Source organism: Rhipicephalus microplus, chromosome 4 (genome assembly GCF_043290135.1).
Source record: "Rhipicephalus microplus isolate Deutch F79 chromosome 4, USDA_Rmic, whole genome shotgun sequence".
In the NCBI taxonomy this organism is placed as follows: Eukaryota; Metazoa; Arthropoda; class Arachnida; order Ixodida; family Ixodidae; genus Rhipicephalus; species Rhipicephalus microplus.
In genome coordinates, this window is record NC_134703.1 from 108,984,949 (window position 1) to 109,106,844 (window position 121,896).

The 121,896-nt window shown below is 44.5% G+C and overlaps 2 protein-coding genes and 1 long non-coding RNA gene across 6 annotated transcripts in view; 1 reads left to right on the forward strand and 2 right to left on the reverse strand.

Annotated features, from left to right (window-relative positions):
• The window catches only part of LOC119172263 (paired box protein Pax-6-like), a 243,714-nt gene extending 210,539 nt beyond the window's left edge, over positions 1 to 33,175 (forward strand). For 2 of the 3 annotated variants that reach the window (XM_075893483.1, XM_037423305.2), the window contains 2 exons: positions 4,486 to 4,688; positions 30,921 to 33,175. In XM_075893483.1, the coding sequence (XP_075749598.1) occupies positions 4,486 to 4,688; positions 30,921 to 31,211 (494 nt within the window). In that variant the 3' untranslated portion in view covers positions 31,212 to 33,175. The remainder of the gene's footprint in view (positions 1 to 4,485; positions 4,689 to 30,920) is intronic. The other variant, XM_075893484.1, reaches the window with a different exon arrangement.
• Positions 10,401 to 12,057, reverse strand: LOC142814567 (uncharacterized). Its single transcript, XR_012894947.1, has 4 exons — positions 11,766 to 12,057; positions 10,949 to 11,308; positions 10,780 to 10,893; positions 10,401 to 10,484 (listed from the first exon to the last, which is right to left on the reverse strand). It is a non-coding gene; the product is annotated as an uncharacterized LOC142814567 (long non-coding RNA).
• Positions 33,176 to 48,798: 15,623 nt separating the features above from the next.
• LOC119172262 (transcription factor CP2 like gemini) lies at positions 48,799 to 121,061 on the reverse strand. 2 transcript variants are annotated; one of them, XM_037423304.2, is made up of 20 exons: positions 120,583 to 121,061; positions 119,788 to 119,839; positions 115,234 to 115,387; positions 113,265 to 113,366; positions 111,486 to 111,647; positions 100,140 to 100,345; positions 98,802 to 98,869; positions 98,600 to 98,705; positions 97,326 to 97,432; positions 94,514 to 94,663; positions 93,619 to 93,687; positions 90,400 to 90,441; positions 89,138 to 89,496; positions 86,138 to 86,207; positions 83,770 to 83,887; positions 69,680 to 69,770; positions 69,445 to 69,494; positions 65,042 to 65,184; positions 62,210 to 62,261; positions 48,799 to 55,496 (listed from the first exon to the last, which is right to left on the reverse strand). In XM_037423304.2, the coding sequence occupies exons 3-20, from the start codon at positions 115,347 to 115,349 to the stop codon at positions 55,435 to 55,437; spliced, it is 2,073 nt and encodes a 690-aa protein (XP_037279201.2). In that variant the 5' UTR covers positions 115,350 to 115,387; positions 119,788 to 119,839; positions 120,583 to 121,061; the 3' UTR covers positions 48,799 to 55,434. The 2 variants fall into 2 exon arrangements, with proteins under 2 accessions (XP_037279201.2, XP_037279200.2); XM_037423303.2 differs by having other exon boundaries at positions 83,770 to 83,890.
• Between the last annotated feature and the right edge of the window lie 835 nt (positions 121,062 to 121,896).

Here is a 121,896-nt window from a genome sequence, read left to right on the forward strand (position 1 = left end):
TGATCATGTTATAATATAAGGTGCCATCGGACCCGACGGCAGCTTGTATTTTAACGTGAAAGTGCTTCATGCCGAGGTACACCACGGCTCCGATGACGTATTTCCGTCACGGATGTGGCGTAGTACTATATACTAAGAGATTGCAAAAAAAAAAACAAGATGGAAAACTTCTGTATATACTGGGGCGTCGAACCAGCGGCCTCACACTTTGCAGCACTCGAAGCAAGCCACTAAGTTATGAAGCGTACGTTGTTAAGCTTGCTTGCTGCAAGCTATTCATATACATCATATACCATTTTCAGTCCTCAGAACTCCTCGACTTCACCGTGTTTTCGTCATCAGCAGTGAGATGGCGCAATGTACTCGCGTTACGTGGAGTAACTGTACATGGACCCTACCATATACAGTTACTCTATAGCGTTGGGCGCCTCTCGTGTTTCTTTGAACGCACGCCTCCACGGGCTTGGTATGTCGGTCTCTCCTGCGCGCGCGCTTGTCAAATCAGACACGTGATTCAGGAGAGCATGAAGGTCACTTCCCTCGCTGCCGCAGCCGCGTTACCGAAAGAAGCACGCTGTACATATACGATGAAGTAAGAATTGTGACAGTTAGCTCTCGTCCTGTGTATACTTGTGTGTTCGTTTCGTGCGTCTTTAGATTTGAGCATCATACATTAAGCGTTGAACTGATACAGTTGTTTGTCTACGCTCGATCTGAGTATGCTAATTGCGTGCCTGCTTTCTGCATGAAGTGCGCATATTCCTAAAAGGAGGGATCAGCCATGTTTATGTCCACTTTCCTGCCTTCTCATCAATATTACATTTACTTCAGTGCCCTTAAAACAGCAAGATTAACGTCTATATACTGTGGCTAGCTGCGCAAAAAAATAGAACAGATATAGAAGTGGACACGCCTCAGGGCTGACTTTTAACTGAGTTTTACGTGAAAAACAGGTTTACATTACACTCGAAGAGAACGCCTCGTGACTGTCCCAACTGAACATGAATCCAACTCGCTCTGCAGTGCATGGTCCATCTCACGCTTAACGTCGCCTATACCATCCTTGGCTTTATTATCTGCTAAGGTACGTTGCCGGGCTAATTGGTTCATTATCTGCTGGTTTTCATCACGGTTGTGTCAAACAAAGAAACGGGCCTTCAAAACTCCCTTCCTTCATTCAAAGTAATAACACTACCCCACCGGTTAGTTGCTCGTAATAATTTAATGACGCAAAAAGCGAATGTTGGGACCAGTACATTATCAGCACGTCGTGCGATATATAGGAGAGCAGCGTTCAGGAAAAAGTGTTCGGGACACACGTACGCTCCAGTCTGCTCAAACCGATGCTCACGAAACGAGGACTTGTCTCCAAACAAGTCCGCACGTGTTATAGCCGTAATCCTTTACAACTTTGATCCGCGAAACCCGAAGGGTTACGTTAAGATATATACACGCGCCAAGATGTTTTAAAGCCTACATTTCGTATTCGTCGTCGCGCTTTACCCACGACGCATTCGCTGTGCATCTGCAGCTATATACGTATATATACGCGTTGCCACCTGCTAACCTGCACGCTATGAAATGCGGCACTGGTCGTCAGATCTATAGGGCACGGCGCATAACGCTCGTTACATGTTTGTCGGGCCCCGGTGGCACGGCACGCAGCACGACGACGCAAATCAGGGAACGAGAGGTTCGCGACAAAGCAAAAACAGAGAGGTGAAGCGGAACGAGACATATGGGACTGGCCGTCTGGCTTGTGCCCAAAAGAGACTCCCATCTGCATGGAGTTGGCGCTCATATCGTTCGTGCATAACCAATATTCAGTTGCCCGCGCTGAAAAAAAAAAGAACGCTAAGCAGTTTATACAGTATGTGGGCCGAAAAGTGGCGATGGGACGTACTTAGAAATAAGCGATTCGCCTAAGTGAAGCACTGGATTGGCTGATCTTTATACGCCAGTCTCACTATGTGCAAACTGTCTCTCACTATTTGCTTTGTGGCTGCTTTGCAGCAATAGGTTAACAGTTCAGCTGGTATTCTAATCTTCTTGCTTGTCTTGGTCGCGCCACAAATATTTCAAGCTATGCGCCCACTCGCCCACCGTCTGCTCAAGCGTTTTGCATTGCCGTTGGCGTAATGAGTGATTCCTGTGCCAAGATGTCACCAGCAGACGAGCTTGTTCGTAGACTCGCCGAATGTGCAATTTACAAAAGAATTGAATCGACTCAACGTTTACCATCACTTCGCAAACCACGTAACTCGCATATAGCGTCATTCAATTACGTGCGCCACAACCTCCACGTTTTGCGTGTCGATATAAATAGATTGTCAAGATAATGGAAATTTCTTTGAGTGCGCGATGTAAATAGATTGTCAAGATAATGTAAATTTCTTTGAGTGCGCGATGTATACATTCTGAATAATTCACTGGCGTTCGTCTACAGGGACAGCTCAGTTTCCAAGTCACTCGTAGAGAAACGTCACAAATTGTTGATGACCGTCATTCTACCTATAAAATGTTGTAGTACTTATAATTTGCTAACTACTTTTCGCATGTGTTACTAAGTCGTTAGTGCAAGCGCAGTTAGTAATGGGTAGTTTAGTAATCGTTACCTACCCTCGCCATTACAAATGCAGTTAGCAATGGTTACTAACGTAGGTAGTAACAGTTACTAACTAAAGAAACATAAAAGCCACCTCACGAACCACTCGTTTATATAACGGTCCTATTTGCGAGAATTACCGCTGTGATATGTCATTGCATCATTATGCACATAATGTCATAAATGAGAGTAGCGCACATACACAACGACAAGTGTACTGCGATGCGTACAGTTCACGTATATAGCCGTATACCTTTGGGGAAGCAGCTGGTGCAGCTGGGCGCGTATGCTTTGAATAAATAACTCAAGTTATGATCATTTACTTAGATAACGTGCAATTCTGTAAGGTGCGCGAAATAGAGCAGCGTGGGACTTTTAATGAAGCATATTAAGAAAAATTATATGTTTTACTATTTTGCATAATATCGCCTCCACATGAACTAATAGACAAGACCAAAGACGGGTACTATAGCTTACATATATCGCCCAGTTAACTTGAGTGGATCCCCATGCTATTAAGTACTGTACTTGCCGCAAATCAAGCTTGTGTTCTGTCTTGTATTCATGTTGTATTCCCTCCACTGTAATGCGTTATGGCGCTGTGGGTATCAAATAAACAAATAAACAAAGTATGTCATTAGATGCTCGTAATAATAACCTCCAAGGTTTCTTCAACAAGTTTGTTAAACAGGTGCATGACAAAACGTTAGTAGCGTTTCGCAAAAGGTAGCATCCGTTGCAACCTCTATGTGTCTGCAAACGTAGGTAGTAAAAAGGTCGTAAAGAGTTACTAATGGCCCATGATGGTTAGTAACAGCTGCAGTTATTAACTAGTTGATTGTGGTTACATGCTTTATATTTTAAAGCGTGCAGTGCGGCACGCTTGTATAAGACGCACTTTTGCAGACAATAACAACAGGTGAATTCTGATAGCTATGTCCCACTGAGGTTCTCATGGAAAAGATGTATAAAGGGGCCCAGAAACACTTTTTGAGCATGGCCAGTAAATGCTGCCGATCGGTAGTCGAAGCGCCGGAGAACCCGCGCGCATGCAGCAGGTGGTCTGGAATTTACAATCTATTCTGAAGGTCAACGAAGACTTGCTTTCTCTCGACAAATGACGCTACCGACCAAAAAAAAAAAATCTTTGCGTTACAGGCCAATTGTTCAGCCATTGTCTGATTTGAGCATGACGCACTCGGTCGTTGCTGGTCGCTGACTTTCCACGCGTGCACGCGCAATCACGCTGAAAAAGCCGCGCATTCGAATAAAAGAGAGAGAGAGAGAATGTGCTCAAGGTCATGAACCAGCTTCGAACAGCACTAAACCTACTAAACTCGAGACTACCATCGAAAGCAGCATGACGGTGAGCGTCTATGGAGTTCAAAGCAACGAATTATCTGCTAGTTAGCTGAAAATTGACATGTCTGCGTGACCATTTGCACAGGCGACTTTGCGAAGGACACATTGACGCCACCATCTTGTGCTATTAAACGCATAGTTTTTTTATGTCTGTATATCGCTACGTAATTTGATAAGGCCATGAAACTTGGAATGCCTAAACCAAAGAGTTTTCGTTCGCATGCGTCTACTGTAGCACTGTGCATTTAGTTATTAAAAGTACAAAGTAGCAAGGCCCAGTATGACGGCACCGAAACCCATCCATGAAATATTCAATAGACTTGATTTGCACCTCCAAATGTGCACCCTATGTGCTCTTTCCGTCTCTCATTTCGCTCTCGATTTCATCCCCTACTGCAGGATAGCAAACTGGACGCTCGTTTGGCTAAAACCCTTGCCCCCTTTTCCTTACTTTTTTTTATATGTTTCAAACAACGAAGAAAAAAAAACAACCTCTTGCGCTGGCCACTGATTCGCAGTGGACAAGGACGGCCTGGGCGGCTGCGACGAAGGCGCCAGCTCGGACTCGGCGGACCGGCCAAAGTTCCGGCGCAACCGCACCACCTTCAGTCCCGACCAACTGGAGGTGCTCGAGGAGGAGTTCGAGAAGACGCACTATCCCTGCGTCAGCACACGCGAACGCCTGGCGGCGAAGACGAACCTCTCCGAAGCACGCGTGCAGGTTAGCATACTCTCTCCATACCGTACTCTCTTTCAAAAAAGAAATAAAAAAATGTCGTGAATTTCCTTGTATTGAACTATCTTCGTATGCGAAGCTTGTAATGGAACGAGACAAGGTCATAGTTATAGGATTACATTACCTTGCCTGTCATGAGAGCAGACAGCCAACAGTCAGCCAACACCAGCAGCAGGGGCTGAATCAGCAGGGGCTGATTCGGCTTCATTCAAAGAGTACGTTTTTTGAAGACGATGTTATCCTTGGCCTCTTCCACCTGCATTCTGTGATGGCATAAACGATTCTTGACCGAAATTATGGCAGATTCTGGAAGTAGCGCAGCCGTAACAGAACATATACGTCGTTTGAGTTACACTATAGTACTTGCATGCTATACCAACACTCGCTACTGCAAGCTGCAAGCCTACTGCTTGGTTGTGTCGGCTAAGTTAATGCTAATGTCGGTTAGTGTTAGCTAAGTGGCGCCGCTAATGTTGACTATCTGCTGCTATGACGCCGACGCAGTTTTCATTCTACCTCAGTCTAACTTAATGAGCTATTTACCAGTTTTTAAAGAAAAGTGATCCACTGCATGGTTCGTGTTGATTGCTGTTCTATACGAGTTTGTACTTCCCGTTTCCTAATATCAGATTGTAGATTGTTTTTCCTATAATGTTGACCCAAACACTGCTCTTGAAACACTATTTAAAATCCTAAAAAATCCACAAATAAAAAATATTTCTGGTACTCCCAGAATGTGTACCGTAGAAGTTTGTCACTTGCGTTGCTAGCCAGTAATCCTAGCAAGCCATAAGTGAGCAATGTGAAAGACAGTGAGGAGAAAAAGTGGTCACAATAAAGTGGGCTACAATGGGCACGCCAAATTTCATTCGAAATTCACATTCGCTATTATCCTCTTTAACTGGCGTGGATTTCGGATCTCCCTGTCAGTGCACGATTATTAAGCTCACTCATGAAAGCGAACTTTTTACTTTGAGAAGGCGCGTTCTCGCCAAACATCGCTTTTCTCCCGCTGCTTTAAGGGGCAATTCGGAGGGGACAGGACGTTTGCGAGCTGCAGTCGTGTCGGTTGGTTCGCATATAACGTTCCGTCGTTATAGTTTTTCTTTTTATCTTTTTTTTTCACTCACTGCCCCAACAGTGACATCCACGATCTATCATACCAGCGCTGCTACCTCGTCAAGAAAAGAGGGAGGCGAAGTCGTAAAAATGTCACACTCGTCGTGCCCCGGTGGGCGCCGAGTCAGCAAGCCGCGCGAGCTACGCAAAGAGCCCGCACTCTTCGACTAGGTCCAGTTCACACGAGCCTCGTGGCTCCATCTATCAGCCGACGGAAGCACTCGGCAGTTCCAAGGTTCGCGATGGCGGTTAGCGGGGAAAGAGCGTCGCGTTTGCTGCTTGCTCCGAGAGCGCGCGCAGCCAGTGAGCCTTGCCTCGTTTCACGCCGAGTTCAAAACTAGTAGCAGTGGCAGTAGAGGCGCGCACGTCAAGGTGGCCGTACGCTGCGGGACGCGACAGGAAGCGTCAATTGTTCTTGGCAGGCGGCAAGAAAAACGGCCGCGCGCCTTCGTTCGCTTGTTCGTCGGCGTCGGTTCGTTGCCCCTGCCTTCCTCCGTCGGGTGCACCGCCTTGAACAAACCAGTTCCCTCCCAGCTTCGTGACCAGCTGCGGTCGCCCTCCCGAAGTCTTCGTCACTGTTGTGCGACGTTGCGAACGCGTCACCTAGCGCCGAGGGCAAAAGGGGGTTCTGTCCTCGCGCCACTGCGGAAGGTTGAAGCTGTAGTGGCCTCTCGACTCATCGCCAACACCCTTTCCTGTCTGCCACGTCGGGTACGCGACGATGTGCCCACTTGGTGGCGCACTCATTCCGCCTCGGTTTCCGGCGGCGCGCTGCCATAGAGAAATAAAAAAAGGTGAAGAGTGGACACTCCCATAAACCCCAGCGGCCCAATCGACTCTAGCACACCTAGTGGTTGATGAGAGCAAGGTGTGCGCTTCCGGTTTCGGTTTAACTGGCGCAAATTTTGAATTACTTTGCATAACCGACGTTTGGCTATGACGAAAGTTCATGATTTCAGACCACTATTCATCGCCCAAATGAATAGTTTTTGTAGGTCGTTTTGATTTAGCGATTCCCTGTTTTGTTTTGTTCAGTGGTTCGTGCAAATCGGTCGTGACGTAATTTTTATTTCGATTAAGTTATAATAAAAAGAGATGCAGGTAATGATAATTCACTACGGTTTTATTCATCGCGCTTGTGTTTTTCTTTTGGAACAAGTGATCAATGTATATATCAGTCAAAGAAACAGAGCATCCGCAATGTTTTATTCAAAGGCAAGGTAGAGTATGAGAATATAAAAAGCACAATATGACAAAAGTAGACAACAAATGCATCTCGCCTTACAAATAACTTGTAACAAATATTGTAACAAATATTGTAACAAATACATAGAGAACACAGACAACGCACACATCGCTAGAGTTGGCAGAAGCCGAGAAGCTGGTGAAGTATGACACACCGGGCCAGTGGTTAAGTAAGGATCTATGGCAAAAACACAGCGCACAATGCTGATAAAGAAGGAAGAAGTGACATATACACAGCAAAGAAGTCACGAATCACGCCTGGGCTTAACCGAAATAATGCATAGAAAAAAAGAGCGCACAGAAACCACACGACACAATATAGAAAGGCAAAGCTGCAGTGTGCTGGCTGTGCTTAAGAACAGCTAGCCCAAAATGAAAAAAAAAAGCAGAGACTTGATGCCTGCTTGTCCTCAGAAAGGTAGGGCTTTGCAGCTTGCTCACTACGTGAAAGACAAACTTTATGCTACAACACTGGCAGGTCTTGTGGCTTTTGTTATGCGTCACCTTCATCAAAAACTTAAGATCCCAAGTGATTTGCGTCTGGGTGTTGCTGTGACGCTTGCGAGCTAAAATAGATTGTAGTCATCACTTTATCCAGAATTGTGGACTTTAATTGGTGCTACGAGAGCGGTATTACAGGGCTAATAAATAGCAGAAGGAAACCACTTTGGCTCATTATTTTTCACAAAGGCTCTACATCGTACGTTATCACTCACAAGCTATATAAAAATAAAATGGCAGCGTCCGCAGCCCCATCAAACGCCACAAGTTTGGGTATTCTTTTGAAAATTTTGATGGGCAAGATGAGGAGGTTGATGAGAAGATAAAATACGAAAAGCGTGATAACAAGAACCGTGCCCACTTCATACTGTGTTCCTTACCCGCTCGAAGACATTTCAACAAGCGGTTTTGTTATCGATATATTACTTGAGCTGGAGAGATAAAGCATACACAGTGACCAAGCGACCCACAGTAAAGTGTACAGTTCGCCCGTATTTGCTACAAAAAATACAGACAGGATACCCAACATTCTTTTTAAGGTTATGCAAATCACTTCGAGCGAATACACAGTGTTCGTACTCCTCATAGCGGGTAACCAAAACAATGAATGCAACGAAGGAGTGGTTAGTCCAGTTGAACTGAATATAAGCATATAAGACCATAATGAAGTCTGCTGTAACGAAGTAATAACATAACAAAGCTATTGCAGGATTCGGCTCAACTCGAATACTTTAGTGTAAACCCGCCGCAAATTGCTAACCTTTGAGCTTGTCAAGCTGTATGCCCGAGATTGAAGACTGGAACCTAACCCTGTCTAAGTTTCGGTTCACAAAACGCACATGCCAACATAAACGAACCCGGCAAAACATTTTCAGAAACTTAGCGCGACACCCAGCAGAGCAGAAATGAAAATCGCCAACACTTGACAGATGGTGATACAAAACATCGCACACTTTCAGGTGATGTGCAGTGGCCTCAATTATGGCAAGAAAGTGAGATTCAAGTTGTTGTACGTATGCAAAAGCTGCTTCTGATGGCACAGTGAGATTCCCAAAAAGTTTGCTGGGGACGTGGTATGCTTTGAGCATTGTGAAATACTGGTGGGTACCCTTAAGCGTCTCACTGTCGTCTTTCAGTAACTGTGGGCAACTGCAACCATCACATGCATTCCGAAGGAAGTGTTTGATGAGAAAACCAGCTACATAATATGCAGCGGAGTCATCGATAATATGGGAGTGAATGTTTGTCGCAAGTTCAGAGAGATCGTCTAGAGCGGGAAAGTCGTCAGGCTATGGCTGTGCACACTCCTCATTATCCACAAGAGACGCACTGGTAAGGGAGAATGGCGAGAGCTGCTCCTGGAGGAGGTCACATTCATCATCCTCGACATTTCCGTATTCTGACAGCTTGAAGAGTTTTCTTATGCAGATGTGCTTCAGGCCACAAATAAATTGTGCTACATTGGGGTTGGTGTTGCAACCCTGTTTTTGCCTAATGTGGCCAAATATGTTCTCCAGAGGATCCTGTTGAAGCCTGCGTGTTAACAGGTATTCAATATTGTAATTTTTGGAGAGGTCGTCCCATAGTTGACAAATTGCCTGAATTGTAATTTGCCAACCTACGATGGTTTGTGGTTGACGTCTGCCAACAAACTGCTATGATTCAATCCAGGGAAGCTGGCCTCGGAGGAAGTCAATCAGCTCTGAATCATTTTTCATGATTGCATGCCGCAGCTTTTGCGAAGTTCTTTTTTACTCGAGCTCTTCAAGGCATCGAAAATCCTGTCCATATGATCACAAAATTGAGCTGTAGTGATGGCCGAGGCAGGCAGCACCTTCGCATACACCATTGCCGTGATAGCAATCGAAACTGATGCACTGAGGACCTGAGTTGCTCTGCTGACCTTCATATTAGAAAAAGGTTTCTGATGAACGTGCCGTTCAGTCAACTTTGGAGCCAATCGCAACCGCAACTCATGTGAGGATTGGTAAAGGCTTACAATGTGCGACCAGTTAACGATGTCATCCCCAATGTATAACTTGTGTGCTTGGACATTATTGCGCGTTGTTTTAATTAAATGCGGAACATCAAAAATGTAATATACCCGCTCACCATTAACTTCAAAAAAAGGCTTTGCTACAGTCACTCTTAGTTGGTTAGCGAGACTTACATTTGAACTGCCCTGGTCACAAATGACTGCTTTCACTGCAATATTAATGCTCCTAAGCTCCAAAATGAGTGACACCAGCAAGTTATGCATAACAGATGATGGTGTTGATGTGTGCCCTATAGTAAAAGCAACCGGTTGAACCCACTTTCTCGAAACACCAACGAGCAGAAAAACCAGTGCTCGATCAGCGATGGTTGAAGTGCGATGAGTGCCATCATCTGTAAAACCCTGGACAACGTCTCTTGAAGCATCATAGTACAAATTCTTTTTGAGTGCTATTTCGTCGAAAACTAAAGCGCACACTCGGTCCCGTTCATTCCAAGCTTGAGTATTTGTTGCAATGGAAGAAAGGATTCCTGGAATTATGCCTGGAGTCATCTTTACATTAGCTAGCCACCTCCTTAATGAACGCCGGGAGGGCAAAGAAAAATATGGAGCCAGAAATCGGTATGCTCGCGGACCTCGGAAGTTTAAGTGAAGAGCGAATTTCTTGAACCACACGGGAAACCGCTTGCCCTTGCGTTTGGGCCTCAAGCAAACATGTGCAGAAAGAAGTTTAAAAACCTCCTCGGTGACGTGCGGTCGGATAACTTCAAGGGCCTTCGAAGTCGATGACGGTGCTTGGTGAGGCTGTCTCTGCAGTCTTTTGATAGATTTCTGCTGTGCTGCTACTTTGGCTTGCAGTTGTTTAATGGTTTGCTTGTACTTCATTGATGGAGACATTGTCGCTGGCACACAGGAACGCACTGCAATAAACAAAAAAATTGATGTAAAAGCGAAGAACAACTAATCCCATACGAGCACTTTCCTCGCTCTTTCAGACCCAAGGTGCACAACTTTCTGTGGTACAAAGTTTTCGATTCCACTACCTAAAAACAAACCATTCACAATGTTGACAATGCACAAAAAAATGAAAATCACTGAGAGCCCACCCTTACATTTTGTAAGTGCACACGTATTGTCCTTTTGAGGATAGTTTCCTCAGAATGTCCTAAACATAAAATAGCACATTAAAAACTGCTGCAATAAAAGCATAGTCACCATTATCTCTAAGGCACTCAGGCGTGGAGCTGTTGGCGGAGACGTCTTCTGGAGGGTCTTGTGAAGCTTGTTCAGTGCCTCGGACAGTGCTGTCGAAACAATCTTGCGAGCGGCCTGCGGAAGTCTCTATATCAATCCACTCTGGTGTTGAAGTGAACATACAACTTACCGGCCACACAGGTTCCTTTTGTGACAGCTGAACGACTGGTTAAGGTTTTCTCCGGCAAGACGAAATCAGCAGAAATTCTTTCACCAGCTACAAGGGAGCTGCCACCTGCAGAGGTTTGGTCAACAGTCAATTTGGGTAAAAAAAAAAGAAATCGCGACACTGAACGCACCCTGTTCATCGGGGCACCTCAATGTGTGGGAGCCGCTTTTTCAAGCCTCTACCGCAGGTCCTGAAGAAATGAAATTACGACAATGTGTCAGTAAGAGGCTTAAAATAACACAAACTGAAGCTCATCCGCACCTTGCAGTGCAGCTTCTGCAGCCATGTCACAGTCACTACTTGAAGCGACGCTCAGAGAACCTGAATATATGTGCAGTTGGTACAAGTTACAAAGCTTGTAGCATGTGGAAACTTAAACAGCTCTTTCAAACGCATAAATTGGTCGAACGTGGAAGAAAAGAGACGGCACCAACTAGGAAACAAGTAATTTGTGATTTTTGGAATTATCAACAGTGGCAGCTTTCACTGATGAAAGGTATATGTACATGTGCACTCAGGCTTGAAGATAACGTGAAATAGCCCTTTAAAGTCTTTCAAAACAAGTTGCGCAGGTCCAGAGCATCAAAACATGACAGAAATGTAAAGCTGCTGTTAGGAAGGTAATAGCCCACAATTCACAGAATTTAAGACTTTCCAAGTGTTACTTCTGTAGTGAGGTTTCTCCATCGGCTACAAAGATCTTCACGGTTAACTGTCGCCACTGATTCAATACAAGTGGCTGCTATTGCACATATTTGAGTTTCAGTCAATCACTTACATGGTGCAGCTGGTTGCACACTGGGAACAGCCATTCTTGTAAGCCTTGTGTGCCCAGGGTCCATGAAACTTTGAGCAGTAAAATGGTCGCTACAAACTCTGTACGTTGCGTACAATAGGCTGGCCGGCTTACTCAGGAGATCATCGCGTCCAGCATACTGCATCCATGCTTTCATCCTGCATTGGCAATGAACTATCAGCTGAAAAGGGAAGTGCTTGAATAGTGATTTTTTATTGTTACCCTCACTGAGCAAGTACGAACAGTAAGCCTAAAGACATGCAAACCATACAAAAGCTTTAACACACCTGCCGTCCCGTGGTATGTGGAAGAAACTAGTCCCAGGCTTCTTGTAGGTTCTGCCATTGTTGAAGCACCACAATACACAGCAGTAGCTGCCGTAGCTTGGACCGCCGGACGGCATGGCATCAGTGCGGTCTGAAAATGTTAGTAAGTGGATGCTTCGCTGTCAAATTACGAAAAAGATATGTGCACGTCATAAGTGTACCAGCAAACCCCTTTGAATGATTAGCTAATCGATGCACAATACAAAACCAGTGATACATCTCTGACCCATAAAACTCTGACTTACAAAGATATACGCCAAGACCACGAACAAAGATCTTCAGAAGTTTCCAGGCCGCTATCCCTTGTAATGCAATGGTATCGCGGCCTGGAAACTTTAGAACACCTTCGTGCGTACGCAGTATCAGCACAGTACATTGGGAAGAAAAATCGTAGTTGAAATTTGTGCGGTAAAATCATATTGGAAACGTAAAAAAAATTTGTGGGCAGCTTGCACTAGTGGCACAAGGCTAGCGAAGAAACGAAGATGATGGCCACTTGGCTAGTCCAGATTTGCCTCCGGCACACAAAGAATTATTCGTGTTCCGAGCCTTCGGGAAACGCGTCGTGAAGCATGCGAGGCCCAGCGAACGATTCTCAATATTTTGCACCGAGCCACCGAGCCTATGACCTAGCTGCCCAGCTATGCTCAGCGCACAGACGCTCGCGTCCGTGGCAGACGCAGCACGCGTCGCCTCGGCTTGACGCCGTGCCGCCTTTGCTATACTGCATACGTTGCACAATGTTCCCGTCTAGCCGCCGCATAGAGCCACAAACTTTCTTTTTAGCGAACCTCCCAGTCCTTACAAGCTTCAGAAAAAGGTTACAACTGCGTGAATGAGACGCCACGTAAGAAACAAACTCGCACACACGAAGCGCAACGTGTGTGTGTGCATCTTTCTATGTTTGTTGCATGGTGTCTTTTTCGCGCAGGCGTAACCGTTTTCTGAAAAAAATGACCCAACAAGACCAACAACATGTCATTCAACAAGCTTCGCTTGAAAACGTGCCTCACCTGTTTTCTCACGCTTGAAAACGCCGACGCAGCCGACGTTGACGAAAGCAACGAAAGCTTCTCGCCGTCAGTCATGCATGGGCTTGTCGCTGGGTAGATGGTGTTTATGACCATGACCTACTACACTCCTGACCTGTTCAGATAGCGGGGTTCCTATGGGAGCGCGTGTCCCCGCTCTCGTTCAATCGCTCGCCGTAGGTGGCGCTACCTATAACCTGTTCGTCTGCTACTGTGCGGCCGGCAGGAGGGCGACGGACTGATACCATGCGTCTGCTTCTGTGACAAACTGCCTATACGTGTGATTGTTTTTTGCTGAAAAGGCTAACGTGTGCTATGTGTTACATTTTAGTAGTTAGGCTATACTGGTTGATTGACTTCTAAAGCTGTATATTTGCGTAGAAATGTCTTGCTGCATGGTTGTTTTTGCCATTCCAGCCTAAAAAAACTTCAATTTAGTATTCATAAAGCTTTTGACTAATAATGTACTCATTGGTAATAGAATATCAAACTGATTTTAGGTTGTTTAGGACGCGTCAGGTGAAACGCAGTGCCCCTGTTGAGCACTTACCTTGGACACTCGCCCTCGACAGGTGTTACACTTGTAGTCAATTGATAGAAGAGAATAATGCACATACGCCAACGGACGCATATCAAGGAGAGACACAGGAATTGAAGCTTTAACTCTTACTGTGACCTACACAACAAAAATTGTGCGTCAAATTTCGCTACGGGAGTTTGTCTGCTGGAACGGGGAGCGCTGGCCGATGCGCGTTTCTATGATTTTATATGTCCGTGCGATGAGACGATATGGTAAAGGCAGTGATGTGCCTATCGAGGGCAACACATTGCGACCCCAATAAAGTTTTTATCGTCATCATTATCATCATCTTGTCGAGCATAGTTAATAATAATAATAATAATAATAATAATAATAATAATAATAATAATAATAATAATAATAATAATAATAATAATAATAATAATAATAATAATGTTTTATTTTTCATCAATAGTTTGATGAAGGACAGCGGCAGGTAAAAGCTGCTCTTCGAAAGAGGCAGCTTGACATAGGCCCACAGACGCCTTTAGCACGACAGCACTGGCAAACAGTTAGCAATGTTATCTAAGCAACAATTACAAAAATATCAAGTTCAAATTCTAAAAATAAAAATAGCAACCATGATAACAATGTAGCAACTGCAAAGAAATCTTGAAAACTATACATGTGTATATCGTGCAATTGAGTTCGGGTACAGAGTAAGAAATCTATGCCAGCTTTCACATATTTATCAATTAACGTAGAAACTGTGTAGAACAACCTATCTGTGGAGTAGTTTGTTCTCGAAGTTTTTATTTTCCATGTTTCTTTATGTCATGTTTCGAACAAATTATTTGGCTGCAGTTTCGAGAGGTCGTACAAATAATGTCGACTTTCTTGAAATTGACGCCTGACCACCAATGCTAACTTAAAATCGTAGAGACGATGTAGGGGTGGTATTCCAGCCTGTTGAAACAATTCACTTCTGCGAGCATCATACGACCAGTAAAAAATTATTCTAATATACGTCTTTTGCATCAGGTACAGTTTTTGTAAGCGCGTGTTAGTCGTAGTCCTTCATACCAAGAAACAATAAGCAAGATGCCAACAGAACAGTCATTTATAAAGTAAGAATTTTACCTTGTATAGTAGAACAGTTTTGCCACTGTACACCGTGCCCTCTACGCGAGATAACTGACCCAGCACACTGTAAATGCGATCGTTTCAAAGCATATTGCTCGAAAATGTAACTCCAAGAATTTTTATACAATTTACTAACTCAATAATAGTATCGCCATACTTGAAATGTATGTTTTCATTAACAGACTTATTTTTAGGGCGGAATAGTACCGCCTTTGTTGTACTAGTGGTTATGTTTGATTGATAGCGCCCAAGGGCGACACCCGCAGTTGGGGCGCGTACACATGCTGAAAATGTGCCATTATACTCGTTTGTCAATGAAAAGCAGATCCCTCAAAGTGATATCAAGGTTTCTGCTAAAAGAATTTGGCGAGTGTATGCGTGTGATTCGAGCAATGTTACAGCACTTCAAAATGAAACAAAACACATTTGTCGCTTTACTTATGCGTGCCACAATATGCCAGTTAAAGCTGATGTTTCAAACAAAGTTTCTGCACTTTCGAAGAATATCCTACTTGCTGGCACACAGTGACGGCTTGTGTCTGCAATAAAGAAAAACATATGTACGCGTACAGAGCTGCGTGCATTTGGGTCATAGTTCAATAAAATGTGCTAGCAAGGTTCTGGGCGCGTACATGATACAATGGAGGCATGCAACTAAACTTTTAAAATCTTGCGAGATTTTGGCTTTTCGGCTATTCTCTTTCTCTTTCCTTCTTTGGCTGTTTTGTCCCGCACGTAGTTTGAGAAGAAAGGACGGCTAAATTTTTGCAACACTAGCCGCGCCATGGCTTCTCGGTGCTCGCTAGTAGCGCCTTTATGGCTGAAAAGAGGGTTCAAGGCCACTGCAGGTAGCACAGTTTGCACAAAAAGTGCCATCGGCCTCTTTTTGGAAATGGCCAATGGCGCAAATGCTTCCGCGGCCCTTTCTAGAGTGCTCACAAAGGAAAGAAATGAGATCGTTGGGTATGAAAGCCCTCCCCTGTCTAAATTAAATATCACAGCAGTAGCTGGTCCAGATGAGCTGGGAGCCTTGATTTTGCCGATGCAGTCGTCGCAAGTAATGCAATCCTCAGCTGCTTTCACCAGGAAGCCCGCTATAAGGCCAAGCGTGCTGGCCCTTATGCCTGGCTGTGGGGCACCTGTGGGAAGGTAGAAATGAAAAGTGTGCAAGAATTTTATCAGTATATAGATAAGCATGCATGATTAAACCGACACGTGTCCGTATACAAAATATGAGAAATATATATATATATATATATATATATATATATATATATATATATATATATATATATATATATATATATATATATATATATATATATATATATATATATATGGATGTTAATGCGCTTTCAGATAACAACTGTTGCCCCACCGCGGTGGTCTAGTGGCTAAGGTACTCGGCTGCTGACCCGCAGGTCGCGGGACCGAATCCCGGCTTCGGCGGCTGCACTTTCGATGGAGGTGAAAATGCCGTAGGCCCGCGTTCTCAGATTTGGGCGCACGTTAAAGAACCCCAGGTGGTCGAAATTTCTGGAGCCCTTCACTACGGTGTCTCTCATAATAATATGGTGGTTTTGGAACGTTAAACCCCACATATCATCAAGATAACTGTTCATTCAGCCGACGTTTGCGTCGGGAGAGCCCCGTCTTTTTCAAGGTATAATAATATTTACACATTTTCCGCGTCGATTTATAGCTTGTCACGACAGGAGGGAAGAAGTCCGGAGAATAGTATAAACAACAACATAAAAAAAACTGAGGGAGAAACGTTTAAAAATAAAAAAAAATCTAGGAGAAGAAGCAAGAGAAAGACGACGGGATTAGGAAGGGACAGCATCTCAAGAGAGTAAGGCGAACGCAAACGAGCCATGCCATCATCTGTGTGCCAGTTATGACAGTGATTCAAAACCGCCGAAAATTTCTTCCCCGATTGCGGGAAAGGGACGTCGGTTAGTCGAGTTGTGTGGGCGCCTGGTGAAAGCATGTTATATTTTTAAATGTAAGCCATAGTACCTGCTTGTACCATGGACTTATCGTTACATACATACACAGTATAACTGATTGAGAAGCATGTTTTCATCTACATCGTGCACTGACGCAAACGCTGCCTCACGCGGCTTGCATGTAACACAGTAAGCAGCGCAGAGTTTATAATATATGCATAATATCGTATAGTGGGGAATTGTTGGACGGTGTGTAATAATTTTTAAATAATGTAAATCATTCCATTACACGGAATCAACGAGATATGAAAAGCGCACCACGGCAAGTCTGCAGGGCTTCTAGATGTGGCCGCATCGTCTGGGTTATAGTAGCAGATGTCGATGCCGCGCACTCGCCTGACGACCCTTGATTCTGGTTTACTAGCGAGTGCATTTCCAGAGGTTGTCCGGCTTGCTTTACTGCTGTGGAGCACGACGCCTGCCTTGCACTGGGCGATCCAAGAGGAGACGTTGTTTGCTCTGTACTGCCGCTTGGTGATGAGTGCATCATTCCCATCACGAGGACTTTCTGCAGTGATGAAAGCGCAGCACGGGCGTCTGTCTGATCGTTGCTTCCTTGAAGCTGTCTGATGGTGGAAAAAAGTGCTTCGACAGGGTCACTGGAGAATTTGGCAGTCAACACGTATAGGAAACCTGAACGGATGAGAAATTGTGTGCACTGTACTGTGGACATTGTGGTCAGTTGGAGAGCTTCGTATGTTTCAAGAGATATGAATGCCCTCTTATGTGGTGCCGCGGCTTTCCATGCTGCGAAAAAGGGCAGAAATTCCTGCTCCAGCCATATCAACCTGAAAATAAAGCAGTTTATTGTAGAAAATATGAAACCTAGCGGGATAAATGGAATGTACCTGTCATCATCTGGGGAACTGAACGGCATCCTGTTTTGGTCCCGGCTTACTACGTGGAAGGTTGTATTTCTTATGTTGTGTATGGTGAACCATTTAAATATCATTTCCATCAGCTCGATGGTTGGCAGGCAGTCTTCAAACCCGAAAATGCCAAATCTGCGGCCGTATTGTAAGAGGTATCGTAAGGCCGATGTCACCTAGAAACCAAGGAGACGCGACATATTAAAAATGATCGGAATTATTTAGAGAGAGGTTTCTAAGCTTGGACGTTCGTATACAGCAAGTGAGACGAGTTACAAGTGGCACTGCAGTCATCAATAACGTGCACTTTTAAGTGAGTTTGTGTTAGTGAACATATATTTATAGAAGCTCTAATGATACGTAATTATTGTGTGGTAAGCAATACGCGCAGGTACATTCGTTAAGAAAGGGAAATTGTATGTTCAGATAACCATGCGCTGTTAGCAGCAGCAGTAGCAGCAGCTCATGTGCATGTTTTTATGTGACCATACTGATAAATATGTTAGCAGTTATATACGTATTGAATTACATTTTCACCATTTGCTTCCGTTTGGGTTCTACAAACAAATAAACCAGAAACTAACATGAATATTCACGTATCGTTTGCGGTGAATTACTATTAAAAGGCAGTTTTTGTACTGCTTCATTTGAACGAAAAGCTGCAAAATTTTTTCTGCTTCTGCATGAACATTCACTTGACGTAATATGATGTAAAATGAGTTGTGGCGTAATATTAGCGCATAAAAGTTTGCCCGAGCGCGCCAAAGAATTTGAGAAGTATAAACGTCACTACTGATAGAAAACTGCGAGCATGATTCTAGCTCAATTAGATGTATTTTTTTGTGTAATACAGGTTGCAGGAAGCATACATAATTTACAGCTAACGAAAAGGCATTTCCTGCATGACCTGTGTGCGTCACGCATTGTGATGTCTACAAGGAATACAGAGAATCTGGGAGTGTGTGACACTAACGCTAAATGGGTTTACACCTTTTCTTATACATGCCTGTGGAGAGAACACTTCAACGGCCCTCTTCACGCTTAATTTCTCGAAGTTCGTCGGGTAAACGTGCTTCTGCGTAAGGTTCCGAACAAGCTTGAACGACGACTGTTTTTCTGTTATGTCCAGCAACTTTCTCAAATACGTGGGGCTGTAGTAATGCCCATTGTTGAACAGAACGCGTTTGGTGGACAACATCTGGTTGCGGAGATTTTTCAGGATGTGGCAGTGGTCAAAAGAAAGGAAGAGCCTCCGATTCATATCCATTGGATGTCTGCAACAACAACAAAAAAAAAATGAATAAATAAATTGGAGAAAGGCGGCGTTTGCGGTGTGAATAATTAGTTGCATATACGGTTTTCTGTTTTTTACCAAAGTAATGTAAATGTTAGCCATTCGAAGGACGTGTGCGTTGTTAATTATTACCTTATTATAAAATTTCTCCACTCATGCCATGATCCTGCAGGTCTGTGTGTGTGTTTTATTGAGATTACCTACACCTTAAATCTTCCGAAACTTTAAGTATACTCACCCATTCATACAGTCGCATGCAGGTGCGCATACATTACGCAAACGCGTAACGTCAATTGATTTGTAAAGACGGGCTATTTACAGCGATTGTACTGTTGATAGCAATCTTGTTATGGACACGGCTTTCTTATATGGCAGCGCTGATTAAAAAAAAAGAAGGGGGGGGGGGCTCTGATGCTGATACAGGCTTTTTTTTTTTGTGCGACCAAGTCTTTTTTTTTTTTTTTCACTCAAACACGGCATGCATGCGCGTGCATACATTGATTGATAGATATGTGGGGTTTAACGTCCCAAAACCACCATATTATTATGAGAGACACCGTAGTGAAGGGCTCCAGAAATTTCGACCACCTGGGGTTCTTTAACGTGCACCCAAATCTGAGAACGCGGGCCTACAACATTTCCGCCTCCATCGGAAAAGCAGCAGCCGCAGCTGGGATTCGATCCATGCATACATTGAGGGCACACTGCGAATACATATAAAAAAATGTTTACACTAGGCATTGCGCACAGCTTAATGCGAGCTGAGAGCAAAAATATATACTTAGCAACTTACGGCACAACTGGCATCATACGACCATTCCCTAACATGGTGAACATCTTTTTGTTCGAAGCGTGGTTGTCAGCTACAAGTCGGACCACTTGGAATCCTGCTTCTTCGATGGACTTAATTACTTCAAGTGTTAGTTGATGCAGGTGGTCTCCTTTTACTGACTGCGTGAAATAATATCCCACGGGTAGCCTGAAAAAGATAAAAATTAGCAGTATTCTGTAGCGTCGGTGTCAGCTGGGCTTAAAATCTCACTCCGTTGGAGAGAGGAGGAGAGCCAATTGCTCATCTCGAGCGCTTGTCAAATAAGTGCACAATGCTAAAGTTGACTTGCCGGGGGAAAGGGGGGGGGGAGCCCTCCTTAAAAAATAGAAGACGACTCCCCCTGCCCCTCCCCAGACTTTCAGCCCTGGTCGCGGAATAGCACATCATTGGTTAATTAAAGACAACGTTTTCTTTTTATATCTATAGGTGGGGTTAGTCTTTCAGTCACAGCGAAACGTATAGTGATAGACAAAGTGATGATTCACTTACGTGTAGTGCGTTGATAAGCCTACAAATACAAAGGCGAGAAGGTGTGTGGCCAGCTCGTTCTGAATGCCCACTTCTTTTTCTAGGCCTCCCATTTCGACTAGGCCATGGACTTTGTCTCCTTTTTTTTCGTACGTCAGTGCTTGCTTTAAAGACATTTCATCCACAATCAAAGAGCCCATTTTTTCCTAACAAAAAAAATGGGGGGGGGGAATTCACTGTTAACAGACATGCGTTATATATCGGCGGAGACAGTTAATTATATAAATAACCTTCTTTGTTGTTCCGTACATGACCCATAATTTAACAGAAATGATTAGGGTTTAGAGCAAACATAGCGCACTGCCGTATACTCTTAAACAATACATCTTACGTTCGAGTAATCCTTGCCACAGGTCTGGTCCCTGTTTATTCACTTTAAATCACTTTTCATTCGGCTATACTAGCATGTATTTTGATCAGTCAAACACTGCCGCGTGCGCTGCTTCCTTCGTTATTCGCGTGCATATTGTAAATAATTCTGATCGAAGTAACGTACCCGTTCGGACAAGTGTGTGCTTTCCGTGTGCAGCCTTTGCTTCATTAGCGACGAAACAACTGCTCCAGTACAGTAGCCAATGTAACGCTTCAGTGTCATGCGACTTGGAAGGGTGAGGCACCCAGACCTCCGCAACATTTCGTACCCGCAGGGTGATTTAGCTTGCCACATTATGGCCTGCCTGATGGTCACCTCTTTCCAACGGTGATTTTTCTCACGCAGGCATTGCAATTGCTCCTTCAAAAATTCAGCCTTCTTGTCGTTCTCGTCCAGCATTTCCTGATGATGAAAGGGCAGTTGAAATGCGTAAATCACGCGCAAGATAACATACTGGAAGAAAGCGGAAGTGCAGGGGAGAATGGAAGCTTGACCCGCTGAAACATCGTAGAGCAGGGAATGCCGGCGCATCCAACAATTCGACATTTACGTACTGGACTTGCCCTTGTCAAGACAAGTTTAGATGTTGTGGGAGAGTGAGCAAACGTTCACACACACGCTACTAAAGGAGGCTGTTGCTGTCCTGACAAAGAATAGTGCACCTGATTGTCGAAACCTTGCATTTGGCATCATTCCTTATTCAACAATTCATAATCGCGAGAAAAGATATGCGTTTACTCTTAAGACAATAATAGATGTTTCATGTCACCACGTGGACATTCAATTGCAGCTATGCTACATTAATGAATTGCGCAACTTCAGACTTGCGTCATGTTCAGTAACCGGCCACCGACTCACACATACGGACTAGCGGAAACTGTTCACTTACACTTTCCAAACCATTCCTTCCTTTTTGAATGCAATGCTGCTCGCTCAAGTTTATAAGGCAGACATCACATGTGCGTCAAGCGTGGCTTCCTGTACGAGCATAAACCGATCGGCCCATAGCACCAACACAACACAGCTTGCAAATTACTGTCTTTCCAGTTGTCAGTCCAATGTCCTTAATTGTTTGCGACGACAGAAATTTGAACTCGTTGTTCGCAGGATAAAGGAATAAACTCGGGGTGCGCCAATCACGCAAGGGGGTACACACCGACCTTCGTATCTTAAACACTTGCTCATGTGCGCGCTTACCCACCAACCTTCTTTTATTCCGTGTCCTTATGTCAGGCCTACACCTTCGTATGACCAGAAAGATTGCCAGCATCGGCGTACACTAAAATGTCACGTAAATTTATATGAAGAAGAAAATCTATAAACAGAGTTTCTCTCGAGCAGACATCATGACAGCGGACTTGTCATCCTTAAGGCTATAATTGTATTTCAGTCTTTCAGAAAACAAGCCTGCTTGTCGAAACGCCGGCTCGAAACAACTTTGCTAAAACTACTGATTAAGCGAGTTGGTTCATGATTATTTTCAGTGTTTGTGTGTGTGTAAACAGCGATTAAAGAATGGGAACAACCCCTGTTCACAGGTTTTTTACTGCAAGCTTCCATCCTCCCCTTTCTGACGTTTCTTACAAAAAAGTATAGGGACACTAAGTTAATAGACTGATAAATGAGTACCTGATAATTCTCTATCGTTCCTGTTCCGATCATACGACTATTAGAACAGAAAAAATTAAGACTAGGTTTAATGTTCTGAGTTTGGCGAACAATCTTCGACACGTGCACGTCGCTTTATGTTGCGTCGCTCCTTGTGTACTTGGCCGCATTGGCTGAGAACATTTCTTTGAAACTTGCTACTTCAGACCTTGCATCTACTAACACAGCAGTCTTAGACATTACCTGAGGCCGTCAAAGTATGACGTCACTGCTAGCCGATGCGCGAGAACTTAAGGGTAGCATCGCCACCTTTACAATCTCTTATAGTTTCGAGAATTCCTTCGCTCACCGGACGTCCTCTCGTAGTACGGGTGATGTTGATAGAATTGACTTACTCCTAAATTGTTATTATGTTCAGAGTCATTTAAAATTAAGTGCGAATATAAAAGGATTAATATAACATTCGTCCACTGACGTAACTGCGTACCTGCAGCGTTAGAGCGCCATTCGCCTCGGCGAGGGCTTTCATCTCGAAAAAATCTTTCTTTAGCTTCTCTAGCTGTGAATGCAAATTACTGTTCATTTCTTTCAGCCTGCTGCACTTCCGCCGCAACGTCTTAGTTGCCGCGACCAGGGAGCGCATCTTCTTCAAACCGATCGACGTTTGCGACGTCATGGAGCGCCGCACTGGCCTCTTCTGGTGTTCCCCTTGTATAACTGAACTACAGTCCTCCATGTTGTCCTGACTTGATGGAAAATGCAACCACTCGGCCTCTTGTGCAGTTTCAATTGGGTTTTCAGAACTATATACTTCCCCAGGCTCCGCTGATGCTCGCTCTTCTTGAGAAGAATCTGCGTTGGACGTTCCCCTGTTAAGCCGAAAAAATAGCGAAGCATGACAGATATATTGTCCCGCTAAACGCATAAGGGAATACTGCTAACATTATTCTTATCCGTTGTTGTGTTAGACTTCAAGTTTTACTTACAGTATTTTTACTTGTATGGGTGCCAGCGTTGTTTCCCCCTGCGTTCGTTTTAGCCGCTTTTTCCGCGGCATTGGATCTTGCCCACGTGGATCAGGAGAAGCGGGAAATAAGGAAGGCACGGCTGTGGGCTTCAACATCTTCCTTTTCGTCACTGTTCTGTAATCTTCAGCGGTAAAATGCAGGCTGCATACCTTCGACCGGTCGCTGGGCTCCCAGCGATGCTTTCCTGAACCTTCATCAAAGGTAAAGGCGTATACGCATGGCTAGCAAGATTGCAAAATAACAGTCCATAACACCTTTTTTGTAATTAATTTTTCCAAAATGTAACAAGCCAAATGGGGAGGTTAAGAAAAAGCATAGCCACGATTTTATTCTGGGGAAGTACCTGTATACCCATTTAGTGCATTTTCATATTTTCTCGCAGCCTTTGTAAATGTCTTTTTAGATGACTACATTCGTCGATTGATGTTTAGTGATGGTACGTGGTCGAGTCCAGTGGCATACTTGAAGCCCTTTATTCGAAGAGCTCATTGGCTATACAAGGTTTCATAACAAAGCTGAATTTCCTAATGGCTGCTCAGTAACGAAGCGCGACCCAATACGACAGAGCCGAAACCGAGGCGCACTTGAGCGCCTTGGTCTTGGTTTAGAGCGCAAACCTCTAACCTGTACAATGACTCCGCCGTTGACGACGATGACTTCAGTGGTTTTTGTTCTTTTGCATTCTCCAAAACGAATCTTTGTCATGCATGATGTAATCTCAGATGCAGCACGCACATAAATAGAGTATCTGTCGCTGATTATTCCAGGTTCCTCATTTCGGTTTCACCGGCTGGGTCTCTTAACCCTCACAGAGCCGATGGGCTCATTGCACGAAGGACTTCAATTATGTCATTATACCCGACCGCCTGCCAGCCCTATATAGAGTGAACAGTTAATCGCCACATTTCGTTACCGGCGTAACGTTTCTAATTACCTTAAGTAAGCTTATACAGAAACGAACAAAGCTGTATGGGAAGATAGAAGTTTGAGATGAGAAATACATTTGACCAAATTCGGTCGCTAACTTCAGTGACACCCAGTGTTCAAGAGTTGTCCATCGCTAAACACACACACACACACACACACACACACACACACACACACACACACACACACACACACACACACACACACACACACACACACACACACACACACACACACACACACACACACACACACACACACACACACACACACACACACACACACACACACACACACACACACACACACACACACACACACACACACACACACACACACACACACACACACACACACACACACACACACACACACACAGAGAGAGACAAACTGTGGAGGCAGCACGTAAATATTTCATATCATTAATTTTTTTATGGATTTCGGCGGCATTTGTTGAGGCAGCCTTCGGGAAGGGTGCTCGAACCCCTCGCAACCCACCGCTACGCATTTTTACATAATTTACAGATTTCGTATATTTACTTTTTTCTTGTGTGCTATATTTAAATTTCTTGGCACTATTTGTGGAGCCTGCCATATTAGCCGCGGTACTTTAAAAAAGCTTTCATGTTTTTTAGCTCAGTGAATTAGCATAACACACGGAAATAAAGTTTACTAAAGCACCCTGGTGCTTCTTGCTAGCTTGCAACTCGTTCTGAATTGAAACGACTCTCAAAAACACAAGACTCACCTTTTCTTCCAATTGCCTCGATCCATTCTTCCCGTATGTCTGTGGCAGGAAACTCGTGAAAACTTACTTTACTTTGTTTGCCTTGTTCCGATTTGCAATATGGCACGCAGCAATACACCATACTTACATTTGAGGTGTCAGCTCATCTAAAAAAAAAAAACTGCACGCGGCCACTATTAGAGCTGACTACTGCAGCTATCTGCCGTCTGCAAGTTTCTGCACACGACCTACTGTGTTTCTGCGTATCTTCTGCAATTTGTGTATGCGTATCGTCTGGAACCATCGTGATTCAGTGTGAACAATGAATGCCTAACAATAGTTTTTTTATCTCGTTGGACTACGTTTTCATTCAAGAAATATTTTCATAATAAATTTTCCTTCATTTGTAGAAAAGTTCCCGTCTGCTTGCCACTGTGACCCTTTGTGTGCTTTTTTTACGGTTCTATTTCTGCTTCAAACGTCCACACGAATGCAGCCAACTCTGACGAGGAATCATATCGCTTTATTTGCCATATTTTACACATTCATACACAATTCATGCACAATAAGAACGATTTGCACTGCCACAGCGATGGCTGAAGCAGACGACAGCGAACAGGTGCTGCCTAGCGCCACGCCGCTCGTAGGTGACGGCCCTAGCGGCAGAAGGTATGAACTAGAACGTGGGCGCTGGAAGAGGTGCTCTCTGGGCAGGTCAGGAGTGTAGTAGGTCATGGTTTATGACAGTACGGCTGAAGAAAAATAATCGCGTAAGGTGTGTTGAATAAATCGTTTTTATGTATAAAGAACATACCAAATTTGGGCGTGTAATTATTAATTTGTGAAAACAATTCTGTTGCATTGATTATAACTGTGTTTTTTTTGCGCTTGCGCCCTCTGAGGTTTGGTGGGAGCACTAGTTCGTTACGTAGTCGTGACGCACTTCCTGAGGCCAGGTTTTGCAGAGTGTCCGCTCTTGTCTTCTTCTTTCTCTATGGCGCTGCGTCTAGGTCGCGTGGAACTATTCGTATGCGCACGCAGACAATGAAGAAGTAACGAGCATTAGGTAAAACAAGTGACAAAAATGATACGTTTTAATGTTTATTGAAGTCCATGTTCAGGAATTCTTTCCGCGCACCACCTTTTAGCGATGCATGACTGACACAAAACTTGGCGACAAACGCACGTGACAACGTGACAACCTCCTCGTTCGCTACGTATCTTGACCCTGGTACCCTAAGCTGCAGGCTGTAGTTCAATGCCCTTCCTCTCCTCTCCTATCGATGAGCATCAGAACTCTTACTTCAAAGAAGGTTGTGACTTGTTTCTGAACGTATACTTTACGTTATTTACCAACACGACTTGCTGCAGGGCTGATGTCTAAAGTTTGCTTTAGTGCAGCGCACTGTTGCAAGTCAGAGAAGAAAGAAGCGTAGCAATTTTGTGATGCGGCTTTCACATTCAACCTCCTGCTAACAATGCAAAGCCGAAGCTGTTCAGGGAAGTTTGGACAAATAAGTCTCCTCATGGTTCCAACCTGAACGAATATAGTCAAGAACATTTGCTACAACGTCGTTAGTGATTTTTTTACCGTACTTCATCAATTGTCTGCCCCTTTTTATTGTCAATAGGTTGGCTACTTTCACATGTAGCGATACGTTTGCAAAACTGGAGAGGAAAAACAAAGACGGCATAATTCTTAGGTAAAGTTTATTTTGCAAAACAAAACAAAGTAACAAACTACCGCGACATTTGAGGAGGCGATGTGGAAACGAGGCAATGGCGCTATTTCTGTAGTCATCGTTAGGGGCATGGTTCAGAACCACAGTGTTATCGCTAGTGGTATCTGTTGAAAAAATATCGGTCTTAATGGTCGTGAATTCTTCTACGGGACACGCAGCACTATTGTGGTTGAGTACTTGCGCTTACGCGACATGACAAGACTTTTTTTTTTAGCCCTGAGGAACTGGGATCTAAGGGAGTCGAAGGCCCCCTACAGATCAAGTTGGTGGCTCCGACCATGATGGCACCAGAAAGACTTAGTAGCCACATTTCAAAAATAAATACTTGGGGTAAAATAAAACGTTCAATAAAAAATAACTGTTGTATAAAGGGGACAGAGGCACTGCGCGGTGTGGAAACGCATACGGCGTGTGAAGGCGGCTGTATTCCTCGCGGCTTGATTACCGCTACAGAAATAAAAAAGTAAACACACACACACAAGTCAACATAAACAAAAACAGACTACGAAAGACGAACACCGCTTTCCCGCATGCTCCCTCGATGTCAAGAGGACCGCCTACTCCTCCAAAAGCCTCGGTCCGTTTAGGCAAGCGCTCTCTCGAAATAACGCCGCGGTGTCCCATCCCGAGCCATAGAAGCCGCTTCCTCTTTCGCGATCCCGGCCATGCACGATAACGACCCAAAGCCGCGCGTACGCGCACGTGGTAATGACGCGAGCAAACCAGGTACCACAGGCATCGTTACGGGCCTCCGCGCGCCCCTTAGCGCGGCGCTCCTCGAGGACAAAGGAGTTGGTGGCGCGCGGCGCGAGCTCGGCCTAGGAAATGGATCCGCAGCCATATACGAGATGCGGCAGTGTATACCGGCTGCCGAAATGATCGTGGGACAAGCCCCATCGATGGAAGAAGCCTCGTTCGCCGCCTTTTCCACAACGTTATAAGCTAAGACGGCAGTGCGCACGCCGCCACGGCGTATAGGTCTTCGTCGTGGCCTGTTTCCGTACGCACGTTCGTTCTGAAACGTCCATTCTTGCGGGATCTGCAGCTCCTTCTCGCAACCCGAGACATTTCGGCCTGCGTTGTTTCTTTATGCGTGCCGGCCCTGTTCGTAGCTTGCTCCTTGCGAAGACGAGCCCGTCGGACGTGGTATAGAGGACGCCAATGACGACGTATCGGGAGCAGAGTAGAGGTTAAAGGCTTTCTGTGCATGCGTTGCTCTGAGCTCTCTGCACTCGTTTCCATTGTGGGCATTTGAGCACTCCGAAGACGACGCGCGTCAAGCGGCTTCACGGCGATTGTGTTTTGGTTCTTCCGCGGCGTCGGCGTTTCTTCAGTGGTACGGCACATTTGCCGGGGCACGAAGGTTGATTTGATTTGATTGATTTGTGGGGTTTAACGTCCCAAAACCACTATTTGATTATGAGAGACGCCGTAGTGGAGGGCTCCGGAAATTTTGACCACCTGGGGTTCTTTAACGTGCACCCAAATCTGAGCACACGGGCCTACAACATTTCCGCCTCCATCGGAAATGCAGCCGCCGCAGCCGGGAATCGAACCCGCGACCTGCGGGTCAGCAGCCGAGTACCTTAGCCACTAGACCACCGCGGCGGGGCAGGGGGCACGAAGGTGTCGAGTGCCCGTGGTATACGAGTTTCCAGGGCGAAGCCGCGACTTGCAAGCCGCGTCGGGATAAAAACGTCCCCATTCAACGAGCCAAAAGTATTGGCCGGGTGTTACACGGGCAGTCTTGTGCTTATTTAGTATGGCGTGTTGTGCAGGAGTGCCTAGAGGTACAGTCATGCACTAGTTGCGCTTGGTGACCGACCATGTAGCTCGAAAAGGGAGCTCAAGTGGAGTGGATCTTGCGATACTATTCTCTAGACTCACCATTAGATGAATTCATAAAACGTGTTCAGCGATGTATCTATGCACCGCTACACTCTCTCCAACATAAAATAAATTGTGCAACAGCACCTAATTTGAAATTACCTCACCATGCAGGCAGCATTTATTGAACGAAGATTACAATACAGCGATTCGTAACTATGTTCGGAGACCGTGGACATTGGGTGACACGTGAAAAAGACTCGCGTGTTACTTTTCAAGATATACGGACAGACATTGAGGAGAAGATGTAGGCTTCAATAGAGTGTAATTGAAGCAAAACTTTCGACAGATGAACTTGTCTTTGTCAATGCATCAACTTTCTTCCTTGAAGAAGACAGTATATCTTTCGAAACGTTGGCCCCAGCGACATTTTGATGAACCGATTGTTTATCTTTTGAAGTTGTAGTAGCTTTTGCTCATTATTTCTCAACTTGGTTCTTACTTTTTCATGAATGCTCAATTCGTGTTCACATGAAATCAATAAAAATGACTCATTTATATATAACACTTGATAGGACAGTCAGAGATTCAAACGCTCTGTGACACTTCAGCCTTGAACCATCCTACTTGATACCGGTTGGGTCAGCGAAAGCAGGGCTTAACAGCTGAACCACAGCCCCAAGGTATCCAGAATATATGGTGGTTTAGCTTGGGGAATCGATTGAACCTCTAAGTTGGTTAGTTATGAGTTCTATCCAGCATACTATTCTCAAAGAGCGCTTCGGGCTTGAATGGTACTTTTATATGCTATAGCTGTGCAAATTAATAAGGCGTTATGCTACGCGCTCCGCTAAATGTTCACGTTCTTTCATGTTATTTTTATGCGTTTACTCTCAACTAGCAAGTTAAAATTATCAGAAAGTGTGGCTTTGTCAAACAGTCTGCAGAGTCAGTATGTTCATCAATTTCTACGCGGCCCTGCGGAGTCGAATCTGTAAAAGACTTTACACCTCTCTGAAAGAACGAAACGCATTTGCTTGACCTATATGATTCGCAGTAGTAAGATGGAATCGCAGGTTCGGGCTAATATAATTTTCTTGTTTCGTGCGTTTTCACAACAGTTGCCACACTGCAAGATGAATACGATAAATAAATTCTCGTAGCTCTTGGTAAATTCTCGTGTCAGATGAATCTTTGCATATCAGATGACCAGTAATATTATTAGGCTTCTAACGAGAAATTTTCTAATTGTATATATAGTTATTGCCACTGACAAAGAATGATCACTCATGTGTGTAATCATTGTTTGCGTAATCTTAAAAGTAAAACTGTTGCACATGACACAACGGAACCCCTTTAGAAAGACAACAATTTTGTAGTGAGTACAAAGACAAAGCCACCGCTATAATAAATTTTGTTGTCACGCCTGTTTCATTCAGTGGACGTTGAACTAACATCCTTATACGCTGTTAAAAGGCATCAAACTAGTATCTAATACTAATGAGAATAACAGACAATGTCAGGGAAAGCATGAGGGATGTTATTAGATGTAATTGTAATGTAAATTTGAAGAAATAAAAGTGGACAGAAAGATAACTTGCCACCGGCAGGATCTCTTCTTTTCGTCCACTTTTCTTCAAATTTACATTAAAATCACGTCTAATAACATCCCCTATGCATTAACCTTTAAAATTACACTTCGTGGCATCTAATGCTGAATTTTTCATAGCTAACTAATAAACATCGTTATTGGCATCTGCCACGGCACTAACTGTACGCAAACCGAACTACGTTTTAAACCAAGTTATTGGGCCAAAGAAATTGCCTGTTGCTGTTAGCACTGTACGCGACTATGAGCACAGCTGCAAGCACACGGTTGCAATTAATGATGCAGAGAACATAACAGACGTTCCTCTTTGCGACTATGTCCGTGGGGGCATCTGTGTTGACTTTGCAAGCATTAAAAACCTTTCATTTCAGACATACTACTACAGTCCACGCACACGTATATATTCTAAAAAGCTTCGCCTGTAATAATGATAGTGTGTTTGATGTTTAGCACGTTACTGGTTCAGGCAAGTTGAAATGGAGAACATAAATGGCTTGCTTTCAAGTGGAACTTTGCACGAGAACACGGAAAGAAAAAAAAACTGCGCTGTATATATGTTTTTGTAGTTTCTTTTGCACTTAGTTACCATGTTCTTGCTGTTAAAGGCCACTATAGTTGCAGACATTTGTAGTGCACCAATACACGCACACAAAGCGCAAGCAGGACCGCGCGCACATGCATGGTTGAGAGCGCGCGCGTCGTGTGCGTAGCGCATACCAACGCTTCGTTGTCGGAAAAACACAGGTGTGGTTTTCCAACAGACGGGCGAAGTGGCGCCGGCACCAGCGCATGAACCTGCTCAAGCCCGGAGCCGAAATGCCGGCCTCGCCAAGCAGCTCGGTCCCGTCCTCGCCGGAGCCGCCCGGGCCACCGGGCACGCCACCGCTCGCTAGCCGCCTGTCCCCGCCGCCGCCCCTGCAGCCGCCCTCCAGGCCACTGGTCATGCCGCGAATGGGCGGCGAGAACTCGGCCTTCTCCAATCCGGCGGCCTCCCGGCAACAGTCGGTCACGCCAGTGTCCGAGTACGCCGGCTGACCAGGACGGCCGGTCGCCACGGATTCATCCCGGTGGACCACCGCGGAAAAGCTCAACCAAATTGGGACTCGTGAACGCGCCTCCGCCCATGGCGCATGTTACCAGGACTGTTGCTCCAGGCTCTCAGAGTGCTGCGAACCCGCTGCCGTCCTGCGCCCCAGGTACGCGTGTAATCAGTTTGTGCGCTGCTCGGAGCCTGTGCCTGCGTGCTTTCGGGCCAGGTCAACACCGACTCGTAGCACCTGCTGCGGAAGGGTGTTCCACGGAGTGTGATACGACCTCTCTGTTCAGGACGAGTGAACCCACGAGTGCAGTGCAAGTGAAGATGTGACAACTGCTGAGGTCTTCGTGCGCTGTAGCCTGTGAAAGACATAATGACACGTTAGCTGTGGTTAGCCCGTACAGGACAACCTTGAGAAAGTGCATAGTGACGCCCAGAGTCGAAGATCGAAACGTTACGCCTCGACGTGGTGTTTGTTGTGTTGTGCTTTGACGTCGGACTGGGACTCACGCTTTGTTCTTTGATTGTGGGGTGCGCGAGGGACGATGACCACCTCGGTGCAGTGCGCATGCGCCACTCATGCCTGCAATGCTGTGCTGCGGACATGCTCGCCCTAGTCCATGCATCTCGACATCTGTCTATGGCGTTCACCAAAGGCCCCTTTGCGAAAAAGAAGACACTGTTTATCCTTGAATTTTTTTCTCACACTCAAAGTAGCATTTCTTTGCGCAGAAGCAATGTGGCATCTGTACAGTTATGCGCAGTGATACCATCGCTATAACTGCTGCGTATGCATTCAGTTTTGATGAACCTTCGTATTTGTGTGTGTGTCACTTAGTGGCCAATTCCCGTCCTTTCTGTTGCGTGCTCGGGATATCGAGGCAACGATAAGATTACCCGCTTGACAATACAGTGACGGCATCACATTACACAGGCAGACTTCATATCACTGAGAACAGTATTACGACCGCCTCATTGCTGTGATAGCCCAGTAGCATCGTGTCTAGCACCGATCTCAAGGCCAGCCATACTTAAACGGCTAGGTGGTCTTAACTGCGATTCAGTGGTATTTGCCGCCAGTTGTAGCAGTGCGTAATGGTTGGAGCTGTTTGCTTTCGATATTTTTTTTTCTTTAGCTCGATCAATATTCAGCTGGTAATCGCACTAAAGTAATTTGTATAGCTCGTATATTTTCCAACATGAAGCAACAAGGAGGTTTTGCGTCGATCAAAATCTCAAGCTGCAGTCTTCATTAAAGAAAGAAATATAAGAGCTATCTTTTAGCGCGAATGACGAAAAACATAGAGCTGTAAATATTTATCACTTCCAGTAATTGTCCGACAATGTTCCTCTGCTAGCACTGTATGCAGACGATTTGTGTTTGAGAACGAAGGCTATCAGAAGAGTGGCACGTTATGCAGGAGTTTATATCACCGAAGTTAGTCACTGAAACCAATCAATGGCGTAAAAATTGCCTCGAGTAACAGCGTGAGCCATTTTCGAGATCCAAGGCAGTGCAAGCACACACAGATTAAGCGGATAGCACCTGCTGCCACCAGCCTGTTGATGTCCCCAAATTCGTTGCCTGTCTTTTCACGCCAGGCTGGTAATACAATCATGTTCCGAGCTGCGCGGCTTCGGTCAGATGCAAGTACAGAAGATGCCGTTTAGCAAACGTGGAGTCGTTTTCGAGACTCTTGTGTCGCGAGTGCTGGAAAGAGTGAGAAGATAATGTGAAATTGTTACGGTTTACGTGCGACAAAGACAATGTGCATGATGCCGGTGTGCACGCTCTGGCGTGTTTCTTGCAGCGTCCGCCGACTGCAGTGAGAATCAAAGTCCAGCCGGTGCTGCTGCTGCTTGGGCGACGCGCGTGCAGTACTCACTATGACGACTCCGTCCACTAATTGTTTCACCTTGGAATGCCTTCTCTATGCTACGAATAAAATATTCTCATCCCGTAGTGTTGCCACTCATTCCCTGTCAACAATCACGCTGTCGGAAGACACCGGAGCAAAACGAAAGCGGCCGAAGAACGATTCCAACAAAGAGCGATGACAAAACAGCTGGCTCGTCATATCAGCCTTGTTTTGTTCCCTTGGATCTACAAGTCCAAAAGTTGAACGCCGCGGCTCTGACGTAAACGTAATGCAGTGGAGCTATAAGGAGTGTTCGCGTGACGAAAACATACGCCCTTTTTTTTTAATATTCACAGCTTTGACAGTGATCCTGAATAAAAACGGATCGAGAAAGAGCGCCGTTTTTTACTTTGATGGTTGTGCAACAACATGGCGCATATTCGATAAAAAAAGGAGAGTGGAGGGCGGGGTTTCACACAATTAACTGCGCATTGAGAGGTGCAGGGTCAAACACTTTCGGTTTGTTTGCGCAATGTTCATTCCAGCATTAAACTAGATTTCTAGAATAAAGTAAAGTCGTTAATTAAGACTAATTACGTCGCCAATCGGCGGAGGCTGTTTGACATCACCCCTTCTAATAGGACACATCTGCCCTTGATAGTGGTCTAGTACTGACTAGCGTTCAGTAAACTTGTGAAAGTCTTCTCTTTTCGGTCGATATCAGGACTCGACGTGGTTGAGATCTGTCAAGGTATCACCCCCTTCTAGGCATGCACGTAAGCTAGTCGGTCAGGCAATATTCGCGAGATGAAAATAATCGAAAGTGGCAAAGCACACACGCAGGTAGCGTTTGTGCATTCACCAGTGTTTCGAATTAAATGCCTTCGTGTCAATAAATTCGTTCTGCAGTTGTTTACTGCGTATTACCCATTGAACTAAGGGATACAATGCCTAGTTTTTCAACACTGCTGAAAGTAAAGTCAACTTCATTTTTCCGAACTCTCCTAAAAAAACATCGTCAGGTTGTTCTGTGGATCCAAGAAACAGCTTTACCAAGTGAAAATTCGTTTTTGCCAGACTTACAACTCGCATCTAGTGGCTAAGGTATTCTGCTACTGATCCGCCGGTCGCGGTATCAAATTCCGGCTACGGCGGCTGTATTTTCGATGGGAGCGAAAATGCTGTAGGCTCGTAGGCTCAGATTTCGGTGCACGATAAAGAACCCCAGCTGGTCGAAATTTTCGAAGCCCTCCACTACGGCGTCTCTTTTTATCAAATGATGGTTTCGGGACGTTCAACCCTCCATATCAATCAATAAATTACAACTCACATATTGCCGGTATAAGTGGCATGTTGCTCGAAGGATCTCCCTCAGGGAACGCTGTTCACGTTAGCTCGACGATGTTCGACGTTGCGGCTTTTAGGTAGATGGCACAGGTCAAAGCACTTGCAAATTATTGACAGTCTTTTGTGTAGTAGTGTTGCAGCTCACTGTTTTAACACGGAGCTTCTAGCACGACGAATGAAGCAACTATCAACATAAAGCGAGTATTCAGGAGCGCAATTTCTTCATTTTCGAGTGCTGGAAGTAATCTCACGCTAGCAAAAATGCCATGTGCCCGGGCGTAAAATGTTCGGGCAAGAAACAAGTCAACGTTGGTGCAGCACTCACGAAGATGAACTGCATACGCCTCCGTACAGGCGTTTTCACCTTTCCAGTCTGCATTTCTTTGGCATTGATAATGACGCGCTTTAATCTTGCGTGCACGTTTAGGAGCTATACGAATAGCTTTGTGACGGCACGCAGTTGACCGTTTGCCTCTGAGCATGCGCGAAAGCTCAGCGCTGCGCTACGGTTTGAGTGTTTAATCGATAGGTGGTTTTGGCAAAACATGCGTGACGAAAACGGCGACCAAATACGCCGGCGCGCTACAGCGGATTGTATTATTACGGGATTGGTAATGGGGTTCAGCAACCTTTGTTGGTCTGTCGACGCTAAGTGTTGTTCGCGGGGTCACGTATAGGCTTCTGGCATCCAAACCTCCGTCGTTGCGCGAGCTGAGGACATTGGAGTCCAAGGACTGGCGGCCACCTGGTGGCGGTGACACCACGACGAGCCATAGACAAATAACCGTTTTTGCCTTCTCCTAAATTTGCTGTCACTCACAGGCCTTACGATGACGTCCTCAAAGCTGCCATGTTGTCGTGTGCAAGTCGCTTGTAAATGCTACGATTAATCTAGATCTGTCAATCTCCAAAGCACAGTGTGCGAATCGTACAACGACATGACCAACGCTTACGTCACTTGATTACGCCGTATACACAAGGGGCGAACTGTACGAATAGTGCCCTGTAACACTTATTCTGATTCGAAGTCAGTAGACGCTGTGCACCACGGGAAATGAATATGATATATTTGTCGAGTAAGGTTTGGATACGTGGCCTAATATCGGCACTGCTTGGCGTCAAAGAAAGGCGCTGACCGACGCAATGCCAAGGAGACGACGTTGATGCGGGAAAATTATTGACAGGACGAGGGTCAAACGAACACGAAGGCAGCACAAACGCGAGACCACGTAATTTATGTCATTCATGTTGTTACATATATTTCATATGTAGATGATACGACATTCAATCCTGTTTGATTGATTGATTGATTTGTGGGGTTTAACGTCCCAAAACCACCATTTGATTATGAGAGACGCCGTAGTGGAGGGCTCCGGAAATTTTGACCACCTGGGGTTCTTTAACGTGCACCCAAATCTGAGTACACGGGCCTACAACATTTCCGCCTCTTCAATCCTGTTTGATGTATATATGTCATGGCACTTAGTAACACGGCATACATCATATAGCATATACATGTACGTATGCATGCATTTCATGGTAGAAAAGGCCCGTCAGACCAAAATTTTATAATATTTAATGGCATATCATTCATATGACGAAGTTTACTTATATTGTGTCATGAATGCATTTGTTAAAAACACATGACATGTTAGTAATGGGATTTAATGCACAGACGTAATACATTCGCGCTATGTTTTGCATAACATGCTCTGCATGTCAGTATATTTCGTTCGTTGCATTGTGGGCATGTCTTTCTTTATATTTGGTTAAAAGAAACACTCTGTCGACACGATGTGTTTTACGCTGTCGATTTCATGGCATCTTCGTCGTATCCTTATTTATGTACGCATACAGCCCATGTTAATTATGATATCAAGGCTAAAAAATCAACTACTGCGGCACCATTTCCCATTCTGCCACTCATTCCATGACATGACATTTACGTTATTCCTGTCATGACATGTGAATTCTCATTTACGCCAAGTTAATGAAACAGCCCCGCCGCGGTGGTCTAGTACTCGGTTACTGACCCGGCTGCTGACCCGCAGGTCGCGGGATCAAATCCCGGCTGCGGTGGCTGCATTTACAATGGAGACGGAAATGTTATAGGCCTGTTTGCTCAGATTTGGGCGCAAGTTGAAGAACCCCAGGTGGTCAAAGTTTCCGGAGCCCTCCACTACGGCGTCTCTCATAATCATATGGTGGTTTGGGACGTTAAACCCTACATATTAATCAATCAATCAAGTTAATGAAACAACCCCCAGAACACAAACACGCTCTCTCGCTCTCTCTTTCATACACACGCATTTATTTATTTATTTATTTATTTATTTATTTATGATACCTCAAGGGCCACATTCAAGGGGTGTTACATGAGGGGATAGACAGTTCACAAACAGATGATTTGTTCGATGGCTTTTTTGAAATGGGCAATGCTGGAGTAGTGCACGACGTCAGCAGGAAGATCGTTCCATTCTATTGATGTTTGCACAAAAAATGAAGAGTGATGGGCAGTGGTATGCGCACGGGGTGGATAAACCGCTTTGGAATGGCTGATACGGCATGAAAGACGATGAGCTGGAACGATAACATGGTTTAGGTGCAATGCATGATAAAATTTATGATACAAACACAGTTTTAAAACTTTACGGTGCCAAGCTAAGTTAACCATGTTAGCACGACATTTTAGCTCGGTGACGCTATTGTGATAGGAGTAGTCCGAATAAATGAATCTGACTGCGCGATTTTGGATGAATTCAAGTGTTTTAATTAGGGTGATTTGATGGGAATCCCAGGTGGCACATGCATATTCTAGCTTCGGGCGGACTAGTGTTAGATGGGTTAAAAGTTTAACAGAAGGCGTGGCTAGTCGTAGGTTTCTTCGGAGAAAGCCAAGAACGTGGTTTGAGTCATTAGTGATGTTCATTATGTGGGATGACCAGGTGAGATCTGAAGTTAGAGTGATACCGAGGTATTTACATGAAGTAGATGCTAAATTTCAGAATCAAACAGGAAGTATTTTTTGGAGGAATAAGATTGCCGTTGATGAAAAGAAATGGCACAGGTTTTCTTTATGTTAAGGGACATACATACGTACATTCATACATACATACATCATACAGATAGATAGATAGATAGATAGATAGATAGATAGATATATAGATAGATAGATAGATAGATAGATAGATAGATAGATAGATAGGTGTATATATATATAGATAGATAGATAGATAGATAGATAGATAGATAGATAGATAGATAGATAGATAGATAGATAGATAGATAGATAGATAGATAGATAGATAGGCCCCACTACGGTGGTCTCGTGGCTAAGGTACTCGGCTGCTGACCCGCAGGTCGCGAGATCGAATTCCGGCTTCATTTTTGATGGAGGCGAAAATGCTGTAGGCCCGTGTGCTAAGATTTGGGTGCATCCTTAAAGAATTCCAGGGGGTCGAAATATCCGGTGTCCTCCACTACGGAGTCGCTCATAACCTGCCCAAGCTGTGTAGCTTATTGCTACCGCATAGAAAAAAAAAAGATATCCGAAATTCTGAAAGGAAGCAGTCATCTATATTGAACCCCCCCCCGACTCCTCCTTCGTGACATCCAAGAATAGGCCTTTGTTTCATCAAGAAGTGGCTCGATATTTTAATGTGCATTTAGAGGTCTCCATTTTTTAAACGAAGAATACTGTCTGCTGCGCACAAACCTTTAAAGCGTGCTTCTCCGCAAATGTACAGTTAATGTGAAAAAGCCAACTTCAACGAGCCCTTTTTTATTTTTTGATGGAGGGTGGATTAGTAGTTGCCAGCCAGCGAATTCGTCAAAGAAATCAATCTGCGGTGGTTACTTGACCACCATGAAATCATAGTAAACGACACGCCGAAGAAAATTGCCAAGGACGCCCATTCTGTTCTACCACACGTACGTTTTTCATCTTCCCACGATGGCTTCGGACCGCATGTCGCGCATACCAGATAGTGAATGAAAGTTTTTTTTTTTTTGCACCAACTCCGATAGCCAGTATAATCTTGCAAAAGTTCAGTATACATGATTCACATAAAAAACAGCGCCAATAACGAGGGAAAAGAAAAGAAGGAGACAGACAGCGGCACTGTCTCGCCCAAGCAACCGCGTTAGTATACATTTTTAATGGCTTAGAACGGGTTACACTTCTCGCCTTTGGAAAAAGCGGTGAGCGCTCGGTGGCATAGGTAAGAGAGCACGCTTCCGCCTACACATAAGATGGACGCCGGACCACTTGAACACAGCGGTGATTTACCTGCTCTTGGAGTTCAGTGGATACCCGAATTTCACCCCCTTTAACGTTATCCTGCCTTCAGCACAGTGAACTAAAGACAGAAACGGCGCGAAATGGCAAAGTTTTCGCGTGCAGAAAGTCCCTCACCACTTCGTTAGTCATGCAGAACACGCTCGACCAACAAACTCTGCTCGATGTAGTAAAATACTATAGGTCGCCACTGGCAGTGTTGCTGAAGAGAATTTTCAGAACTTCATAACTTTACTATAAAAGCACAGATGCGTTCTGTCTCTGGAATCTAGCCTCCACCGTTTGGATAAAAGACAGCTTTTGAGGAAGAAAAATCCCGAGCCACAGTGCTTTTCTGTCTGGCACAAACAAGGCCACAGAATTCCTATTGTGCTTCTTGAAGGGCACTTGCGAGCTCTTTCCAAATTAGTGGACAATCACCTTTCTACTCGTCTTTGTCGCCCCTCGAATACCATACCGCTATAATCTCTCTAATCAGTCAAGTATCAACACAAGGCTCACCTAGTTATTGCACTAGGCGAACGAACACTTTCACTCTACTTTTGTTGCCGCGAGTACGCTGAGAGCTGCACAAGGGCGAATGGGAAGCGCGCGTTGCGCCACCCAAAGGGTGTTACGTGCATCATGGTCTCAAGCTCTTTTTTCCGGAGCGAAACTCCTCAGGCCCGCAGACCGCCGCTGCTGTCGAAGCTCTCTGCCCCGAGCAAGTGCGCCTAGCAAAACAGGTGCGCGCTCCCTCCGCAGCGGGAGCACAGGCGCGGCGACAGATGGCGCACGCTGCGTCGCGCGCACTGCTCGCTCAGTCGTTCTCGCCACCAAGCGCGGCAAACGCTCTCCCCACCCCCTCCCCACCCTACCGCTTTTATGAAAGCCAGCAGCATGGTCAGGCGCATAGTCACTTGCGTCCCATCTCTAAGGAGCTTCGCTCATCTGTTTTATTCACACGCAGAATAACTGCTAGTATGTTTTCTCTTCGTTCTTTTTAGGGGTGAAGCTCCTTCAGACCTCACGATGTCCACCATCTCCCCTCTGTCCGTAACACCATGTAACATTCAACTTTAAGCAACAGAGGGCGCTGTGGTTATTTGTAGATGTTATTGTAGACAACCAGGGAGACTCTTCGACAGGTGGTATGGACAGATACGATTCCAAAGTGGCACCAATATCTAAGATAGGTAGAGTCCGGGGCATAAATAGACGTAGCCACGAGCGCCGAGCCAATTCAGACATAGGGTATGTTAACATGCAGGGTGGTAGGAACAGGCTGAAGTGGGAAGAGATAGATGAACAGCTAAGGGAAGAGAGGCCGATGGTATACGGTTTTGTAGAAACACATCTCAGAGACATGGAACAACCTCCGAACAATCCGGACTACGCGTGGGAATATTGTAATAGAACAGAAGGCAGCAGAAAGGGGGGTGGTATTGGGGCATTCATTCATAAAAGTACAGACTGGCAAAGGGTCAAGCAGGAGTGCAAGGAACATTTATGGCTAAAAGGGAAAGTGGCAGGTATTAATGATTACCCTGCTATTAATGATTACCTTGTCAGTAACAAGTTGTACGATTGTAGGTTACTTTTGGCTGGAGATTTCAATCTCCCGCACGTTAACTGGAACTTACTTATCCCAACAGGGCGTGACAGGACACTTTGCGCTTCCCTGATCGATCTGGCGGTTTCTTTTGGGTTAACTCAAGTTGTAGATACCGAAACACGCAAGGACGCAATATTGGACCTTGTATTTGTAAACCAGCAACTCTTATCGCACGGTGTAAAATGCGAAGTCATCGATGGGTTATCTGACCATAAAGCTGTCGAAGTTGCTTTGAACTTAGTGTGTCCGCCTCAAAGACCTGAGATAAAATCTGTTTTGAACTTTTCTAACGCTGATGATACTTCCGTATTGGACACTTTAGCTTGATCTTATGATGAATTTGTATATTGCAGCGAATTTTGCAATGTAGATACGCTGCTCCTTAAGTTTTGTGACATTGTGCGTGAATGCCAATCAAAGTACGTGCCTCAAAAGTATATTAAACGGAACCCAAGACACCCATGGTATAATAGAGAAATCATTCAACTCACTCGTCGCGTAAAGCGTTTACGTAAGAATCGTCATTCCAGGTGTAACGACAATGTTTCTTCATTTAATACATTGAAAAGTAAATTAGGCACTAAAATGAAAGAGGCTAAAAACTACTACTTCAGCAATACTTTGGCTAGATATATGAAAAAAAATCCATCCAGGTTCTGGAGATCGATTAGTCCTGTATCGTCTATACCTTCATCATTTATTGTTAATGACCAATCCTGCTCAAATCCCGAAGCTATAGCAAATGCCTTTAATAATTATTTCAAATCTGTTTTTTCCACTGATAACGGCATCAAGCCTTCGTTTTCTGCATGCAGCAATCTGTCTGCTCTTCCTGATCTTGAAGTAAGCTCCTCTGGAGTACATAACCTTATATTAAATCTTGATGTAACGAAAAGCTCTGGCCCAGACGGTATTCACAATGTCTTTCTAAAAAGATATTCAGAGTGGTGTGCTAATTATCTTACTGTAATATTTAAAAAATCAATAATCTCTGCAACAGTTCCCCAGCTGTGGAAATTAGCAAACGTCGTGTCTGTATTTAAGTCCGGAAACAAGCAATTAATACCAAATTACAGGCCAATATCTTTACTTTCTACCAGCTCTAAACTTTTGGAGCATATCATTCATAAATATATTGTAGAATACCTAAATGCACACAATATACTTTCCCGATCACAGCACGGCTTTCGTGCTTGCTATTCTACTGTTACACAGTTGCTTGAATTTACGCACGACGTCGCTTCTTCTCTTAACGACCGAGGACAGATTGACGCCATATTTATTGATTATTCAAAGGCCTTTGACTTGGTTTGCCATGCTAAACTTTTAGTTAAACTTCGCACATTTTTTGGTGACAATAAGCTAGTTGACTGGATAGCAGATTACTTGCGGTCACGCACACAATTTGTTACGTTTAACCATGTGAAATCGTCTGAAGTACAAATCACTTCAGGGGTGCCCCAAGGTTCGGTGCTTGGGCCGCTCTTGTTCATTATCTACATAAATGACGTAGCAGAAATTATCGGTGACACACAAATTAAACTAAGAATGTATGCAGATGACTGCGTTATCTATAACACCATCTCTAGTGTTGAAGATCAGGAAGCGCTGAACAGTGTTTTTTCATTGTTTTGTAATTGGAGTGAAAACTGGCAAATGTCAATTAATTTCAAAAAAACTGTAGCCATGACCTTTTCAAATAAGAAACAGCCTCTTAGTTTTGCATACACTAATAATGGTGTCAGTCTAGCTCGTGTCACGGAGTTTAAATACCTAGGTGTAACTCTGACAACAAACTTAAAATGGCGCACGCACGTCGAAACAATCTGCAACAAGGCTCTTCGAAAACTTTGGTATCTCCGACGCACTTTAAACAACTCGACAAAAGAATGCAAATTGACAGCGTACAAGACCTTGGTCAGGCCCATACTTGAATATGCGTCGGTTGTTTGGTCGCCTCACCACAAACATGACATAGCTATGTTAGAATCTGTTCAGAAGAAAGCAATAAGGTTTATTTTTCGTCGCTATGACCAGCGTTTCTCGCCTACTTCGCATGCGCATGTTTTATCACTGCAGTCTCTAGAACATCGGCGCACTTGCGATCGTATCATCCTCCTGCATAAGACTGTTCACACAGGCTTGGGTGTTCTAGCGCCCATTTCTTTTGTTGCAGCTTCTGCGCGCCGTACCCGACGATTTGATTCCTTAAACATTACGCCCTTTAGAGCTAGTCTCGACTGCTTTAAGTTTTCCTTTTTTCCGTGGACCGTGGATCTATGGAATGAGCTTGATGGGTCTCTGCGCAGACTCGATGCTCTGCAATTCGAAAAAGAGTTGCGTAGTCATGTATTCTGTTAATTTGTTTTACTGTTTGAACATTTGTATTCCACTCCTGCAATGTCTCAAAAACTGAGACAGCAGTATTTGTAAATAAAATAAAAATAATAAAATAAAATGACACTCCTTGGTTTCGTGTACTTGTGGACGGGAGCAAAGGCCAGAGAGGAAAACCAGGCAATGGTAGAGTGTATATCAAAGGACATACAGGAGTTAGGAAGAGAGTGCGAGATAATTATACTAGGAGAAATGAGTGCGCACATAGATGATATAGATGGGTATACCGACCCGAGAGGCAAAATGATCATGGATATGTGTGAAAGGCTTGATTTGATCATTTGCAACAGTACCGAGAAGTGTGAAGGGCAAATAACATGGGAGGTAGGAAGGCTTCAGTCGACGATAGATTATGCACTGATGTCACATAGGATGTATGATAAGCTCAGGGGAATGCACATAGATGAAGGTGGCTCCAGAAGTCTGGGTAGCGATCACAAACGTATCAAGCTAAGTTTTGGAAGAGCAGTGAAAGTGGGAAGGAGACAAGATGAGCAACTACAGAAAAATTTTTATCCAGAAAGGCAAATTGAAATAGCCACTAAACAAACTCAGAAAGTAATCACGGAGGATAATAAGACGGTGTGGACATACACGAATCTAATTAGACTCTTTGAGCTAGAGCTTGCTAAGACGCGTGACAAGTCACCCCGGAAAAGAAGACACAAACCCAAAAGTTGGTGGGATGAGGAAGTTAAGAGAGCCATAGCAAAACGTCAGGAAGCCTCTAGGGAACACAGACATGCTAAGCAGTGGGGTGAACCGACAGATGATGTTGAAAGAAAATGGGCAACCTTTCTAAGCTGTAGAAGGGATGCATCCCTTCTGATCAATGAAAAGATTAGAAGGAAGGGAGCTCAGTGGCTGGCAGAAGTACATAAAAAAGATAGAAAGGCAGCTGCGAAATTTAGGAACCATCTAAACTCCCTAAGAAATGAGACGAGCCTAGAGCAGAGTTTTATAACTACAGCCCAAGGTGCTAGGCTAGAAGGGGACGAAGCTATTGAATATCTAAGAACAAGGGTGACAGAAAAATTTCAACAAAGAAGTACTTTATGCACCACAATAGACAAGGACGAATCAACTGGTGCAATGGCTCCATTTTCACATCAAGAGTGGGAAAGGGCTGAGAAAAGGGTTCCTAGTAGTACATCAACAGGCCCAGATGGCATTCCAATTAGGCTGATAAAGACATGAGGTCCGAAGTCTAAGCAGGCTTTGAGAGAGGCAGTGAGCACAATAATAATCGATGGTGAAGTTCCCGATGGATGGAAACTTAGCAGGATGAGCATGATCTATAAATGAAAGGGGGACAAAGCTGACATAAACAACTACCGTCCTATAACAGTGACATCAGTGGTCTACAGGCTGGCGATGCAGATTATAAAGGAAAGACTGCAGGCGTGGATAGAGGATGAGGGGGTGCTGGGGGAACTGCAGAATGGGTTCCGGAAACACAGGAGGTTGGAAGACAATCTGTTCTCACTGACGCAGTGCATCGAAATAGCAGAAAAGGAACACAGGCCCCTGTGGCTAGCATTTTTGGATATCAAGGGAGCGTACGGTAGCGTGGCTGAAGAGGAATTGTGGGGAATACTGGACACACTAGGCGTGGAACACGTAGTCACTAATCTTTTAAAGGGTATCTATAAAGGTAACAAGGTAGTTATAAAGTGGGAAAAACAGGTATGCAAGCCTGCAGAGGTAAAACGGGGGGGCTTAGGCAGGGGTGCCCCCTGTCACCCTTATTATTCATGATGTACCTACAAGGATTAGAGGCAAAATTAGAGGGAAGTGGACTGGGCTTCAACCTCTCTTTAGTCAAACAAGGAAAACTTATTGATTAGGCACTACCAGCATTAATGTACGCAGATGATATAGTGCTAATGGCCAACAACAAGGAAGATTTGCAGAGATTGATGGACATCTGCGGTAATGAGGGAGATAGGTTAGATTTTAGATTCAGTAAGGAAAAATCAGCAGTCATGATTTTCAATGACAACGAAGGTAGTGAGCTTAGAATACAGGAGGTCACGCTAGAGATAACAGATAAATACAAATATCTAGGCGTATGGATAAGCAATGGGACCGAGTATCTGAGGGAACACGAAATATACGTGACGACTAAAGGTAACAGGAATGCAGCAGTCATGAAAAATAGGGCACTGTGGAATTACAATAGGTATGATGTTGTGAGAGGAATATGGAAAGGGGTCATGGTTCCTGGGCTGACGTTCGGCAATGCGGTCTTGTGCATGAGATCAGAAGTTCAAGCAAGATTAGAAATTAAGCAACGTGGTATAGGTAGGCTTGCTTTAGGAGCTCACGGGAATACACCAAATCAGGGAGTACAAGGTGATATGGGATGGACATCATTTGAGGGCAGGGAAGCTAGCAGCAAGATAAAATTTGAGAAACGATTGAGAGAAATGGGGGAAGAGCGTTGGGCTAGGAAGGTTTTCAGCTACTTGTACATGAAGAATGTCGATACAAAATGGAGGAAGCGAACCAGGAAGTTGACTGGTAAATACTTAGAAAACAGCAGGTGGCCAAACCAAAAAATTCCGCCATATCCACGAAGTGAATGATGATGAGTGGGCGAAGCTCCGGAGGTAAACCTGGTAAACCATGAATCCTCTGTACATTTTGCCCACTCGATTTTATTACATCGCTCCCCCTAGCGTACGTCGCCGCACTAAATCGAACGATTGCCTTCAACCAATGACACGCGCCATATGTGACATCATTCCTATTTTATAAGATCTCGCGTCTTTCATCAACTACAAGTACCGCTTTCTAGTTTATAACATCTTGCATCTTTTCATCATCAGCTACAAGTACCACCATCTAGTAAACACTACAAGAACTAAACGAGAGGTGGCTACATACAGGAGACGGTACCGCCATCTAGTGAACACTGCAAGAACTAAACTAGAGGTGGCTAGATACAGGCTACAGGGGACGCACAGCCCACGCCCTAAGGAGCTTCGCCCCTAAAAGAACTATCGGTTAAGAAGAAAGTGAAGGAAACGGAGACTGACATGTGGAGAATGGGCATGATTAAGAAGTCCGCACTAGAGATCTATCGAACTTTTAAGCAGGAAATTGCCAAGGAAAGGATCTATGATAATACTCGGGGTAGTTCTCTACTGTTTGGGGCCAGGACGGGAGTACTGCGAACCAAGACATATCGGGCCAAATACGAAGGGGTAGACACAGTATGCAGTGCGTGTGGAGAGGAAGAAAAAACTGCCGAACACTTGATAATGTTCTGTAAAGGGCTTCACCCTATAGTTCAGGATGATGGCGCAGAGTTTTTCAAAGCACTGGGGTTTAGGGACCGGGAGGGCAAAATAAACTTTAAGCGGGTAGACTTAACTAGAAGGAGGTTATCTGATTGTTGGCTAAAGTCAAGGCACGAGTGAAAATTAAACTCTTCACTGCAAAGTACGAATCCTCAAACTCACTTTTTAAGGAAAAAAAATAAATATAGTTCTTGGTTTATTAGGTATTACGGCTTGGTGGCGCTAGCCACCGCCCGATCTAAAGGGTACAGCCGTATCCATCCATCCATCCATGTGGTGGCGCTGCTGCCAATGCTATATATATATATATATATATATATATATACATATATATATATATATATATATATATATATATATATATATATATATATATATACATATATATATATATAACCACTTTGCATACCACACAATCTCTTCTCTCATATGGACGAAGACGAACGCAGGAAAGCGCGTCGTGCTGAGTATCAGCGTCGCCGTCGACGGGAAGCTACTGTGGAGACAAAAGAGAAGGAAGCGGATGCAAAGCAGCGACGGCGGCAATAAAGTTATACACCACAGACTAGGGCTAAGGAAGCAAAGGCTAAGCGGGAAAAACGCCAACCTGACGCGCAGTTGATTGAGACAACTTGAAGTGGATGCAAGGCGGCAATACCGACAAGAAAATTCTACACCAGAGACAGTAGCTAATAAAGCTGTGATTATGAAGTCAAAACGTAACCCGGAACTCGGAACCTCATATCAGCTATAAAGAAGAATCACCGATATATCACAATCGGTCTGAGCACTATCTCTTAGAATAAAAAAATATATATATATATAAGTATCGCAACCACAATCAGTCTCAGTACTATCTCAACTTTAATCACAATACTCACCTCCAAAAGCTTCGCCCCATAGTTATCTTCAAGCAGCTTGAAATGCAGTGATTTTTTTTTCTAACTGGGCGTGTTGGCCACTACTTCCAGTTCATTAGATAGCCTATATACATGACAAGGCGCCCTACAGTTCAGGCGTGCGTGGCGCGATCTCATGGCGGCCGCAGTAGCTACACGAGGATCATTTGCCGGCATGCCGCTCGTGAAATAAACCAATGAATACCTGTCGAGCCCGCTTGCTGCGTAGCAGGCGAAGACAGTGCGAATGACAGAGCAAGCGATTTGCGGCAAGCTTGGACACGATATTGTAAATCGCTTGCTTCATGCAGTTAAAAAAAAAAAAAATGGCCCACGGTCCCTCGAGCATTTGCCCAAAGAAGACTCAAAGGCGAAAATCATCATCTCCTTTTTCTTCTCAGTCAATCGTATACCGATTACCCCAACCCTCCCTCTTGTCGTAAGCTTCGTGCCTCCAGCCTGGTTTTGCACTGCCTCCGGGATTGGAAGCTTTGTGAAACTGACGTCATTTCGCAGTACCTCCGGGATCGGCCCACTTTTTACCGAGCGACGACGACACGAGGTTACGCTTTATGGGACGCCAAGATGACGTCAAATGGTGACTTTATCACGTGATTCTTCACAGCGGAGCTGTTCAGGCTTTGCTTTGCACGGGGTAATGCGAACAAAAATTACCATCATAACGAACCACATCGCGCCCTCTTTGTCCCCTTTTCCTGCGCTTCCACGACACGTGTACCGATTTGTCCAGCGTGGGATACAATAAGTCTGATAGGCGACTAAACGAGCATAGAGAACGGCAAAAAAAAAGAAAACGCTTAAAAAGAAAATGGTCAAGCCGGAGGTTAGGCCGTGGGATATAACAGAAACTGGGCCTAGCTATGAAGTCACCTCGCATCGCAGCAATTAACTTCGACAAGCTAATTAAGCCGAGCCACGCTAAGATCAAGCGAATTCATTCTAAGAGCAGTGCTAAGTTATTGTAATCAGGCCAATTAATCCATAGTTGTGCTAATTTGTTTAATACACACTAAGAGCTAGGTATTCTACCAAAACAAGTCAAGCCAAGTTAACCTAAACTCACTAAGTGAGTCTAACTAATTAGGCCATCATCCATCATCAACTAATTAGGCCATCATCCTAGTTATCTTGATAATAAGCCATGACTACAGCAAGAATAAGCCGCAGCTTATCACGTTCACACTAATTATGTCATAACTAAGCATAGCCTAGTTATGCTAAAGCTAAATAGGTCAGTATTAAGTCACGACCAATTATGCAGTCTTATTTGTTAAGCCCAAGTCAAAGATAACTTAACGAAATCTCAAAAAACCAGAAAATAGGTCAGTCAAAAGCCCTGCTGTTGACTCCGTCTTTGCACCACTGGAGCAAGCTCCCCCCCCCCCCTTTTTGTACCACTGATGTTGACAATAACGGTCACTTTCTGCATTTGACAAAACATGCAAAGCTTTCCCTTAAAAATACTTTAATCACCGTCTACACGAGAGGCTTTTGACTACAAAACATCAAATTTTCAACTACGGAAAAAATTGTTGCAGAGTTCCCTTAAGAGAAAATGGACTTTATAAATACTTGCAAACTGTTAGCATGAGTTTTATTATCACATCCTGACGTCTTTTTCTAGCCACCTTTCACAATTCATTTTATCAATTTCCAGGCACGCCATTGTTCATTCATGCTGCCTTTTCCTCCTCATGTTCTTGTTCCTACGATCTGAACACTCAGCAAGTATTCAGCTTTATAGAGCTTTGGTGCATCTTATGACATTTAACGAAATAGCCGAGCATGAAGCATATTCACCTTTTTGTAGTTGTGCAAACTCGCACTGTTGAAAGTTCAAGTTTACAAGAAGACCACAACTAAGCCATGCGCGTGCCTAAACTCTTTTATTATTCCGTCTTGGAAAAAAATAGAGCTCTCTGTACAAAACGCTGTGACAAACTACATATCTGCGCCCAAGTGCACAAAACATGAACAATGCAGGTCAACATGAATGAAGATGTCTTATATATATATTTTTTCACCTCAATATGACCATAAAACTGACCCTCTTCAACCAGACATACAGCCGACATGACCAAAGAAACAGACACAGATGATGAACAAGCAGTAAAAGAAGAAAAACAGGTGGCAAGGCATCAACGGAGCACTTCTGGAGTAAGTAAAAGACACACTTTCCCAGTGTCACAGTGATGAAGTGAACAACATCGCATACGACTACAACTAAGCGATTAAAAACTTGTTTATGGAAAGGTCAAATATGTTAAAGATCCCACATATCCACTAGCAGGACAATATGATGGAGTGAAACAGCAAAAGAAACCAGAAGAAAGATTGCCAGATGGATGATGATGGACTTAGAAAAACAGAAACTTTAGTATCAGCACATCCATCAGGCACTATCAAGTTAATCATATGATACCCCTAACATGAAATGACACAAGACAAATGAAATTGAGCCCCACCAAATGATCAGAAAAAAAAGTTTAAACAAACAGCACGGCAAAAAGAAAAAAGGATGAAAAAAGTAAAACAACAAAAAATAATAAACAACTTCTTTGTAGGCCTCACAAGTTATTCCTGATCACAATGAACTAAACTGATAAAAGGTTATTCTTATTGCACAAAGCCTTAAAAAAATGCTTCCAGCTGCCTGAGTAATTGAAAACTGTAACTGCAGAACCTAAAGAAAGTAAGGATTTCAAAACAAATGAAATAAATGGCTGTATCATTCAAACTTATATTTAAACATTTAAAGGCATATATATATACAATACTTTGTATGTTGCTGCTGCAGTTTGCCTGCAACTTTTTCACCTTGTAATGATCAGTCCTACAGAGCACTACATCTCAATATCTTTTTATGTTCCCTGTGACTTCTCCACTTCCAAGTACAAACCATCGCACAAACCAGCGCACAAACGTTCAGCATGAATTAAAAAATGCTACACATCTTCACCCACAGTCAAAGCCTTATCAGCCTTTCCCTTATCAGTACTCTTCTTGCACCCAAGCCAGCAACTCTCATAAGAACAGCGACATTGATTCAGTGATCTAAAATCAAAAACAAAGAAGGGCAGCATCTACAGTCGAACCCCTTTATAAGAGACACTGATATAAGAGACAAATGGGTTTAAGAGACATCCTTGTGCCTACAGTGAGGTTGATAAAAAAATGCATGCGTGGTACCTTGTATATAACAGGCATCTTATGTAAAGGAGAAGAATTGCTGCCTGGAGCATGCCTCTTATAGAGAGGTTCAACTGTATAGGGAATGCCACACCAACAAGGGCGACACAGATACCATTAAGTAGTGCTTTCGTACACTTTCTTTTTTTCACACACTACATTCCAGCCCTACACAACAACACTTTAGCAATGATATGAAGAAACCATAAGCCACCGCAACATGCTCGACATTACTATATTGCGACATTTCGATCAAAAATCTGAGTGAACCGGCCTGTCTACATTAGAGGCAAATCAGCAGCTCAGCTAACCACAGAGACACATGAACCATTAAATTTCATTCGAGGAAGAAGACAGAATATTTTCAGTAAGTACAGCAGACTCTTGATAAAACCCAAGCTCCAAAACTCTGAGAATACAAACTTTCAATCTATTTTGAAGATGCTTCTATATTCTCTAAAGCATTTAATTTCTTCAATTTATACTTATTTGTTTGTCCACACCGAAAAAAATTTTTCGTCTTGTCTCTTTTGAGAACATTAAATGTTTTTTATTTCTAGCTAAACATTTCCGTTTTTACACCACTACCAGTCACAAATAATGCTGATTTCCTGCCTACACAAGTCCAACTAACCGAAAAAACAAGCCAACTTGCTAAACTGCGTGCACCGAAAATTGCGTGACACGAATTTTGCTCTTGCCGCAGTAAAACAGCGTTAGGCCCCAGGTGGTCAAAATTTCCGGAGCCCTCCACTACGGCGTCTCTCATAATCAAATGGTGGTTTTGGGACGTTAAACCCCACAAATCAATCAAAACAGCATTAGGTGACAAACCACACTAAGATTAAAAAGAGGCCATGAGCTGTTACAGGACACAGCACATTTTGTTGTTTAACTACATGTGCATGCACATGCTGTACAATGAGTAACAGTATAACCACTGACACCTAAAATGTCGAATGAAGTAAGAGAGAGCTGATCTAGACAAGTAAGCATTCATTCTAAAAAAACAAGGTGTGAAAACACAGACACCTGATGGAAGTCACGGCACTTGTGGTGTCGCAACTTCCTTCTTGTTAACTTGTGTTTGCACGCCTTGTCTTTTCAGAATGAATTGAACTGGAAATCCTTCAGCGGTGTAATTTCAAGGTACCCATGTTTACAGGTGCATATACATAAACATTTCATCACAAAAAGTTTCTAATCTGCCCCCGAGTCATTTTTTATGATAACTTCTGATAATTAGAACAAATTCCCGAGGTCCATTTGAGTTTGGTTTATCGAGAGCCTAGAGTAACAGCAGAAAAAAAATGTAGGGAGACAGGACAGTGAAGCTGCTTAGAAAAGTGCTGAATGCGTTGGACGTGGCTATAATAAAGCATATCTTCATTTAATGACATCAGTTATGTGAGAGAAATAAGGTAAGCGAGGCAACCTGCGCAAAACAGTGCATCAGGCCTCATAAAAGCAAGAAGGTCTGCTGAATGTTTAGAGAGCTCAAGTGAATAAATGAGGCTAAATGTTGTTTTTTTTCTTATTTTACTTAGTACATGAGCTGCCATTAATATTTTCTTTTTGTCCTAAAATGAAAAAATGCTATGCTACTTGACAGTGCAAAAAATGTCAGCGGCACCATCCCTTCTCTTTACCGGCACAAATAGTACCGCAAATGAGTTTTGTGCAAGTAAATAAAAATGTTTTTGTACCATTTCAGAACACTTTTCCAGAAAATAAAAGCATCAAAACACCCAGTCTTACATTCTAAAAAAAATATAATAAGAAATTGACAGCACTACAGGAAATAAATGTGATTGCCCTAAAATGTACAGCTTCCAACTTGCATAACACGACATGGGCACAATACGAAACAGCGGCACCTTTTTAAAGGGACACTAAAGGTAAATATTAAGTCAATGTTGATTCAGAATAAGAATGAGAAATTTTATTATTTGCATAAAATCAAGTTATTGCAATTGAGCATACAGGAAATTGCTGAAATAGCGGCCCAGAAACTTTATAGTTAGTGCCAAAGAAGTGCTTATTTTGAAATAAAACCACATTTTAGTGGTCCGCATCACGTTAGCGCACTGCTAATTCCTCGCCTGAAAGTGGTCTATCACATGTCACTATTGCTGTGCACAACGTTGCCCAGCCTTACTGCGCGGCCTCCGACACTAGTAGCAGCAGAGAGAAAGTAGCGGAAGCCACAGCAGTAGCAACGGCCATATAACAATTTTCTGCCATCTCAAAGGCCATGGTACTGCTTGCTTGGTTCAACTGGACTCCAGTAGATGGCACCACCTATCCAGCATATCCAGGCAAAAATAGAATTCTGGAACCACTTGCACTACTCTATGTAGTAACGCCAGGCGATCCTTTTCATTATAAGTTGTACAGAAATGGACAAGCAGCATTTTATTACATCTTTTGATGCATGGAAGGTTTTTTTTTATTGCAGCTAGCTTGATTACTTTTGATTAATTGCAGTCGGACGCTCTCTTGTCATTGGGATCATTACCAAAACTTCCCACTCATGGGGCCTGTCGTGTGGTACATCAACCTTAATTTCAATTTCTCAGCACGTAGGGCACTGCTGTTGATAGCATTGCCGTTTCAGACGTTATCATACATTGAACTTCTTTCACTTTGACATAAATTACTATTTGCTTTTGGTGTCCCTTTAAAAGATGACCCACTACCACCAACATAACTCCAGATGCAGAGACCTCTAGTGTGGCTAGCCTGCTGCATCAGTCTCATCCATCAGGTGCTTATTAAAGAAAACCATCTGCATTGTTGCATTCATTTTGAAAACATTTGCAATGGTTAAAACAGCTGTGCTACAAGAGTCCACTATATAAGAGTAGGCCATACTTCTGTTATCAAAAGGCCAAAATACCCCCCCCCCCCCCAATCCTCTTTAAATAAAAATGCCTACAGCAAATCTAAAAGCAAGAACAGTTCGAACAAAATGAATCCATGATGACTGCTTGCATTGGTAGCACTCCCCGATGAGGAGATGACATGGGACAATCCGCAAACTGCGCAACGTGTTAGTAACACCCCAACAACCGCACGCAAAAAAAAACAGTTTTTAGAGCTGTTGAGCTGCCATAAATGTACAACTTTCACAAACAAATGACAAAACATTTTTCAGAAAAAATTCTCCTACTGCGCAAGAGTTGTTACATTGCAAACATAACGGCACATACACCATGACCAACATGTTCTGACAAAATACTGATGCAAGTGATGGAATTGTTAACATCTGCACACATCCCCAGCAGAAATAAAGCACTTAAGAGGAGAGACTCGTTTGTCGCAGCTCGAAACACCAACCAGACGTCAAATGGAAAAGAAAACATGAATACAAAAATGGCAAGGTACAGTTTATCGGTGACATCTAATGGCAGAGTATGGCACTTTGGAATATGGAATGCAAGCCAGTTTAGTCACTCAGTCACTGAGGCTATTACGGCCATGGCAACAAACCCATTGCCTTTTGAGACACCAGGTGAAATTAGTTTAGAATTTGGCCTTAAGTTGCCTACGGTACTAGCATGATGATGTGTATAGAAATGGGAAGAATGTTTCTCCTGCTAAGCACTCCTTTTAGCAATTTCCACTAATAAGCAATGCTTAAGCACGTTCAATCATTTGTATCACTTCACAGTTCCATTTTCTAAGAATAAGTTACAGCAATTTTTGAGGAAGTCAATGTACATCGCAAGCGAGAATTCCTGCCACGTCGCCTGGCAACTCAAGTCAACACACTTGCCAGGCACTGGCAGAACGTGGGACGCGTTATTTGAAGGTCGCAGGTTCAGTTCCTGCCCACGGCAAGTTATCTGTTCGTCCACTTTTCTTTCTTCACATTTACATTAAATTAGTTCTAAGAACATCCCCTACACTTTCCCTGGCATTACTATTCGTTAGATGTAATTAACATTGTGTCGTAACGAAGAAACAAGCCCTTATATGTAAACTTATTTCCTTATACCAGGCACTAGTCACACAAATATTGTGGCTAGAATGCTGTCAAGTCTCTGCATACAACATTGCTCAACACAAAAGCTATAATACAATGTCTAAAGTACAGGTGAAAATTAAAATATGCATTCAAGAAACAGCTATACCTAAGTGGTACTGCCCTTATACGTTTTAACAACGTCTAACCCAATAGGCCTAACAATCAAGCAGTGACCATCTTCATTAAGCCTTGACCTCGCTAAAAGTAAACTCCGATCTCAAATGCGGTCTTGTGCAGCGTACGGTCTAATCCATGCTATTGAAAAGAGCTGTTCAGGGGCGTAACCAAGGGGTGGCACACCGGGCTCGCGCCCCCTCTCTCCGTAATTTTTTTTTTCCTCATAGTCTGGAGAGCGAAAAATGGCAATTTTAAGAAGGTGCCCCCCCCTTTCCAGAAAAAATTTCTGGCTACACACCTGAGATTGTCACCTTGTTCAATCAAGATTGCAATGACCTGCACTGACATCAAAAATGAGAAAAAAAAGAGGTTTTCCCTTACAACTGATCAAACTTGTAGGAGGCCTCAATCAAGTGCTAGTAGGAAGCTGAACAAATAAAAATTAAACTATGGGACTGTATGTGTGTGTGTGTATAAAAACCTTATTATGATTGTGAACTCGATCGTAGTTTGGGGGACTCTAAATTCATTCCAGTCTCTGGGTATCAACATTTTCTTGGTTTCCTTGTCATTGACGTTTCAGAATACTCAAGAGTAAAGTGCAAAAATTTTCTTGCAAAGGACGAAAAGTACACCGAGTCAACACCATAACACTAAGCAATTACTAAGCAATTACTGAATTTGAGTTGTCAAAAAAAAAAAGAAGTTGAAAAAAAAAAAGAAAGCGCAAGCCAGTGTCACTCAATGAGCCCTTTGTGCCGCTTGCAGCACTGCCCCCATAAACAAGAAAGATAAACAAGGCTCAAAGGCTCACGGTTTCAAGGTTTCTCAACATATTATTATATGTTTACAAGCCACAGTTGTATTCAGCAATGCGTTGTAGCAGCTAATTTTTGAATTGTGCTTTTAACAACTCTTGCTGTAAGCTGACGCTGCAACATTCATTTATCAAAACTAGTTCATATGCCTACGGCACGATGCCTGGAGCCGCTTGTTTGCTGCCCATTCGGGAGATGGGGCAAAGCAAATGAACCCATTAGTGCCAGGTATTCAGTTGAAGCTGCAACAAATATGTGGTAGATGGTAATGGAGAGGATGAAGTCAGCGAGGCAAAGACTTATGGAACCCGATGCAACTAATGATAGAAAAGACCGCTACACAAGCCAGTCACGTCCTCGCGTTGGTACCATAGGACTTCAGAAGCAGGCTGTAGACTTCGTCGTCTGGGTCTATTGAGAGATAGAGATAACTTAATTAATCAGTAAAGCAGAGATACAATGTTTCTGTAAAAAGGACTTGACTAACTCCAATAAATATTTCTCAACAAAAATACGCAGCTTAGAGTAGCTGACCAGTAACGCTAACAGAAACACTCTGTGCTTTGAATAAAGGACTTTATCTACTTTAAAAAACTAAGACATAGGTAAAATGTTCTTCTGTTAAACTTGATGCCGAAGTGAATACCAGCCTCATATACTGGTTATTGGCAGAAAAGCTAGTAGAGATGAAAGCTATAGGCAACTAAAATCAATCACATCTATTGTCATCACCATCATCAGCATCGCTTTGTTTACTCATACCACGGAGCACCTCATTTTGCATTTTTATTGTTCTCTCGTGAACCCACTTGGAATCTGGCCCACTTTTCTCCAACTTTTCTGTGCAAATAAGTGAATGCTCAGGCCAGTTCACCAAAGCATTAAATAACACAGAGATTAAGTAAGCAGAGGCATTCAAGAATACGGCAGCACAATGCAAGTTCTGAATGTCTAAGGAAAGCATTCACCACAGGCAGACACAAAGAAGTCCCTGCCCAAGCACTTCATACAGATAATTGACCAGCGAAGCTAAAATGTGGCCCATGTGTTTATCAATGGGTTAATCCCAATATTTCTTTATTCTCTTCCTAATCTCTGGTTGTGTTTGTCCACAAATGCTAAATTGGCGTTAGCCATCAGTGAGTTCAGCAACTTGTCACCAGGCGCCGCCACCAAACAGGGTAGCCGACATGGCGGAGTTCGCCATGCGCTGTCGTCAGCATGGACCCGGCGTCACGCTCAAAATAAAACAGATTTATCCTCAATTTTTTTTGCGCTCAAACCTCGAACGGCGGGTGCATGCTATTCCCACAGTACCACTCAGGTTTTATATCGCGGATACAATCACTGAACGATGTTACCGAGTCTTTCAAAGCGCCAGCTTTCGTACTTTATCCATAAGCAAAAAACAGGATGCCAAAAGAGCACTAAAACATTGCATTCGATAACCCACTTTCATAACATTCACTCGATCAAATCATGCAACCGAAAGCTCAATGCGTGAACAACACCTATTCATTGCATTTATGCAGACATTCAACTCGAGCCGGCTTCAGCGTGTGACAAGTGAAGAAAAATGCTTTCCTTTAACTGCATTGTTAGCCTATCGCTAGATGCAGATGCTATCTAAGGAATCATCGACGTTAAGCTCTTTAGGTTCGGCGTATGCAACACACCTACGTGTGGACATGATTTCCAACATTGACGAACTATGCATGTCATTCTATACACTAGAAAATTAGCAAATATAAAGCAATAAAGATAGACACACTTAATGGAAACAAAAAAAAAACAACGAAGAACACTTACGGGTATGTATCTGCACGTTCATAGCCACTAAGCCCTTAAAGCTTCACATTTTTTTGAACAGAGGCTTCTTTTCAAAGTATTTGAAAGCATCCTTCTTGTCACTGACATTGAAGGCATAGTTCACCAGCAGTGGCAACAAAAATTTAACAGATATTAGCTTTCCTTCCTCAGCCACCATAATTATGCATAAAGAAAGCGACAGAATACCAATAAAGAAGGGTGTAAGGCAGAGAGACATTATTTCTCCAATGCTGTTCCCCGCGCGTTCACATAGGTTTTCAGGGCCCTAGATTGGGAAGAGTTAAGAGATAAGAGTTGAAGGGAAACTAAAGGCAACTACAGTAGACTCGCAGTAAACAGAACTCCAAGGAGCCAAAAAAATTTGTTCCATTTAACAGGAGTTCTGTTTACTGAGAGAGATGTAAAAAAGTGCCGATCCAATGTGTGCACACTCTCTTAACAAGTAAACGACACACAAAACAAAAGCCACATGAACATCTTTTTTTATGTACACTCTACTTCCTCCTGATGACACTAGTTTCGCATTCCTTCTTCATCGTCCTGCGGCTGCAAAGAAGCACCTCATGTTCCCTACGTGTACGAGAAGACACCGGGGAGACGCCGAGCAGACGACGCGCCGTGAATGAATACATGTGTAGAGGGTAATGGGCCTTCCTATTGGCTAAGAGACTTTGTAGACTTGACAGTGCTGCAGGGAACTAATGAAATGGAGTATAGGTTGCACCCCATAATGTTCCGAAAGCTCGATTTCGCCTGATAACATGAATACCGGTGTTCAACTGTACTCGAAAGCAAAATATGACGTTAAACAGCATTTTTATAGGCAGCGATTTTAAAAATAAACATTTTATCATCATCATCATCATAATCATCATCAACCTGACTACGTCCACTGTAGGACAAAGGCCTCTCCCATGTTCCGCCAGTCAACTCAGTCCTGTGCTTGCTGCTGCTAATTTATACCCGCAAACTTCTTAATCTCATCTGTTCACCTAACCTTCTGTCTCTCCCTGACCCGCTTGCCTTCTCTGGGAATCCAGTTGGTTACCCTTAATGGCCAGCGGTTATCCTGTCTGCACGCTACATGCCTGGACCATGTTCGTTTCCTCTTCTTGATTACAACTATGATATCCTTAATCCCCATTTGTTCCCTAATTCACTCTGCTCTCTTCTTGTCTCTCAGGCTTACACCTTCCATTTTTCTTTCCATTGATCGTGGCGTCGTCCTCAATTTAAGTGGAACCCTCTTTGTAAGTCTCCAGGTTTCTGCTCCATAGCTGAGTACCGGCAAGATGCAGCTGTTATATACCTTCCTCTTGAGGGAAAGTGGCAATCTACCTGTCATGATTTGAGAGCACTTGCCAGATGTGCTCCACCCCATTCTTATTCTTCTAGTTATTTCAATCTCGTTGTTCGGCTCTGCAGTTATTACCTGCCCTAAGTAGACATAGTCTTTTACAACTTCAAGTGCACTATTACCTATCTCAAAGCGCTGCTGTTTTCCAAGGTTGTTGTACATTACTTTCGTTTTCTGCAGATTAATTTTAAGACCAACCTTTCTGCTCTCCTTGTCTAACTCTGTAATCATGAGTTGCAATTCGTCCCCTGAGTTACTCAGCAATGCAATGTCATCGGCAAAGCGCAGGTTACTAAGATATTCTCCATTAACTCTTATGCCTAACTGTCCCCATTCTAGGCTTTTGAAAACCTCCAGTAAGCATGCGGTAAATAGCATTGGGGAGATTGTATCCCCCAGCCTTACACCCTTCTTGATTGGTATTCTGTTGCTTTCTTTATGAAGCACTATGGTAGCTGTTGACTCCCTGTAGATTTATTCCGGGATGCTTACATATGCTTCGTCGACGCCCTGATTCCGCAGTGTCTGCATGACGGCTGATATTTCTACTGAATCAAAGGCCTTCTCGTAATTTATGAAGGCTATGTATAGTGGTTGGTTATATTCTGAGCATTTCTCTATTACCTGATTGATGGTAGTATGAATGTGGTCGATTGTTGAGTAGCCTGTTCGAAATCCTGCTTGTTCCTTTGATTGATTGAATTCTAATGTTTTCTTTACTCTGTTAGCAATTACCTTTGTAGATAGCTTGTATACTACAGAGAGCAAGCTGATCGGCCTGTAATTCTTCAAGTCCTCGTTATCTCTTTTCTTATGTATTAGGATCATGTTAGAATTCTTCCAAGACTCTGGTACTCTTCCCGTCAGGAGGCCCCTCATAAACAGGGTGGCTAGTTTTTCTAACACAGTCTGTCCTCCATCTTTCAGCAGGTCTAGTATTACCTGGTCCTCACCAGCAGCTTTACCTCTTTGCATGCTCTCCAAGGCTTTTCTGACTTCTCCTATCATTACTGGTGCGGTGTCATCTGGGTTACAGCTAGTTCTTATAGTATTAACGTCGGGGTTGTCCTGGCTACAGTACCGGTCTCTGTAAAACTCCTCCACTATTTTAACTATCCTATCCATATTGGTAGTTATTTTGCCTTCTTTGTCCCTTAGTGCATGCATCAGATTTCTGCCTATCCCAAGTTTCCTCTTCCCTGCTTTGATGCTTCCTTTGTTTTTCAAAGCGTGTTCAATTCTCTCCATGTTATACCTTCTTAAATTGGATACCTTACGCTTATTAATCAACTTCGAAAGCTCTGCCAGTTCTATTTTGTCTGCTGTACTTCAGACTTTCATGCTAAAAATAAACATTTAGAGGCACTTAAAAAATTTTAGGTACACACTTCGAAAATACGCATTTATAGGTAGTATAAGACTCCGTAGAAGCTCGTTTTAACCTCTAATTCATGCTCATATATCAAAGCGACCCGATAGGAACACAAAAAACAAGATAGACATTTGCCTATAATCCGGTTTTTAGTCAGGAATAAGAGGGCATGAGGCACGTGCCAAGCGCTAGATTGCGGCATCAGCACGCGAGACCCCGATGGTGGATAGACGCGCCACGTTCTTGTACGAGATTGGTTGAAGAAAGGCTCGTGGAATGCGACGCGAGCTGTGATGAAAAATCACGGAGGATAAGCTGCCACTGTGCTGTGAAGCTTTAAACTGCGAAGGTCAGGAAGGTCAGCGTCGCTACAGTGACAAAAACAGTAGCTGCTCGTTTCTGAAAAATGTTGGCGTAAGAGGCTTGGGAAATGTTCGTGGACCTCAAAGGTCCCGAGTGAGGCTGCCCGGACTTGCCGCATCCTTGCACAGCAGTTCCTGGGGGGACTACAGCTCTTCCATTCGAGCCAGAACAAATGCGGACCAAACCAGTCATCAGAGAGAAAGTCATTATTGAGGCCATTGATGAGTTGGGTTTGACCAAGCAGGCCAAAGATGACAGATAAGACCGAAACACCGGCAATGAAGACAAACTGCACGTTGTGCAGAAACTACCGACGATGACCGTAGCAGCTTGAGGAGGACGTCGACGACAGACTTGGTGAATCGTCGACATGGCAAGGACACAGAGTCAACGTGACAACGAGATGAACTGTAAGAACGTTCTGTTATTGAAACGCCATTTTGGCTAGAGAGAGATTAGAGCTAAGGATTGAACTTGACTAGAAATTATTTCCGGTTTTGCTGTATAGCTCATTATTATGTGTGTTGCTTTTTTGCGTTTCAAGAATTTGTTCATATTTTTGCCCTTTTGTGTAATATCCAAATGGTTTTGCCGTGTTACCACCGACTCTCGTCTCTCTCTAAACTCCATATGCTGCAAGCGCTCCCGAGATGAAATTCATGACACTATGCATGCTGTCAACATAACCTTCTCTTCCGAAACCACCTTATGGTGCGGGGCAATGGCCCAAATTAGACAAATAAGGCTCTTTTGGAGCAGTATGGCACAGCCATTTCCAGTTGGCGCAACTAGCGCAGGTTGGCCCAACTGACACAGGTTTCCCACCACTGAAAGGATACCGTGGAGGGTAGTGCAGGAGAGAGTGAAAAGAGGGATTGTCGTGGTTTCAATAATAAAATGTGTCTAACTTCGCTATTACGTCACCATTTAGAAAAATTCTCACAGCTCTGTGTTTGTCGTGCACTCCAGGAGAATTTTCCCACTACAGCTGAATTTCGACTTCTGGGTGATTACGGGCCCTTTAAGAAACCTTATGTGGTGAAAAAAGCCTAGAAAAATGGGGAGCCGAGGTCGTAATTCAGCTTTCTGGCAGAGCCTTAGAGCGTGCTATCTAAATGCAGTTTGCTCACATATGCCCACAAAGCTTTGTGCCAAACAGTTACTTTTCAAGAGTTCAAGTATGTACACAATTAATCTAAAATGTACATATAAATAGCCTTCCCATGCTTGTAAATTGTTGCTTGTATCAGGTATTCACAATGTTTTCCTAACAAATAATACAGAATTCAAATTCCCTCAGAGTCGAATTTAAACTATTGAAAACTTTGAAGTATTTGAATTGAACGAATAGATGCATGCTAGTCCATATGTAACCCCCATAAAGGTAGTTTACCTGCAGTAAAGGTGCTCAGTCGTGAAAACACTTATTTAAATGTATTTTAGTCTGCAAGTTGGCCCCTGTAAAGGTGGTTTCACTGCACTGAGGTAGTTCTAGGCCGGGAAAACACGTTATGAAAATAAATCCGCACTATCGCGAAGCCCTACTTCAAGGTTAAATGAAGATATTACCCTCACATTGATTCATTTATCAGGTTTAAAAGCTTGCTATGCAGACTTGCTATATGCTCTAAGTATAGCAAATTTTAACATGTAACATAATTTATAGGTTATCACTTGCATTCTACCAAAAGTCAAATCATTTACTGTTCAAAGTTGTTTCCACTTCGTTTGAAGCAAACAAAAAATTTTAAACGGCATTTTCAAGGCATTGTCTAAATTTTTAGAAAATATTGTGCAGGTTAGTTAGGTCATGACAAATATGCCCATTTTTCTTTATGCGATATACATTCGCATATAATATATGTAGAATTCGATTCAAAATCATTCGACCGAAATCACTATTTATACAAGCTTCAATTTTTAGAAAATATTGTGCAGGTTAGTTAGGTCATGAAAAATATGCCCATTTTTCTTTATATATGCCATATACATTCGCATATATTATACTTGTAATTCGATTCAAAATCATTCGACCAAAATCACTATTTATACAAGCCTACTATTTACCGTAAACATACAGCATTTCAAAATAAGTAAGTGCGTGCTGAGAAAATCAAGAAGCAACCATATCCATGTGCACAGTTGCCACAACAACACAGTCATAAGAAACAACATTCAGCCAGAAATTTCAAGCCACCTTACCTCTCAGAAGCTCCAAAGCATACATTGACTCGTCAGGCATGTTGCGGACCACCTGTGAATTGAAATAAATAACCTACTGGCTTCAAAAATTACCTATTACACTACAGGTCAAGCACCTGAAAGCTGTACTGAAACTAGCTAGCTGGTTACGTAGCGAAGAAAAGGCACTAAAGAACAAAGAATTTCACTTCTGTGGGGGCTAGGAACACACTGTCACTGCGGCACTCTTCCGCGCACCGCTCACCACGCGCTCGACACCACTTTCCTCTCCCCTGCAGAGCATGAACGCTTCCCTCCCGCCGACCGTACTACTCGTGGACCTATTTTCGCCGCTGCCACTAACTGCCGTTCAAGCAAACCACAAATGAGCATCTGAATTTTCTAATCTTTCTCCGCAGTCAGTCGACATCACAAGAATCGGACACTGTTCTCCTCTCCCGAGTCACTTCTCACAGACTGCCGAGGGAAAGCCACGTTAGCCGCATGCCAACAGGGTGTCGGCGACTGGGTGCGTCTCAGCATGTAAACTCTTGTATCGGTACTCTAGTAGCACCAGTAATAAGGACAGCGTGCTGCTGCTTGCCGAGCAGGGGCGGCAATGAGCCGGATGCTAACATGGCATGCTTTCTGCTAGTTTGCACATATCGTATTTATTCGTATAATCCTTGCACTTTTCTTTTGCGGAAAAATGATGAAAAAGTAATGGTGCGAGAATCACACGAGAAAAAATTTCCGCCAAAACGAACGGCGTCGGAAAAAAAAAACTAAGTGGCCGCAAATCAAGATTCTCGCACTAGCAACTAGTTTGAGAAGTAATAATCAAGACTTACCTTAAGAATAAAACCATAGGTTTAGGACAAGGCAAGATTTATTTGAGGCACAGAAACTCCAAGCAAATAGTTGAGAGTTTTCAATTACTGTACACAAAGCTTGTGGGCATAGCGCTAGCCTTCGTCACTCAACGGGAGCCCGCAAAAGGTTAGCGTACAACTTTAGGCTGATGGCCTTCTAACACGGAATCGTCTGCAGTTACCTTCTGTAAAAACAAAGTTTTACTAGCTATCTAAGTCAAAGGCACACAAGGGGCCCAGCGCATCTTGTTGGCTTCAGCTGCCTATGCTGCCATTGCCAGCAACGAACACAATACTCAACGACTCCAAAGTGCCTACTGGCAGCCCTGTTGCTGTTGCTTAGTGCATGATCAATCACTTTCAGCCTGAAAGCAGTCATGTAGCTTCTGTATCGCCCCATAACATAACCACAACATGGAGATAATGTACTAACACTTCGCAACGCACAATTGCCACTTTGGCTTGGCTCAAACTAGATTGGGCTTCCATGCCTTGATAGCATGCATAATTCTCAAGAGATGTCACCATGCTGTTGTGCGCTATCATCATCAGTGGTTGGAAGGAGCAGTCGACATTATGGCTGCAATTCTAGGGGGTGCGATAATTACTTGCAGGAAAAAAAATTCATTTTTTGGGGGCAGTGTGGGGGGTGCGAGAATTATGCGAGTGCCAGGATTATGCAAGTAACTATGGTACATTAGCATTAAAAAAATCGCAGCATATCCACGAGGTGAATGATGACGAGTGGGGCGAAGCGGATGGAGGGGCGGACGAATGGGCGGACGCACGAATAGATGCATGGACGGACGGATGGACGCACAAACAAACTCACGGAAGGACTGATGCACGAATGCGCGGACGAATGCACAGACTGACGCACAGACGTACGATTGGCGGACGGACGCTTCACCCCACTCAGCATCATTCCCTCCATGAATATGCTGTGACAGCATTTTTATTGACATGCAATGCATTGCCACTGGCTGCTATGATGACCACGATTGATATGATATATGGGGTTTAACATCCCAAAACCACCATATAATTATGAGAGACCCCATAGAGGAAGGCTCCGGAAATTTCGACCACTTGGGGCAGGCACTATGGGTGGCTACGACGGACGCAGCGAGCATCCAACGCCACTGACAAGTTGCGAGCCAAGAAAGCAGAGTGCGTCTTCAACGTGCCCGCCACTCTGGTTCGCCATTGGGAGAAGCAGGGGTGGCTACTAGGATGGACGCGGGACTAATCCACACCCTATGGGGCTTTGCCCCTAAACAACTTGTCACAGCTTTTTCAACGATCACAACCTATGACTATGAGTAACCCTTCATAGTTCTGAAAAGCGTGCACAGATGACTAAGTCTGTTTAAGATGTTGCACAATATTCCTCAGCCAGATAACTTTCAAGATTCAAATGACCCAGAAGTTTACACAAACGAAGCATATGTTGCACTGTGACCATCTGGGAACATGAATTATACTGTTACCTTTAAACTCCCCATTCACTTATTGGCAGAGTCCATCAGGGACAAACATAAGCACAAAACTGCAAATGCATATTTCAGTTCTGGTTTGTGGAAACAGTGCTATATATGATAATGTCAAATATGTTCTGCAGAATCTGACAAGGTAGAGGACGAGTTACCAAAAGGAAAATTGGCACCCAGCCATTTTTTTATAAGAACACAAGGCTTCAAGGAAATATTTCACAAAGTGTAAAGCAATCTTTCTGAAGAAAAATGTGTCTCAGTCCAGGCACCAAAAAAGCCACGACCTTTAGCAAACCAGCTAAGCTCAATCGTGGGTTTGCATGTATTCTAGTCTTATTCTGTGGCATGGTTTTGGAATAGTAATTTTCATGGTTTTTCGGTTGTGCAAATTTCAGCTGTGGGAATATCTGTGTGTCACCATGAAATCCGTATCACTAAGGTTCTGCTGTAGTTTAATGTAGTATTGTCATAAGGGACAAAGTTCTCACCTCGTCAGTGACCAGCACGTGAATTCCAGAGGGACCGTCGATGTAGATGTCATGAACAGTGAAAGGGGAGACACTGCACAGTGATGTCAGCTTGCTAAGCAGCTCCAGCACTGTCAGGCTCCTCAGGTACACAGCCCGGAATACTAAAGCAGCCAATGACAGGCAAGCATGACGATAAAGCATCGCACAGCAACAGCTCGTTTTGGTGACAGTCCGAAAAAGCAACAACACAAACTATGACCACCTTTAAAAGGACACTAAAGAGCAAAATGACTTTTTGCATATCAGTGAAGTACAATTTCACAATTTCAAAAAACTGCCCTTGCTGAGATACGACGTCTAGTAAGCGCAGAATCGCTCGAAAATAAAATGTGGGTGGCAACGCCACCTTGAGATACTGTCACAAAACACCATGATGTAAGAAGTTTCAAAGGCGTCTACTGGGTCCTATGTAGCTTTCAATCGATCAAAATGAAGCACATTGTCATCTGTTGGGGCTACAGACTTAGAATATGAAGTTTCAGAACATTTAATCGAGCCAATGCCACGGAAATACCAAAAATACATGTTGAAGTTTCTTGCGTCTCCCGTGGAGATTTCGGCACGAAATTCTAAAATGAAACTTGAACCTTGATTTTCTCTGCTAATAATGAATTTATGATGGTGAAACATATGGCACTGGAGTTCTTGGAGTGCAGTTTGTCCTTCTAAACAAAGTCTTTGTTCCTCTTTAGTGTCCCTTTAAACACACAGTTAAAGGGGCCATGGACCACTTCTTCACGTAATCATCAAATGAGTGACCTCAATGTCGGAGTTTATTTTCTCTGGAATCAACTGCAGTGCAAAGTTATTGAATACGCAGGAATTAGTTGAGTAACAGGCGTCTGTCGCACACTTTATGTGCTTTCTCTCTTCTCTTATTCCAATGAGTGTGCTAGAAGCTACACAAGATGGGATAACACAGGGAAAAGAAGTTACAGTGAAGCTTCCACTATACGTTCCCCGGTTCCGGACAACCTGGAGTTCACGACGAATTGGTCTGGTCCCAGCATAATCCCCATAGAAATAATGTATTAAAAACCTTGGTTATACATTGTAGTTTCACGTTGGCCCTGAATCTTACGACGACTTTCAAATTCCGTCAAAAAAAATAAAAAATAACTTTTACTTGAATAAAACATCGACCAAATATTAACGAATGCAAAATATAAACTTGAGTTCCTCAAGGTTGACGATTGGATAAGTAGAGTGTGAGACAGGATGTCTTCTCAGAAGGGAAAATGCATTCTCCTGGAAGTTCATGCGCTTCTACATACGCCTCCATGCCATGCCTACAAATCTGGGTTCGCTACCTAGTCAAGCTCTATCCACATAGAGTACAGTCGCCGACCGATTTTTCGGACCTGGCGGGGACCGAGAAAAAGTTCGAAAAATCGAACAGTCTGAAAAATTCGTTTTTGTCAGAAATATGAACTTTATTGCATCAGGCAAGCTTTAAAAAAGTCCATGATTCTGCCTTGCCTTTCTTATGTGATTCTTAAAGAGAAAAGAAGAGAAACGTGAGTCCCGTAACTGTCTGCATCAGAGTGCGACACCTCAACAGTAGCTCACAAGGAATGGGGGCAAGGAGGGATTAAAAGGATAGGAATAAAGGTATAGAGATAGAGAGGGGGAAGGAGAGAGCGAGGCGCAGGGATAGCGAACGACAGGAACCGACAGAAGTAAAGAGCAGATGAGAAAGATGGGCACGGTCGCAAGAGTTCGAGGACGGGGCACCACTCAGCGAGAGCTCTTGTCGGAGGCAGGAGATGGCGTAGGGCGAGCCAGTCGGCCAGAGCTGCGCTGTCGTCGGAGATCATGGGGGCACAAGCAGTCGGCACGAAATCCAGAGAGCGAGTCCCTGCCTTGCCTCATACTATGCTTGGAAGCAATTTGGTTCGCCTGTATTTGCGCCAAGGTAACATCGTCACCGTAAATTCTCGGCCAAAGCGTCACCGCGGTGGCAATCTCCGCCGCCGATGGCTGTGGGCGATCATCGTCATCATCATCTGAACCGCTCTCCGGCTGCGGCATAACCTGGCAAAGAATTTCTTCGTCTGTAGGCTCTGCGCATGAAATTGTCATCGTGCGCACGAGCAAAAACTGTCATCGTGGCAGGCACATTCACTATTCACTATTCTAGGAACCATACTACAACCATACATTCACTTCACCACTGCCCAGCTCTGCCTCCTCCCTGTACGGTGCGATGACGATAGTGCTGACCACTATGGCTGACCGAAGACTAAAAAATGGTCCCGTGCCGCATTTTCTAAAGCGGACACGGCCTCCGAAACTTGAAATATGACGTTCGCTTTCCAATGCGGTGCCAGAAAAGCCATTTTAAAATTAAGCCACTAAGCTTAGTCAAGCCGGCCGAAAATCCAACAAGGCGGCGTCCGTAATATTCCGTGGCGCGGCTCAAAACAAGCTATTTAGTCCGAAAAATCTAACTTTAGGGGTCAAATTCGTCCGAAAAATTTGTCGAAAAAATGCATTAGCCCTATGGGAACCCAGACGGTGCCCTCTTTAAGTCCAAAATACCAAACAAGTCCAAATTTTTGGAGTCCGAAAAATCGGTCGGCGACTGTAGCTTCAGCCAGCCAAAAAGCTGATACTTCGAGGTTTTCGGTTCGTGAAAACTTGTCCTGGTCTACATACAGCTAATCTCATGCCTTTGTAAGGGGACTCACTCGCTGGATTCCGTGCCGACCGGTTGTGCCCTCGCGATCTCCGACGTCAGCGTAGCTCTGGCAGACTGGGCTCGCCCTACATCATCTCCTGACACCGACCTCTGACGACAGTGTAGCTATGACCGACTGGACTTGCTCTACACCACCTCCTGACACCGACAAGAGCTCTCGCAAGTGGTGCCCCATCCTCGGACTCCTGTGACCATTTTTCCATCTTTCCTATCTCTCCTATCCCCTCAATATAGCGTCACTCTCTGGCTTACCTCAAGCGTCTTTCACTCTCTCTACACCTTTATTCCCATCATTTTAATCCCTCCTCACCCCCATCCCTTGTGAGCTACTGTTGAGGTGTCGCTCGCTAAAGCAGACAGTTACGGGGCTCACTTTTCTCTTCCTTTCTCTTTTAGAACCACTTAGTAGCCTTTGTCACACTCGCAGTCACAGGCTTGCGTGCACACGCGTAAAGGCGGGACGTAGCTGTTTTCACCATGCAAAATTACTTGACATCAACATACATAATAAGAGCAAGACACCACTAGTTACACTTCACAAGGCAACAAATTACAAGGTGCACAGCTCAGTCGCGCACGAAGGCCTTCTACATGCATTCTACGAAGACTCATGGTCTGTCCCCATTATGTGATAGCGATGATACTGTGGTTAACTTTTCTGACTGGAGGCTTTTAGCAAAAAGGTTTCAGTTTCGTTATGACGTGCAGGCAATTTTCGGACTAATTATTGGCAGAAATATGCGCGCTGAATTTTATTATATTTTTAAGATTCACAATAAAGATTCGCTTGCACCTCTTTCAACTAAATAATACCGCCATTAGCTGCCATCGGCAAGAATAGTTTAATCTACCTTTCCTGCAGAGGCACAAGGTTGTGCCGTGGGCTTATTCAAGCAGTCTGTACCCGTTTTTTGGACAAGGCTGAGTCTCACTGCCGATAATGTTAGTTTTTCGTGGTCCCCTGAAAGCCACATAATTGGAGTTCCATTGTATGTCAGTGCTCGGATCATTCTCGCTCATAGTGATCCCTATAAGCAAGTGTGGCTCACTGTGTAATGATATCAGACTATGGAGCGCAGGCCCTGGCATGTTCTGGCACCATGACACAAGAAGTGCATCTGATCCAAATGCCGTACTTGATTTATGTTACCTCTTGGCCAATAGCATGCTGTCTACTGTTCCCCATCAAACAGCAGGCACTAGCAGCGCCTAAGAGAGTGAGCGCAGGTATGAAAAGAGGTCATTAAATAAACGGCAACTTCCTGCTGAGCTGCTACACGCTCCTTGCTACGCATGGCTGCGACACTTTGCTGAGATCTTCATAGCAGTGTCTGCACAACATGATGTGTTTTCTCATCAAGCTCAAGGAGTGGTACATGACCTTTTCAAAGAAGTAGAGTACATAAGCTACCCAGCATTACTAACATGCACAATTAAATAACATCACACATTGTAGTGAAGTATAATGGCACTGAATGTATACCTGGACTAGAAGACCTTCCAGCTGATGCATTAAAAGAAAGAAAAAAAGAAATGTCAAAGGGACTTCTTGCATCTGCACCAGCAAATGCGTATCTTGTATTTAAAAGGAATGTGTTGCTATTAAAAATAGATATGTTACTGTTAAGCCGTAACAAGCCTGTGCAATGCAATGTCTTACCTTGTTCTGCGGGCAAGGAGATATAGGCGGTCAGCCGTGGCCGAATAGTCCTGCAAGACAGTATGAGAGTAACTTTTAATCGAAAACATGCCATACGTCAGGAGGTGGCTTCGAATGTGATACTCAAGGACACAGAAGATTTTGTTAACTTCCAAGTAGATGAAAGGTTCAATGTTTTATGGGAGAAACAGAGAAAATTAAAGCAAAACAAGCAACAAAGAAAAACTAAACTCACTTTGAGTGCAAGGCATTGAAAAGCCGAATGCCATCGGCGAGACCGCAAATTTGGATGAGATCGTCTCTTGTGAGTCTCAGAAGGTCAGCACCTGAAACAACGCCACAGGCACAGAAAAAAAATACTAAAGTATAGGCCACTTATAACGTAACTGCTTATAGTGCAGAACCGCTTACAATTCGGTCTTTTTCTCGTTTACCCTCCCATGGAACCTCATGTATACGCATACAGCTTATTGTGGAGTCCCCCAAGATGAAAGACCGGTTATAATGCGGTTGCCGGAAATTGTTTGTGACAAACATGGTAGCGAGTGCGCTTCCTTAAGAAGACGTGCTGGGTGCGCCGCTGGGGAGTGAACGACGAGGTCGTTACGGAGAAGGAAGGGACATGGAGCGAACGAACGAGGGTAGAGGAAAGAAAAAGAAGAAAATGAAAAAAGACGGCGGGGCAGTGCGCGGGCTCGCCGAGTAAGAGAGGAGGATGGTTGGCTCGGTGACCGAAAAGACTTTGCACCGGCGCCGCCGCGGCTACAGCGTACTACGTCACTAGTGCGGCTTTGGCCACCGCCGGTCAACGTGGCATGTGCGATCCCGTCCTTATCAACTGCATGCGCTTAAGAGTTTCCTGCTTCCTCGTCGGTAAATTGAAAACCTTTTACAGTCTTATGACGCGAGCTTTCACTTTTGCTGCCAGTGCACTGTAGTACGTAAGCTAGCTTGGCGAGTTGTCGTCGTTGCTGATCTCCCGGCCGTGAACGCGAACTTCGTATCACGCACGCCGTTCTTGGTTCACTGTTAGCGTGATCTTTTTGATGCCGAATCTTCATGTTTCAGACAAACTTTTCGCGACAACATACCAAACGGCAAGCTAGGCCTAATCGGAATTGTTAAGCATCGATCGATAGTGGTCGCGTGAATCTAAGCTGCAGTTTGGTACCGAATGAACAAAACTTTTTGCGGTGGCCGCACTTGACAGGAAAGAATGCATATCGTTAAAGAAAAAGAGGACAGCCCGCGTAGCACTCAAACACAGGTTCACGATTCGATTGCAATGTCTTAAATTGTCTGCGCGCCCATGAAATCGAAAGGTTAGCGTCTTTCAACGCATCAAATTCTGGACGTGATTCGACATATTTTCTGTGTAATGCACATAATCGAGGCTGTCTGGTAGTCAGCGAATTTCCCCGATGGTGCTTTCATTTGTTAGACCCTCCCTCCCTTTTACGTTCATTTCATTGACAACGTGTCTCTTTGGACGTTACGTTCTTTCAACATTCAGAAATTTAAATGTTAGCAAGCACGCATCGCATGTTCCGATTCTCAGACAGGCAAAGCTGCATGCTCAACACATTTTGCGCAAGTGCGACCATTGAAAAAGGTTGGTTTGGTTATACGTAGTGCGGTACCGCTTATAGTGCGGATATTCGCTACTCCCGCGACTTACGTTATAAGCGGTCTATACTGTAAATGTCAGTGTTCGCCCCAATGAAATAATGGTAACTATTATCTCAGCCTGCAAATCTAGAAGAAGGTTTGCAAAGGCCACAGCAATGAGCACAATGTCCGCCGACTCCACAAGAGAGAATCAATTAAAACAAATACAATATATCAATAACAAAATTATTGAGGAAAGAATGAGAGCACAGGTGACGAAATTTTAGGTTAAACAACAACAAAGAACAGAGTATGGAAGCAGGGACAGATTGAAGTATCCCAGTTTTGAATCAGATTTATGCCCGTAGATTTCTTACTGGGCCCTGGTCTTAAGCGTACATTTGCAGAGAGAGTGCCACAAAATTTTACAGGCAGCATATTAATGAGTCATCTTGTTTAAGTCTGCCACAATGTTTCCCTAAAACTCATCTGACTCTAGAATGTCCGGCACTTGACAGCTAGCACTCTATATATTGTCACGGGGTCATGACGTGGCCGAAGACAGGAGACTTTATGTTGAGATTTAACTGTTTATTTGGGCGAACCTGTGCCCGGTAAATGGAAGGTCCGATTACAGTAGCAGTCTTGCTTCGATAGCAGTGAACGGAGCGTCGGCCGTCAATCAACTACTGACAAGCGGCGAAGTGCGTCGGCATTTATACTCTTGCCATCGAATGTTCTAGCGTTATCCCTGGCGGTGGCGTAGGTTCCAGAATAATCTGTACAGTTTGCAGAGTGGGCGTGATCTTATCAAAATGATCTACTAAAGTCCCGAAGCTTCTCGAAAACTGCAGGTGCGGTTTGCACTCAGAATTGTGTAGTGTTTTGGGGCGATAACAAAACTTGAGAAATGGAACGTGGCATTGCCCCCCTCTCAAAAAGGCATCGTCCCGATGCTTTAACTAATGATGAAGGTACAACAATAATGCAAGAAAGTACAATGAATAAATCACGATACAATAATAATACGAAAAAAACACTGCTTCAGTTTGTTAACGCGCATGAAACGGCTCGAGGCGCGCGACATGGACGACTTCAGGTCGCGATCGGCGTCGTTGAGAGTTCGTGATGCCGGCGGGGACAACCTCGTAATCAAGTGGGCCGAGACGTCGAACCACCCTGTACGGTCTGAAGTACCGTCGCAGAAGCTTTTCACTTAGTCCTCACCCAAACGCATTCACCGGGCTGGTATTCCACGAAGCATCGTCGAAGATTATAACGGCGGCTGTTGGTCGTCTGTTGATTCTTGATACGGAGACGCGCGAGTTGTCGGGCTTCTTCGGCGTATTCACTCACATCGAGATTTTCTTCGTCGGTGACGTTGCGTAACATGGCATCGAGCGTCGTTGCCGGGCTCCTTCCGTAGACCAATTTGTATGGAGATATCTGCGTCGTCTCCTGCACCGCCGTGTTGTATGTGAAGGTCACAAACGGAAGAATGACGTCCCACGTCTTGTATTTGACACCGACGTACATTGCCAGCATGTCGGCGATCGTCTTGTTTAGCCGCTCGGTGAGGCCATCGGTCTGTGGGTGGTACGCTATCATCCAGCGGTGGTTTGTCTGGCTGTATGCCAAGATCGCTTTAGTTAGGTCAGCAGTAAATGCCGTTCCTCTGTTGCTAATAAGGACCTCCGGGGCGCCGTGACGTAGGACGATATTTTCGACGAAGAACTTAGCTAGCTCGGATGCACTGCTTTTAAGCAGGGCTTTTGTCTCGGCGTAGCGGGTGAGGTAGTCGGTAGCTACCACGATCTATTTGTTTCCGAAAGCCGACGTCGGGAACGGCCTCAGTAGGTCCATACCAATCTGCTGGAAAGGTCGGCGAGGTGGTTCAATAGGCTGCAGAAGTCCCGCTGGCCTTGTCGGCGGTGTCTTGCGTCACTGACAGTCTTGGCATGTCCTCACATAACGAGTGACGTCGGCGGTAAGACGTGGCCAATAGCACCTTTCTTGTATCCTTGCGAGCGTGCGAGAAACACCGAGGTGCCCTGCCGTCGGAGCGTCGTGCAGGGCCTGCAAGAGTTCTGGTCGCAGAGCTGAAGGCACCGCAAGGAGGTACTTGGCTCGAATCGGTGAAAAGTGTTTTTTTTTGGAGAAGACCGTTTCGCAGGAAGAACGACGCAAATGCGTGCTTGAATACCTTCGGGACTTCGGCGGTCCTGCGTTCGAGGTATTCTATTAGGACCTTAAGTTCCGGGTCGGCCCGCTGTCGTTCAGCGAAGTCGTCGGTAGTTATCGTTCCCAAGAAGTAGTCGTCATGCGGGTTGTCGGGTGGTGGTTGGTCGACAGGCGCACGAGAAAGACAGTCGGTGTCGAAGTGTTTCTTTCCAGACTTGTAAGCGACGGTAATGTCATATTCTTGAAGTCTCAGGCTCCATCGTGCGAGGCGACCTCAAGGGTCCTTCAAGGTGGCTGGCCAACACAAGGCGCAGTGGTCGCTCACAACTTTGAAGGGCCTTCCGTAGAGATAGGGGCGAAATTTCGACGTAGCCCAGATGATGGCGAGGCACTCCTTTTCTGTTGTGGAATAATTGGCTTCTACTTTGGATAGCAATCGGCTGGCGTAACTAATAACCCTTTCAAGTCCGTCAGCCCTCTGCACAAGAACGGCGCCAAGGCCTACGCTGCTTGCGTCAGTGTGTATTTCTGTCTCGACGAAATCGTCGAAATGGGCAAGTAACGGAGGCGTCTGGAGGCGATGTTTAAGCTCCTGGAAAGCGTGTTCTTGCGGCGTTTCCCACTTGAACTCCACGTCTGCCTTGGTAAGGTTAGTGAGTGGATCGGTGATGAGGGCAAAGTTTTTCACGAACCGCCTATAATAGGCGCACAGGCCCAGAAATCGGCGCACCGCCTTCTTGTCAGTGGGCGGCGGGAAGTCGGGGATGGCGGCTGTTTTTTATGGATCGGGACGAATTCCAGAATTGGTACGCACGTGCCCCAGAAACAAGAGCTCCTCGAACGCAAATCTGCACTTTTCTGGCTTCAGTGTGAGTCCGGACGTCTTGATGGCTTGAAGTACAGCTTCAAGGCGCCGAAGATGCTCGTCGAAACTCGAAGAAAACACGACGACGACGTCCAAGTACACAAGGCAAGTCTGCCACTTCAATCCTGCCAGTACTGTATCCATAACGCGCTGAAAAGTTGCAGGCCCTGAGCAAAGGCCGAAGGGCATCACCTTAAACTCGAAGAGGCCGTCCGGTGTTATACGCAGTCTTCTCTCGGTCTCTTTCGTCGGCTTCGATTTGCCAATAGCCAGTCTTGAGGCCCATTGACGAAAAGTACTTGGCGTTATGGAGTTGATCAGGTGCGTCGTCTATTCGTGGGAGAGGATACACGTCCTTTTTTGTGATTTTGTTTAGACGGCGATAATCGACGCAGAAACGTAGGGTCCCATCATTTTTCTTCACTAACACCACGAGGGACGCCCACGAATTCTTTGATGGCTGGATGATGTCATCTCGCAGTATTTCATCAACTTGTCTCTTCATGGCTTCATGTTCTCGCGTCAAAACCCTGTACGGACTCTGACGGAGTGGTCTGGCATTTTCCTCGGTTATGATGCAATGTTTCGTGATTGGGGTCTGCCGAATTTTTGATGACGACGAAAAGCAATCTTCGTATTGCAGGAGCAGGGCCTTGAGCTGTTCTTGCTTATGGTTCGGAAGTCTGAGATTAACGTTGAAAGCTGTGGGAGGGGCTTGGTTCTTCTGAGCAGGTTCCGCAGAATCGGCGAGGGCGAAAGCACTGGTGGCATCCACAATTTTTTCGATGTATGCGACCGTTGTTCCTTTGTTCACATGTTTGTACTCATTGCTCAAATTTGTGAGCATAATCATTGCTTTGCCTCCCCGCAGCTCTGCAATTCCTCTTGCGACGCAAATATTTCGGGTGACCAATAGATGCAAACTGTCTTCAACGACGCCTTCTAAGTCGGATGATTTAGGAGCACCGACTGAAATAATGACGCTGGAGCGAGGCGGAATGGTGACTTGTTTTTCCAGCACATTCAAGGCATGGTTTTCTGACGGCGTGTGCGGCGGTAGTGCTTCTTGTGTGGATAACGTTATCGACTTTGTTCTGAGGTTGATGACAGCACCATGGAGGCATATGAAGTCCATGCCAAGGATGACATCTCTCGAGCAACGCTGTAGGACTACGAAGACTGTAGGATAAATACGGCCGTTAATGGTGACTCTCGCTGTGCAGATTCCTGCAGGCGTTACGAGATGACCTCCGGCTGTGCAGATTTCAGGGCCTTCCCAGGCTGTCCTAACTTTCTTTCAACTTTGCGGCGAACGACACACTAATGACGGAGTAGTCGGCTCCAGTATCAACGAGAGTTGTCACACTGTGGCCGTCGATAAGAATGTCAAGGTCGCTAGTTCGCCGTCTCGCATTACAGTTAGGGCGTGGCGTCGGGTCACGGCTGTGTCGGCTTGTTCTGCTGCTTCCATGTTGCGTCGTCAGGCCACCCTCAGTAAGTGAGTTTTCGCCGTCAAAGCTTTGCCTGGTTGGCGTTGTGTTTGGAAAGTTCCGTCGCGGCGTTGTCGTCGGAGGAGAATCTTCGGTAGTTCGTTGCACAGCTACCGCACCTCCATCGGTTGCTGCCCTTAGTTTCCCGGATACGGGCTAGGAGACCGGCCCCGCGTTGGGCCAGAGTACTGCCGGTGGTGTGGTGACATGCGGCGGCTGGGCGACGGCAAACGGGAAGGACTTCGTGGTGTCCATTGAGTTGCTGTCAGGTAGTCCGCAATGTCACGTGGCCGTTCTCCAGGCTGCGAATGCAGTGCATTGACGGCGAAGCCACGCATTACCATCTGTCGGTACTGGCAACAGCGGTATGTGTGCCCGGCCTCGCCGCAGTGGTAGCAGAGCGGGCGGTTGTCAGGTGCACGCCAAACTTCCGTTTTCCTCGGTGCACTGCGCTGGCCCGCTGGCGAACGGTAGGACGTTGGTGGGGGTGGTGGCGGCAGTGGCGTCTGGCGACGGAAGTTCGACGGGGCGGTATTTTGGTGTGGACGGGGAGGAGCGTTGTGGCGCACTGCAGCGGCGTAGCTCATATTTGCTGGCTCGGGCAGCGGTGTTTGGGGAACTCGAAGCAATTGCCGAACTTCTTCTCGCACAATTTCGGCAATCAAATCCACTTGAGGCTGCGACAAAGGCAACAGCTTGCGCAGCTCTTCCCGCATGATCGCTCGGATCGTTTCACGCAGGTCTTCAGAGTCACTGGCTTGAGCAGCAGCGCAATCTGGTGTCAGGCGACGATTATACTGTCTGGTGCGCATATCCAGGGTCTTTTCGATAGTGGTCGCTTCGGATACAAACTCTTAGTTGGTGTTCGGTGGATTCTTCATTAGCCCCCCGAAGAGCTCCTGTTTGACCCCTCGCATGAGGAAACGAACTTTCTTCTTCTCGAGTATGTCTGGGTCAGCGTGACGAAATAGGCGGGTCATCTGTTCTGTGAAAACGGCAACATTTTAATTTGGCAGCTGAACCCGGGTCTCTAGTAAAGCAGCGGCCCTCTCTTTGCAAGCGACGCTCGCGAACGTTTGCAGGAATGCGCCGCAGAAAACATCCCACGTTCGGAGTGTGGACTCCCGATTCTTGAGCCAGGTCTTTGCGGTGTCTTGCAAATAGAAGAACACACAACGGAGCTTTTCGTCATTGTCCAGGTGGTTGAGGGCGGCCACACGGTCGTATGTTTCTAGCCAGGTCTACGGGTCTTCGAACGATGACCCATGGAAAATTGGTGGTTCCCTGGCTTGATACATGACGATCGTGGGCTGGGACGCTGCGGTTGTCATTATCGCTGCAGTCGCGGTCATAGCCTTGGTCTTCCGCGCCTTGTCTTGTAAAAGCCCGTACTCCGGTAATAGCCCTTGCTGTCGCGGGCTTGTTCGCTGCTCCTGGTTGGCGTCGGTGTCTTCTCCAAGACGTGGGCTGGGTTCACGGCTTTACGGGGGGGTGTCCGGTACATGAACGAAGCAGCACCTCCACCAGATGTCACGGGGTCGTGACGTGGCCGAAGACAGGAGACTTTATGTTGGGATTTAACTGTTTATTTGGGCGAACCGGTGCCCGGTAAACGGAAAGTCTGATTACAGTGTGCTGAGGTTTATTCGAGCAGAGAAGTCGCAACGAGGTCGCGACGGAAAATGGGCGTATGGCAAGTCTGGCAAAAGCGGCGCAAGCTCTCGCGCAAGCAGAGCACGGGGCTTTTCGTTATCTTCCGAAGGCGCATACGCGTTGGTGCGTATGCTCCACTACAATACCCCCGGGGTGAAGGGTAGCCATCCTGGCGATTAAGGGAGTAGGCACAATAAGGGGGTCGTAGTAGGGCTTGAGACAGTCGACGTGTACGGTCTCGCGTCCTCGACGGTGCAAATCTGGTGATTGTGTTAATAGCTCGATGATGTAATTCACCAGGAAGGTCGCATCAATGACACGGTACGGACCATGGTACCGGGCCAGAAGTTTAGAAGATAGGCCAGGAACGTGCGGGGGCACCCAAAGCCACACAAGGGAACCAGCACGAAACGTAGGAGCTATGTGGTGAGCGTCGTCGTGTCGAGTCTTTTGTAGACCTTGAGCCTCACTTGTCAGCGACCGAGCCAACTGACGCCAGTCTTCAGCGTATCTGGCGACTTCCGAAAGCGGGGAGCACTCAGATACATCAGGGCGGTACGGGAGTATAGTGTCGAGTGGGTGGGAAGGTTCGCGGCCGTACAATAGAAAGAACAGGGAAAAACCGGTAGTCGCTTGCGTCGCGGTGTTATAAGCGAAGGTAACAAAAGGCAATACAGCGTCCCAGTTAGTGTGGTCGGAGGAGGTGTGCATCCTCAGCATGTCTCGCCAAGTGTGCGGTTGAACCGCTCAGTGAGACCATTTGTCTGTGGATGGTATGCGGTAGATTTCCGGTGGATGATGTTGCATTCAGCGAGGATAGCTTAGATGACCTCCGACAGGAGCACTCGACCCCTATCACTGAGTGATTCCTGCAAAGCACCATGGCGAAGAATGAAGCTGCGGAGAATGAAGAGTGCCAATTCGTGGGCGGTCGCTGCCGGTAGAGCTGCAGTCTCAGCGTAGCGTGTCGATGATCGACTCCGACAATAATCCACCGGTTTCCAGAGCTACTATATGGGAGGGGGCCATAGAGGTCAATATCGACACGGTCGAATGGGCGAGCCGGGCATGGGAGCGGCTGTAACATGCCAGTAAGGTGCCGCGGAGGTGTCTTGTTCTGTTGGCAAGTGGTGCAAGACTGAACGTATTTCTGCACAAAGCGATACATTCCTCGCCAGTAATATCGTTGGTGCAGCCTTTCGTAGGTTTTCAAGACACCTGCGTGAGCACTTTGGGAATCTGCATGGAAATTCATGCAGATGTCAGAGCGCATGAGTTGGGACAGCAAGGAGCCACTTTGGACCACCAGGCATGTAGTTGCGGCGGTACCGAATGTTGGCTCGTAAGGAAAAGTGGGCTGCTTGCCGGCGTAGCACTCTCGTGGAAGGGACAGCAGACGGATCGGTAAGGTAGTCGACTAACAATGCAAGGTATGGGTCTTTACGCTGCTCCGAAAGCATGTCAGTGGTGTCGAGTGGTGACAAGATGGTAAAAGGGGGTGACAGAGAAGCCACGTCTGGTGTTAATGGCGATTGGGAAAGTGCATCGGCGTCCGCATGCTTGCTACCGGAATGATATACGACACGGATGTCGTATTCCTGCAATCGAAGTGCCCAACGCCCCAGACGTCCGGACGGGTCTTTCAAGGTGGACAGCCAACATAGAGCATGGTGGTCTGTGACCACGTAGAAAGGACGGCCGTAAAGGTACGGGCGAAACTTCGTAAGCGCCCAGATTATGGCCAAACACTCCTTCTCTGTCACTGAGTGCGACTTGCATAAGCGACTACGTACTCGGTTTGGGTGCCTTTCCGTTGTGCCAAAACTGCGCCAAGACGAACGCCACTTGCATCAGTGTGAGTTTCTGTGGCAGCAGTGGGGTCGTAGTGGCGAAGAATAGGTGGTGAGGTCAGCAGGCGGCGCAGCTGGTGAAATGCGTCGTCACATGCAGGTGACCATGCAGATATACCTTTGCTGTTGGAAAGCAGACTAGTCAGAGGTGCGATGATGGACGCGAAGTTGCGCACGAAGCGACAAAAGTAAGAGCAAAGACCAACGAAAATTCTTAGGGCTTTCAGTGATGTGGGCATCGGGAAGTCAGCGACAGCTCGAAGCTTATCGGGATCCGGAAGAACACCGTCTCTTGTGATGACGTGTCCTAAGATGGTTAGTTTTCGGGCTGCGAAGTGGCACTTCTTGGTGTTAAGTTGTAGGCCTGCAGAAGCTAGACACGTCAGAATCTCGTGGAGACGATGAAGATGTGTCGAGAAATCAGCTGAAAAGACTACGATGTCATCTAGGTAACACAAGCAAGTTTTCCACTTGTGGGCACGTAATATGGTATCTATCATGCGCTCAAACGTCGCAGGCGCGTTGCAGAGCCCAAAAGGCACGACTTTGAACTCATATAGGCCATCCGGCGTTACAAAGGCTGTTTTAGGGCGATCACATTCAGCCATTGGCACCTGCCAATACCCAGAACGCTGATCCAAGGATGTAAAGTACTCAGCGCCTTGTAAACAGTCAAGAGCATCGTCTATTCGTGGTAGCGGGTAGACATCTTTCTTTGTAATCTTGTTTAACGCGCCGATAGTCCACGCAAAATCGAACGGTGCCATCTTTTTTCTTTACCAGAACCACGGGTGACAACCAAGCACTTTGAGAAGGCTGTATGACTCCACGTTTAAGCATGTCATCTACTTGCTCCGTAATGACGCGGCGCTCTTCGGCAGAAACGCGGTAAGGACGCTGTCGCAGAGGCGAATGTGAGCCGGTATCAATAGTATAAGTGACAGTCGTGGTGCGGCCCAAACCAGGTTTCTGAAAGTCGAAAGAAGAGTGAAACTTGTCAAGGAGAGCAACAAGTTGGCTGCGATGCGAGGGGGGAAGGTCTGCGTCAATAGCATTGTCGAAGGCTGGCAAGCTTGATGGCTCAGACGCATGAGTGATTGCGGCAATGTGACATGGGGATTCGTCGGGAAGAATAATATCATTGATAAGGTCGACAGGTTGTACATATCCTAAGGTTTCACCACGGAGTAAGCCAATGGGGTAGTTGCAGTGGTTGGTAACCAGCATTACGGTTAAACCAGACGCAATTGTAAGAAGGGCAAATGGGAGCACGATGCCCTTGCGTTCTGTAAAAACAGGAGATGGCGTAAACACCACCGTGGCGTCAGGTTGTGCCACACATGAAAGGCTAATAGGAACTGAAGCTTCCGGAGGCAAGGTGATGTCGTCGTCAGCGATGAGTTTGCAGAGCAGAGGTGAATGGTCGGGCGATGGAAATTCACAACTTGGCACTAGGGACACTTCCGCACGGCAACAATCGATGATAGCTTCATGACGTGATAAGAAATCCCAACCCAGGATGAAGTCATGAGAGCAAAATGGTAGTATAAAAAATTGGACGATGTACAAAACGTCTTGGATGATGACGCGCGCCGTACACACAGCCGAGAGATGAATGCGTTGTGCGCTAGCCGTGGACAGCACGATGCCACAGAGAGATGTGGTCACTTTCTTCAGTTTGCGACAAAATTTTGCGTTCATCACAGAAACGGCGGCCCCAGTATCAATTAATGCTTGTGTAGCGACTCCCTCAACATTGACATCAACAACATTTTGCGGCGAAAATGGAGGCCTTGATAATTGCGCAGAAGTTGCAGTTCTTGCCTCTGGAACTGCACTGATTAGTTTCCCACCTCAGGAGGTGGTCTACGACGCACAGGAGATGGCGATCGCCGACGAGGAGATGGGAAACGAGAAGTTGATGGGCAACGGTCCGAGTCATAGAGCCTCTGTTCGTATGCAGACGTGGTGGCCTGCTGCAACGCATAGGTAGGAGTTCCAAAGGAGGCGTACGCAGGTGTGGGACGGCGGAGGCAGTAGTGTGCGATGTGGCCAGCGATGCCACAAGCGAAGCAAATAGGATGGTTGTCATGGGTGCGCCACTCATTAGATGGACGGAAAAAGCGAGATGAGGGCCTGTAAACCGGAGGCGCTGCCGGAGGAGGTGGAGCCGATAAGGATACTGGATGCGGTGGGGGCCGTGCAACCACAGCTGCGTAGCTGAGAGGTGGAGATGGCGCAGGTGGTGCGTAGCTGACAGCTGAGAGATTAGATGCTGCTGAAGTGCATGCGTAAGAGGCCTGCACTGTAGGTAGGACATCACAAATTTCAGTGCGTATGGCCTGCTGCAGTGTCGAAGGCAGACTTGCGGTGGGTGCGTCGCTATGCGGCAGCAGGGAGATCTGTCGGGTGACTTCCTTCCTGATGAAGTCTTTGATCTGGTTGGACAGACTTTCTTGGCGAACGTTGGCATTTGCGAGTGCGACAGTCAAGATCGAATCCGGTGGTGAGAGACTCTGTCGGGCGATGGAATGCTGACGGCATAATTCATCGAAGCTCTGGCACAGGCTTACGAGGACTGCCACCGAGGTCGGGCTTTTCGCTAGCAACATCTGGAATGCACCATCCTCAATGCCCTTGAGAATCTGCCGAATTTTCTCTTCTTCGGGCATAGATGGGTTAACACGCCTGCAGAGGTCGAGCACAACCTCAATGTAACTCGTAACCATCTCGCCAGGCTGCTGGGCTCTGTGGCGCAGACCCTGGTCAGCGCGGAGCTTGCGGACCTCTGGTCGGCCGAACGCTTCAGTTACGAGGGTCTTAAAGGAGGACCAGTTGGCGATGGCAGTTTCGCGGTTGATAAACCAAAGCTTAGCTACGTCTGCCAAGTAAAAGATAACGTAGGCGAGCTTAGAGTTGTCGTCCCACTTGTTGCTGGCGCTTACGCGTTCGTACAAGGAGAGCCAGTCTTCGACGTCTTGCTCACCACTTCCGCTGAAGATTGGTGGACCCTGCTGGCGAGTAGCGCCGGGGCAGGTAGACGGGGCAGCCGATGGTGCTGGCTGGGCTGGGACGGACTGGTTGGCGACTGCGTCAGTCATGTTTCGCGGTAGTCTCTCGGGCAACTTGCGAGAGCGGAGCTCCAGGTCTGCTTGGGGATCTCAGCAGCCTCCACCAAATGTGCTGACGTTTATTCGAGCAGAGAAGTCGCAACGAGGTCGCGACGGAAAATGGGCGTACGGCAAGTCTGGCAAAAGCGGAACAAGCTCTCGCGCAAGCAGAGCACGGGGCTTTTCATTATCTTCCAGAGGCGCATACGCGTTGGTGCGTATGCTCCACTGCAACAGTAGCAGTCTTGCACAGATAGCAGTGAACGGAACGTCGGCCGTCGATCAACTACTGACAAGCGGCGAAGTGCGTCGGCATTTATACTCTTGCCATCGAATGTTCTAGCGTTATCGCTGGCGGTGGCGTAGGTTCCAGAATAATCTGTACAGTTCGCAGAGTGGGCGTGATCTTATCGAAATGATCTACTAAAGTCCGGAAGCTTCTCGAAAACTGCAGGCGCGGTTTGCGCTGAGAATTGTGTAGTGTTTTGGGGCGATAAAAAAACTTGAGAAATGGAACGTGGCAATATATACAGTCAAACCCCTTTATAAGAGACACTGATAGAAGAGACAAGTGGGTATAAGAGACACCAGCGGGCCTACAGTAAAATACGGGTTGATAAGAAAATGCCGACAAGGTACCCTGCTTATAAGAGACATCTTATATAAAAGACAAGAATCGCTGCCCGGAGTATGACTGTAAATTCATTTGGTTTGTTGCACCGCCCTCCCCTTCCTATTATGACAATGTATGGGGCTGACTTCGCACCTCCTCCCTATTATGTCAATGTATAAAACTGACTTCGCACCCCCCTCTAAGGTGACTTCGGGAGTGGCCACCCACATAACCCTTAACCCCCCTCCCCCCCCGCTCTCTCCTGTGCGAGTAGACTACAGTAGACTCCTATCAAACCAAACTCTCTTAAATGAAATTGCTACTTGAATGGAACAACTACCCGTAATAAGTTTGGTTTCGTACTTGAATATTATACCCCTGTTTATCTCTCAATAAACGAAACCCTTCTTAAAGGAAACACATTTTCCTGGTCCCTTCAGGTTTCATTTAACAGGAGTTGATGCACGTGTGTATGTCTGTGACAGTTGTTCGTATTCACGAGCGCGCGTATGTGTGTGCGCGTGCGTGCATGTGTGTGTGTGTGTGTGTGGAGTCTACTGTAGTGAGTTGAGTGGCTTCCGGGCCTTTGTCATGTAAGTAATCGCAAAGCACCACGGCTGCTGCAGCTAGCCATAGCAACAGTTGGTGCATTTGTTTTGCAGGTGCTTCCGTGGCATGTGTGTGCAAGAGCAGACGATAATCAACCTGACGTGTGTCACAGCTTAGCTTGGTGTCCAGAAAGCAAAACAGAAAATTGTCCACATAAAAATAGCGGCCACATGTTATGGGCCATAATTATAAATTATTTAGCGAGAATAAAGAAATCATGGTGCGAGTATCGTGCTTCCTGTACCTATAAGAAACGCTTGCAGCAAATAATGTGCATGCTACAAATATGGTGGCACCACCCCTTTAAAGAATTGATGAACGCTAAAGAGAATTGAGCGAGACTCACCAGAAAAACTAGCAAAGGTGCGGGTGAAGTTTGCAAAGCGGTTCTGCTGAAGCCAGTGGGCCGTCTCGTTGGCACTGGCTTCCGACGACAAATGGGAGCTCGGTGGTGACTGATAATTCTGCTGGTGAAACAGGCCAGGGTATTTCATTGTCAGTTCTGCTTTGAACATGTTGTCAAGCAACAAAACTCTGAGTTTTCATTACTCTCTGAGATTACTCTCATTTTACTCTGAGATTACATTTTTTTCGCGCTTCATGTCATGGCAAAAAATACAGGGTGTTGGCCAGCATATGTACGTTTAGGACATGCTACAGTTTTTGCAGACTTATGCAAGTACAGTGGAACCCCGATCATATGACTTTCAGAAGATCACGCAATACCGTAATATAATCCGGCCATTGTATAACCAAAAAACTAGGATTCGATTACAGGCAGCGACACTCACTCCTGCCCCCCAAAAAATGGGTACAGGCCGCCTGAATAAGCCCACAGCACGACCTTGTGCTTCTGCAAGGAAAGTTGACTAAATTATTCTTGCCAGTGGCAGCTAATGGCAGCATTACTTAGTTGAAGGAGATGCGAGCAAATTTTTATTGTCAACTTAAAAAAAATGGAGCACAAGGCGCATCTTTCTACCGATAAATGACATGCGAAAAATTGTCAGCGCGTGAAAAGGAAACCGAAAACACATTGTCAACAGTCTCCCATCAGAACAATCAGACACATTGTTATCGTCATAACATAATGGCAATGGATCACGAGCTAGCGTAGAATGCCTTTGTGCGCAACTGAGCTGTGTGCATTGTAATTTGTTGGCTTGTGAAGTTCAATGAGTGATGTCCCACTGTTATTATGAACGTTGACATTAAGTGAAAGTAATTTTGCACAGTGAAAACAGCTGTGTCTCGCCTTACGTGTGTGCAAGCCTGTGAATGTGACTGTGACAAAGGCAGGAGATCAGCTGAATGTGGACCAAGAAAAATTTCCACGGACCGAAAACTTGAAAATATCAGCTTTTTGAGCGGCTGAAGCTACTTTGTGTGGATAGAGCTTCACTATGTAAAGATCCTCAATACATATGCATGCAATTGCGGCACATGTAGAAGCACATGAACTTCCAGGAGAATAAATTTTCCATTCTAAGAAGACATCCTGTGTCTCTACTTTTCTATTGGCCAACCTAGGGGAACGCAAGTTAATATTTTGCGCTCGTGAATATTTGGATGACAATCGGTTCGAGTAAAGGTAGTTTTTTCTATGAAAAACCAAGGTTTTTTCATACATTACTTCTATAGAAATTTCCCTGGGAACAAACCGATTCAACGTAAAATGTGGGTCCTCGACCGGGGGACGTATAATCGAAGTTCCACTGTAGCATTAGTCTGCACTTAAGTATGTTATTAAGTAAAGCAATGCAAACAGAATTACTACATCAAGCGCAAATAGCCCAGAATTTCGAAATAGAACAAAATATCCAAATCTTGCCACATTGCATTAAGCCAAGGTGTCACTCCATTCTATGGTAGTGCTCACTTGTCCAATTTACTTCTTTACTTTTTTCTTTCATTATGGCACTTACTTTATTGACTCAATTATTTACAGAAATTAAAATCCACAAAACAACACACGAGCTTTCATGGATGTCTAGGTGGCTCTAGATTATGACAACAAAAATTTTCTCAACTGTCAATTAGCTGGGTGTATGAATATTTACATGTATACTAAAGTTTTCTAACAAGGAAGCTCTGTTACATAATGACATCTCAAAGCACCATTAGTTCTAATGAACACTCCTAATACGAATAATGCTATAAAGTAGACATTTTGCATGTTTTACATTATTTTTTATAAAGCATGCCATTGGAGGCACCATGCATGCTAAACAAACACCATGAGGGTGCTCAGCATAAATAGGCAATCACAATGCATTAAAGACTAAGATTAATTTAGACTTTAAACATTTATTAATATAGTAAAGCTTGCAACAACAATAATAATAATAATAATAATAATAATAATAATAATAATAATAATAATATCTGGGGCTTTACATCCCAAAACCACAATATGATTATGAGAGACGCCGTAGTGGAGGGCTCTAGAAAGTTTGACCTTTTGGTGTTCTTTAACATGCACTGACATCGAACAGTACACAGGCCTTCACCATTTGGCCTTGGCCATTACCGAAATGTGGCTGCCACAACAGAAATCAAACCTGCGAGTTTGAAGTCGGCAGCCAAACATCCTAGCCACTGATGCACAGAGGAGGACGGTAAAGCTAGCAGCATCAAAAGGATGCCTAAAACTTTGGTAGCACCAAGCCACTGGATCAATAATATATGTGAAATACTGTCAACACTCATCTTACCGGCGATGACAGGGAAACATCAGAAACTTCAAGCACGTCGCTAGTTGAGCTGCCTGGGGTTCCAGGGTTCCTGCGAAGTGTATGCACAAAAAAAAAAAAAAAAGTGACAGCTTTGTCGCAAAGGCGGAGCAATGAACGGGATAGCAACAAATTGGAAGATCACATGCAGAATGGCAAGCAGATCGAAACGTGCCCCGCGTTTCTCACGCACAAATGACGCACGAAACGTACTCACAGGTACAGATGAAGAAGAATAAGCTTCTCAGTTGTTACCTCACTGTGTCTGAAAAGCACGTTCTTTTCGCAAACGGAGGTTGTGCAACGATTGCGGTAACCTTTGTGCACCCGGTAACTACAACAGAATCGTTCTGACGAAACCCAAAGGCTAGCCAAGGCATACGATTCTTCCCACTGCAAGATAAAAGCGCGCGATCGAGCGTACACTCCCTTATTCACTACGCGGGGCAAAGTTTGCGTGAGAGATAAGAGCCGCCGTGTGCTCACTGCGCCATCTTGCAGATAATGCTGAAAACACGATAGTTCCCCCCCCCCCCGAGATGCCCACCAAAACCTATAAATGGTAGATATGAATAACTTGCCATTTGAAGGTTGAAGGAGGTACCCTTCGGTGGGTCAGTGTTTAACGCCTCGCAGACTGGATGCGGAGGTCCCACATTCGATTCCACGCTCCGGAGTCTTTTTCTTGGATTTTCTTTTTCTTTATTGCGTTTTCATATATATAGATACGTATACATACACATACACGGTGCATGACACCGGCGCCGCCGCCGACGCGAAATTCAGCCGAGAGTGTCTATATGATTGCTATCACAATAAAAGGCAAACAAAATTAACACTGAATGCAGACAGCATTTGTGCTTTCTTAGAGTCGTTTGCACCCCTTAGTATGTTCCAAGTCTTTGAATGAAGCCAACAGAAACAATATGCGAATGTGTTGAGACAGTATGATTCAGGCTAACCCTACTAGACTTGTTTTACAGCAGTGCTTTATGCCAGCTGTTTATCTGGTTCAATATGTAAACAAGAAATTATTGCCACCAGCCAAGCTAATGACAGCCAAGCCTAATTAAGCCTAGTTGAGCATGTTAATACCTGATTAGTTAGCCTAATAAAAGTAATTCAGCCAGATCTTCAAGTAGCCCTATGCTTAATTGAAATTATGGTGTGCTCCATTACACCAAGCTCGTGAAGATGAGCCAAGCTAAGTCTAATAAAGGCTTAGCATTGTTAGTGCTAATTAGCTAATCAAGCCTATATTGGTTTGGGACACAAGCTAATCAGGACCAAGCGTCAAACATGCACATCAGGCTGGTTAAGGTAATTAGGGTGCTTGGTTTTGCCCTTGCCAAGACATTCACAATCAAACGAGTCAATACCTAGCAAATACTTGCGACTTACAATGTGATCACATGAACACTTTGTGCATCGGTGTGTGTATGTATGTATGTTTAGTCAAGCCAGGACCAGCCGAGTGCTGACCAGCATTGCTCTGCCCTAACCTTGAGCAACTCAATGGAAGCTGCACAAATGTTTTCTTTTTAACTTTAAGATAAATATTAGGCAACACCAATAAATTGTGCTTTGAATATAATAAAACAGCCATGCTGCTATGAGAAATGGCTTAGCCCAGGAGAATAGAATGGAAAATGGGTGACAACAACACTATGAAATTACTGCATCAGCTGTGTTGTATTATCGATTCTCACAGTGTTTACTTCCATCAGGTTAAGCAGATGCAACGGAAGAGAAACTCATGTTCTTGCAACCTCAAGTTCACCAGTGGAACACCAATCACAAAGCCACTGTGCCAGGTAGCTGTACCATGTGGCCGCAAAATGCTGCGCCTTTAGAATCGTGCCGCAAGTTGTTGAGAGTTCACATTCACTTTCCTGCGCATCCACAACCCAAGATGTGAAAAACAAGGCTGTATTTTCGTGTGCTCTGCAATGTAACCAGCTGCAGCAAATAATAGCACTGGGCACCCATTGGTTTTAGTCTTCTTGCAAAAAACTGAGCACAGTGCAGTGGCTGGTCACACGACACTACCTTTTGATTGAATTATGCCGATTACGTGAACTACTGTAAATACTAAACCTAATTCGGTAAGCGTTAATCACACTGCTCTCGCACTGTCTGCCATGTTACAACGTATGCATGGCCTTCATTGAGAACTACCTCCAAAGCCGGAGCATTTACAAGAAACCATCAGTGATAATGAGGATGTAACAAAACTAAATTTTTGACCAGGCAACGTTTTAGGGCGACCTTCAATCTTGATCTAAATGTACTGTCAGGATGGTAGGCTTGCCATAACTCACAAATGCTGCCAGAGAACAAGAATACATACAGGGGCATACAGAAGGTCTCTTCGTAATCACACAGACATCTCAGATAAATGGGTGGATGCCATTAGCATTCAATTCATAATGGGGCAATGACATATATGTGCCACCAAGGTAAAACAAAAAACACACATAAGAAAACTTTATTTTCTGTTTCAAGTCGGCCTAATGCCTTGTATGCTTCAATTAAACCGATGTTGCTATAGAAGGGAGAAAAGAAGACCAAAAGTTCTCATGCATAGAATTAGTCCATTATTTTTATACTACTTATGTTGTCCTTACTTTTTACTCTTTGACCATTAATCCTCTATCATCCACTTATTTCTATCGGAGACTTGTTTACCTTTCCATTGTGGTCACTAAAACCTAAGACTTCATAAAGTCTTGTGCCAGAATACACACCCGGCAGCAGATCTCTACTATGAATTTAAAACATGCCATGCTCTTTGCTTAGCTTCCTCACAGCGCGTACATATTTTTTTCTTTTTTTACTGAATCTCACTTTATAACAATGTGTTCCAATGCATCCCGAACTCCCTTCAAACAGTAACACGCTATTCCTTCGATAACTATAAAATCCCTACCTACCCTAATGCCCCTTAATGGCATTTGCAAATCAGTCGCCAGTTCAACTCACAGGTCCGGCATGGCATTGTTTGCTGTAGGTGGAGGGAAGCTGTCACCACTCCCTTGAGGCGAGTAGTTGCTGGTGCTACTGGGCCGCTGCTGGATGGGCTGAGGAGGAGACACAGGCGTCGTGGGAGGCAGTGGTGGAACGCTGGCCACCGGTGGTGGCTTGGTTGGGGGGGCGGTGGATACAATGGGCAACAGACTAGTTGGCGTGGCCGGGGCCGGCCCCTGTGCACCGACTGGAACGGCTGCCGGACCTTGAGCTCCGACCGCCAGTGCTGCAGATGGGCTTGTAGCCCCGCTATTGCCGTTGCCGCTGGCACTCAGGGGAGGACTGGCCGGTGCAAATGCTGGCTCAGAAATGCACTGAAAAAAAAAAAAAATCCAGTGAAGGACAACTGTCTTTGATTGACGTCAAAGAAAGCCTCAGTGAACCAAGGTTGGAAAAGCGGGAAAAAATTCCAGAGACATTTCAATCAAGCTAGTAGTTGAACCCCTTTTTAAGAGGCACTGATGTAACAAACACATGGTTATAAAAGACATCACTGGGCCCAGCACTGAAATAGGGATTGAGAAGAATATGCATACGCGCTACCCTGCTCATAACAGCCACCTCACGTAAGAGACGAGAACTACTCCCATGTGCGCCTTTTATAACAAGGTTCAGGTGTATTTTTAAACTGCAAATTTTCAGGACCAAAAGCCAAGTTGGGCTTCGCAGTTTTTCTCACTACCAACAAAAGCGAAAAATGTGCGAATAATGCAAAACTAAAATAACAACAAGCGTCCATTATTAGAGAGTAATGAGGTAATAAAACATATGGAGTTTTTATTTAGATACCATGGAGCCTCCCTGACACACCTGTGAGACATCCAAGCAAATGTGCATTTTCAGAAAATAGTAGTATGTACAATCACAAATCCACAAATGAATTTCAGGTATGGCTCCGGAGCCTAGAAGTTCAAGTCACTCTTACATCGACTTAATCCTATGGCTGACTGATGCGGTCATATGCTCAATTGTTTTGTAGAAATAAAAAAAACCTGTGTATCTGTACCGCATCCTCAAGCAACGCCATTTTATATCCAGTGCTATCTGATGACAACTTGGCGACTGTAAGGCCCTGTAAACATTAACTACAGAAAATTCTGCTACTTTTTGTTACATATTACATAGTCTACTACGTAATATCTTTAAGATACTCTGCTTCATAATCAATACCACAACAATAAAACACATGACAACGCTTTGCAAAAAATGTTACCTACCTCGGTAAACACGGTGCAATCATACGAAGGTTGATGTTTTTCCTGGAACAAAGAAAGTTTAGAGGGTAACTGTAGGCAGAACATACAAGACCAGTATGACCCCAGAACCATGAGATCATGTGAAAATACTGATTTAAGTAAAGTCCTTGAGTTTTAACACACCCAAGTAACCTGTTTTAATGCATGTGCTGCCGGAGTCACACCGGCCTTTATGAATGGCTACAGGATTAGAAGTCCTCAAGGGTGTCTATCTCTTATGGGAAGGAAATTGTTACAGTCAATCCACCATATATATAATGAAACAGAATAGGGCAAATTATCAGAAATAATAAAGCAAATAAAAAGATGCCTATCAATAGCAAAGTGCTACATGATTCAATTCGGTATCACATATAACAAAGGTAACTTGTGTTGAATGCAACATAGTGGTGATGAGGTTTAACTGTAATATTTCATTATAAAGGTAAGATGATTCAGTAATCTGACCCGAAGGTCCTATTGCAGTGCCATCACCATCTGGTCAAGATTCTGAGATAGTCTTTGCAATCTGGTCCCAAAATATTTTGAGATATGTGGTAATATTGATGTACGATGAAGAATGCAGTGTAATGGGCCGGCTCTAGAAGTGTGCAACATCAGCGCGAATGAAATATCAAAACGTCGGTTCTGTGAAGTTTTTATTGTAGACATGCCATTTCGTCAAGTTGAGGTCAAGGGAAAGTGATCACAAGATATAACTAATGTGTTCAAGTGTTCAAGAACTGACTGACTGCCCGCGCATTTATCAGCCGCAATAACTGCCGATAACTACTGCAATAAAAAAGAAGCAAAAAAGAACATGTAGTAGCGATTACCAGGCATTCTTGCGGCATGGTCACATTCACGGCCAAACAACACAAACCACAAATTACACCAGTTGTGTGTTAATGGACTCTGTCCACAAGTTTTCTGATCTCATACCTACCAAATCTTAAACAAGTAAGCACTTTAGTTTTCTCAAAACCCAATAAGTAACCCACACTGACAATGGTTTCTCTGCCACATGCATTATATGCAGTTGCCAACTTCACACCCTCCTCATTAAGTCAACTGGTCCTAATATAGATCCCATGGAGCCTTCCTGACACACTTGCAAGACATACAGGCAACTGAGCATGGATGTCTATCTCTAATACAGTCAAATCTTGTTATAGCAAACCTCAGTATAACAATTTTCTCATATTAACGACATTTAGGAGCAAAGCCCCTAAAGCCGTGGGTCTGTCCCTCCTAGTACGCACTTGACCACCTAGCCCTATCGCCATAATCATCGCCTGGTATTTGTGTTTTGTGACAGGCTTCGCCCCATTGCCTTTGTTTTCGTTGGGAAGCTTGACCTGCGCGCTCGTTTCTAGCCGTTTTACTGGTGGTTGAACGTTCAAGATGAGCTCTGGAAGAAGCACGAAAGGAATGCTACGACAGTGAAAAATGCGACGCGAGTGACATATGGGATGAAGTCGCCCGTGACTACCCGTGCATGCTTCACTAACGGCCAAACACTATGCACAGCACGATGACGAAGTATGCACGTGAACTTGGCCGACGAACGATACGATCCATACCATTTATCATGATAAGAAAATGGCGATGAGAGCGAACATGATGGTGAAACAGTGCGCGTGAACCAACGTGAAGAACCGGTATTAAACGCTGATGCTTCGCAGTGCGTAAGAAAAAATTAGGCGGATCTCACGTACCTTGGGTATCGAGATTATGCGAAGCATGTGGGGGGAAGGTGACCGTGTTGTAATTTTTTTATTGTGTGACACGTTGTGATGACGCTAAATATATGTATGAATGTTGCACGCACAGATATATGTTGAAGAGTTGCAGAAGTTTATATGACCAGTTGTTTGCACTTGCACAATGATGCCAGCAGGAACATGAATATTGTTTAAGCTGATATGAAACATTGGTACCAGCGAGGTCGGTAGCCCTTGACACTGCGACATAAATCAACTTCAGGGGATGGCAACTAACCACAATCGACATTAACCCTACGTGATGGCTGTATCTTAGGAGTACATATGTAGTGCTTATAAAATTGCATAGCCAGCACTGCAACCACACTTGACGTTTCATGAACATTAGGGTCTATTTGAAAGGTAGCTCTGAGGCCTGGCATGGCTTTGTGGTAGAATACTTGATTGCTACGCAGAATTCTTGGGGTCGATTCCCGATGGGACCCTCACATTTATTCTTAGCATTTGTCGAGCCAACGCTGCCAAAGTCATGTTTTCCTTAACACTCACAGGTTCAAATCACCCATGTGTGTTTTTGTCGTTCCTGGGTAGACACTAAATGTCTATTACCAGTGGCACATACCCGCCTGCGGGTATGTGCCACTGTCTGGCAGGAGGGAAAGAGAGAAATATTGAGTTATCCAGGAGATGTTTGGCGATGTTTGCAATGGGATTGCGACTATTCATGTCTTGACCAACGTGTCATATTCGTCAAACTATCTGACCCTCCCATGCTAATTTTGGTTCATACCAAAGTTAGTCAAGTTGGACAGACAGACAGCCAGATACGTAGATACATAGATACGTAGACGCCAAAAGTGCTTGCAGTACATAAAGAAATGCTTCGCATTTAAAAAATGCGCACGCTTAAGAGTTAGTCTTTCAGCAGTCAAAGCTGCCCAAATCAGGATAGATGGCGCTCTTCTTCAAATAAACCCGCACCGGTTCCACAATATTACATGTTTGTTTTTTCACGCTCATTTGCGCATAACGCGGTCATGAATGTATACACAGTACAAGTAAGTGACTCGCATGTTTGCCTTTACAATTTTTACGCAAATTTTTAAAACTTTCACTACAACGACTTTTCTAAATAATGAATAATTTTTAGCAGTCTCTCAAGATTCATTGTGCCGAGATTTCACAGTAGATCACAGATTGCTAATGATCTATCTTTAATAGATCATTAGCGACCTGAATTTATTAACCCAATTTCCCACTCCTTACTTTCCATTTTTACAATTTTCTCACAGTCAGGACATTATTCCGTGTTTACAATAACACGTGCAGTGATAGAATCCAGCTGCACAAAGCACTTTTATCCAATGCCTCTTAAATAAATAAAAATACTAAATAACGCATGTACGCTGGCGGCCAATATAAATCCACCACATTCAGCCTACAGTTCTTCAAAACTGACAGGAGTCTCTGTGCTCACCTGCTCAGCCAGAGGCCTCTTGATCATTTTTTCACGGTCGGTCTTGTGTTTTCTGTCTGCACCTTTCGGCTGAAAAAGAACACATTGTGAAGGACTACATTCATCGTTAACAATAAAGCAGAATTAATATCCTGCCCTTAAAAAAGTGACACAGGTACACGGTGGTAGTGAATGCAGAACAGGCGGCAAAACATGGCCACATTATTATCAGCACTCCGCTCATAAGTTCTACTATTTTTTTTATGTTAATATATGTTATTATTTGGGCTCTTTTGCTACATTTCCATTTGTATTTACCTGATGGTCTTATTAGTTAAAGTTCTCACAACATGTAATGCAGAGTCTCCAGATATCATCTATTATTTCATTTGCTGCCAAGTGTTTCTGCTTATCCCAGACCTATTTCCTGCTAGGGAGCTGCTATTCATTGATGTTTTCTCTTTTCTAATTTGTACAGGAGGTCCCCTTGCAGCCTACAACTTTGGGACCTCCTTCTATATATTACGTTGCTATGATGAGGTAATGCCATCTCTAAGTACTCTAAACATTCCTAATGATGCTCCAGCTTTTACATCATTTCAAGCAACTGGTGATATCCCACTTTTAATTTTTCAGTATAAAGAACGCTGTGAAGCTACAGTGATGCACCTAGCTTATGGCCCCCATTGTAAATTTTTCAAGGATGCCACTGTACAGCTAGGCCATTTGAACCAGCAATGCTTTATGGCAATATTCAGAGACCTTTTATGTTTGATTTTTTTTCCCTCGCGATTTGAAGTTTGTATTCCAGGTTATAGAGCAGTGCGAAACACGTAAGAATACGATACATACCACGCTGCTAGAATGCTTTCAATGAGACCAGGATTGGAACTCAAGTCAACAGGCACATTCTTACCTTGAACACTTTGACTTGGCAGGAAGCTGAGTGTAACTTCTGAGGCGGCCCAGGCTCTCCGTGGGAATATGTTTCAATGACAATGCGGAAGGGTACACCTTTCTCACCCCCATGTTTCTTGGGAGTGAACTCTGTGCTGATGCAGTTGAGCTGGAACGAAAGTACAACCACACAAGATGAAACGGGCTAATGTGGTCAAATATCGCTGTTGCGATTCCATCTACAGCACACTCCTATTTAACAAAACTTGAAGAAACCAGGAACCTTTGTTTCGTTTAACAGGAGATTCGTTTATTGAGAGGTCAACAGCGTCGTAGAATTTGAAGTACAATACCAATCATATCAGGGGCAGCTGTTCCATTTAAGTAGCAATTTCATCTGATAGAGTTTCGTTTAATGCGAATCCGATGTACATGATTTTTTTTTATTTATGAAGAACGTGTAAAAACAATAGTTGTACAGTGTATTAATATACAGTTACTGCAATAGTCTTTCCGTCTGAAACTAGGTAATACAACCTCAGATATCAGCTTTTACTGGTATTTGTGAAAATAGTAGCTTCGTACCCAGGTTACTAACTTAAAAGTGACATTGCAAAGACCCATAAACAATGCACTATACGCTGGCAGCCACACAGATTCTGCAGCAGCGTGAGCGGAGATTCAGCACAAGGAGCGAGGGGAGAAGGCCCCTTTTGCATCAATGATCTATTTCGTGTTGCGATAAAAATGTACTGGCTGTCATTAATGTAACGTAGCAAGATGCTTGCCATGTGAAGATCTGTTATTGAGTTTAACACCAGGTACGCATATTTTCATACATTTTAGAGCTTGCCTTGTACAATACAACTTATGAATTACATGTCTTATTATTCAGTTCCAGTGAAAACTGTATCAATTAGCTTTCACTATGCAGTAGACTCTCATTAAACAGGATCTGAAATGAGCAGGAAAATGATTTCCATTTAACAGAAGTTACATTTACTGAGAGATAAACAGTGGTGCAGAACTCAGGCATAAAGTCAATTGTACTGGAAGCAGTTTCATTTAAGCAACAGCTTCATTTAACTCATTTCCATTTTATGAGAGCTTACTGTAATAGGCTGCATTGAGTTAAAGGGCCCGTGGCACCCTGTTTTTTATCATACCCTACGTTACGTGGGTTAATCCTTGTACATTTTCAAATCAGCTGGCAAAATTTTAGCACATTTGGTTGAGCACTAAATTTACAATTGAATATTTGTATAAATGTGTACGCAGCCTGAAAGTCTGGCAGCATTAGCACACTCGCGAGCCTAGATGTCACAAGAAGAATGGCTATTTGGGCTATTTGGTTCAATTCCATGTTAGTAAGGGTTGCAGCACAAGCACGAAAGTGCTCAAACAAAAGCACACGGAAGGCAAGTAACGCTCGTGTTATCCCTCTTTGCCTTCCACTCCTCGCCTTCCATATACTTTTCTCCGAGCACTTTTGTGCTTGCGCTGCAACCCTTATTAACATAGCTGTCACAAACAGCTTGCTGTCTTAGTGCTAGCATTTAGGTGAAAATAAAGATATCATAGCTTATTTGCGTGTAAAATAAAGATATCATAGCTTTGTTTAGTTTGGAAATGAAATTGAATGATTTGTAACAGCTGAAACCTTGGTAGAAGACAACGGCTTTGTTCTATGCAGGGTATGACATCACAGATACCCTGACAAAATGGCAGTGGCTGGCAGTGGACGGTGTTTATAGCCCCTGACTTTTAAGGTTTGTTATGCACTAAAATATTTTTTTACAATCTGCATTTAATAATGTACAGGATTAATAGACCATCTATTTCTATTTTCCTTTGAAAATGACAAATTGTTGGACCATCCAGTCATAGTCCCTTTGAAGATGCAACATTACACAACACTGTTGGATAAGAGTGAGATATTAGAAACCTTTATGGCCCTTGAGTGCGGTGCTAATGAGTCAGATCATAAGGAGACTAATGTATGTAGACTTGCATTCGAAAAATAGATTTGCGATTCTACATAAATAAAAGCAATGATAAGCTGCAAGATGGCTAATGAACAATGTTGCCAGAAATGGGGGAATTGTACCACGTACTACGAAAGAAAAAAGAAGCAAGAGTACAAGGCATGTTTACATGCAGAAAAAGAAAATTGGCCGCACATCTGCGTGCTTCACTGCAAATGTCGTCGAAAGACTATAGTCTTCTGCTGGCCGTAATACACGAGTCCAGGGGAATGTCTTTGTTTTATTTTATCAAGCAGCCATTTATGTTTTGCCTTGCCTCAGAAAGTGCCTCCTCTATAGTGAATTGGTCGCATCTCACTGGCATTAATAAAAGAGAGGAGGCACTGCGTGGGGTATGGATGCCATCTGGCAGTGATGTCGCCAATATGAGCTTGAGCAGAACCTAGAGCCACTGCCAGGTGGCGGCACCATATCTTCGGCAGAGGGCTTTTTTTTTTCGCATACCGTCGCATTTTTAGCGCAGCCCAAGAAAGACTAGGATCTTTAGAATTATGCATCTATGTATTTTCTAGTAATATGCCTCAGATATGCCTCAGATAGTAATGCCTCAGATATGCATATTATTTGCTTTTTGATTAACAATATTCACAAGTATGAAGACAACAACCATATGAAGATGGGTGGGCATTCAGCAAGTGCTTAAACTTTGGCCGGGAGGCTGAATTTTGTAATGGGCAGAGAGAGAAAGAAAGGCAGACCAAAGTTTCTGCATTCAAGTATCCCAAAACAAATCATCTTCAAAACACTGAACTAGCACTTATGCCATAGGTATGGAGGTACACTTACCCTTATAAAGACTCCAGTCTCTTTGGTTGGATCCCAAAGGAATTCACAGAAGTGGACCTTGTTTGGTGTGTTGACCACTTCATACACTCCGTACGACAAGGGCACATCTGTAGGAGGTATACAAAGGCAATAATTCTTAAAATTGTGAGCCTTAATTAGTAAGCTTCGCTTGAGTGAAATTGGTCGATGTTAGTGTAAATTAAATAATGTACTCCACAAGAGGCAGCAAAGGCTATACAACTTATAGACATCCTGATCACTGCTCAATGAGTAAAGGATGATTGAGCTGTATTAGTAAAAAAAGGACATCACTCAAATAATGCCGCTGTCTCAATAATTTCATTTCAAGCTATTCAGCTACGTATACGACAGTAGATGCTCAGTAGAAACGGCACCCTAGTACGAATCGTGGGCTCGTTGATTTTGCTGTGGCAGCTGGATTCCAAAGGTAGTCCAATATAAAAACTCTATAATGTTACATTTAAGTGTATAATTAAGAATCTTGGCACCCTAAAAGCTTTTTAAAAAGACCCGAACACTTGAAAAATTGAACTGCTGCACAAACTTGAAGAAAAAAACAAGGGAGACAGGAAAGAGCGCAGTTTGCGCAGCAATTCTTCAAGTTTGTGCAGCAATTCAATTTTTCAAGTATGAACCAACTAGTCTGCAAAAAAGTATTGCTTCAACCCGAACACGGCACGTCAATTGTTAAAAATTTACGTCCTTCAAGCTGTTGAGGGACATGAATAAAAGGACAGCAGAAAATTGGTCAATACCAAATGAAGCATGCATACATCAGTCCAGGAGGTTACTCTGAAGCCTCAACGTCCTAAGTGATGAGGGCCAGCAGACAACAGTTTCAGGAGTCAATTATAGTGTCATGAGCTGGCACATGCAAGAACTGTCCTGGCTACACCAAGAGAAATTCCCCGCTCTGGCACAAGAGTGAATGGCGACACACTAACCAACACACAATTAAGCTTACGCTGTGTGGTTCCAGTTACTGTCGCCTGATCCCAGCTACTTTGTTTCACTTTGTTTTCATGACCTGCTATAACCATTTGACACCAAACACAATCATTTCTGAGGAGGCAAGGCTCGAATAGACGCCTATGTCATAGAAGCCTATGCCTATGTCATTTACCCCTTAATCTTGACTAAGAACTAAGCTGGTCTACCTTGTGCTAGACAGCAATAGTATTGAATTTTAGCATAATCTGCTCATGTACACATAGCCAACAATGATGAGAACATTCAGCCAAGTGCACCTTTACCAGCTTCAAGTATCCTTTCGCCTGGTCTCTGCCGCATCCACTGAGCAATCTGTTCTTTTTCCATGTACTGCAGTCGACGTTCTTGAAAACCAATGCGAATGGTGCTCTACAAAAGAGAGAAAAAAAAAACACATAATAATGTGGCAGGATTTCTGGCAAACTTAACGTGAAGGGGTGAGCTGTTTGTCTTGTCTACACTCACCTTTAGCATTTTCCCCCGCATTTCAGTGAGATCACCAAGTTTCTTGAGCTTGATCTCGTATGATTGGCCTGTTTAAAAACGCAAAGCAACAAACATCGTCCTTCAAAACTAATCAGATTCACAGAATCACTGAAGAACTTTAAGCTGTTGTTCATCATTCTATAAGCAGGTTGCTTGAGTATGAACCTTTCTTAAATTCAGAAAAAGAGACCAGGTGGATATACATAATATTTAACTGTCCTAAGATTCAGGGACTAAAAAAACCTTGTGTGGAAGATGATTGCAGCATTCAAACTTTTAAGCTAGTTAAAGGGACCCTGAAACGAGTCTGAAGCCTTGTCAGCGTGTAGGCTAGACCTTCATCAAACCATTCACACGAAGAGTTAAGCGACAGAATGTACCAAGGCCGCTATGGACAATTATGTCATATCTTCCTTCACACCTCTGCTTTGTCTCCTCAACTCATGAGGCACATTAGAAATATCAGAGCTCTCATGAGCCCACTCGGCCATTCGAGCTTTTACCAGTCTAGACCTCCGAGATTGTACGCCAACAGGTTGCGCACAATCTCGGAGGCTATCACACAGCGCATTCGGCAGCACGCATGTCATCTGGCAACAGAGACGAAGATCACAAGTGGTTGATCTCAGCTCCGACAGGTACCCCAACCCTACCAGCTGATATTACTTCCGTGTATTCCCCAACCAATCAGATCATCAGCCTTGGTGATGTCACGTTTCCAGAGCATGTTGCTCTGTGAATGGGCGGTTAAAAACATGTTTGCCCGAGTCATAGCAATCTGCAGTGGTTTGCAGCTTTAAGGCGTTGTAATAAATTACATAGTTTATGCAGAGCTCAAATTGGTCTGTAAATGACCCTTAAGGCTTGGTTTACTGGCCAAATGTGTTTGTACAAAATCATCAAAACCATTTCAGGGCCCCTTTAATGCCACCAGTTGCTTTTGCTTTGTTTTTTAATATAAAAAGTAGAACCTTATAAATTAATTATTGCAAACTTTTGTGGAAGTTATAGAGGTCAATTGAAATAAAATCAAGAATGTAATGTTATCCTTTGAACCTAAAAACGTTGCTCTTGATGTTGTCAGAACTGTTGTCTGTGCCCTTCTTTTAGTGGTCTCCTTGTTTCTTGCCCTGTTATAAATTCCAAGTACAATGTCGCACAATGATTAGGATAAGGACACAGCCTCGACAAATAAACACTAATGATAAGATAACAATTACAGCACTGCAACGACAACTAGCCTGAACAAAAGAAATCACACAAGTCCAGCTTCCAGCCATTATTTTGCTGTTGCAGTACAAGGACAGCCCCACCCACCTTGATTGAGGTATGTCATGGTTTCCTCGTGGAGCTTAGTGGCAATGGACGTCGCTGCTCCCAGAAAGTACTGAAAGCCACCCGTTGAAATATTGCCAGCCAGCTCCCCTCCGGGTCCGAGGCGTGGCAGCGGCAGAGAGAGCGGACCCGTAGGCTGGTACACGGCCATGCGCAGGTCAGGAGCCGACGAACTGTGCCGACACCGGCTGCGATCAAAAGCAGCACAATATGAGTTCAGAGTCTTCTCTCGACACCAGTGCGTTAGCAAAATGCAAACAGACCAAAAAGCATCAAATTCGGTGGGCCTATATCGTACCACGTAACAAATACTACTGACCCATCCGCTCTGTGTCGTCACGCCTGGCACCGCCACCACTGACCATGCGGGAGGGCCCAACGTTATTTCATTATGAACGATTGTGGGGAACTGACACGTCATTGTATTCCATATTCCACGTTATACTTTAGGCCCACAGTTCAGAAAAGAAAGTGTCCCGAATACGTGCCATCGGGAACACAGGCAGCATTTTTAATCAAACGAAATTCCAATTGTTCGAAGACGCTTTAGTCGAGACAATGAGCTCAAGGCAAGCACAAGGACAAATTTTCACTGTAATGTCATGCCTGGTATCTCTTTGTATTGTGTACAATTTATGCATAGAACAACACAACCAATGCAAAATGTCCCAAATCGAAATCCTCAGATTCCCTTCCTAAAAATTCATGACACGGATCCTATTTTTCGACAATAAAACATTTATAGTGAGCCACATAGAGCATGGAAGAATTCCCAATTTCCTGAAGTTCTACTGTTCAACATAACAACAACAAAAAATAATCTCATACAGTATGTATTGCCTAAGCTCGTGTGAATATTCGAGCACTCTGAATATTCAAACAAATATTCGATTATAATTTAAATTACTATAAATCTTGAATCATTCAAGACGAACAAATGATTGTAAATTAGTCATCATGTAACTCCCTGCAAAGCTGGTTTGACTGCATTGAAGGAATGCTGTACCGTGAATACATCTATCCAAAAGAAATCTGCCCTGCCGCAAAGCGCCACTGCAGCAATCCATAACTTCTTTAAGTTTAAGAGCTTGTTATACCAACTTATGGGCTCTCAGTATAGTAAACTTTAAAGCATAACATACTTTACAGGTTATCACTGCCGTTGCATTATCGCAGACCACCTAAAAGATGACTTAGGAGATGAAGAACCGCACTAACTCCCCCAAGCAAGTACCCTTGTAAGTTATCACTTACATTCTAACGAAAAGTCAAACCCTGCTACTATTCAAAGCTGTTTGCAATTCTTCTGAACCAAGATGAATTATTTGCACATGCCTTGATTCTATTTTAGAAAGATATTGTGTAAATTATCTGGTTCATGACTGATATAATTTTTTTGTAATATGTGATATGTACTATATTTGAATTCGATTTCAAATTCCGTTAATAAATCATTTTAAATTCACATCAAACCTGTAGTTTACTATTTGCACAAGCCCCGACCACTTTTTGCATACAAGAGCATTCTAAAATACCTTTTGCTAGTCCGAACAAAAGCCATAGTATTTTCACAGGATAATCAGGGCACAATGATTAGAAACCTACCGATGGATTAGTGGACTGGACAACGTTGTGTTCCGAGACCAAAGCAAAACTTAAAACTTACAATGACGCGATGGGTGCAGCTAGCAGTCGACGAGTCAAAACCAAATGCTGTGTGCTGTTTGTACAAACATCTATGACACAGCAGAGCAGTTAATTGCAAATGCATAAATTAAAACATTCCCTGTATCATTCAACACCTTATGCGCAATCTGATCAGATAAGCATGTCTCATCAGAGAAGTGTCAACGACATTATGAGGCTTCTCACAATAGTAGGTGCAACGTGGATAAGAACAACAAAAATGTGGCTACTTTCAGAACTTTGTCAAACACATCCCTCACCAAATGCCAATGGCTGTGCGACATGCCCACTATTGCAGTCACACCCTAGTTATAACAAGCAGGCTTTTAAGCTTGAACTAGTTGAATAATTTAGGTGACTCAACACAACACAAACTTGCCTACAATGTTCTCTAATAGCTTTTAAGGTTAATTCGTTTGAATAAGACATTTTGCAAATAGGACAGCACATCACAGGCAAATCTGAGGATTAATCATGAATGGATTGTAACGCCTGCCCACCACACAGGGTGCCACAGCGACGGCATCAAAAGAAAAAACTGAATGACACTGTGTAGTCTGAGCATATGGTCGCAAGCATGTGGATAAGTGTTACTTGTGGTGATGACATGTGCAGCGAATACATTAATCTGTATTGTCCTAACTCACACTCCATACATAAATCTTCTCCAACTTCCATTTCCATCTTACGAGTATATTGTGCTAATTCTCGACTGTGTTTTCTCTTATGGATGTTGGGTACAAGTTGGGTCAAAAGGGGTTGTACGACTTCATGTGCAATTTTTCAACCGACTCATCATTTCGTGCTATGCATTACAAGTTACCTGTAGGTCAATACAAAACCTGCAAAATTATTAAATAGCACAGGCACTTTTCAAGCTATGCCCCAATGAATTGGAGTAAAGCAGACCTGTGTGAATATTTGAGCAGCTCAAATATTGGAGCGGATATTAGAGTATCTTCACCAAGAATATAAAATTAAGTAAATTTTCAAGTATCCGAAACGATCAAAACAACTTATAGACCACATGTAGTCAGGTTGTAAAGGTGGCTTCACTGCAGTTCCATGCCGTAGAACCACCTATTCTCACTGCTGTGAAACCACACTTCAAGGTTAAGTGTGCAAAATTACCAGCACGCTGATTTAATTTTTTTTTGCAAGGAGTAAAACCATCTTACACTACCTTCTAGGGGTTATCTCTGGTGAACTTTAAAACATAACGTGTTTTGCTGCAAACATATTTTTCTGCTGTTGAGCACTGTCTGTTTTCAATATTGATCTGTCTCTTCCTGGTTTCATAGCAGTAAGAGTAAAAAGAAACCACGAGTAACTGCCCATAACTTGCACCCTACTACCATCCAAATGCCTGTAGCTATTGAAAGTCAGTGTGCTATTATTCTACATTAAATACTATTTGCTTAGACTAGACTTGAAACCAAAAGTTTATGTTAGCAAAATCCTTAAGTAAACCTTCAAAAAGTTTTGTTAGCAGAGCATGGGAGTCACACAATGGGCCCTCAAAGAGAAACAGCTGCTTAAGGGGAGACGCGGGTCGAAAAGTCGCGTTTTTTTTTCCAAATTTCACCTTTTCTGTTTTTTGTTGCTTTATCATCTTTATACATTATATTTTGACATCTGAAAATATCACAGCGAAATAAGCATCAGAAGTCAGTGAAAAACGCGTCTGAGTGAGCGGCAGTGACGCGCGGCATCACGAAATTTACACAAAACGGGCTGCTGTTCGCGTGCTCGCGGGGCCGCGAAGAGAGCTGTCCGCCATATTGCGGCCGCTGGCTCGTGTAGAGTTGTCCTTACTCTCCACGATCCCGGTTCTTGAAGTCTCGTACGTTCACGAAAAATCTAAAAAAAAAGCAACAAAAACAGTCTTTTCCCGCCGTTTCAAACCGCGCGCCACTAACGCAGGGCCGCCATTGGCTGACAGCACCCGTGTTTTCTTGCCGTAGTTCGCTTCACTGTTTTCCGGAGTTATTTTTCGCTGTTTTCGTGCCATGGCAAGCCCGAAAAAGGCCGTTGCCGACCATCGGAAATACAGAAGTAAGAACAAGTTCAGAGGGAAGCGGCGGAGGACGTACAAGAAAGCCACCGCCAACGAAAATGTCCGCGACGGGCCAGCGGCCGGTAGGCCTAACATCGACCACGGCAACGTCGACCATGGCAACTGCGACGACGAGATCAACGCTGCAGTGAATTTTGTGAGTGCATCGCAGAAAAAGATCGCGTTATTCGAAAACGACGTCAGGCCGAATGCCGATCGTGCCGAAAGCGTAGTGCTGTGCGAGTTGGGTGCATTGACGGCCGTCGTCGCAGGCGCGGCATGCCCCGTTTGTCACGAGAGTAAACTCGCAGTTCGGGCACCGAATAAAAAGCGGAAAGGCCTTTCGGCGTTTCTGGAGCTACACTGCGAGAATGCGGAGTGCTCGGAGAGCATCCTTTCGTCCGCGTACTCGTCGAAGCGGGTCGCGTCAGATGGCGGCCGCGGTGCAAGCAGAAGCTACGACAGCGGGAGTTCGCGTGACGCCTTTGCCGTGAACCTGAAAGTGGTGCTTGCAGCGCGTGCCGTCGGTATCGGGCATGAGCAACTTTCACGATTTTGTGCAGTAGTTGGATTGCCAAACCCTATGCACCATAAGACCTTCCATGCTATCGGCAAAAAGATTCACAGTGCGGCAGTGAAGGCTGTCTGTGAAAACATGCAAAGGGCACGCAGCGTCACCAAAGAGGTGGCTGGTAACAGTGACGTGCCAGTCATGTTTGACGGCACATGGCAAAAAAGAGGCCACAAAAGCCACAATGGTGTGGGAACTGTAGTGTCCTTGGACACTGGTTTGTGCCTGGACTATGAAGTGCTTTCCAACTTCTGCCTGGCGTGCAGTTTGCATAACGACATGGGAGGCGATGAAGAAACATGGCAGGCGTTTCATCATCCCGTTTGTGAGAAGAATTGCGACTGTTCTTCGCATGCCATGGAGGCCGAAGCTGCAGTGCGCATTTGGCAGAGGACTGTGGACTATGAGACACCCCTGCGGTTCACCATCTTCCTAAGCGATGGAGACAGCAAGGCCTACAACGGGGTCTGTGATGCCAACGTGTACCCTGACACTCCAATTGAAAAAGAGGAGTGCACCAACCACGTGGCGAAACGTCTGGGCACCGGCCTGCGGAAGCTGCCAACGCCACTTCCACGAGGGGAGAAGCTGAAGGAGACCACCATCCAGAAGCTTCAAACTTACTTTCAGGTGGCCATTGTGAACAATCGGGGAAATGTCCACAAGATGTACACTGCCATATGGGCCTCATGTTTGCACTCGTGCTCAACAGACGGTGCTGGAAGTCACAAGTTCTGTCCTGCAGGCCCAGACTCGTGGTGCAAGCACCGACGTGCTGAGGCGCAGGGCCAGCCTGCACCGTGCCACACCCCCCTCCTGACCAAGGCCCAGGGTTTGGCAGTCCTCCCAATCTACAAGCGTCTCACAGATGCGAAGCTGCTTGCCCGGTGCCTCCACGGCAAGACACAGAACGCGGCCGAGTCCCTGAACAGCAAAATATGGCTGCTGTGTCCAAAGACCCGGTTTGCTTCCCGGACTGCTGTGGAAACAGCCACAGCCATTGCAGTCCTGTGGTTCAACCGGGGCCACGCGAGCTTTGAAAAGGTGCTGGAAGAGCTTGGGGTGCTTCCTTCGGAGGCCCTGGTTACCCTCAGCGACCGCCGAGACAGCATGCGCATGCACAAGATGAATGTGCGTCAGACCGCTGAGGCGAGGGCACACCGTCGCAGTGCAGCCAAGAGGGCCCGGGTGGAAGAGTCCTGCCGCACCAGCCGGGAAGGGAAAACCTACGGTGCTGGAGAGTTTTAGACAACTGATATTCCCTCTGGACATGTGTGTATGTGTTCAGCACAAGTTTCGTGCTACTGCGTTTTTCATTTTTGTAAATACAGACTTTCAAACTTTCAAACGCGTTTTTCTCATTTCGCAATTTTGGCCAATTTGCATTTTTTGCGGGAAGTGTTTCGGGCACTTAGAATGGTCATACGACGACGAAATTTGGCACACACATTGAGGAGAGTGCGTAGGGTGCCGATATCTACTTGAATCAGCACAACCTATCAGCTGTAAATATCTATTAATAAATTTAATGGTGGTCGAGTGGAAAAAAAAGGGTACTTTGCTACACAGATGTTTTTTTCATAGTTTCAAAGTTGGAGCACAATTTCTAGCTAGATATCGGCACTCTATGGCTAATAGGGAGCAAAAGGAGCCATTGAACAACTCTCTGCATGAACATTTAGTATGCGCGAAAGTTCCCGGAAAACTTATCAAGTTTCACCATTACTTGAAACACAACTCCCAAACTATTGCACTTATGTAAAAACTGATTACAGATTTGGAATCAGGAGGAAAAACTGCATCAGTGGTCCAATTTCTGAAGCTCTAAGTTGAATAACAAAAAAAAAGTGCTTTCGAGGAGCGTCTCCCCTTAAGGAAGGCTAATCTTGGCCCGGTGACACCGTCGAAAGACTGCCCTTACAATCCTGAGCAATAGAGAAGCTTTTAGAGTTGCACGTGTCATCCTCTTATCTCCCAACCAAGTTCTTATCAGCTATCTGTAACTGCACTTTCTCTGTTTTCCGACAGCAGTGTCGAAATGGCAAGTGCAAACACGTCGTACGAACAGTCACGAAGGCCAAGGTGCACTGCACATTCTTCTATCAGACCTTTGAAGCCTTCAGCGTTTGGTCACATTAAAAGTTTTCAAAAAGAAAACAAGGCTTACACGTTGCTACCCTACAGAGAGTAGACAACAACACACCCAAGGATCTGCGAGTCAACGCGTAAACTTTAACATGAGATGAATAATCTAATATGGCACATGACACAGAGGGTGGATAGAATGCGCCGGCAAGGGTGGATGTTTTGCATCAGCAGGATTATCCCTTGGGGTGCAAACCCATGTTGCATAGCGGGAGGGGGAGAGCACTGGTGTAGCTTGGGTGAGGGCAACTGCTGGTGAGGCTTGAGGGGGGCAAGTGCACCTTTTGCACCTTCTTGCCAATGCCCATGGTGATTATGGCACTGACGACTGCCACGGTTTTGATGCCCTCTCCTCTCTTCCCTTCACACAGCACGGTGACGCGAGCACATAGTTGGCAGCTTTCTGGAAGCAATCGTCCACATTGTTGGTAGAGTTCTGTAAGTATCGCACCTCAACCAAGTGCATTTGTATTTCTGAAGCAATGGCACCAACCACACAGTGCGATTACAGCATGACCTTTTAGCAAATGGTCATTTTGCATGCTGAGAAAACTTCTAACCTGCAGCACAAGTTCAGCTTGCAAGAAAAGAATGTGCGATGATGGCGTAGACAATGGCCTGAACGGTTTAGCTGCGCAGCAAACTGCTAGGCATTAAATGGATCAAAAATGGGCTGACGATGTGAGACAGAAGAAGTTGTTGCCATTTTTATCAGAGAATAAAAGGAAAAGGGAATGACCGTGACAACATAGATTATCCAGGCGAATGCCACGGAAGTTGTCAATATCAAACGTGCCACAAGCCAATTTTAAAGCAAGCCAGAGCTGGGCAACACACTTTATGAGGCGGTTTCGTGTTCTGGCTCAGACGACAGACCTCAGCTTGTCAGAAGCTGCCTGCAAACTTCAAGCGCTTGTCAAGTTTTAGTGCTTTGTGATAGACAAACTGTGGGAAAAGGGCAAACAACTAGAGCAAACTGCCAACACTGACCAGATCTCAGTTTCATTCAACATTCCAGGGCATACATCGTGGACAAAGTGGGTGTAAAGGAAGTCAAACTTTGGACAGTGGATTACGAAAAGCAACGAAACACAGTAATGTTGTGCTGCACCACTGATGGACCAAGATGATGCCTTCTGGGATGCACTCAGCAACACAGAGTACGGGGATGTTGTAAACAATGATAAAAATGATGAATAAACGCAATACGTACAGGGGAGTCAAAAGTTCCCAAGCTACTATCCCACATATTTCTATGGGTGCATAGCCTGGTAACTTTTTATCCCCATACCCTGTACATGCCCGCAGTTTGTTCTTCTGCTTACGCAGTAAAAATGCTAGGTTTTCTGCCAATGACACATCGTTTTATTCATATGACCTGCATTCGAGTGTGTTTTTTTTTTTCGGGAGGTTTCTAGGGTCTGCCTAGATTTGAGTAAACACGATTCACGACCAAGGGTAGCGGCAACATGGCCACAACCATTCCTGGCCATCTGAGGTCGAAAAACTCACTCATGAGCCGACTCACTCATACTCGTACCAAAAAAACTGGCAGGAAAGGGAAGATGAACACTTAAATGTGAAAATCTGCAAATGTGTGTGTTAGCTCGAGCCGATATTTCAACAAGTTGAGTTGCCTTCTTTAAAGGGCCACTCACCAGGTTTGACATTTTTGAGCTAACAAGCGCAATGCATAGACGAGGCGTTCATGATCACGCCTGACAAAATTTGCAATGCTACGCACCGCGGAAAGGGGTCAAATTTTAAGATGAACGCTGCTCCCCCTCCCTTCTGCCGGCGCGCGCCCAAAGAATGAGGTCATGACGTGCGCGTATGAGTGGCCTTATGTACACGGCAATGCAGTAACGTTGGTCCTCTACGTAGACAACTCTGCTCTGACGTTGCAAACAGTGGCACGTGACATGGCGAAAATTATTTACCATGGCATGCACAGTTTTGTAATTTGTTGCTTGAAGAGATTCATAAAGCTCTAGATAAATAATGAGACGCAATAAGGAAATGTGAGAGCATTTTTCCATTTTTCTCCCGTGAATTGCAACGAGAAGCGGCGCTAATGTGTCGGCGTTTCGCATGCGTTCGTGTACCCACGGTCAGCGCATCGAGCAGACGACCACCGTGGAACGCTCCTACGCGTTCGCGCACTCATCACACAACGCTGGTTTAGACGCGGTGCGCGAACGCTCCTACACGTTCACGCACAGCGTCTAAGCCAGGGTTTCCAAACCATCTCGCAGAAACAGTCAGAAGACCACAAAATAACGCTGGCCAACAAAGCAACGCCACTCGCGTGCTCGGGGGTTGGACTTGTTTGGGCACATCAAGCGCACATGATGTCTTAGTCGGATGCCGGAGAGGGTGGGGAAGAGATTTGGTTTACGAAGGCTACGTGGAGGAGCAGCAAGGATTTTGAGCTCGCATCTTTTTATTCTCGTTTTGCACCGCTTCAAAAAACCCGTATTCTCCACTCGTAATAAACCGCTTCAAAAAATTCTTGTGGTAAAGTGTTCCTCATCGGACACCCAACAGCTTCCACTGTCTAAGTAAAATTTGGTATGATGCCTGGTGGGTGGCCCTTTAAGGCTGCATGGAACTGCCTTGAAGCATTAAAGAAGACAAGTCCACTTGTTAAAACGTCAGCTTGAGCACACACACCCCCTGTTTATAGACTGTTTCATCATACTCTTGCAGAGTCGTGAACCTCAGTGCATATTTAGTGAGCTCAAGTCCGAGTGAGTTTATTTCAGAAAATTTTCAGCAAACTTGAGTCCAAGTGAATTCAGTTAAAAAACTTTTTAAATCTGAGCCCGAGTGAGCCCTATACTTAAAATATATTTATTGCGCGGGCCCAAGTGAGCTCAGTGTGTATGTATATATATAGGCAGACCCTCGAAAGACGCAAGCCCCCCCCCCCCCCCCCCAAACAATCGTATGCAGGTCAAATGAATAAAACGACGTGTCATTGGCAGAAAACCTAGCATTTTTACTGTGTAAGCAGAAGCACACACTGTGGGCATGTTGTATATACATATACAGACAATAATGCCAAGGGAAGTATAGGGGAAATTATTAGACCGAATGGTAAGGTAAATGTGAAGAAAGAAAATGGGTGAAAAGATAACTTGCCGTTGGCAGGAACCAAACCTGCAACCTTCGAATAACGCGTTCGATGCTCTACCGCTGAGCTACCACGATGGCCCGCTATTCCCCCAGCCACTTTATAGGGTATATATGTGAATTTAAACACATAATTTGCGCACTTTTTTTCGGGATTTTCAAAATCTGAACAGTGAGTGCACAAATTATGCGGAGATTTTGGGAATGCATCTGCAATAATGAGCAATAGTATAAAGTTCTAACGTGCGCAGTATATACATTAAAAAATGAAATAGGTAGTACAAATGAAGAGTACTCGTTTATTTAACAAAATTAGCACATACATTAACCAGCTCAATCTAGTCATGCATAGTCTAGTCAAAATCACTGGCCGAAAGAGCGAGTCATCTTCGGTACCGTGAAGCGCGCTCAAGTGCCCCATTTTCTTGAAGCGGTTCTCGACATGCTAGGAGAAACCAGGTTCCACGACACAACGGTACCAGTGAACCCAGGCTTTTGCACATTACAGGTCTTCTAAAGTCACATCACAAAGAAACCAGCAGCATAGGCATGGTTAGCAGCTGTGGTGGCGGTTGCAGCACAAACAGTCCCATCATTCATGCGTTCCGCTTTTCGTAGTCTCTGCATGCGCCGGAGGCCCGAGCACTTTCGCCGCGTGGTGACTAGAGTCACGTAACCACTTCACCCTTATTTACTATCATCATGGTCATACTCTGCTGAAGTTGTTCGTTAGGTTTCGGTTTCTCCAAACTCCGGTTCCGCTGTCGGTTATGGCAAGCAGCGCTCAAGCCTTCAAGGCACCGAGATCATGCGACTTGAACCCTACAGTCCTGATAGCTCTCTCTGGAGTGGTCCGAGTTAACTGATGTACAGCTAAATCCCTCTGCATTAATGAGCATTTCACAACATTGAAGTACATACAGTTTTGCTAGGACAGCACCGAGAGTCCATGTTAATGTAATTTCAGAGTTGATCAGATTCCGATAAACGAGACTTTACTCTATATATTTATTGATCAGAGGCGTGAGTGGTGGCTGGAGGGAGTGCCTTGACTTCCCCTTTCAAACTCTTTCACGGGAAGTTCCTGATAAATATAGATCATGTTACTGGATTGCAACCGCTGATCACATTTACTGAAGGTACGAGATCAAAAAGTGCTCCGTAGAGTACCGATTATGTGAAATATTGACGTTAAACAGCAATGACACCGATAAAAAAAGCTAACGTGCTCATGAGCTGACTCACCCAGGCTCAGGCTAAAATGCAATTCTGAGCCTGACTAATGGTAAGTAATAAGTACAGTAGACTCACGTTGAGTGGAACCTGAAGGGATCAGAAAAACATGTTCCGTTAAGAACGTGGTTGCATTTACCGAGAAAAAAATAAAGAGTATAAAACTAAAGTATGAAACCACCTATATTTGAAACAGTAATGTCTTGTGCACCACCGGAAAGGAAAAAAAAACTGTTTGGCATGTCACTGGTTCACACTGCCGATAAAAATCGGTGACCTTATTTCGACCTACACCTTCGTTCTGCGATGTCTCTTCTGGTGCGCAAGTATGAAGCATATAAAGGTTCATTTCAGTTACCAAGCTGAGAGAGCAGGACACAATCCTTAATCTTCTACGACTTTCCTCGTGTTGGCAACACTTGCACAATCATTGACCGAGCTGCAGAAAGAGGTGTAAGCGGCACCAACACACAAACCAGAAAGACAGACATCGTCCACGCACCTCGGACTCGTGTCCTCGCCGGATTCCCTGGAGGTGCTGACACAGAAGCGCTTGATGGCACCCGTGACATCGTCGTCGGTGCTCAGGGGCAGCCGGTTCTTCTTTCCATGCAACCCTGACCGAGCCTCCGAGGAGTGTCCCAAGCTGTTGCTGCCACAGTCGCTAAGAGAAGTGCAGATTGGCAGGTCAGTGCAAAGCAGCTAGCCTGACTATTGCAAAGCCCCGAGAATAAAAAATTCTCCCCCACATTGATTCAGTCACAAAAAACTACACTGGCAACTACAACCCACTGCATCCAGACAGCAGCAGAAAAATGAAAATATTCTTCAAACAGTGTTCACCTGTTGATCGGTGGAAATTTAGTGAGTCGTTGACATAACACCAACTTCATTCAATTACTCACTCGTATGTTCATTTGCAAAATGCCGGAGTAACTATGACTAGTGTGCCGCTAGGAGGAATATAAGCTGAAACACCGAATTCATGTTTATTCAATGATTACTTCTAATGTACTGATATGAATGTGATGTACCGAACTGGATGAGATACTTTCCTCTTTCAGCATTTATTGTTACCAACACTTTGCACTTGCCAACTACATTTAGCCACTACCCTATCTACTTGATTTTAAGTCGACACGAATGTAGGTCGACCACAAAAATGGCACGGCACAAAAAAAAGAAGCACGAGCACATTTTTTTTTTTAATTTTAACACATTGTGATGCCACTGATTTGCAAAGATGGCTTCACGGCACTACTTGAAAGCTGTTCAGAAAAGATAGCTTTGCCAAAATACGCGGAGATCATTTTTAGAAAGACTTCACAATCGAAAGTCGTTTTCAATTCTAGGTCGACCCCCCAACATTGGATTGTCAAATTAAAAAAAAAATGGGTCGACCTACAGTTATGTAAATACGGTATGACCCGCAAAGGGCAATTCCAGTGTTGTAGTTCATATTGCTCATGACTATACCAAGCAATGATGCATACATACACAATAAAGAGACAATAGCAAGGATTCTTTACAAACTTCGCTGCATAGCACCGTTTTGTCTCAGATTAGGTCAAAGAAAGAACACAGTGCACCTAAATATTGAGTGCTGGATGCGAGTTCTCTAGTGTGGACCTATGAACAATCATGATGCTAATACAGAGTCCACAAGATTAGGATGGTAATGCTCACCGATTATTTATTCAGTTTATCATAATGTTACATTACATGCACTCAGACATCATTGCAGGAGGCTACATTTGGAACAGAACAACTATGGTTCCAAAAAACATAAAATCAAGACATGACAGCATACAAATAAACTAGGCATTTGCAGGAGGGTAGGTAGGCGGGCCAGTTAGCAAAGATTCATTATCCAAACTTAGCAGCGCAATCAAACGAGACACAGAAAGAGTTTCATCACTGCCATCAGCTCTATTGTGTGTTCCTTCTCTTGGCGCGTTGCACTTGTGTGAAGTTCAGGACGTGATAGAAACTCGAAGAGATTAGAAGCTGTCAGGCAAGAAACGTTGCTTATGCGAACAGTTCAAAAAGAGCATTTGCCTCCACCTCATCTAGCTCCAGCAATGCTACTCATCTTATAATTTCTCATTCCCAGGTACATACAACATTCATAAAATAGGATTGAGTGTGCGAAATGCACAGCTGCTAATACTCGTACCCCTCACATTGCTATAAGATCAATAACAGTTGCATTGACAGTGGTTATCCATGGTAATAACATTGGTAGCAGTTGCATCAACAGAAATTAACGAGTCACCCTCACCTTGCAGGACCCGCCCTTAGGGCATCGGCCAGGGCATAGCCATTCTCCCGAGGCATCTCTTGCTTCACTGACGAGAGGCTAGGCAGAGCGAGCAAGGCATCGCTGCAAATAATCGATTGCAGAATGTTACCAAATTGTGGAGATATACTTTGGCAGAATCATTCAGCAAGCACTATTGAGTGACTATTATTTCACATTGCCATTTCATATTACGTCCAGTAAACTTGTCATCATAGTCAACATGAAAAGAAATTATGTGCAGTTTCACTGTAACTGAGAGCATCTAATTACAAGTCTAAAACTGACTACAGGATATGATTGCGTATCATATACTTCAGCGCACATCACACTTAACCCATTTATGCCCAGTATCCTACATGTAGGACCCCGAAACTTTTCTGTGTAACTCGAATGTTTTTTTCTATAAAAAAAGGTAGCACCACCTAAGGTGAGTTTATGATGCCTTGTCCTCATCACATGCAAGTCTAGGTGATCGCTGGGCTACAAATAGCCACGTGCTTGCAGTCACAAAATGGCTATTTCGTGTGCGTGTAGCTCAGCTCCTTAACACGAAAAGAAGAAAGTGATATAGAGTATATTTCTTCTCGATGCTGCTGATATTTTTGTCAATTGTTTGTCAGTTATTGGGTGTGCAGTAACTTTTGTATGACAGTGATAGGCACTAATTTTTTTTTGTTCGCAGTGTGTTGAACATTGGTGCCCTACATATAGGATGGCTCCGAAACCATTATTCAAAATATTCTTTTTAAAATAAAAGCCTTATTATGTTTTTTGAGGTCGTAGAAGCAATCATTGTGGGGGGAATAAATTATTTTTGTTGATTTTCCCAAATTTGGGCATATATAAGTTATGTCTAAATTAACACATCATGATTTAATCTGTCAATTAAGTAGCCAAAATGTTAAATTTATGCAACTTCAATAACAATTGTATGTTCCCACTAAGAGTAATTTGTACTGTACACACATTACCACAACTACTTTAATAAGAGCTAAAAACAAAATGCATGTGTATGCCACGAGAAAGCACCCCCGGAAGGCACTGCCCATCGACCAAACTAAACAACTTATGAAACGCTCTCTCAGCATACATTGTGCACACGTGTAGACCAATGAGCGTGTTATGTGCTGGCATGCATTTGTATTCATTCCAGATCAATCAAGGAAGTAATGTTTTGCTTGTGCCGCTTCATAAATTGAAATCTCTTTTTCTGTGTATATCTAAACACTTAACCAAGTAACAGTTTCATTTTTCACAGTGGAGCTGTTCAAGCCATGATTTGATGCATTCATGGTGAACAGAAGACTCCGTGCCGCAATGACTTTGCATAGCAATCGCTGGAACAACTGCGTATAGCTTCATGCCTGTTTCGTGAGCCCAGACACAGCTATGCCGAGCTCCTACAAGCGTACGCAACTGCACATGCACCGCGTCATCACTGCAGCGACCTGCACTTGGCTCAACTCTGCCTGCCAACATCAACACATCTCACAACCGCTCTGCTCTGCCAGTTGTGACGAGACGACTGGCCGAGCTCACTACGCCGTCTTTCATGGGGTCGCAGAAGAAGGGTTTACCTTGGCCTTGCTGCTCAGAGCAATGTTGCTGCAGAGCCAAGTCACGGACATTGACCCTGACAAACTGCTGTAGATGGACACTTGACATGCCTTACCGAGACACGGAACAGCTGAATGGAGATCGAAAATTTAAAACTTTAGTATAACCTCAAAATACCAGGAGCAACTAGGTGCTGATCAGCTCCACTGTGTCTAGTTTTGGGCCATTAAGGCAAGCTATGCACCACTTCCTTTTGACGTGACAGACGCCTTGTGCATTGTCTTTATTAATAGCAAATCAGTAGCCAACATGAAAACAAGCATCTGCAAGCGTATTTCTTTTTTAGACACAAACAAAGAGGCTTATTATTATAAAAAAGGAAGGTACCTACCTCATGTTGAACGATGCAGTGCCCAGTTCCATGCCCAGGCCAGAGAGGCTGCCATCGAAGTCCGCAGCCAAGGCATCATCAATGTCATCGATCTGCCAATGGCCCACGGAGGTCATTCCAAGGCTCGCCAGCACGACGCACTATGAGGCGGTGCCTGCATGCAATCCGAGCAACAGTGTCGACCTGTCGGTGCACGTGACAATGTGTGATGCATGACACATGACAAGCCCACTGTGCAAACATTTCGCTGCGAACCCTTACTTTATGATTGTAAACCTAGCTTAAGTTTCACAAGCTAATTGCAGCATAGTCAATTTTCAGGTCATGCATGGACAGTTTGTCCAAATAAGGTAGACACTCAGGGAAAGATGTAATCTTGAAGCAATGAAAAGCTCCTTGGAACATGGAGTTGCTGGAGGCTCCAGCAACACCTTCAGTTCCAAGGATGTTCCACTCCCGCAACACCTTCAGTTCCAAAAATGTTCCACATGCAGTTGGTGAGGCTTACCACAAAAAAAAAATGCAGATCTTTTAACAAAACCATGTGCATTGCAGCCAACCACGGGCCTGTAGAGTTACACGTCTCTTTCACTTAACACTGACAAATATCGCCTTGCCGCAGTGGTCTAGTGGCTAAGGTACTCGGCTGCTGACCCGCAGGGCGTGGGTTCGAATCCCGGCTGCGGCGGCTGCATTTCCGATGGAGGCGAAAATGTTGTAGGCCCGTGTGCTCAGATTTGGGTGCACGTTAAAGAACCCCAGGTGGTCTAAATTTCCGGAGCCCTCCACTACGGCGTCTCTCATAATCATATAGTGGTTTTGGGACGTTAAAACCCACATATCAATCATTAACACTGACAAATACTTCGATTATTTTGTCAATTAAGCAGCATGGCAAAGCAATCTCATGAGCTTTCGAAATGTCTGTTAGGTAATACTAAGCCCAAAGGAGACACTAAAGGCAAATATTAAACTGACGTGCACTGTAGAAATACCATAACGCAAGTCTTGCAGTGTTTTTTTTTTTTAGCCAAAATGCACAATGCATCAGAAAATGACATAATAAGGGTCTGCATACAGCTAGCACAGTCAAAATGTTCACCCCATAGCAAGATGCCATATTATGTATGCCATTACTAGTTCCTTTTACAGCTCAATGCAGCACTTTGGTCTAATGTCGGAGATGCAAAAGCACATCAGAAAATTAGTCACCAACATTGCATGGATATGAAATTTTTTCTTACTTGCAGTTAGAGCAAGTTTGAAAACAGAAAAGCCAGAGAAGCACTACAAGTGAACTAGACTACTAAAATACAAATGCCTGCACAAGAGCACTCTTTTTACAGTTACTGTTGCGAGATGGCATCATAAGTTCGGCAACTATCAGAGGTTTACAGATACTGTTGCTGTATCTAACTGTCCCAGCAACCAAAAGCATAGCCTTCAAAACTGGTGGCTGTAGCTTGAAAAAAACGGTCACTGGGACGCGATTTAGGGCACCCCTGCTTAGCCTACTGCCAAAACGATAGCATCTCCAACAATAAAATAGATATGCACAGCTAGCATTTTATTTACAGTTTACCACACAGCAGTGATCCTTTTTATTAAGAAAACTTGAGCACACTAGCCAGCACAATTATGCCGAGGAGGTTCCACGTCATCGTGCCAGAACCAGAATGCCCACTGGAGCCGCAAGTGACATCCTACGCTTACTTTGAAGGAGTGCTAACATGAAATTTCATGGGCAAGTTAGCCTCAAGATTGATTCCCATGAACGTGCATATATTATAAGCGAAATATTGTCCCATTATACCATAACAAGAACCTGTAACTAGCTGTTCAGCAGAACATCGGGCTGGTCCGATCACTGGCGATGAAACCTCATCGTCTTTTCCGCGAGCTTGGTCTTCTCATCTTTTCAACAGCGGCACATCCTGCCAGTAACAACAGCAACAATACTAGACAATCTTATACTAGTGGCATTACCCCTCTTCCAGAAAGCATGCCACATCGCGATTATAAAAAAAAAACGACAACAACAACAAAAATACATACAGTCGCCAGTACAATATCAACAGGTAATATAGCTTAGAAGGTACTTTGCAGCATTTGCTCCAGCAGGCTACTTCTCGGCGGCTGCTTGGAAATCCATGCAGCACGCACGTTGAAAGTACTGTTTGGCGACACTGCTGTTCTGTTTCCTGTTCCAAAGGACATCTTGATGCGGATCGCATGGAAGTGCGTCTCAGTTCTGATGTGTGGAGCACTGCACATATCAGGTGGCGATAGCAGCACCTGCCAGTTTTTAGAGCTCTCTCAAGTCATAACTGAGACTGGCAGTGATGAAGAGTCTGTAATCAATCACCTGTAGTATGCTGCAGTAAACGATGTGCTGTGCTATAACTAACAGGCCCCCAGCCACACATTGTAGCATTAAAACACAAGGCTGAAATTTTTGTGTCAGTATCCCTTTATTATTTTGATCACTAAAGTGTTGACAATACTGCCATTGAAGAGGTACTCAAGTAATAACCTATCAGCCCAGTCTAAATCATGATTTGCCTGAAGCGTGCCTCTAAAATAATGAATGCATAATTCTCGACTGTCATCTTGAAAGCACTGACTCAATGTTTGCTCAACTATTCTACTAATGATTTTTACATATGCCCTGCTAAAAGTTTACATACTTGGACAAACTAAAAAGAAGTCAGACCAAGGTAGGACCCATAGCCAGACCTATTGAAAACACTTTTAGTGGATCACCTGCAATCGGCGCAAAATGTGTCAAAATATTATTTACAGCTTTGCAATGCCTGCGGTAGTCCCTTGCTTCTATAGAAAGAACATTAGATTGTTGACAATTTATAAACCATCTTGCCTGCTTAGCAACAATTTATTTTGCATAGCAACTAGTATTTTATGAAAATGAAATTTCACAACTGTTGGTGACAATTTAGCTATTTCAATATTACTAAAGTAGCTCTGAAGATGGCCTTCTCGGTTGTACTGTATCAATCAAGAGTAACGCACAAGGAACTGATGTATGAATCATTGATTGATATGTGGAGTTTAACGTCCCAAAACCACTATATGATTATGAGAGACGCCGTAGTGGAGGGCTCCGGAAATTTAGACCACCTGGGGTTCTTTAACGTGCACCCAAATCTGAGCACACGGGCCTACAACATTTCCGCCTCCATAGGAAATGCAGCCGCCGCAGCCGGGATTCGAACCCGCGCCCTGCGAGTCAGCAGCCAAGTACCTTAGCCATTAGACCACCGCGGCGGGGCCTGATGTATGAATCAAACATGGGCTTCACTATAAACAAGAACAGGTCCCTTAACATTAGTGGTCTTTGCACAATGTTGGTGCATCACAGTTCAGTCATCAAAGACTTGGCATTTCACGCACTAAAGAAGTATTTCTTTCCCTTTTAACCGATTACAAACCCAACTTGAAGGACTTTAGGTCGGTTAGATAAGCAGCTTCATTATGTTCATTTCGGTGGTTGACGTTCACAAGAGTAGCAGTAAGGTAATTTGCTAAACTTGCTGAGGTAAGAAAAAGCAAGTGAACGATAAGACTTGGGAATGAGCTGCAGAAAAGTGCAGATATAGGAGCAGCTGTGTTTGTTCATGCAGTACTGAAAGATCCGATTTTGTTTCTGCCGGCCTTTCCTACCAATGAATGCTTCACGAGGCTTCTCAGTACATCAAGGGGGTCAAAGCATCGTAGCTGACCAGCATAAAGGTCACATGATTGCCACCACTACAAGTATCCGACATGCCCAAAGGTCAAATAATCGTCATCACTCTGTCAATGACATGCCAAGAGCATGTGTCATCATAGAACTACCGTCTACTTTCATGAGACCACAGCTAATTTTCATTGATAATGCAGACCAAGCACCTATTCCTACTAGAAAAATGAGGTTGCCCACGTAGTTTTGAATTGTCCTGTATTTTACAATACGAAAATGGATGTGGTGCCATCATTAATCGTCAAATGCATTAGAAAAGTAAAAGCCATCTCCACATTTCTTTGTAAATGTACATTGCATGGATGCTTGAAAAACATGAAACATCATGGTGGACAATTCATGTCGCTTCAGCTTACATCGTGGTGTTCTACAGCAGCAAGATCGATTTCTAACAACAATACTGTAAAATATAGAGCCCTTATTGCTGCACTCTAGCAACCCGCTTCAGTAAAATTTGGCAACACTAGAGCTTTGGTCGTCTCTTATGAAAATATGTCACTTATGAGTGCGTACAGATACCACTTGCAACTTCTTAAGGAGACATAATAAAGCACGATTTATTGTTGCCTAGATGTGAAATAAAAGACAAGTGCTATTTCCAAAGTTCTAAGTAACAAGAAATGACTAAAGTATACAACTAATTATACTACAAGCACAAAATAATGCAACATAAAACCTTGCATCACTGCTATGCACCAAGCAGAGATACACAGATTATCATGTTGGTGTTGTTGCACAAAATGCCATACGGGCATGCTGGAAGCAATGAATTCGTTCAAACATCCGAAACTTACGCAAATTACAGCCGTCTCCTAATCGCTCTCGGCAACAGCGATCTCGTATCACCTGCAAAAATGAAGTTGCAAGGACAACACAAAAACTTGGTGTGAAATTGGTCAAACCAACACCACGGGTAACATGCAGCTTAGAGTTCTAATATCATGTCACGTGGTACACTCTGATTTTGATTGAAATCAGCCTGCACTGACTTGTTTGATCGATACTAATCGAAGCACGTCATCGCTCCAACCTTACAGGATCAAAGCGTTCTCGGGCAGTGACGTTCTTGGGCAGTGAAGCAGCTCTTGAAATAAGCATAAACACTCGTTATAGGCGGTGTGACAGCGGTATGACCTCAGCACCACAGAAAACGCGGGTCACCAGACGACTGTCACTACAAGGGAGTAATCGGGCGCGAACTACACGCTTGCCTCCGCCAATAGCTATTTAAATACTGGGCTCGTAAATTACCATTAGAAATGAGCTAAGAACAGATAAACTAGTAACAATTGCCAAGGCAAATTTTTCGCATAACTTGCCTACAGTGCGCTGTACGTCTGCTAATTTGTCGACCAGCTGATTCAAAGACAATTTATTATTCAATTAGAGGGTAATCAAGAGAATTCAGGCATAATTTGGCCACAAACACTACAGGCTGTCAACGCTATTCGCAGCAACACAATCCAATAACTGCATTCACGGTTGAAATGTGAAACTTCAAGGCACAAGCACACTGTGTTTCAGGGCAGACTGTTACCATACTCGAGCTAATAGTCGCGACAAGGTTACCGTGAATACGACACGCTTACCTTCTCCGCTTCATCGGTAAAAAATGGTGACTGTTCAGCACACACAGGCGATACTCGCACGAGGAGATATTCGAACGGTGCCGCAAAAGTTCGGCTAGTCACACTACACGGAGCTTCAAGGGGTACGGGATAGCACCAGCTGATACCACCATGGCAGAGAACACGAAAAGCGATGGCCGCTTCAGTCTTCTCGGGCTAATCAGGGCGACAAATTCCCGACACTCGACACACGCACAGCGTCGAAATTTTAACAAAGCCCGGATTTGGTCATACGTCGGTCAATTTGCAACGGCGAAGACGCGTCGGGTGCGATCAACATGAAACCCCCGAGAGCGTACACAAAAATATCAGCATTTACACGTGAGAAGCGCTGCCAGCGACAAAAGGCGAGACGGCGCGAAATCTCGCCAAGGCGTCGCCGAGGTCAAAATCTCTCTCGATTGTCGCGTATACGACGTCGATAACACTTGCTCATGTTCTGTTAGTTTTATGAATGACGATGCGCCAGCGTAAAATTGTTGGCAAGGCTGCGCAATTTTTGAGCCTTTCTGCGACCTAGTTTTGGTTTCGGTATACCGCTCAACCGACTTCCTGCTAAATCGGCGCAGCGCGTTTGTTGGCCTTTTTGCTTTCGTGTCAACGGCGTGCTTGCGCTACCTTTACATTTACCTAAATGGAGAGCCTTGATCGAACATAGTTCTGCATACATTTTGGGGTCAGTGCCAGCAGTTGCAAATTAGAATGAAGTAGTAGGCGCGCGCTTGTTACGCTATGGGAGAGAACGTTTCCTTTGCTGAAACGTGAGCAAGATACCACGATCACGTGATATCCACGTGCGATGGCTAATTAACGACCTTGCGCGAGCATTTCGGGGAATATTTCCCCTAATCATGATATGTATCATATTAAGTCGCGAGTGTATGTTAGCACACCTCAGACGAAACTAGAAAGCTACGTATACGAAACGTTAATTTAGTCTTCGTAGAGGAAGCGTCATTGTTTTATTCGCTGTAATGTCTGCTTTATTTTCTTTAGATCACGGGACTTGCCCCCCGGCATGAGAGTGAAGCTACATGTCCTCAGCACGTGTGCAGCTGCAGTCACGACATATGAATTTGATGATCGATCGATCATCAATTGGGCTGCCAACGGTAGCATACCTTTGGCAGCCCATAGCAACCACAGTAGACGCTGAACAACGTCACAATGCTGACTCAGCAGCTACAATTGTGACATTTGCGCGTAAGTTCGGTGATAATAAGTGCGGAGACATACGCGTTCTGCGCGCGTGCCAGAGGGGGGGGTCACTCCCCC

Bases quoted from the DNA above. Each gene is read 5' to 3' on its own strand.
- LOC119172262 (XM_037423303.2), bottom strand. From the start codon at position 115,349: ATGACCTCCGTGGGCCATTGGCAGATCGATGACATTGATGATGCCTTG. The intron at 62,262-65,041 runs GTGAGAACTTTG...TTCAATTCACAG, and splicing joins ACGTGCTGGTCACTGACGAG to GTGGTCCGCAACATGCCTGA. The intron at 55,497-62,209 runs GTAAGGTGGCTT...ATCTCTCAATAG, and splicing joins TGCTTTGGAGCTTCTGAGAG to ACCCAGACGACGAAGTCTAC.